This window comes from Gadus morhua, chromosome 6, assembly GCF_902167405.1.
Source record: "Gadus morhua chromosome 6, gadMor3.0, whole genome shotgun sequence".
Taxonomy (NCBI): domain Eukaryota; kingdom Metazoa; phylum Chordata; class Actinopteri; order Gadiformes; family Gadidae; genus Gadus; species Gadus morhua.
This window is the reverse complement of record NC_044053.1, coordinates 668,240-810,985: the sequence shown is the minus strand read 5'-3', so window position 1 is coordinate 810,985 and position 142,746 is coordinate 668,240. Positions and strand designations below refer to the sequence as shown.

General features: G+C 51.6%; 4 protein-coding genes across 7 annotated transcripts; 1 reads left to right on the top strand and 3 right to left on the bottom strand.

Annotated features, from left to right (window-relative positions):
* Nucleotides 1-50,174: 50,174 nt before the first annotated feature.
* si:ch211-1i11.3 (mitogen-activated protein kinase kinase kinase 5) lies at nt 50,175-80,957 on the bottom strand. 3 transcript variants are annotated; one of them, XM_030358025.1, is made up of 28 exons: nt 80,336-80,957; nt 79,874-80,019; nt 79,469-79,650; nt 77,431-77,599; nt 76,601-76,707; nt 75,650-75,820; nt 74,519-74,631; nt 74,058-74,217; nt 72,163-72,313; nt 71,664-71,768; nt 71,407-71,456; nt 68,129-68,224; nt 67,872-67,956; nt 67,328-67,461; nt 66,864-66,991; nt 64,808-64,944; nt 64,453-64,558; nt 63,808-63,965; nt 62,428-62,623; nt 60,505-60,655; nt 59,744-59,909; nt 57,313-57,498; nt 56,579-56,684; nt 56,142-56,373; nt 54,849-54,985; nt 54,530-54,687; nt 51,315-51,391; nt 50,175-51,229 (listed from the first exon to the last, which is right to left on the bottom strand). In XM_030358025.1, exons 1-28 carry the CDS (start codon nt 80,646-80,648, stop codon nt 51,133-51,135), a joined length of 4,017 nt encoding a protein of 1,338 aa, XP_030213885.1. In that variant the 5' UTR covers nt 80,649-80,957; the 3' UTR covers nt 50,175-51,132. The 3 variants fall into 3 exon arrangements, with proteins under 3 accessions (XP_030213885.1, XP_030213886.1, XP_030213887.1); XM_030358026.1 differs by having other exon boundaries at nt 54,587-54,687; XM_030358027.1 differs by lacking the exon at nt 54,530-54,687.
* Nucleotides 80,958-81,101: 144 nt separating this feature from the next.
* On the bottom strand, nt 81,102-85,314 carry snip1 (Smad nuclear interacting protein). Its single transcript, XM_030358030.1, has 4 exons — nt 85,035-85,314; nt 84,306-84,477; nt 83,518-84,170; nt 81,102-81,972 (listed from the first exon to the last, which is right to left on the bottom strand). Exons 1-4 carry the CDS (start codon nt 85,241-85,243, stop codon nt 81,711-81,713), a joined length of 1,296 nt encoding a protein of 431 aa, XP_030213890.1. The 5' UTR covers nt 85,244-85,314; the 3' UTR covers nt 81,102-81,710.
* A 391-nt stretch (nt 85,315-85,705) lies between these two features.
* On the top strand, nt 85,706-90,518 carry dnali1 (dynein, axonemal, light intermediate chain 1). Its single transcript, XM_030358031.1, has 6 exons — nt 85,706-85,847; nt 86,112-86,242; nt 86,880-87,049; nt 87,350-87,528; nt 90,099-90,263; nt 90,412-90,518. Exons 1-6 carry the CDS (start codon nt 85,755-85,757, stop codon nt 90,445-90,447), a joined length of 774 nt encoding a protein of 257 aa, XP_030213891.1. The 5' UTR covers nt 85,706-85,754; the 3' UTR covers nt 90,448-90,518.
* Nucleotides 90,302-107,013, bottom strand: gnl2 (G protein nucleolar 2). 2 transcript variants are annotated; one of them, XM_030358028.1, is made up of 16 exons: nt 106,808-107,013; nt 106,306-106,390; nt 105,123-105,217; nt 103,475-103,614; nt 98,694-98,878; nt 97,749-97,815; nt 97,282-97,440; nt 96,820-96,933; nt 96,576-96,704; nt 94,790-94,894; nt 94,520-94,678; nt 92,881-92,988; nt 91,770-92,275; nt 91,346-91,422; nt 91,165-91,241; nt 90,302-91,045 (listed from the first exon to the last, which is right to left on the bottom strand). In XM_030358028.1, the coding sequence occupies exons 1-16, from the start codon at nt 106,869-106,871 to the stop codon at nt 90,911-90,913; spliced, it is 2,205 nt and encodes a 734-aa protein (XP_030213888.1). In that variant the 5' UTR covers nt 106,872-107,013; the 3' UTR covers nt 90,302-90,910. The 2 variants fall into 2 exon arrangements, with proteins under 2 accessions (XP_030213888.1, XP_030213889.1); XM_030358029.1 differs by lacking the exon at nt 106,808-107,013 and adding an exon at nt 106,663-106,668.
* Between the last annotated feature and the right edge of the window lie 35,733 nt (nt 107,014-142,746).

Sequence of the window (142,746 nt, the reverse complement as noted above, 5' to 3'; positions counted from 1 at the left end):
CCCCCTCAGTTCCCCATGTGACGGAACCAGGAGCCAGCTAGCTGAACATCATAAAGTAAAGCTTCTTCCCTCTTCATGGTCCACCTGAAGCCCTCTCCATGCACTCCTCTCTGGTGGAGATCACCCTCTGGTCAGAGCGGTCCCCTCTTTAGGAGGCAACCGTCATCTTAGATCCGGCTGTCCTGAGGGCATCTCAGAGGGCATCGGAGATGGGATTAATCATACCTGGTAATCAGAAGGTGGTCACTTAGGGTTAGGGTTAGGGAGTCTAGGCTTTTTCCACACTTATTTGGTTCCTATAGCATGCAGGCCAGATTTTGATATTATATTATAGTAACTCTCTCCCATGGGGAGGCCTGCCAGAGACGGTCCGGAGGGTTAGCTGTCTGCTCATCGACAGGTGAGGATCTGGTCGTCATGACAACGAGAGGACAGGTTATGATCTGGTCATCAGACATTGACAGGAGAGGATCTGGTTGTCATGACAGCTACAGGTTATGATCTGGGCGCAATGACAACTACCGGTTATGAGTCAGTTACAATAACAATGTAAACAAAAAAAACTATAACTAAACATCACAACAAACAAACAAACCCACATCTCTGATAAGGAGTTGTGTGTGGATGTGAGGAGCACCGTGAAGCGTCGGTGTCAGGCTGAGACAGGAGCTGTCTGAACGCTGAGATCCATCTGTTCTTCTGTCTGCAAGGAATCCCCAACCAGGAGTCACCAGCTGTTCAGGACACACACGCACACGCACGCACGCACGCACGCACGCACGCACGCACGCACGCACGCACGCACGCACGCACGCACGCACGCACGCACGCACGCACGCACGCACGCACGCACGCACGCACGCACGCACGCACACACACACACACACACACACACACACACACACACACACTCACACACAGATACACACACACACACACACACACACACACACACACACACACTCACACAGATACACACACACAGATACACACACACACACACACACACACACACACACACACACACACACACAGATACCCACACACACAGACACACACACACACACACACACACACACACACGGACACAGAGACACACACACACACACACAGACACACACACACACACGCACACACACACACTCACAAACGCACACACCCAGCACACTCCTACTGCAGCAACTGCTGTATCGGTAACTCAGAGTACAGTGAGGATAAGCCCATTCTCTCCACATATTCTACTCCAATCCTCATCTACCTCCCTCCCTCCCTCCCTACTCACCTACCCACCTACCTATAGTACCTACCGTCCCCCCTCCTCATCAGCCCACCCCCTCTCCTCCCTCCCTCCCCCCTCCCCTACGTCCTCACCAGTGATTGGGGACTGGTGTGTTGCCAGGTTTTTTTTGGAGGGTCTCAGAGCGAATGCCAAACCTTAATCTTTTGAAAGAAGCCCATGAATTAACTAATATTCAAATGTTATTTCATGTCTGGATGGTTCATTATTTCATTGAGTTCAACCCCCACAGTTGCAGCTTTCCCTCCCTCAGTATGTGGACAGTACATGCCGGTGAGAGTACGGCAGTGCTGGTAACTGCCTCTTCATTTCTTGGGTTGTGACCTCCTGACTATCGCCCCGTGGGGGTCCTGGGTCGCGGCCCGCTGTGCCCCCTGTCCTGCTGACGGCTCCAACAGGCAGCAGCACAGAATCCTCTGTACATCTGTGAGCGGCTCGGAGGGAGCTAAGGGCGACGGTGATTGGATCCGGTCGCTACGAGCGGCGTCCGGGCGTCTGCTGAAGCTGCAGCGAGCTGATAACCTCTCCCTCCCCCTGTCACCTGCCTGTCCAACACGCCGCCGTCTGTTTGGCTGCAGAGGATTTGGATGAAAGCAGCAGCTGTCTCTTTATTTTCCCGCTGTATTCTAATCGATATCCACCGTTAATTAATGGGAGCCGGGCTCCTGTGTGTTTCCTTACAGATAAACGCTCACCCAGACACGGCTTCTTCATTTTTCGGGCATTGTTTGTCCGTATGATTGCCTTTTTAATATCTAGTGCTGTAGCGAATTAAAAGCTAAAGTTTCCTCCCGAGAGTTGGCGGTTTCTAATACGTATTGTGTTGGTTCAGGAGCGGGTGAATCAGCCTGTGGCAGAAGGAGCGGTGGCTCTCGGAACACCCTGACAGCCTCTTAAGCCACCGCCGGTTTACACACTAGTGACCATCAGGCTGCGCTGAGCTTCGTTTATTAAAGTTACTCAGAATAATACGAGCTGCAAGGGTCGGATAATTGAGTTGAGTGGAATAGTAAAATATTTTATTGTTCTCTAATAAAAGTGATTTTAATAAAGGATAAATAAAATATTGGACTATAGTTATCGGTATTCTACCCTCGTATTCTACTCTAGTATTCCTTGTTAACGTTCATTCTTGCTCCCTCATACCATACTAGGGTAGTCTCTATTCAACCCTCTCTCGCTCTCCCTCTCCTTGCTCTCTCCATCCGACTCTTCCCCTAAAGCCCAACTCATCTTGTCAATGTCTCTCTTCTCTCCCTCTCTCCTGCTCACCTCTAGCCTCTCTCTCTGTAATCTCCCCTCTGCCCTCCTATCGTTCTCATCTTGTTCTCACTCCTCCTTTCGCTTTCCTCACCGTTTTTTCTCTCTCTCTCTCTTTTTCGCACTATGGCAGGTGTTGCTCGTCCACATCGATTTAGTGCCTTAAGCACAAGAATGGCGCCGCTTCAATGCACCGAGCATTCAGCTAGCATGCAGTAGCTAGTGCTAAGAGAGCATTCAGCTAGCATGCAGTACCTAGTGCTTAGGAAGTATTCAGCTAGCAAGCAGTAGATAGTGCTAATATAGCATTCAGCTAGCATGCTGTAGCTAATGCTAAGATAGCATTCAACTAGCATGCAGTAGTTAGTGCTCAGGAAGCATTCAGCTATCAAGCAGTAGCTAGTGCTAATGAAGCATTCAGCTAGCATGCAGTGCTCAGGAGGAATTCACTTAGCATGCAGTGCTAAGGAAACATTCAGCTAGCATGCAGTGCTAAGGAAACATTGAGCTAGCACGCAGTGCTCAGGAAGCATTCAGCTAGCACACAGGGCTCAGGAAGCATTCAGCTAGCACACAGGGCTCAGGAAGCATTCAGCTAGCACACAGGGCTCAGGAAGCATTCAGCTAGCACGCAGGGCTCAGGAAGCATTCAGCTAGCACGCAGGGCTCAGGAAGCATTCAGCTAGCATGCTTTAAGCAATCTCTAGGAGCAGTGCTCTGCATGGGGGCCGACTCCAGGGCCACGGCCCGGGTCGAGGGCCCCGGCGTGGCGGTGCAACCCCAGGGTTAAACAGGGGCCACCACGAGTACTGACACCAGGTGACTACATCTAAACACTAACGCTCAAACTAATCACATCACAACTCTTGCTCTTGTTGAGCCTAACAGGGTTCAAACCCTTTCACTGTCATTAGGTGTAGGAGGAGAGCACTTCAGGCTTACTTTCATTGACATTCAATTATTTCCCTTTAATTCAACCTCATGTCAGTAAAAGTATGAGCAGGGCAAACGCAGCACAAAGCTACCTCTCAGACCCATCTCTGACTGAAGTACTTTAAATGTGAACGCAGAACCAATCGGCCGCTTTGTGCAGACACAATCAAAGCGTGTTGTCGTTGTCCATCGACCAGCCGGTGAATCCCTCCGTCGGCGTACGCAAGAACGCCTGTTTCCTCTCGCGCGGAGCCTCAGCGCTGGGCTCACCCTGCTCTGTTTATCAAGGATCAGCTGATGATGTGTGCGGGGGCCGGGGCGGCCGGGCCGCTGAGTCTATAGATCCAGGCTGTATCCTCCTCCGCTCAGTGGATTAGGGAGCAGCTTGGCGGACCGCTGTGTCAACACGCGGCCCCCCACGGGCCACCCCGACGCGTCGATCGATGGGCTGCCCGCTCACGGCTGCCGGGGGGGTTAGGCAAACCCCGCCGGGTGAAATGTGACATTTTGAGAGCCGCGACGGTGTGCCCCGTATTAGCATAGCGGCTAAGCAGGTGTTTAAAGGGTACTCCCCCCCCCCTCCTAGGGGCTGGCAGCAGGTGAGGTACTCAACGTTAAACACGTTTAAAGCGCCGCTCTCTGACGGATTGTCGTTAATTAATTTCAATTTAATTGTATTTGTTTAGCCCTTAACCCCAGTGGCAGACTCTGGTTGGAACGGGTGTAACAGGCTAACGGGTGTAACAGGCTAAAGGGTGTAACAGGCTAAAGGGTGTAACAGGCTAAAGGGTGTAACAGGCTGAAGGGTGTAACAGGCTAACGGGTGTAACAGGCTAATGGGTGTAACAGGCTAAAGGGTGTAACAGGCTAACGGGTGTAACAGGCTAACGGGTTTAACAGGCTAAAGGGTGTAACAGGCTAAAGGGTGTAACAGGCTAAAGGGTGTAACAGGCTAAAGGATGTAACAGGCTAAAGGGTGTAACAGGCCACATGTTAAGAAAGGTGGCAAGAAAATAACACCTTATGTATAACCAGGAGTACGGTACCAGTACACGCTTGGATTGACATATATGTATGCATAGTATAAGACACCTAGGGCTGACAGTCAGTACCCGGTACCTCTACCCAGAAAAACACTGAAGACACAACTATTGAACCCCCTTGGGGGGCTAGTACTATGCTGTGCCCAGACTGGGCTCTGGTTCCTCCTGATATTCTACGTTCAATTTTGACTTTAACTTGTAGTCAGTGCTGCCAATTGTGCCAAAATGTTACTCACTAAAACTTCCTACAGCAAGTTGGTCCTTCTCTCCAACCTCTTTTCACGCTTAGGAATGAAACATCAAAGAAATGTTGGTAGACAACAACCATCTTCTTATTTCAAAGATTCTTCTCAAGGAAAGCACCTGGTTAAAAGTTAGAGAGGTTGACAGGTTTCATGAACTCATCACAACATCCATGTTCCTCTCCATCTGAATCATAACACAAAGCAAGACGTTACTGTGACTAACACTGGTGGGTAGTCTCACTGTACCACTGCAGAACGGGGGATGGCGACAGATTAAATCTGGTCAATACTTACAAAGCCCTTTATCTCAGAAACACACTCTAGCCTTCAGAAGGGATTGAGTAGAGCATTCTATTTAAGAAGCTAAAGTATTGTGGGATTATTATTGGCAGAGGAATACAAATACTGGAATGTTTTTTTGAAGGGGTGACACATTTTTGCATTAAAATAATTACAAAACCTTTCTTAAGTGCCCACATTTATGAGGCTACAATTATGTGGTTGCAGGAAAAAAATCAGTTGAGCGACTTGTGCCACCGTTCTGTGAAAGGCTGATGCTGCTGCAGTTACCTGGAATACTCTTAGAGATTTATTTACCCGTTGAAGACTGAAACGATGCTACACAACGCTGGAACCACAACCCCCGGCCGTTCAAGCTCTCTTTACCATGCAATAAAAACAAAGCATCGATCGGGTAAATGTGGGAAATTGTAGCAGTGCGGCTCTTTGACTTATTTCTACGTGTTTTAGGCCACAGGAGAAGACTGCGTAGTAAAAGGTCTCTAAAAACCCTCCATCCTCTGATGCTAGACGATCCCTATAGGAGCAGCAGGAGGACATCACTTTAGATTGTTTCTTTGGGCGTGTCAACAATAACACAAACATCACTGTACAGGGGTCTCGGCACCACGTTGGGAACCCATGATGCCATACTGGCAAGTTAATGGACATCGTGCGAAGCTCAGCATTATTACAATTATACATTCTTACATATCACCAAACTGTAGAGACCATTTGTTTCTTTTCCTGTGGAATAGCTTGGAGGTAGAATGCAATGCGGCAGAAACAACGTCTCCTCAGTCTCCTTCCCCATCTCCTCCCTGCTGCTGAGAGACTGTCACCACTCTAGCTTGTCTTCAAGCTGCTTGTCTTCAAGCAGCTTGTCTTCAAGCTGCTGGTCTTCAAGCTGCTTATCACAGCATCTTCTCTGAAACTCTTCCTCCTGGCAGACTTCCTCCTCGGTGGTGCTGGTGGGATCTTACTGGTTTACCATGTCTATTAATGCGGAGCTGCCTCATCAACTTTCCCCGGGTCATTTAACTCTCTCTGCTCTCTGAGTCATCCCAAGAGAGTTCTGCATTCAGACGCGACAGGACTCCTCCTGCAGTCGCTTCCATGGTTTTAGTACCCGAAAGCAAGTACACCACAGAAAGGAGAAACCTTCGACAACTTCTCCACACCGCTTAAACATGGACCTCCTGACGAAGGACAGAACCTCTTGATGAGGGACAGAACCTCCTGATGAGGGACAGAACCTCCTGATGAGGGACAGAACCTCCTGACGAGGGACAGAACCTCCTGACGAAGAACAGAACCTCCTGACGAGGGACAGAACCTCCTGATGACGAGGGACAGAACCTCCTGATGAGGGACAGAACCTCCTGACGAGGGACTGAACCTCCTGATGACGAGGGACAGAACCTCCTGATGAGGGACAGAACCTCCTGATGAGGGACAGAACCTCCTGACGAGGGACAGAACCTCCTGACGAAGAACAGAACCTCCTGACGAGGGACAGAACCTCCTGATGACGAGGGACAGAACCTCCTGACGAGGGACTGAACCTCCTGATGACGAGGGACAGAACCTCCTGATGACGAGGGACAGAACCTCCTGATGAGGGACAGAACCTCCTGATGACGAGGGACAGAACCTCCTGATGAGGGACAGAACCTCCTGATGAGGGACAGAACCTCCTGATGACGAGGGACAGAACCTCCTGATGAGGGACAGAACCTCCTGAGGAGGGACAGAACCTCCTGATGAGGGACAGAACCTCCTGATGAGGGACAGAACCTCCTGAGGAGGGACAGAACCTCCTGATGAGGGACAGAACCTCCTGATGAGGGACAGAACCTCCTGATGAGGGACAGAACCTCCTGATGACGAGGGACAGAACCTCCTGATGAGGGACAGAACCTCCTGAGGAGGGACAGAACCTCCTGAGCTCTGGTTGGTCCAACCCCCAACCCCAGCGCCGCTCAGCACTCCGGATCAGGGCAGGGCCCAGGAGAGAGGCTGAACCGTCATTAAAGTGTTTCTCCTGGGCTCCAGCTGTGGACCGTCCCCCCTCCCGGTCCGTCCCTGTGGTACCCCCCCCCTCCCCCGGTCGGCCCCTGTGGTACCCCCCCCTCCCCCCTCCCGGTCCGTCCCTGTGGTACCCCCCCCTCCCGGTCGGCCCCTGTGGTACCCCCCCCTCCCCCTCCCGGTCCGTCCCTGTGTTACCCCCCCCCTCCCCCGGTCGGTCCCTGTGTTACCCCCCCCCTCCCCCGGTCCGTCCCTGTGTTCCCCCCCCTCCCCCGGTCCGTCCCTGTGTTACCCCCCCCCCCCCCTCGGTCCGTCCCTGTGTTACCCCCCCCCTCCCCCGGTCGGTCCCTGTGTTACCCCCCCCCCTCCCGGTCCGTCCCTGTGGTACCCCCCCCTCCCCCGGTCGGTCCCTGTGGTACCCCCCCCTCCCCCCTCCCGGTCCGTCCCTGTGTTACCCCCCCCTCCCCCGGTCCGTCCCTGTGTTACCCCCCCCCCCCCCTCCCGGTCCGTCCTTGTGTTACCCCCCCCCTCCCCCGGTCCGTCCCTGTGTTACCCCCCCCCCCCCCGGTCGGTCCCTGTGGTACCTCCCCCTCCCCCCTCCCGGTCTGTCCCTGTGGTACCCCCCCCTCCCCCCCCCCCGGTCGGTCCCTGTGGTACCCCCCCCTCCCCCGGTCGGTCCCTGTGGTACCCCCCCCTCCCCCCTCCCGGTCGGTCCCTGTGTTACCCCCCCCCCTCCCCCGGTCGGTCCCTGTGGTACCTCCCCCTCCCCCCTCCCGGTCGGTCCCTGTGGTACCCCCCTCTCCCCCGGTCGGTCCCTGTGGTACCCCCCCCTCCCCCGGTCGGTCCCTGTGTTACCCCCCCTCCCCCCTCCCGGTCCGTCCCTGTGGTACCCCCCCCTCCCCCGGTCGGTCCCTGTGGTACCCCCCCCTCCCCCCTCCCGGTCTGTCCCTGTGTTACCCCCCCAGCCTCTCAGCGTGGCTCGATACACCGGATGCATCTGAGCACCGTTCTTCCCTCCAGGCCTACACTCCCCCCCCCCCCCCCCCCCACAAAGAGCCGAGCGCTGTCTCTCTCGCCGCTGTCTCATTGTCTCCAGCCCCCGGGCGCCGACACCCCGCCATGCCGAACACCCACGCGCGTCGCTCCAGCAGCGCACCCTTGGGTGACAGCGGCATCCCGGGAGGACTCTGCGTGGAGTGGGCGTCGCTGAGGACAGCACGGCGGGAAGCAAGCCGGCACGCGGGCCAATCAGAACGCTCCCAGGCAGAGCGCGGCAGCCAACAGAGCGCTGGCTCAACGCCTCTCCTCCTCTGCTGCTCTCTGTTGTCTTCTCCTCCCCTCTCCTGTCTCCTCCTCTCCTCCCCGTCCCTCTCCTCTCCTCTCCTCCTCTCGCCTTTCTTCTCCTCTCCTCTCCTCCCCTCCCCTCTCCTCTCCTCTCCTCCCCTCTCCTGTCTCCTCCCCGTCCCTCTCCTCTCCTCCTCTCTCCTCTCCTCTCCTCTCCTCTCCTCTCCTCCCCTCTCCTCTCCTCTCCTCTCCTCCCCTCTCCTGTCTCCTCCTCTCCTCCCCGTCCCTCTCCTCTCCTCTCCTCCTCTCGCCTTTCTTCTCCTCTCCTCTCCTCCCCTCCCCTCTCCTCTCCTCTCCTCTCCTCCCCTCTCCTGTCTCCTCCCCGTCCCTCTCCTCTCCTCCTCTCTCTCCTCTCCTCTCCTCTCCTCTCCTCTCCTCTCCTGTCTCCTCCTCTCCTCCCCGTCCCTCTCCTCTCCTCTCCTCCTCTCGCATCTCCTCTCTTCTCCTCTCCTCCCCTCTCCTGTTTCCTCCTCCCCTCTCTCCTCTCCCTTCTCTCCTCTCCTCTCCTTCCGTTTCCGGTGTGAGTGTGAGCGGCGGTGGTGGGGGTGCGAGTGGCGCGCAGTTTTGAATTGTTTGCTGTCCCTTTTTCACGGTTTTCCCTGGTTTCTCCGTCTGTTCTATGTGCATGATCAGGTAAGATTTATCAATATCTTTACTGTGTTGGCGAGTGATCAGTGGTTGTGTCGGGAGGTTTTCGGGAGGAATGGCGTCCCCCGAGACGCCACCTCCGTCTATTCGGCAGGGAGTTAGGATAGTCCCGCCGGATAGTAGCGTTACTGTGGAGGAAGTTCTGTTGGCTGTCGGTGAGCAGGTAGGTCATGTTAAATTATCTTTTGCATCGAGAATGAATAAAGCAGTGGTTGTGTTCCTGAAAGAAGAGCCCCTCGTGTATCAGCTGGTAGAGAGTGGCGTGTTTATTAGGGACCTATTCGTGCAGGTCTCCCCGCTGTCGGTTCCCTCCACGCGGATCACCGTGTCAGGTGTTCCGCCGTTTATACCGAACGAATTGTTAGAGAACGAGCTCCGTAGGTTTGGCAAGTTTGCCGGTGGATTTAAAACGGTGAGTTTGGGATGTAAGGATCCCAAACTGAAGCACGTGCAGTCTCTGAGACGGCAGGTGTTCATGTTCCTGGACTCGCCGACACAAACACTCGATGTATCGTTCAGAGTGAAGCACGGTGATGGGTTTTATATGGTGTACGCCAGCTCAGGACAGTTCAAATGTTTTGAGTGTGGAGATGTGGGACATAAACGCTTTGCGTGTCCACATAGACAGCAAGGGGCGGCTCGCTCCGCTGATGCGGCGGACGGCTCCGTTCGGTCCGCGGCTGGCGGGTCGGGTAGTGGGTCTGCGGTTGTCGGGTCCTGTGTTGAGCCTGCGGCTGGCGAGTCCGCGGCTGGTGAGTCCGCGGCCGGCGAGTCCGCGGCCGGCGGGTCTGCGGCTGGCGAGTCCGGTGCTGGTACCGCGGCCGTGTCCGCGGCTGGTGAGTCCGGTGCTGGGTCCACGGCTGGTGGCTCCAGTGCTGGCGCCGCGGTCGCGGATGCGGGTGCGGATCCCGGTGCTGTGAACGTGGTAGCCGGTGCCACTGGTTCGGTGCCTCATTTTGAGGAGGTTGACTTAGATAGTGAGGAACAGAGCGATCCTAAGAAACAGCAGGCTCCTGTGGCTGCGGAGAACCTGAGCAGTTCTCAGTCTGCAGGCACTGAAGCAGCTTCCACAAGTTGTACAGGCAGAGATCCCACTGTGATCACCACTGAAGGAAAGGATATTTCAAGTAGTCAGGCATCCTGTGAAGGGGAGGACATGGAGTATGACTCTGAGTCGGATACAGTATCTAGCATAGGTGAAGCTTCCAAGAACACAGATCTCTATTCTTTGGAGGAAATAAATCATTTTCTGGATGTGACATTTAAAAAGTCTGTTAGACTGAATGACTACTTCAGTGACACTGAAAAGTTCATCAGATCGGTTGATGTACTTAAAAGATTGGTCGGGTTTGACCTCTTGGATGAAAAGAAACTCTTTCCCCTCAAAAAGCATATTACAATTCTGAGGAAAGCGAAAAAAGGTAAAACTGCTAAGAAGACTAAAAAAGTAACATTATCATGTACCACACGGTGTTTTTCCTCTTTTACTGTTTCTTGTTTTGTTCATTGTATCTGTTTCTCTTCTCTGACCTCTATGCAGAGCCTTAAAATAGGGTCCTTGAACATCAATGGTGGAGGGAGACACAGACAAAAAAGGGCATTAATCTCTGAAGTCGCCACTCAAAAAAGGGTTGATGTGCTGTTTTTGCAGGAGACGCATACTACTCCAGCAGACGAGATAGATTGGGGTTTATGGTGGGAGGGTTCATGTACCCTTAGTCATGGCACCAACCTCAGTGCAGGGGTAGCTGTTCTGTTCAGAAAAGATGCCAATGCAAAGGTTCTATCCTCTACTGAGGTGGTGAAGGGCAGGCTTTTGATAGTCAATGCAGAAATAGAGGGCTCTGTGTTCTGCTTTGCTAACATTTATGCCCCAAATCGAGGAACGGAAAGAGTGGGTTTTTTCGCCCTGCTGGAAAGTGAGGTGGCGAATTACCAGCATGATCATTTAATCTTTGGCGGGGATTTTAATTGTACCCTGGACTTTACTATAGACAGGACAAGTGAGGAACCCCACCCACAGTCATCCCAGAGCCTTAGCGGTGTCATTGCACACCTGGATCTGTTGGACACATGGAGGGTAAAACATCCCCAATCCAGACAATACACATGGGTGAGGGTCCGCAATAACAGGGTAAGTGCAGCTAGGCTAGATAGGATCTACATTTCCAAAAGTCTTAGCTCTAGATTAATCAAAAGTCACATAAGTCCAGTTGGCTTTACTGACCATCACTATGTCAGCGTAGAGTTGGTCATTTCGCCAGGTGAAAGGGTGCGGTCCTACTGGTCTTTTAACAGTAAACTTCTGCAGGACCGTACTTTCTGCAAAAGTTTTGAGAATTTTTGGCAGCAGTGGAAATCTAGGAAATCAGATTTTGTTTCTTTGAAGCTGTGGTGGGAAGTTGGCAAGGCCCAGATTCGTGTTTTTTGCCAGCAATATACCTCTCTGTGAGGGACCGGCGTGGTCGCCCCACGTATCTGGGATACGGGCAACTGGGTATCGCGAGTGTGGGCAAAAATGAGGGCAATGGACTGACGACTAAGAAAAGTGAAGTTTTAATCTCTCCAAACATTGACAAAAATAGAGCAACGTTCAAAAATGAAAAGGAAATGACTGCATCAGTCAGCAAACCAAACCAAGGTAACATAAAATAGCATACCATAACATACGTTTCTCGTACCGGCCTCACTCCAAGCCAGCACCACCTTCCGCCCCAAACACCAAATGAAAAGGCCCTTAAATAGGGAAATGGTAATTGGACCAATCACGGCCATATGGGCCAGACCATTAGCTGGGGGAACATTTACCTAAAGCTAACATTACTATACTGCCCCCTACCGGGACGGAAGACTAACTTCCACCAGCCCAATCTAATATACACACACACACACACACACACTATAATAATAATAATAATAATAATAATAATAATAAAAGCTCTAATGCGAGACAGTGAGAAGGGGGAGGATTTCACCTTCTCACATTTCCCACCACCTCTGGAGTTTCGCCAACAGGATGGCGAGACAAAAAGTCTGCCTTAGTATTCTGCCTTCCCGCTCGGTACTGCACCCTGAAACGCAATGGTTGCAGTGCCAAGAACCAGCGGGTGATGCGAGCATTCGAGTCCTTCATGCTACCCAGCCACTGTGAGGCGCGGTGATCCACAACGAAGGGGTCACGCCCCCTGTCTCCCCCTTAGCAGCCTCTGTTACACAATCACAGAAAGGCCGCTTTACCAAGGGGATCAGTGGCATGACCCATGTTCATCGCCACATAGGCGCTGCGTGCTTTGCCGGCGAGGTAGGGTACTATAAAGACGGCCCAATCCTCTCTTGGCCAGCCAAAGCCATTGCTAACCTCACGAATGTTATGAGGTACTGCTCAATGTCGTCATCCTCCTCCAGCCTGGGAACGGCCGCCCTGGGCCAGGTCACGGGCGCTGCTGGTGCAGGTGCTGGTGCAGGTGCCAATGCCGGAGCTGGTGCTGGATCTGGTGCAGACGAAGGCCTCCGATCAGCCTCAACGTCCTCCCTGAGCTGGTTCAGCTGCATCTGGACACTCCTCCAGCGCTGCTCCTGCTTGGACGCCTCCCGCTCGAAGAGCCTACGCACTGCGGCAAGGTCCGACTCCTCAGGCGGGTCTCCGCCGGATGCCTGGTCCTCAGCATGGCCCTCTTCCTCCTCCATCTCCAGCAGAACCCCTCTGGACAGCCTCTGCTCCATTCGTCGCCAGATTCGGCCTCGTCCTCGTCTTCCCCCTCGTCTCTCCAGTTTCTCAGAAGCGTCGAAAAAAAAAGATCCCACCACTTCCACCAAATGTGAGGGACCGGCGTGGTCGCCCCACGTATCTGGGATACGGGCAACTGGGTATCGCGAGTGTGGGCAAAAATGAGGGCAATGGACTGACGACTAAGAAAAGTGAAGTTTTAATCTCTCCAAACATTGACAAAAATAGAGCAACGTTCAAAAATGAAAAGGAAATGACTGCATCAGTCAGCAAACCAAACCAAGGTAACATAAAATAGCATACCATAACATACGTTTCTCGTACCGGCCTCACTCCAAGCCAGCACCACCTTCCGCCCCAAACACCAAATGAAAAGGCCCTTAAATAGGGAAATGGTAATTGGACCAATCACGGCCATATGGGCCAGACCATTAGCTGGGGGAACATTTACCTAAAGCTAACATTACTATACTGCCCCCTACCGGGACGGAAGACTAACTTCCACCAGCCCAATCTAATATACACACACACACACACACACACTATAATAATAATAATAATAATAATAAAAGCTCTAATGCGAGACAGTGAGAAGGGGGAGGATTTCACCTTCTCACACTCTCACTCGACTTCTAGGATAAAGGCAGCAATTCAGGAGCTTGAAGTCAGTATTAGGAACATTGAAAAGGGGTCACATAGGGTTTTGGATCCCACCACGGGTCATCGGCTGCAGGAGAAGAGATTGGAGTTGAGCTCCCTCCTGCAGGAGAGAGTGAAGGGAGCTCTTGTCAGGTCTCGCTTCCTCCAGCTAAAGGATATGGATGCCCCAAGCTCTTTCTTCTTCAATCTGGAGAGATCGGTGGCACAGAGGAAGCAGATGACCTGCCTTAAGCTTCCTGATGGCAGAGTGACTACCACCCCGGGTGAGATGAGGACCCATGCGATGGATTTCTACGCGGACCTCTTTGGGGCAGAGCAGTGCAGCATGGAGTGCCGTGAGGAGCTCCTGGAGGGACTTCCTCAACTCATCCCAGGAGAGAAAGCTGCTCTGGACTCTGAGCTGACTCTGGACGAGTTGACAGCCACTGTCAATCAGATGGCATCAGGGCGGGCACCAGGGATTGATGGTCTCTCCACTGACTTTTACAAGCGGTTCTGGAATATCCTTGGACATGATTTACATGGGGTTTTATTGGAGTGTTTCAGAACAGGATCGCTTCCTGTCTCGTGTCAGCGAGCTGTGCTTTCCCTGCTTCCCAAGAAAGGAGACCTGGCCTTACTTAAGAACTGGAGGCCGGTTGCTCTCCTTTGCACGGACTATAAGGTGCTTTCCAGAGCCCTATCCAACAGACTTAAGGACATCCTGGGAATACTTGTACATACAGACCAAAGTTATTGTGTACCTGATAGGAAAATTATGGACAACATTTTCCTTATTCGAGATATTATTGATGTGTGTAGATCCCATAATGTAGATTTTGGTATTGTTTCTTTGGACCAGGAGAAGGCCTTTGATAGGGTGGATCACTCGTATTTGTTTTCTGCACTTAAGGCTTTTGGTATAGGTGATGGTTTTCTGGCCTGGATTGGTTTATTGTATAGTGGTGCTCAATGTATGGTAAGGATGGGGGCAGGGCTGAGTCGGCCAATCCCTGTTCAGCGAGGGATAAGACAGGGTTGTCCTATCTCCGGTCAATTATATAGCCTAGCTATTGAGCCCTTGCTGTGCATGTTGAGAGGTCGGCTCAGTGGTCTCTCACTGCCGGGGTCCAATAATCTTGATCGTCCACTTACTGTTTCTGCGTATGCAGACGATGTTAATATTTTTGTCTCCAGCCAGGGGGATGTTCAGTGTTTGCAGGATACTCTGTCCCTGTTTGAAAAGGCCTCATCTGCTCGGGTGAACTGGGCAAAGAGTGAGGCCTTGTTGGTGGGACAGTGGAGGTCTCAGGCAGTGCCCAGTCTGCCTGGAGGTCTTGAGTGGGGGAAGGAAGGCCTGAAAGTGTTGGGATTATTTTTGGGCACTGAGGGGTTTCAGAACAAGAACTGGGAGGGCGTTAAGGAGAAAGTGGACGCCCGGTTGTCTAGATGGAAATGGGTGCTACCCCAGCTGTCGTATAGGCGAAGAGTTCTGGTGGCCAATAACCTGGTCGCCTCGACTCTTTGGCATAGGCTGATTGCTCTGACGCCACCGAGAGGCCTGATGGAGGACGTTCAGCGAGTCATCCTGGACTTTTTCTGGTCTGGCCGGCACTGGGTCCGGGCAGCAGCACTCTACCTGCCTGTGGCTGAAGGGGGGCAGGGACTGATTAACATCCAGTCAAAAATTGCATCTTTTAGACTTCAGACTGCACAAAGGCTGCTGTATAATTGCGGGCCAAGCTGGTTTGACGTAGCTCGATTGCTGCTGAAGAGAGCTGGGCGATTGGGCTACGATAAACAGCTTTTCCTTCTACAGCTTGAGGATGTGGATTTAACTGGACTGACACCTTTCTACAGCTCGGTATTGCAGGCATGGCAGATTTTTAAGGTTGCACGTGCCACAAAGGAGACTCCGGGCATGTGGTTGTTTGAGGAACCTTTGTTTTATAATGACCTCATAAGGACTCAAACACTGCAATCTGCCAGCCTGCGAGCCTGTCTTAGAGAGGCAAGCTGGGCCATCTGATGAAGATGACGGCAACATCTGTGGACGCCTTGAAGGAGAGAAGTAACATCACCTCCATCAGGTTGATCAGCAGAGTTGTGGCGGAAGTCTGTGCTGCCCTGCAACAACCTCTGAGAGAATTTGCAAAAAAACGCACTTTGTGTGACCAGTGGAGCGAAGAGGGAGAGTACAGTTTCCCCGCTCTGTATATCAACCCAGTTGTGGGGGAGTGGCAGGAGGGAGGAGGTCAGCTGATGTCTCTCACAACCCCACACCTGGAGACTTTTCAGGCTGCAGGGAAGAAGGATTTGTACCAAATCTGCTCTAAGGTTTTGAACCTGCGCTCTTTGGCAGGCTTGCAGGAGTCGAGGTGGACAGATTTTTTTGGTCCAGACGTTTCACCGAAAGGCAGCTGGTGGTCTTTGTACAATCTGCCCGTTGAAAAACGGACAGCAGACCTCCAGTGGAGGATTGTACATGGAGCAATAGCTACCAACAGGTACAGAGCACACCTGGATCCAGAGCAGGGGGTGGAGTGTATTTTCTGCTCCCAGATTGAGACCCTGGTGCATTTATTCGTTCAGTGTCCTCGGCTGACAGTATTGTTTGAGCTTTTAAAAAAGTGGTTTCAGGGTCTAGGGGAGAATTTTTCTTTTGATTTGGTTATTTTTGGCCCAAAGTACTGTGCTCAGAAGAAGAATGTACACACATTGGTGAACTTTTTATCAGGTTCTGCCAAATTGGCCATCTGGCTAACACGCAGGAACCGGGTTCAGAGTATCGGTAGTGTGGAGCCGGTGCTGGTTCTGAAGGGCCTGTTGAAGGCCGGACTGAGGGTGGAACATGCCTATTATCAAATGATGGACGATATGCAGGGCTTCAGTCACATATGGGCTGTTGGAGGGGTTTTATGCTCTGTGGGGTTGAAGGAGAGCTGATTGTAAGCTTCTGACTACAGAAACACGTTTTTTTTGTTTGTTGTATTTTAGGGATGTTTCTGTTTTGTTTTTGTTTTGTTTTGTTTTTTTTGCATTGCTGAAGTGATGATGTGACAGTGATCTGTTTTCTCCTTGCAGTTGTGCAATAAAGGGATTTTAAAAACCAAAACCTCTCCTCTCCTCCTCTTCTCTTCTCTCCTCTCCTCTCCTCTCCTCTCCTCTCCTCCTCTCCTCTCCTCCCCCTCCTCCCTCCTGAAGGCAGTGCTGATGAATCAGATTTCCTAGCCTCGCTACAGCTGTTATTCTACTATTAGTTATTGATCAGGCCGCCGCCCCTGGCTCTGGTTGCTATGGCGTTGTGTTGGCTGTGTGCGGCCGCGCCATCGTGACGGACGAGGCTCCGCGCCGCCAGAGGAGTGAGCACGGCTCCAACTAGTTTTACACAGCGTATCCCTGGGTACCCCCCCAGCCCCCTGGGAGCCCGTTGAAGCATGGGCCCCCTCCCTCCTCCACCAACAGCTCAACATTCCTCTAAATGCAAAGTATTTATCATTAGATATTCCACCAACAAAGACGCTCGCATCGCGGGGAGAACCACGGAGGAACGCCGAGGGAAACAGAGGAATAAATGATGTGCAGACAAATCTTTTATTCCAACACGGAGGAAGGAGAACAAGTGTGCCAGCTCCCTGCGTAACTCTTTCCTCTTCCCGTTTGTTCTTTCCTTTGTTTTCTACGCAGATGTGGAGAGAGAAGTAACTCCGGCAGACCCCTCCTCCCCAGCTCCCCATGAACTTTTTATCCTCTCTCTTTCTCCGTCTCCCCACTCCCGCTCTCTCCGCCGTAGCCCTCCCTTGTTGCCCCACCCACTCTCTCCGCATCCTCTCTTCCCCAACCTTCCCCATACCTCTCCCTCTCCCCATCGGCCCCACACTTCCTCTGTTCCTCTATTTCTGCCGTCTCAGATGTTTTCTCGGTCTGTTATTCCCCTTCTCCATCTCTCCCTCAGCTCTGTTCCTCTATGTCTCTGCTCCTCTGCCCTCATTGCCTCTCTCTGTCTCCCTCTCTGCTTCCCTCTCTCTGCCTCTTTACCTCTCTCTCCCTCCCTCCCCCTCCCTCTCCCTCTCTCTCTCTCTCTCTCTCTCCACTGCTGTCTTGTCTCTCTCCCTCTGCCTCCCTCTCCATCCGGTTGCCTCTCTCCAGCACTCTGTCTAGTAGTCTCTCTCTCTCGTGGCCTCCCGCTCTCTAATGCTCTGTCTTGTTGTGCCTCTATCTCTCTGCCTGTAGAAGAGGGAGATCATTACCTGTCTATTTCCGACCCCATTCCCGCCCCCTGAGTCAGGCTGTAAGCTGAGGTGCGAGTGACAAAGTCCCGCCTGGATCAGACAACCTCCCCTCAGTGTTTAACCGCTGGCCCGCTGAGTCTCTCCCGCAGCCACCTCTTAATTGACTGATGGCTTAACGAGACGGGGAGGCAGTGATGAACAGAGCTCTGCTGTACCCCCTCCGTCTGACCCCGCTAACCCCTGACCCTGAGGAGGAGTCATCTGATTCGAGTGCACAGCCAGCGTATTGAAGGCCATTTCCAGACCTCCTCTCGCCCCTGCCTAGGAGCAAGCATGGAAGTGGGGGAAGGTGGAGCAGGAGGGTTCTTGGTCAAAGTTCGGAAGACATTAAAAGACACATTGGGTCCTTGGCTGGATTCACTGTCCCTCCCTATTCTCCTCCTCCACCACCACCACAACCTCCTCTCCTCCTCCTTCTGAGTCAGGCGGGTGGATGTGGGTTCACGTCCCTCCTCCTCCTCCTCTCCTCCTCCTCCTCCTCCCCCTCCTCCTCCTCCTCCTCCTCCTCCTCTCCTCCTCCTCCTCCCCCTCCTCCTCCTCCTCCTCCTCCTCCTCTCCACCTCCTCCTCCTCCTCCTCCTCCTCCTCCTCCACCTCTTCCTCCATCTCCTCCTCCTCCACCTCTTCCTCCATCTCCTCCCCCTCCTCCTCCTCCTCCTCCATCTCCTCCTCCTCCTCCTCCTCCTCCACCTCTTTCTCCATCTCCTCCCCCTCCTCCTCCTCCTCCTCCTCCTCCTCCTCCATCTCCTCCCCCTCCTCCTCCACCTCCTCCTCCTCCTCTCCTCCTCCTCCTCCTCCTCCTCCTCCTCCTCCTCCTCCTCCTCCTCCTCCTCCTCCACCTCTTCCTCCCTCTCCTCCCCCTCCTCCATCTCCTCCTCCTCCTCCTCCTCCTCCTCCTCCTCCTCCTCCATCTCCTCCCCCTCCTCCTCCTCCTTCTCCTCCATCTCCTCCGCCTCCTCCTCCACCTTCTCCTCCTCCCTCTGAGCAGGTTGTCAGGTTGAGACTAGATTATATTTTGGGAAGAGCTCAATTATTCTACTTCAACGTGACGCTCCTCAGCTGTCCCATGCTGGAGCGCTTGTTGTGTCCTCTGCAGTACGGGGTTAGAGGAGCGCTTGTTGTGTCCTCTGCAGTACGGGGTTAGTGGAGCGCTTGTTGTGTCCTCTGCAGTACGGGGATAGTGGAGCGCTTGTTGTGTCCTCTGCAGTACGGGGTTAGTGGAGCGCTTGTTGTGCACTCTGCAGTACGGGGTTATGGGAGCGCTTGTTGTGCCTCTGCAATACGGGGTTATGGGAGCGCTTGTTGTGTCCTCTGCAGTACGGGGTTAGTGGAGCGCTTGTTGTGCACTCTGCAGTACGGGGTTAGTGGAGCGCTTGTTGTGTCCTCTGCAGGTACGGGGTTAGTGGAGCGCTTGTTGTGTCCTCTGCAGTACGGGGTTAGTGGAGCGCTTGTTGTGTCCTCTGCAGTTGGGCGGTGTTAAAGCTCACAGGGGGCCTCCCGCCTGGCCCGCTGGGCCTCAGCCGTCTCCACCTTTCAAAAACAACTGCAAGGTCTGACCTCTGACCTGACGTCAACACACTGGCTGGAGCACAGAGGAGCCAGCATGTACTGGGTTAGCTGTATTTACATAACCCGGTTAGGTGTATGTATACCCGGGTTAGGTGTATTTACATACGTGTTAGGTGTAGGCTATGTAAACATCGGGTTAGGTGTATTTACATACCCGGGTTATCTCGGTCTCGGTGCAGTGTGCGGGCTCTGTGTTATGTTCCCATTAGGAAACAGGGCTTTGAACGTATGAGTGGACTTCAATTAAGACAAAGCCAAACTCTGGTTGTGTAATTGTGCAGTTTGAATAACCGCAGCGCCATCAGGAGATGGCAGTAGAAACACTCGCAGCATTCTGGAAAGAGATGGCTGTAACTGGAGTACATTACCTTACTACCAGACTGGGATTACCAGCAGGTAGAACCTTTTGATATGTTCTGCCCTCTTTTAAACATTGCGATTAATATGAAATGTATGCCAACTAGATATAGTTATGATGTGTGTTGCATTTCTGCTCTGCTAAGATCAATTTAGAACTTTCAAGTCTCATTCGGGTGAAATCTGACTGATTTGCAACTTTTCCTGAGTCATAAATATTGTGTTTTTCATCTGATTCCCTCAGACCACAGCTTCCCTCAACGCTCAGCGCTATAGCTGCTGATCACCACTTTCACTGAATCTCTGTGGTTTATGAACTTTGTCACACCTGTGGTGTTCCTGATCTAAAATGAAGTAGGAAATGGGTACGATTATATCACGTTCATCCAGCAGATGGAAAATATCCCCGTACACACACCCACTCACCCACTAACCTACACACCACTCACACATCCCTTAACCCACACACAAACTCACCCACACACTTACCCCCTCACCCATTCACTCATTCACCCACACCCCTTCACCCACTCACCCACACACAAACTCACCCACACACACTGACCCCCTCACCCATTCACCCACCCAACCACTCACACATACTCACCCCTACACCAACTCACCCACACACTCACTCACCCACTCACACACACACACTCACCCATTCACCCACTCACAACCACGGTGGAGGGAGATTTGCCACAGAATGTAAATTATTAAGAGTGTTGATGATAGCAAAATGTTATATGGCACACAATTCAGTAATGTACATCCATTTATTGTTATTAATGTGTCTCAAAGTTGCTGAATTAGCTATCCTAATAATAATTTTTTGAATAGACGTAAGAGAAGATTGGTAAATGGGATGTTAATGGGCAGATCTGTGAGATTGTTTATCAGTAATGGATCACAGATAACTTAATGGTCATGAATTCATTGAGACTGATTGCATGCAAAATCAGACAGTATGTCTACATGGACGGCTGTTTCATACACTCACAAACACAAAAGATCACGGCCACACAGTTTAGAAACCTTGTTACTGCAGTAACCGGGTTACAAACTGTCTTCTATCCAGCATATTGACGTGCTTGTTGTCTTGTATCTCAACATCAGCCCTGAGAGGAGAACCTTCCCTCCAGCCGCTGTCTACGCCTACAGAGAAGGAGCAGGAGCAGGAGCTGATCTCTGGAGCGGCGCTCTGGCTGAGCTCCTGGCTGAGCTCCTGGCTGACACGCCTGTGAATCTGTGATGAGGTGAAATCCTACGGCTGAAAGGCGCGCGCTGCGTCAATCGGAGAAACACTGCAGTAACTCCAGGAATCTCCCAGGACATCCTGATCTTCACCTGGCCCTGCCGCTCCTCTCATACTGACGGCCCACAGGTGCGAACAGAGCGCAGTCAATGATACATACATCACTTCCTGCCGTTCAGGGTGCTAGGCAACACCCAGGACCGACGGAGCAGAATTAAACTGCAATCAGCTTGGAGGAGCAGGGAGAAAATAACCACACACAGAAAATAGAATGAACAGGATCACAATGCTATGTGTGTGCTTGTGTGTTTGTTTAAGTGTGCAATATTATTACGGCTATATTGCATAATTGTAAGACTAGGAATTATTGTAAAATATGTTGGCCATCTATAAAATATGTATCTTATATTAAGCCACCTCACCTAGAGACCATCTCTAACACCCGGGCCAGAGTGTTGCTGAGGAGATGGGTTCGTTATTATGTTGGACCTGGTTTCAGGTGTTTTGTTGACAAGGTTCAGCTGGTTTACTGGTCTCTCTGTGCTCCTCTTTGAGGTGGCCTGCTCTCTAAGGGATAGAGAGAAGTGTGTTCTTGTGTGTGTGTGTGTTTGGGGGGGGGGGGGGGGGTCCTTATTTAACATGGTGTTCTACAGAGCTCTGCAGGGCTCTGACACTAGCTGTCATTCACTGGAAGCTTGTCAAGACACACACATCCCAGCGCACAAAATTTAACGCTCAGGCAACCTAAGTGCGTGTGTGCATATGGGAATTTGTGAACAAACTGGTGCTGTGTGTGTGTGTGTGTGTGTGTGTGTGTGTGTGTGTGTGTGTGTGTGTGTGTGTGTGTGTGTGTATGTGTATGCGTGTGCATGTGTGTGTGTTGTGTGTGTGTGTGTGTGTGTGTGTGTGTGTGTGTGTGTGTGTGTGTGTGTGTACATGTGTGTGTGTGTCTGTGTTTTAGGTGTGTGTGTACACACCTTAAAACTCAAATATGTGTGTATATGCTTTTATGTGTGTGTGTGTGTGTGTGTGCGTGTGTGCGACCGTGTGGTTGTTTTTGTGTGTGTTTGTATCTGTGTGTGATGTGTGTGTGTTTGTGCATGCCTGCGTGCGTGCGTATGTGTGTGTGACTTTGTGTGATTGTGTGTGCATGTGAGCGTGTGTGTGTGTGTGTGTGTGTGTGTGTGTGTGTGTGTGTGTGTGTGTGTGTGTGTGTGTGTGTGTGTGTGTGTGTGTGTGTGTGTGTGTGTGACAGGATTCTCCGTGTGAAGGTCAGCAGGCAGCAGGAGGTGTCACTACGACAGACCTCGGCAGCCAAGCACAAAATCACCCATCAGGTCCCAGACCAACCCCCATCTGCTGTTACACTGGGAGGAGGAGGTGGTGGGGGTTGTGATGGGGGTGGGGGTCGGGGTGGTCTATGAGGAGGTGGAGGTGGTGGTGGTGGTGGTGGTGGTGGTGGTGGTGGTGGTGGAGTTGGTTGTGGTGGTGGTGATGGTCTTTGAGGTGGTGGTGGTGGTGGTCTTTGAGGTGGTGGTGGTGGAGGTGGTGGTGGTGGTGGAGGTGGTGGTGGAGGTGGTGGTGGAGGTGGTGATGGTCTTTGAGGTGGTGGTGGTGGTGGTCTTTGAGGTGGTGGTGGTGGAGGTGGTGGTGGAGGTGGTGGTGGTGGTGGAGGTGGTGGTGGAGGTGGTGGTGGTGGTGGAGGTGGTGGTCTTTGAGGTGGTGGTGGAGGTGGTGGTGGTGGAGGTGGTGTTTGTCCTGAGCTGAAGGCCCCCCCAGGTGGAGTTTCCTTCATGATCTCGTTGTTCTCCCACCTTCCACCAGTACTGCTACGCTCTGGGACCACCGAATGGGAAACTCCCAGTAGACACAGCTAAATATCTCAAAACATAAAGATGTCTCCCAGTAGAACCATCTAAATAACTCCCAGTAGAAAAGTCAGTCGAGACATCTAAATATATAAATTAATTTAAATAGATGCAGAAGACATTTTATAGGCGCTTCAGAGCAGTCTTTCCCAAAAGAAAATTCTGGGGACCCATTTTTTTAAATGACAAACCATCGCGACCAAATTCACAATAGCCCTTATCTATAAAATCTATAAAAAAGAACAAACTGGTGCATAAATGAACATTCCTGAACGTTTTTACGGCCAATTCCGCATTCCCTTATATATGAATTTAAACCAGCCATTTTGAAGAGATAAATCACAACTTTATTTTATACACTTGTTATTGAAAGCATAATGAACGTATTAAATACTTTATAAATGAGACCAAATAAATGCATTCAACCGGAGTTAACCACAATGTACGTTAGCCTTTCAACTAGATTCAGTGTTACAAGTAAAATTATTCCAACAATTCAAACATTCAGTACTATAAAAAACAAGCTTCTTGTCGAAAGTTTCTTTAAATGCTATTGTGTAAAAAAGAATATTTGTATATATATTTTTTTTTTTACATTTATTTGGCGACCCATTTCAAATCTCCCACGTCCCACGTGTGTGTCACGTCCTAGTCTTTGAGAAGGACTGCCTTATAATAGGTTAGAATACTTTAGAGTACTTTGGAGTAGTTCAGAGTACTCTAGGTGGTCAGAAGTTATTGGTGAGGAAGACACACAAGGAGCTCGCAGAGTAAGGTGATTCACTTTGTGTCACGGGAGTAAAAGAGAGAAACAGGATGATGAGGTATAGGTTGGTGGGATGGAAGGTAAATCACAGCTGGGTCCTGATATAACATTATCCTCCCTCTGATCTCCTCAACCTCAAGTCGCTCTGGCAAAACTTAAAATCAAATGAGGAAATCTCCAATGGCTGTCTTGGTATTATGAGTGTTAGGCAGGCTGAACTCTGGGAACTGACTCCCACGGCCCACGGAGTAGAACATCAATGAATATTGTATGAGGCTGTGTGTATATCTGAATATATGTGTGTATCTGTGTTTATCTCTGTGTGCGTAGCTCGGAGTTTAGCTGTATGAAACAATGTGTGTATCATGTGCATGTATCTATGTGTGTGTTTGACAGAAACTTTAAGCCTCTTTGAAACATATTTTTCTTTCAAATCCAAATGTTTTAAAGAATAACATTTCCTCGGATGGATGAATGGATGAATCTGCAGAATAATCCCTGCGTGGAATACAACGAGGGGCTGGTTTCCTCCCCACCTTTCACTGCATCTCTCTCCTACATCTCCTCTCTCCCCTTCTCGCTCTCCTTCCTCTCTTTCCTTCTCACTATCCATCCTCCTCCTCCTCTCCCTCCTCTCCCTCCTCTCTCCTCTCCCTCCTCTCCCTCCTCTCCTTCCCCCTCCTCTCTCTCCTCTCCCTCCTCCCCCCTCTCCCTCCTCCCCCCTCTCCCTCGTCTCCCTTCTCTCCTTCTCCCCCCTCTCTCCTTCTGCCTCCTCTCCTCTCTTTCCCCCTCCTCTCTCTCCTCTCCCTCCTCCCCCCTCTCCCTCCTCTCTCCTCTCCCTCCTCTCCTCTCTTTCCCCCTCCTCTCTCTCCTCTCCTCCCCCCTCCTCTCCCCCCTCTCCCCCCTCTCCTCCCCCCTCCTCTCCCTCCTCTCCTTCCCCCTCCTCTCCCTCCTCTCCCTCCTCTCTCCTCTCCTACCCCCTCCTCTCCCTCCTCTCTCTCCTCTCCTCCCCCTCCTCCCCCTCCTCTCTCCCCTCTCCCTCCTCTCCCTCCTCTCCTTCTCCCCCCTCTCCCTCCTCCGTCCTGAGCACCAGATCAGGAGTCTTGATCTGGTCTCTGTGACACGGCGATCCCAAGTGGAGACACACCTCCAGACAAGACCTCCAGACCTCCAGACCAGACCTCCAGGCCTCCAGACCTCCAGACCAGACCTCCAGACCTCCAGACAAGACCTCCAGACCAGACCTCCAGACAAGACCTCCAGACCAGACCTCCAGACCTCCGGACCAGACCTCCAGGCCAGACCTCCAGACCAGACTTCCAGACCTCCAGACCTCCAGACCAGACCTCCAGACCTCCAGACAAGACCTCCAGACCTCCAGACCAGACCTCCAGACCTCCAGACCAGACCTCCAGACCAGACCTCCAGACCAGACCTCCAGACCTCCAGACCAGACCTCCAGACTTCCAGACCTCCAGACCTCCAGACCAGACCTCCAGACCTCCCGACCTCCAGACCAGACCTCCAGACCAGACCTCCAGACCAGACCTCCAGACCTCCTGACAGACCTCCAGGTGGACCCTGAGGCTGTCCCCACCAGGCCCCCCGCTCTGAACCTCTTATCCAACCTCTGGTGGTTGCCATGGTAACCACCAAACTCCGGAGAACGGAAAAAGGAAAGGCGGAGACGTAGTCTAACAGCCCCCCCCCTCCAACACCTAGGGTAAACGGGTTCTGCAAATGATTTTAATTGAAGAATTATAGCCTGATGATGTCCCATTAGGCTGTGGCAGACCTGGACACTAATTGCTGGTCTGTAATGTGTGTCTGCTGGGCCTGGGATCCAGGGGGGAGCGAGGCGCAGCGAGCTAACACTGTCTGCGCCGTGTTTGTTCTTTGGGGCGTGTCGCTTCGAGGCTCTTTGTCTCTTTTAATTATTCCAAGGCCAGTCAATTAACTCCTCTTCTTCATTTGGTTTCAGTAACTAATCGGGGACTCAGGGATTACAGATCGCATAACGAGGTTTAATCACATCCTGATGCATTACCTCCGCTGAGGGAGCAACTCATCACATTACCTTCCTCTGCTACGGCCTTATACTGAGCCCGCTAGCCTAGCATCACTCCTCTAGATAACCCTCCTGGTGAGGCTACCATTAGCCTAGCTGAGCACGCTAGCCTAGCATCGCTCCTCTAGATAACCCTCCTGGTCGGGCTACCATTAGCCTAGCTGAGCACGCTAGCCTAGCATCGCTCCTCTAGATAACCCTCCTAGTGAGGCTACCATTAGCCTAGCTGAGCATGTTAGCCTAGCATCGCTCCTATCGTTATCCCTCCTGGTGAGGCTCCCATTAGCCTAGCTGAGCACGCTAGCCAAGCATCGCTCCTCTAGATAACCCTCCTGGTGAGGCTACCATTAGCCTAGCTGAGCACGCTAGCCTAGCATCGCTCCTCTAGAAAACCCTCCTGGTGAGGCTACCATTAGCCTAGCTGAGCATGTTAGCCTAGCATCGCTCCTATCGTTATCCCTCCTGGTGGGTCTCCCATTAGCCTAGCTGAGCATGCTAGCCTGGAGGTTGGTGGTGCTTATCCGTGCTACCTTGCAGTACTTCATGCTGTTAACCTAGCTTCCCTTTCCAACCTTAGTTCAGTGATTTCCTGGGCTGCCTAGCTCTGCTAACCCCTGTTAGCCCATATTTTAATCAGGAACATGAGAAGCATGAGTCCAATAACTTTTAATTACTGAACACATGATTGATTGACTGGCCTCAGCCCACCTGTGGGGTTAGAGGTCAACACCACGCAGCTGATAAGTAATCAATAGAGTTATGAGGGGAGACTCCCGTCGGATAAGCCGTTGGCGTTCTAGGAGATTCACTGATTTTCTTGGATTTGATTTGCTATCACATTCCTGACCCAGTGTCTATTTTAGGGAATCTTTATTATTCATTTGTGTATTTAATTAGTCCCGCTCCACTCCGTCAGCGCAAGCTGCAGCTCCCGTTCTGCGCGCTGGGTAAATACTGCTGCCGCGCTTCATAATGGAGGCATGTTGAACTCTGGAAGTGCCGGGTGAGGCTCCAGAGCTGAGCGCTAGCGGCGGCGGCGCAGCGCAGGCATCAATTTAAAGTCCAAATTAAACCGACAATAGGCCTCAGCGAGCCGCCCACCCACACAGCGCGACCCCCGCCCTGCAGGCGACCCCCGACCCCGCGCAGCCCGAACATGAGGGGGCGCCATGAGAGGGTGTGTGTGTGTGTGTGTGTGTGTGTGTGTGTGTGTGTGTGTGTGTGTGTGTGTGTGTGTGTGTGTGTGTAAGATAGTGATAGAAAGAGTAAATGTGGGCGAAAAGTATGGTTGTGTTTGTGTGTGAAAGAGAGGTGGAGAGTTTTTGTGGGTGTTAAGTATATGTTTGTGTGTGTGTGTTGAATAAACCAGATGTGTGTTTGTGTGTGAAAAACATGTGTGTGTGGTGCATGTGTGTTTGCGTGTTTGTGTGCGTGTGTGCGTGTGTGCGTGTGTGCGTGTGTGTGTGTGTGTGTGCCTGCGCTACGCAACGCATTGACAGCAGAAGAGGAACGGCGTTTGAAGAGCAGGTCAGAGAGAGGCTGACTGACAGAACCATCAGACCCTGTGCCCTCGTTTGTGGGACGTTATGTTTGTGTGTGTTGTGTGTGCGTGCGTTGTGTGTGTGCGTGCGTGTTGTGTGTGTGCGTGTGTATGCGACTGTGTGCATGCATGTCTTTTTTACTATTTTTACCGTAATAAAAATAAAAGTGTAATTGCATGTGTCATTTAATGCTAACAAAGACAAAACGAGATGTAGCTGTGTTACCTGGCTACGCTTACACCTGGTAGTAGCTGCTCTATGTACCTGCTAGTACCTCAGTACCTGGTAATAAACGGTAGTACCCGCTAGTACCTGTTCTGTGTCCTAGGTGGTACCTGGTAGTACCTCGTACTACCTGGTAATAAACGCTAGTACCTGTTCTGTGTCCTAGGTGGTACCTGGTTGTACCTCGTACTACCTGGTAATAAACGCTAGTACCAGCTAGTACCTGTTCTGTGTCCTAGGTGGTACCTGGTAGTACCTCGTACTACCTGGTAATAAACGCTAGTACCAGCTAGTACCTGTTCTGTGTCCTAGGTGCGCGGTGCATTCGGTGAGGCCCGCTGAATACTTCACCGCCTCGGGAATCGATCTAAATATTTAAAATCTGCTGATAGATTTATTGATCCAGCAGCTTTTGACCCCTACCGGCGGAGTGATGTGGATTTATTAAAGGCAGGTGGAAGTCGGCTACGTTAATGTGAGCGATGACATCCTGCGGAGGCTGGCAGAGTGCTGCCGTGCGGCTCCAGGCACATAGGAACCAGACGTTGCTGCTGCAGCTGAGTCACCTGACGAGATCGTTAAAGATAATGAGGGGGTTTTATATTTACATTTCAAACGTCTACAAACTTAGGAACCCGTGAGGAACGGTTGTTTTGAAAGGGCTGGCATTTAACATTTGATTTACTTTAAGTATTATAAAAGTTGTAGGCTGATGATTAGTGCAAACATTGATGCTGATTCAGATATCATAGTCTGATGATACTGCTTCATATACTCAGACGGTGACTTCAAAGAGAGGTCAACTCTTCCCTATCCGTCATCGGGAGTTTCCGGTCTTAATTGATCTCAGGACAGAGAGAAAGGGGTTCTCTCCCAGGGGAACTACAACTCCCATAAGTCCTAGTGGCGAGCCTGAATATCAGCAGCTCACAAGGTCAACACAGAGACTCCATAAATCAACCCAGGGGTCGTTACCATGGAGATACAAGACCAAATACCTGAGAGCATCCCTTATGATGCTGGGAGCCACACTACGTAAGCAGTTCCTCTTCATGCCTGTATCTCACTCTGTCCACCTCTCTGCCTCCCAGTCACTCTCTCCTCGTCTCCCTCCCTCTTCTCTCCCTCCCCCCCTTCCCTGTATTGATCCTCTCTTCCTCCATGTTTCTCTCACTGGACTGCCTCATGATTTCTGAGGTCTTGCAAAATCATTTTCTACAAGATTGCAAGAAAACTACCCAAGGTTGCTCATTCCCAACAGATCTGCATCGTTTGCGCTGGTTGCTAAAGTTTCGGTTATAGAAATATGCTACTTATATGCTACGATACTACTATAGCCCGGAAAAACAGAATATTTTAAGTTAGAAAATCAATCAGTCTTCATGTTTGATATTCCATATTATCTCATGTAGTAGGGGTTCACCTCAGACAGATGAGACTCCTCCAGAAGGCCTGACGTTCCACCTCCAGGAATTCAAAGCTTTACGGCTGATTTCTCTCAGCACAAATGACTCTCGCTCATCCCCGAGTTGGAGGCTGCAGCCACAGAGTCCATGGGCCGGCTCTTTGTCAGGCGTGTTGCTGCTCCTTTCACAGGGAAGCGGCTGATTAAATACTCAATGTCTTTTTCAGTTCTTGGAGCTTTTCTTATTACTGATGGAGCTCCCTGCCCCCTGCGGCGCCTTCTGTGTGGGTATCGATCCCCGGGCGCTGGGCCTCCGGTACCTCCCAACAAGCCCTCAGATCCTCCTCCATCAGCCATGGATCTGGAGAACAAAACACTCACAACTTCAGCTGTAGAGAGTCGCTCTCGGTCTCTAACGTAATATCAGAGAGGCAGGACCTTCAGTCTGAACAGCAACACAAGACTGCGTCTGTCGGACGCCAGCCCATAATGCAGCAGCAGTCAGCACAGTTCACACAGGATCAATGTAATGAATGTACTGTGGAACCATGATCTGTGGATCACCAATGTACTGTGGAACCATGATCAGTGAATCACCAATGTACTGTGGAACCATGATCTGTGGATCATCAATGTACTGTGGAACCATGATCTGTGGATCACCAATGTACTGTGGAACCATGATAAGTGAATCACCAATGTACTGTGGAACCATGATCTGTGAATCACCAATGTACTGTGGAACCATGATCTGTGGATGGTCAATGTACTGTGGAACCATGATCAGTGAATTAACAATGTACTGTGGAACCATGATCTGTGAATCACCAATGTACTGTGGAACCATGATCAGTGAATCATCAATGTACTGTGGAACCATGATCTGTGAATCACCAATGTACTGTGGAACCATGATCAGTGAATCACCAATGTACTGTGGAACCATGATCTGTGAATCATCCATCCTCCGACACAGCCTCACCTCTCTGGGGGAGACAGCCTCACCTCTCTGGGGGGAGACACAGCCTCACCCTCTCCTCTCTGGAGAGGGAGAGAGGGGGAGAGAGAGGGGAGACCATGATCTGTGGATCATCAATGTACTGTGGAACCATGATCTGTGGATCACCAATGTACTGTGGAACCATGATAAGTGAATCACCAATGTACTGTGGAACCATGATCTGTGAATCACCAATGTACTGTGGAACCATGATCTGTGGATCATCAATGTACTGTGGAACCATGATCAGTGAATCACCAATGTACTGTGGAACCATGATCAGTGAATCACCAATGTACTGTGGAACCATGATCTGTGGATCATCAATGTACTGTGGAACCATGATCAGTGAATCACCAATGTACTGTGGAACCATGATCTGTGAATCACCAATGTACTGTGGAACCATGATCTGTGAATCACCAATGTACTGTGGAACCATGATCAGTGAATCACCAATGTACTGTGGAACCATGATCTGTGGATCATCAATGTACTGTGGAACCATGATCAGTGAATCACCAATGTACTGTGGAACCATGATCTGTGAATCACCAATGTACTGTGGAACCATGATCAGTGAATCACCAATGTACTGTGGAACCATGATCAGTTAATCATCAATGTACTGTGGAACCATGATCAGTGAATCACCAATGTACTGTGAAACCATGATCTCATCCCTCACCCCTCCACCCATCACCCCTCCACCCATCACCCCTCCACCACTCATCCCTCCACCACTCATCCCTCATCCCTCCACCCATCACCCCTCCACCCATCACCCCTCCACCCATCACCCCTCCACCACTCATCCCTCACCCCTCCACCCATCACCCCTCCACCCATCACCCCTCCACCCATCAATCCTCCACCCCTCCCCCCTCCACCCATCACCCCTCCACCCATCACCCCTCCACCCATCACCCCTCCACCCATCATCCCTCCACCCATCACCCCTCCACCCATCACCCCTCCACTCCCAAACTAAACCAACAGGGATGAGGAAGACAACAACACGCAGTCTATTTCTATCTGCCATCTCTGCGGTCTCCTGCCTCAGTGGGAGAGGAAGGGGAGGACAGGGGGGGAGGCAGGGGAGGGGGGAGGAAGGGGAGGACAGGGGGGGAAGAGGGGGAGGGGGGAGGAAGGGGAGGACAGGGGGGGAGGCAGGGGAGGGGGAGGAAGGGGAGAGAGGCGTAAGCGGTGTTCCTGAAGCGCCGTTCCCTCACAGAGCCGCGGTGCTCCCGAGTCGACTGGAACAATAGTCTGTAATTTGAGTCACTTCTGCAGCCGTAGTATTTTGCAGTAGTGTGTTGATTGTAGCAGCGGTACAAAGACGTTTCCTGAAGCAGGGATGGGTTCTGTGGTGGGTTTTGTGCTCCCCTGTACTAGTCTCGTTAGTGGTTATTGTAGTGGTAGATGAACGTCAACGTAGACCAGCAGCAGGAAGCCTCCCTCCTGGTTCTCCAGCTCCACGGGGAACTCGTCTTAGGGAACGCTGCTCCGCACGCCGAGCACAAAGCAGCAGTTAGCCAACAAGATGGCCGCCGCGCCGCAATCGCCGTGACGACTGAGACGTTGTAGCCGCTGTCAGCCGATGGTTTCTCACGCCTCTCTGGTTTCTATTTCCCGCCTCTTAGCACCGTTCTGTTTCAGTTTCAAGTGATTTCACATCTCGATTAGCTTGAGTTCACACCGATTACTGAGAACCCGGACACATTCCAGGATTACAGCCGGGAGATCTCTCACAGGACATCTTATGTACAGACACATACATACTAACTCAAGGTGAAGGCATTGAAAGGTTTAGCAACCATTGATACATCTTTAAGAATATAAGGGACATGAATATAAGACCACTCTAAAACTAAATCTAAAACACAATAAAACAGTCAGATCCACCCAGAAAACTGTATGTTGTGTGTGTGTGTGTGTGTGTGTGTGTGTGTGTGTGTGTGTGTGTGTGTGTGTGTGTGTGTGTGTGTGTGTGTGTGTGTGTGTGTGTGTGTGTGCAAAGGTCCCGGCTCATGCATATATAATGAGGTTTTTCCTGCTCATGAATATATAATGAGGTTTTCCCAGAGACACTGATACGACCGTTGCTCATGAATATTCATGTTTCACAACGTGTTATAGTGGTGTTATAGTAGTGTAATAAATATTTACTATCCATTAAACAATATGAAAACCGAGAGCTAACATGCATTAGCCTGCTAATGTCACCGAACCTTCTTCTGTCTTCAGGGGCTTTATCCCCACCGCTTCTGGACGGAGGGCTGGACGGGTAGACAGAGGATGGTGGCTGTTGAACCCCGTACCTTCTGCCTGGAGGTAAGACCACACGGCCTCTGTAATGAGACCCAGCAGGGGCCAACCTCGTAGTTCAACCTGAAGGTCCTGAAGGCTTTACATCATGAAAGCTTGTTTGAGCGTCTCCTTTAATAAAATGAATACATTCATTCTCCAGTGCATGTTTGGTCAAAGAAAGGTAAGGTACTCAGAGAGTAAGAGAAAAACAAATCAAATCTCGGTCCCTCTCAACCAACTCATCGAACAATTGCCTCATTTTTATTTCATATTGCTTTGATTGTGCATATAGCTATATTAGCTTTTCCTGTACGTAGTCTGGGACGGCCTCGTGTCCGCTCTGGGATACATCACCTCCATCTTTAATGCTTTAGACCTTATTTGAACGCATGAACATTTTGAATGTACAAAAATCGAAATATATATCCATCCTGCGTCAATTCAGTGGCATTTAGCGGAGCAGACTTGGCAGAAATTGAATACAATATTCATACGTATGTATTTTCTGATGAAAATAAGAATCATATTAGTACCCAAGGGCACCTTACACACTACAGGACCGTACGGGCCCGTACGGGCCAGTTCAGGACAGTACGGGCCACGGTGGTCAGTGCAAAGGGAGGGCTGAGGGGTGACCCCCACCCCTACCTGCTCCTCCATACTCACACGGGACCGTAAACATGGAGGTGATGTTCTGGTGAACGACGTAGATGAACCTTATGAAGAACATCATCCAGTCCTTATGACTCTCTCTTCAGCTCTTGTGTGGCCGAAACTACAGATGTCTGAAGAGCTAACCAGTTGGGAGGTGGAGGAGATATCAAGTGCCACATTTAGACGCCTTGTGTTTCACCAACGACATTGTTTTAACAGATTGAAAGAAAGGGTAAATCACTCGCCCTGGTAATCATTTTAGTTTTTTTGATGTGGATAGAATGAACTTTTCTCAAAGGGTGAAATAAAACATATCCACCTAAGCACACAGTGCATTTAACTATGCACACACACACCCTGCCAGTGAAAACATGGATTGAAGATTTCCTTTATTTCACCCGAGCTAATTTCCCTGATCGTGTTAGCGCTGTTCGAGGCTACATAGAGTCCATTTCCTTCAGCAAACAAAGGAGAGAGTGGCGTGAGTACTGCAAGCTACTGCATGCTACAAGCTACTGCATGCTACAAGCTACTGCATGCTACAAGCTACTGCATGCTAAAAGCTACAGCAAGCTACAAGCAACTGCATGCTACAAGCTACAGCATGCTACAAGTAACGGCATGCTACAAGCTACTGCATGCTACAAGCTACAGCATGCTACAAGCTACTGCATGCTACAAGCTACTGCATGCTACAAGCTACAGCATGCTACAAGCTACAGCATGCTACAAGCCACAAGCTACTGCATGCTACAAGTAACAGCATGCTACAAGCTACTGCATGCTGGGAGGGGGGTTTGAGGGTGGAGTTGGAGGGGGGTTTGGCTCGGTGGAGGGGGGGTGGAGAGGGGGGTGGAGGGGGGGTTGGAGGGGGGGTTGACTCGGCGTCAGCCCGCTCCGGGTCTCCCGGGCGGGGCAGTGATGGATGGGGCCGTCCCGCCGCGCGGCGCAGGCCGCTGGCAGACAGCAGGGAGACGCTCGGCTGGCCCAGACACAACGTGGACGCACACGCAGGACACACCACGCCCAGCGCACACACACGGCCAGACGCACACACACACACACACAGCAGTACACACACACATACACACACACACACACACACACACACACACACACACACACACACACACACACATACACACAGCAGTACACACACAGCAGTACACACATACACACACACACACACACACCCACACACACACACAGCAGTACACACACACACACACACACACACACACACACACACACACACACACACACACACACACACACACACACACACCAGTACATACACACACACACACACATACACACACACACACACACACACACACACACACACACACACACACACACACAGCAGTACACACACACACACACACACACACACACACACACACACACACACACACACACACACACACACACACACACACACACACACACAGCAGTACACACACACACACACACACACACACACACACACACACACACACACACACACACACACACACACACACAGCAGTACATATAAACACACACACACACACACACACACACACACACAGATTTACATACACACCCACACACACACACACACATACACACACACACACACACACACACACACACACACACACACACACACACACACACACACACACACACACACACACACACACACACACACACACACAGCAGTACATACATACACACACACACACACACACACCCACACAGCTGCATTCACACACCGGAACGCCTGGCTTCAGTTAATCACAGTACAGATGAGATGATACACACCGGACCGCTCACACACGCACAAGCTTCTCCTCTTCATGAGAGAAAACCATACTTCAGATATATTTAGTGATATTCTAGGTCAAAGATTATAAGAAACACACTCATTGAGCTCCAACGCCTGTGGTGGTTGGTCGAGGATTAGCGCTAGAACTGGACTGGTCCAGTCCAAACCCCCCAGAGGACGCTGGCAGTGCCTTGCTCACCGGCCCTCTGCCGTCGTCATTAGCCGGGGACCATTTGGCACACTAGGCTGTCATGGCAACCGGATGCAGACTTCTTCTTGGTGGTCATCGTTAGAGGAGGCTTAGAACAGGCCTGAGGGCCCAGTCTGACCAACAGACCCCCTGGTTAAGACCCCAGTCCGACCCCAGTCTGACCCCAGTCTGACCCCAGTCTGACCTCAGTCCGACCCACTTAATTAGAGCCTTCAGTTAAACACCAGCAGATCCAACCTGTAACTGGGAACTGACCCACATCAGGTCTCGTTACGGTCCTGTAGGGGACAGGCAGACTGCTGGTTATTAAGTGAACTTCTAATCATCCCCTCTTGTGGGACAATGCGTACAGGTTGTCATGAGGGACAGATAGCGGGCTGAGAATGACGTCTGAGGCAGCAGATCTATGACAGAGAGCTGGGGTCACAGACTACCAAAGGCAGTACCTCACAGCTGCAGACAGAGATGCTAAACTCAGCCGTAAATAACGTTGTTTGTTTTTTATGTTATGGTTGTTTTACTGCCTGGTCCGATACTGTAGACAATGTATGTCAAAAACGACTTTCCTTTGAGGCAATAACGTTTATCTTATCTTCTAAATCCGACCGGCAACACCCAAGCAGTAAATATCAATATTCATATCATGAAGACCGTTCGTGACTTGATTTAAATCCAGGGACAGTAATCGGGTTTCCAACAACCTGGAGATTCTCCCTCAGCTCATAATGGCATTTTGTCTTTCTTTCCTAACGTAATAAATCAGACTCAGGGAAAACGGCGTTCATCTGAATGGAGATGTAACGATTCCAACCAGGACACCATCCTGAACGGAACACAGGCCATAAATAGACCCGTAAGTGACCCATAAATATTATGGGTTTCCCTGAGGTAGCAGTCCTACCGTAGCACTTAGACATCTTGCACTGTAAAACCTGCATTAGCATGGCGTTCAAGGGCTAGCCGCTAACACTGCTACGTTAGCTTGTGGCTAACATTCTGCCAGGTGTTCAGCATATCTAACGCATGAGCTCTGGGACCCAATCAGAGACCGGTCAGCCGTTAGGGCCCAATGATCGGATGTAAAACAAGAAGAGAAGTACCCCTAGTCTACCACCACGGGAGAGACAGCGAACGAGCAGGTGAAGTATTGATGTCTCCTGCTTCCTCCACGAGGCCCAGGCCGGTCGTAGAGACATAAAGTGAGATGAACAGAACCTCCCGGGCTGCGAGGGAGGAGGCTGTTACATGAACCGCTCAGCGCTGAGCGATCATTGGCTCGCCGGGGAGACGCTCAGCCGCTCACAGCTCATCAGTCCATCGCCTCCCAGACTAGGAGGGGGGCGCGACAGGCCCGCCCCCACTGCCCAATGACTCCATTGTGTGTTACAGTGTGTTACAGTGTGTTAGTGTGTTACAGTGAGTTACAGTGTGTTACAGTGCATTACAGTGTGTTACAGTGGGTTACAGTGTGTTACAGTGTGTTACAGTGAGGTTACAGTGTGTTACAGTGTGTTACAGTGCGTTACAGTGTGTTACAGTGTGTTACAGTGTGTTACAGTGTGTTACAGTGTGTTAGTGTGTTACAGTGAGTTACAGTGTGTTACAGTGCGTTACAGTGTGTTACAGTGGATTACAGTGTGTTACAGTGGGTTACAGAGGGGTTACAGTGTGTTACAGTGTGTTACAGTGTGTTAGTGTGTTACAGTGTGTTACAGTGCGTTACAGTGGGTTACAGTGTGGCAGTACGTCAGTGTCTCTCCCCCTGTGTGTAGGCTGAATCCTTGTGGAACGGCCGGTTTAGCGCGCTAACGCGGAGGTTAAGCAGCCAGGATTGGGCGGCCGCATGCCGTCTGGGGCGAGGGAGCGCAGCCAATTGATTGGCTGCTGGAACAGAGGCGGAACGCTGGAATTACTCCCAATCTCCAGCAGGAAAAGAACAACAATTCATTTTCTCTCAATGCTCAGAATACTCCTTCTACCCTCAAAAGAACAGGAGGTTTAATATAAAAGATTGCAGATTGCCAACTAAACTAATTTGAAAAATAAAAAGCATTATAAAATCCTAATTTGTAAAGTGGGTTACACAGGACAGGCAGACGGACCACGAGAACAAATCATTAACTGTGATTGTATGAAATTATATCATCCTGATTGGGAACAGAGTATAAAACCATTCTAATCAATACAGCAACTCAAGTAACCTCAGATACTCTGAACGCACACACCTAGAGAGAGAGAGAGAGAGAGAGAGAGAGAGAGGGAGAGAGAGAGAGAGAGAGAGAGGGAGAGAGAGAGGGAGAGAGAGAGAGAGGGAGAGAGAGCGAGAGAGAGAGGGAGAGAGAGAGGGAGAGAGAGAGAGAGAGGGAGAGAGAGAGAGAGAGGGAGAGAGAGCGCTCATTTGTTTCTGGCGGGTATACTGCTATTCATCTCTGTGAGTGTCTCAACTCCTCTCGGACACCAGCAGGGAGGGGGAGAGAGGGAGGGAGGGAGGGAGGGTGAGAGACTCTGGGAGAGGGATGTAGGCTGTGGAGAGACTTAGGGAGAGAGAGGAAAGAGGGAGGGGAGAGAGGGAGTTAGAGGAGGAGATGTTGTTGAGAGAGGTTGGGGAGAGATAGCGGGGGAGAGGTTGGGGAGAGAGGGGGGAGATATAGGGGGGAGGTTGCAGTCAGTAGGACCACTGGGGATGATTGATGAGGAGAATGTTGGAGAGTTTCTCGAATGCGAGACAAGCTGTAGTCCGCAGTGTCCACAACACACACTCCAGCAACACTGAGAACACAACAGAAACACAATCAGCCCAGAACAGCACACAGGAGCAAGACACAAAGCCAATGCCTAATCTAACAACACGGACGCACAACACTAGCACACAAAGCGACACACAGCAGCACAACCCCGGGTCCCTGAGACGTCCTCTGAGACCTGGCCTCTGACCTCTGACCTTCACCTCCGACAACAGACCTCAGCCCCCAGGTCAGAGGGGAACAGAGGCCTACTGGGAACAGTGCCCTACTGGGAACAGAGGCCTACTGGGAACAGAGGCCTACTGGGAACAGAGCACTACTGGGAACAGAGGCCTACTGGGAACATGGCCCTACTGGGATGGGAACAGAGCCCTACTGGGAACAGAGGCCTACTGGGAACAGAGCCCTACTGGGAACATGGCCCTACTGGGATGGGAACAGAGCCCTACTGGGAACATGGCCCTACTGGGAACATGGCCCTACTGGGATGGGAACAGAACCCTACTGGGAACATGGCCCTACTGGGATGGGAACAGAGCCCTATTGGGAACAGAGGCCTACTGGGAACATGGCCCTACTGGGAACATGGCCCTACTGGGAACATGGCCCTACTGGGATGGGAACAGAGCCCTACTGGGAACAGAGGCCTACCGGGAACAGAGGCCTACCGGGAACAGAGCCCTACCGGGAACAGAGGCCTACCGGGAACAGAGCCCTACTGGGAACAGAGGCCTACTGGGAACAGAGGCCTACTGGGAACAGAGCCCTACTGGGAACAGAGCCCTACTGGGAACAGAGCCCTACTGGGACGGGAGGCTTTGGGACTCGGTCGCCTTTGCCTGGAGCCGTCAGAGGGCCGAGGCCGCCCCACCGGGCAGCGAGCCTTGAGTCAGAGGGAGGAGATAAGCCCCTCCCATTGGCAGCGAGCCTTGAGACAGAGGGAGGAGATAAGCCCCTCCCATTGGCAGCGAGCCTTGAAGTCCGGACAGAGTTCTAAACACTGCAGAACAGAACATCTCTCCGCTTAAGAAAGAACCAAATCAGCCAATGCGACGAGAGGCGCCGCATCGAACGCATCACTAATGCACAGATACCTCGTCTGTGGCTCCGAAGACATCACGGGGCTCAGGCTGAGCCAATCAGAAATCACAATGGAAATAATCTTTAAGACGCGGCCTTCCTCCAGTTCCCTCTGATCTAAGGGTAGAGCCCTATACCATCTTTATCTGATCTAAGGGTAGAGCCCTATACCATCTTTATCTGATCTAAGGGTAGAGCCCTATACCATCTTTATCTGATCTAAGGGTAGCACCCTATACCATCTTTATCTGATCTAAGGGTAGCACCCTATACCATCTTTATCTGATCTAAGGGTAGCACCCTATACCATCTTTATCTGATCTAAGGGTAGCACCCTATACCATCTTTATCTGATCTAAGGGTAGCGCCCTATACCATCTTTATCTGATCTAAGGGTAGCACCCTATACCATCTTTATCTGATCTAAGGGTAGCGCCCTATACCATCTTTATCTTTCCATGTTGTTTCCCATATTGGTTTCCTTCTGTCATTCTATTATCACCTCCTCCCTCCCTCTGTCACCTCCTCCCTCTGTCACCTCCTCCCTCCCTCTGTCTCCTCCTCCCTCCCTCTCTCACCTCCTCCCTCCCTCTCTCACCTCCTCCCTCCCCTCTCCTTCCTTCCCTCCCCTCTCTCCTCCATCACCTGGCCTCTACCTGCCGTAGATCGGCTAAATCAATCGCTTCACTTCAAATTGTTTTTTTTACTCCGCTGTCATTTCCCCATGTCCGCCCGATCTCTTGCCAGCATCATTTCACTCCCAAACTCACCTTCATTTTGCAATTTCCTGTTCCATTCTCAGTCCCCTTTGCTGAGCTCGTTTCACGGAGCCGCTGGTCGCGTTTATGGCAAACACACAGCGCCCCCTGCTGGGGGCAAGCGGCACGACACCCTGGTGGTGGAATACCTCCACTGCCGCGATTTCAAGCATGAAATCAGGCTGGCGCTGGGTCGGCTGACAGACCCGAGCCCCAGGGCCACATTTGCTCTCTGCTCCGCTCTGCTCCCACAGGAGGGACAACAGAGCCCACAATGCTCTGCACCTCCTCCTGCTCTGCTCCTCCTGTCCTGGGGGGGGGGGGGGGGGCAGTGGCGTGTCGGACTCATTTAGTAGGGGACGGGGGGGGGGGGTTGCACAAATCCATGGGGGGGATTCTACCAGTGAAATGTAAAACAGATATATTCTATGCACTATTTAGCAGTGGTAGCATTTGTGTGTGTGTGTGTGTGTGTGTGTGTGTGTGTGTGTGTGTGTGTGTGTGTGTGTGTGTGTGTGTGTGTGTGTGTGTGTGTGTGTGTGTGGTGTGTGTGCGTGTGTGTGTTTTTACTAATTTTACAAGTTAAAGACCTAGAATATTTACATCTGCAAGCCCATAATAATCTAACAGCTAGAGGTGGCTGAAATAATACAGACAACAGGCTAGACAACGGACAGCGAATCTAACCTTTAAATCATGTCTGGGCATCGTTTGATCGATTATGCCCTGTCAGGAGGATGGAAGTAAAATATCTCCAATTTAACAGAATCCCAATAATCGGAGGAGAAAAACTAGAGAGAAGAGGGAGAGTCTGACCGCTGCCAATTAGAATCAGACCGCTGTGAGAGGTGGGAACGTGATGCTGGATCCTCAGATAGAAGACCCTTCACTCCTGAACAGAACCTCTCTCTCTCTCTCTCTCTCTCTCTCTCTCTCTCTCTCTCTCTCTCTCTCTCTCTCTCTCTCTCTCTCTCTCTCTCTCTCTCTCTCTCTCTCTCTCTCTCTCTCTCTATATATATAGAGAGCGAGAGAGTAAACATGTAGTTGTGCAGATCCTGGAGATCAGACGCTTCCTCTCAGAATGAGTCTGTGTGTTGGGTTGATACGTGGCATCGTTTAGTTCTACTTGACATACATAAAGGTTGAGAGGCAGAGGGGGAGAGTGGGAGAGGGAGGGAAGCACAGAGGAGATAGAGAAGTTACTTTATTAATCCCTAGGGGGAGACTTCTCCCTCTGTGTTGAACCCGTCCTCAGCGTGGAGGAGCAGCTGCTGCTCCACAGAGCCACTCCCGCTCAACCACTTGGAGTTTTACCCTGCGTGTCTGTGGTGAGGGCACCCCCCATGGCTCGAGGAACTTGGACCCCCACACAGTTCTGGAGGGACGGCCCTGAACACAACCTCCACCGGAGGAGGTGGATACAGAGACAGAGCCAGACGTGGTCGACCAGCACACACACGGACTAATTTGGTTTCCAGATGTTGCAGCAGCGACCCCTGGGTATGAATGAAGGCTCTCCCTCCGCTAGGAGAGGTTCTGGGGGGGGGGGGGTCTGTCTCCATCAGCGAGGCGCTGGGAGGGTAATGAGGTGCAGAGCCTCAGGGCTGGGAGGGTCTCCGCTCCCGTGGTGCGGCGAGGCGCTCTACAGCGCTGCGGTCTCGCCGCTGGGGAGTGAACGCCGCTCCTTCCGCTCTCCCCGAGACCTGGACGAGCCAACATTCGTCGGCATCGATCGGTCGGAGCGGTCGGAGCGTATTCCTCTGTTCTCCCGGAGCGTCGGGCCGCCTGGGAACGCTCCGCTCAGGGCTCCGACGCCGCCGGCCGCGCTCCAGCTCCCTATTCATCTCTTCTCCGTTACAAGAACAACTCTCGGAAAAGTTCAGTTTCCCAGAATCCAGTAAAGTATTTTTCACGAGGGGGGGCCGTCACACGCCATTACCCCGGACACGACGCGTCCCCAAAGAGATGAGGATGAGATGAGCAGCGCCCCGTTTATCAGAAGAGAATCACAAGTAAGCTGTGAAACAGACACAGAAAGGAGCCACACTGGGAACCGCACATTAATAACATGTTGCTACGCAGGAGGGAAGAGTCTGATATAGGAAACACATCAGACCATGATCACGCATCCACGCATTATCCCACATGCCTCCATGGCTTCGGAAAAAATACATCCCATAATTGCCAAACCAAATTATACAGAGTGTGTGGATGTATGAATTATTATTATATGTCAGCTGTACTCATTTCACGGGTGATCGGCGATGGGGGTGGGGGGGGTTGGGGGGGTACCTGCCCTGGTTATTCTAATCCAACAATAATAGCAGAGCTGCCCTCCTTTAATTGGTCATTGTTAGACTGACGGATCCGTCCTCGCCTTGCTCCCGCTCCATGTTCCTGTAATTGAAACAGATCTCATTTCAGCAGGCAGCCGTGTGCCGTCTAGGGGTCCGCGAGCACCCTGCTCAGGGCCCCTGGGTTAGTGTCAGGGCCCCTGGGTTAGTGTCAGGGCCCCTGGGTTAGTGTCAGGGCCCCGGGGTTAGTGTCAGGGCCCCTGGCTTAGTCTGGGGGCCCCTGGGTTAGTGTCAGGGCCCCTGGGTTAGTGTCAGGGCCCCTGGGTTAGTGTCAGGGCCCCTGGGTTAGTCTGGGGGCCCCTGGGTTAGTGTCAGGGCCCCTGGGTTAGTCTGGGGGCCCGCGAGCACCCTGCTCAGGGCCCCTGGGTTAGTGTCAGGGCCCCTGGGTTAGTCTGGGGGCCCCTGGGTTAGTGTCAGGGCCCCTGGGTTAGTGTCAGGGCCCCTGGGTTAGTCTGGGGGCCCCTGGATTAGTGTCAGGGCCCCTGGGTTAGTGTCAGGGCCCCTGGGTTAGTCTGGGGGCCCGCGAGCAACCTGCTCAGGGCCCCTGGGTTAGAGTCAGGGCCCCTGGGTTAGTGTCGGGGCCCCTGGGTTAGTGTCAGGGCCCCTGGGTTAGTGTCAGGGCCCCTGGGTTAGTGTCAGGGCCCCTGGGTTAGTGTCAGGGCCCCTGGGTTAGTGACATGGGCCCTTGGGTTAGTGTCAGGGGCCCTGGGTTGGTGTCAGGGCCCCTGGGTTTGTGTCAGGGCCCCTGGGTTAGTGTCAGGGCCCCTGGGTTATTGTCAGGGCCCCTGGGTTAGTGTCAGGGCCCCTGGGTTAGTGTCAGGGGGTCCTGGGTAATTGTCTGGGGGCCCCGCTGAACACTCTGTTCAGAGGCCCCTAGGTAAGTGTCTAGGGGCCCTTGGTTAGTGTCTGGGGCCCCAGGGTAAGTGTCTGCTCAGAGGCTGGACCTCGGGGGCCAGGGGCCCCTGTGTTCAGGGGGGTTACCGGGATACAGGGGGGCGTGTCCAGATTGCCGTCGTCGGGGTCCGGCCAGAAGACCCCCTTTGTGGGCGGGGCGGAATGCACCAGAGGAATAACCTCTGATAAGGCATTGGGTAGTGACTCCGTGAATCAGGGACTGGTTCTCTGATCGTCCTATCAGCAACCAGATTAGGCTGAGGGGTGGACTTGTGGATGTCTGGGGATTGAGCTCAGTGCCTGATTGGCCACAGGAAGTCTCTAAATGAGCTTTATGGATAAAGTAATAAAGGCTGATGGGCCATCTTAAATGGTTGTTTGCTTTGAATGTTTTCATACATTTTCTAAATATATTTCTGTGGACAAATCGCTGAGCGAACAGCAGGTGAAGACAGACGGTGGTGGCTGCGCCTCACAACACAAACATCTAACCACACTTTGTTCAACATCCTGTTTTAGACGCACCTCATGTGGCTGGTCCTGTTTGAAGACGTGGGATTGGACTGCTGTAACTAAGCACCGGGATTCAAAGGAGAACAGGCTTAGTCAAGTGGAGCGTTTGTTTAACTCTCACAACCAAAGTAATATGTTCATGTCAGGACAAAAGCAACATGTTATCCATTACAGGTTTATTACCAAATGAAGAGCTAGTAATAACACACACACACACACACACACACACACACACACACACACACACACACACACACACGCACAGTTAGAGAGATGTAGGGAGTTAATAGGCAGGGAAAACAGAGTGATGAAGAGAAGAGGCTGTGGAGCTGATAGATGAGAGAGAGGTAGAGGTGTAATATATATATATATATATATATATATATATATATATATATATATATATATAGAGAGAGAGAGAGAGAGAGAGAGAGAGAGAGAGAGAGAGAGAGAGAGAGAGAGAGAGAGAGAGAGAGAGAGAGAGAGAGAGAGAGAGGGAGAGGGAGAGAGAGAGAGAGAGAGAGAGAGAGAGAGAGAGAGAGAGAATCCATGCATCCATCCACTCGACCTCCCTCCGGTTATCACTTCATCCATCCCTCCATCCTTCCACCAAGAACTTACGACTATTTTTATACATAAGACGTTTCTATTACATTGGGGAATATTTCCCTTGGCTGTCTGTCTGTCTGATATTAAAATAATTCCAAGGGCCCGAAACTATTCCTGAACTGAAGGACAGAGACGAGAGGGACAGATCGAGACGTAAAGGAACAGAGAGGGTTTGAAATATATAGTTTGAAGGATAGACAGAAAGAGATTCAGGAGGGTCAAATAGTTTGGGGAATGGGGGGAAGCAGGGAATAGGAGAGGAGCTTTAACCGGCAGCTGAATTACTGCGAGTATGAAGGGATGAGGACTTATGTGGAGCCGGTTAGCTTCTGGGGCAACAGCTAGCAGCGGCGCGCTCAACAGGAAGCTAACCGCTAGCCTTCAGAGATGTGTGTGTGTTTGTGTATGTGTGTGTGTTTTTGTGATTGTCTTTGTGTGTATGTTTATGTGTGTTTGTGTGAGCGTCTGTGTGTGTGCTTGTGTGGGCATCTGTGTGTGTGCTTGTTTGTGTGTGTGTCTGTCTGTGTGTGTTTGTATGTGTGTCTGTGTGCGTGTTTGTGTGAGCATCTGTGTGCGTGTTTGTGTGTGTGTGTGTATTTTGTGAGTGACTGCATGTGTGTTTGTTTGTGTTTGTGTGAGTGACTGCGTGTGTGTGTTTGTGTGAGTGTCTATGTGTGTGTTTGTGTTTGTGTGTGTGTCCCTCCCCCGTTTCCCCAGCGCTCTGTGTTCTTCTGCCTGTCTCACTGTAGCCTGTCTCACTGTAGCCTGTCTCACTGCCGAGGAGCCTTTGAGCAACAGGCGATGTGTCAGGAGGCCCCGCCCCGCTCTGGGACCGCCCCCGCGTGCTGATTGGTTGGCCAAAACGTCATGACAGGTGTGTTTGATAGTGGGACCCTGTTGGCTGGGGGGGGGGGGTGCTTAATGAGGCTGCGTTTATAGAGACGCTGCCATTAAACGAAGACACAGTTCTGCATCTGATATATTCAGAGCGTTTAGAGAACGCAGCAAGTTCATCCGGCGTGGAGGGGATACGGAACAGCCCTGAGGCCGTCGCCATTAAACACACATCCTCTCTCAGGATGAACACAGCAAACTACCGCCCGTTAGGGGGGCTGGGGAGGAGAACAGTGTCGGGTAAACAGCCCCCCCCGGGGAGGGAGGGGGGCAGCCGGCCCCCCGGGGGAGGGGTGGGGGGCTACACCCCGGAGATCTTTGGGGGACGCTCATCGGCCAACCTGATTTCACTGATCATCTAAATCACTAAAAGTTGCAGTCAGTAAAATGAGAGTTGTAAAGAGAGAAGCTTAATGGATCCCACAAACCAATCAGGGAAGAGAGGCCCTGATTGGTCAGAAGGGAGCAGGGGGAGGGGCTGATAGAGAGACAGGCCGAGCAGAAGCTCAGAGCCTTTCCCTGACGACTGATGGTCTCAGATGTTACCTCCACCCTCCTTCCACTAGGGGGCAGGTCTACAGCCCCTCGACGAGGCCACACCTCCACCCTCCATCCACCAGGGGGCAGGTCTACAGCACCGCGATGAGGCCACACCTCCACCCTCCATCCACCAGGGGGCAGGACCACAGCCCCTCGACGAGGCCACACCTCCACCCTCCATCCACCAGGGGGCAGGTCTACAGCACCGCGATGAGGCCACACCTCCACCCTCCATCCACCAGGGGGCAGGTCTACAGCACCGCGATGAGGCCACACCTCCACCCTCCATCCACCAGGGGGCAGGTCTACAGCACCGCGATGAGGCCACACCTCCACCCTCCATCCACCAGGGGGCAGGTCTACAGCCCCTCGACGAGGCCACACCTCCACCCTCCATCCACCAGGGGGCAGGACCACAGCCCCTCGACGAGGCCACACCTCCACCCTCCATCCACCAGGGGGCAGGTCTACAGCCCCTCGACGAGGCCACACCTCCACCCTCCATCCACCAGGGGGCAGGTCTACAGCCCCTCGACGAGGCCACATCTCCACCCTCCATCCACTAGGGAGCAGGTCTACAGCCCCTCGACGAGGCCACACCTCCACCCTCCATCCACCAGGGGGCAGGTCTACAGCACCGCGACGAGGCCACACCTCCACCCTCCATCCACCAGGGGGCAGGTCTACAGCCCCGCGATGAGGCCACGCCTCCACCCTCCATCCACCAGGGGGCAGGACCACAGCCCCTCGACGAGGCCACACCTCCACCCTCCATCTACCAGGGGGCAGGTCTACAGCCCCTAGATGAGGTCACACCTCCACCCTCCATCCACCAGGGGGCAGGTCTACAGCCCCTCGACGAGGCCACACCTCCACCCTCCATCCACCAGGGGGCAGGTCTACAGCCCCGCGATGAGGCCACATCTCCACCCTCCATCCACCAGGGGGCAGGTCTACAGCCCCGCGATGAGGCCACACCTCCACCCTCCATCCACTAGGGGGCAGGTCTACAGCCCCGCGATGAGGCCACACCTCCACCCTCCATCCACCAGGGGGCAGGTCAACAGCCCCGTGATGAGGCCCACGCCCGTTCTGCTGCGGCTCCGTCACCACCGTCTCCTGGCATGACAACACATCAGAGGAAGGGACTGGCGGAGGAGCTGAAGGTGGATGTGCGACCTGTTGGTCTCGGAACGGCAGTCACAGTGCGGCAGGACAAAGCGAGAGCGTCTGCTGTGATGCGTCCACGCTGGGACCCGGCCGCTGGGAGGCCGTGGATCACAGTGACATCACGGTGACATCACGGTGACATCACAGCCCGGACGACGGATGGCTCACTTAAGAACCGTCCGGCTCGATCACAACTCAATCATAGGAACGTTGCCGTGACGCTGACCCAAGCAATCATTGAATGGAGAAAAACACATGTTTTGAATTTGTCCAAAACGACGTACAGTAAGTTCATTTAACAATGAAGATATAAACACCAGAGTAGGACAATCATTTGAGTTCATAAAAATGTATCATAAAGTCAGCTTAGCAACTTCTTTTAAGTGTTACAATAAAACAACTATTTACATTTTATTTGATGTCATTCCCAAAGAAGCATTCTGACAGAAGTTTACAGCCTGCGTTGGATGATGGAGGGTTATACGTGAAGAAGGGTTTTACATGACGAAGGGTTCTACATGATGAAGGGTTCTACATGACGAAGGGTTCTACATGACGGAGGGTTCTACATGACGGAGGGTTCTACATGACGGAGGGTTCTACATGACGGAGGGTTCTACATGACGGAGGGTTCTACATGACGAAGGGTTCAACATGACGAAGGGTTCTACATGATAGAGGGTTATGAGATAACATCTCTCATTAAGGGCGAGCATGTCCTTGAATCTTAATATTTATTCCTTTGTTTACCGGGTCACAGCACTGTGCTGCCCTCTGCTGGACGCTCGGAGGTAATACACAATATTACATCCATCAGAGTAAAGCTTAATAACGGCATGTTTCAAGGTCTATTCCAGGACTTTATCACCAAAATACCCAATTCAGAAGAAATATGCCACATCAATTATTTTATTGTAATTGTAGCGACGATAAGGATGATGTTGGATGAACATAGTAACAAGGTGTAGATGATTGTATGATAAGATTTACTTTATTAATCCAAAACCAGGGAAATTCAATTGTTAAGGCTTGACTACCAAAGTAGATTAAATAAAAATACTAAAATAAGACAAACAAGTGTATGATGGGAATGTTAGTGCTATATGGTGACCAAGGCAGCTGAAAGCACTATAACATGATTAAAAAGTCTAATTAATTTGCCAATTATAACTTCCTACCAATAAAAAAAAACATGCAGATTAAACTTTTTGGGAAGGCAATGCGACCAAACCATTCTGAAAGGAAGTGGAAGCCCAGCTCGTCTCTGAGTCCGGCTCGTCTCTGAGTCCGGCTCGTCTCTGAGCCCGGCTCGTCTCTGAGTCCGGCTCGTCTCTGAGCCCGGCTCGGCTCTGAGCCCCGGCTCGGCTCTGAGCCCCGGCTCGGCTCTGAGCCCCGACTCGTCTCTGAGCCCCGGAACGTCTCTGAGCCCGGCTCGTCTCTGAGCCCCGGCTCGTCTCTGAGCCCGGCTCGTCTCTGAGCCCCGGAACGTCTCTGAGCCCGGCTCGTCTCTGAGCCCCGGCTCGTCTCTGAGCCCGGCTCGTCTCTGAGCCCCGGAACGTCTCTGAGCCCGGCTCGTCTCTGAGCCCCGACTCGTCTCTGAGCCCCGGAACGTCTCTGAGTCCGGCTCGTCTCTGAGCCCGGCTCGTCTCTGAGCCCCGGAACGTCTCTGAGCCCGGCTTGTCTCTGAGCCCCGGCTCGTCTCTGAGCCCCGGAACGTCTCTGAGCCCGGCTCGTCTCTGAGCCCCGGCTCGTCTCTGAGCCCCGGAACGTCTCTGAGTCCGGCTCGTCTCTGAGCCCCGGCTCGGCTCTGAGCCCCGGCTCGTCTCTGAGCCCCGGCTCGTCTCTGAGCCCGGCTCGTCTCTGAGCCCCAGCTCGGCTCTGATTCCCAGCGCTCAATCCTCCTTAGGGCTCGGAAGACACACATCGGAGAAAGAGAAGCCAGCGATGAGGGGACACTACGCTCAGGAGCAGTCCAGTAGTTCAGCCGTGCCTTAGTTAACGGACGTGTAGGGTAAACACTGAGTGCAGCTGCTGTCCAGAGCCGTCTAAACCCAGGCCTGTTTCATCAGACATGGTATCAGCTTGACCAGAGCAGCAGAGCAGGCTGTCACAGCGGATCAGTGTGAGCAGAAGGTTGATCCAGAGCAGCAGAGCAGGCTGTCACAGCGGATCAGTGTGAGCAGAAGGTTGATCCAGAGCAGCAGAGCAGGCTGTCACAGCGGATCAGTGTGAGCAGAAGGTTGATCCAGAGCAGCAGAGCAGGCTGTCACAGCGGATCAGTGTGAGCAGAAGGTTGATCCAGAGCAGCAGAGCAGGCTGTCACAGCGGATCAGTGTGAGCAGAAGGTTGATCAAGAGCAGCAGAGCAGGCTGTCACAGCGGATCAGTGTGAGCAGAAGGTTGATCCAGAGCAGCAGAGCAGGCTGTCACAGCGGATCAGTGTGAGCAGAAGGTTGATCCAGAGCAGCAGAGCAGGCTGTCACAGCGGATCAGTGTGAGCAGAAGGTTGATCCAGAGCAGCAGAGCAGGCTGTCACAGCGGATCAGTGTGAGCAGAAGGTTGATCCAGAGCAGCAGAGCAGGCTGTCACAGCGGATCAGTGTGAGCAGAAGGTTGATCCAGAGCAGCAGAGCAGGCTGTCACAGCGGATCAGTGTGAGCAGAAGGTTGATCCAGAGCAGCAGAGCAGGCTGTCACAGCGGATCAGTGTGAGCAGAAGGTTGATCCTCAGTGATGCCTCGGTTCTTACTGAGCAAATATAAACAGAGCTGACCGGACAAAGCCCCCCAGAGACGCCGGACACGGCCGGCTCACTGCCGTAGCATCGGACTGGAGACCGCCTACCACACATCAACACCACAAAACCACCACACATAACAAAACCACCACACACAACCACACACCAGCCAGCTCCAGCTCTGACGACGAGCTACTCTTTGATAACCCCCCCAGTCCTGTTGAGGAGCAGCACTCAGGACAACCCTAGGCTCGGTTCAGCCCCTACACACCCCCCCATGCCAGGTCAGCTGGAACCATCTACACTCAGGGGCAGGCGTTAGACGCTTGTATCCACAGCAACCTACAATAAGTACATTCGTCAGAAGAAAGAGAAAAACAATATATCGCTTTCAGTAAAGTAAGGATGTTCATAGAACCAAGTGCCAAGCAGCAGCAATCATTAGGTTAGCCCATTCCCCGTATACAACAAAAAGAGATAGGATAAGATGCCTTTAAAAATAGTACTGAGAATTGTATAGCAAGGATGTAAAACTTGTGCGTAAGGTACCACGCTCACATGTAGCCCCCTGAGTCATGTTGAATACCTGGACACACACACCGACTACTCCGTCAGGTCAAACCCTTTGAACTCACTCATGAGGTATTCTATATGCAAAGTTTAACCCGGGCCAAAGTCACATACAAGTAGTATGTTAAACATAAATATGCTATTTATTATCGTACTCACAAAACCTATTCAAGGTTGATGCCAGGAAACCACTGAATAGCCCCCCATGAAGAACCAAATGTCCCGATGCATCTCATGTCATGACACATGAGCCAGTCCCCCGGTGGGGTAGCGTGCAGCGAGCTACAAATCCACGACAGCTGCAGTGGCTGAGCCTGGCCGCTGGGGGGCAGTATGTCGCTTAGGGTGTGTGTGTGTGTGTGTGTGTGTGTGTGTGTGTGTGTGTGTGTGTGTGTGTGTGTGTGTGTGTGTGTGTGTGTGTGTGTGTGTGTGTGTGTGTGTGTGTGTGTGTGTGTGTGTGTGTGTGTGTGTGTGTGTGTGTGTGTGTGTGTGTGTGTGTGTGTGTGTGTGTGTGTGTGTGAAACACAGAACATCCCAGTGATTCTCATAGTTTCAGTATCAATCTTTATTTGACAACATGCTTTGATTCCTAAAGACATTGAGAAGTAGAAAACCTCGGACCACCAGTAGACCGAAGACCGTCATAAAACTCAGTATCTAAACGTGCCCCCATGGTAACCAGCAGACAGCTGTCAGTCAGGGGCAGCAGAGCGATCACTCTCTCCTCTAAGTCTGGTGGATCCCTTCTCCTCTAAGTCTCTGAGTCTGGTGGATCCCTTCTGCTCTAAGTCTGGTGAATCCCTTCTGCTCTAAGTCTCTAAGTCTGGTGGATCCCTTCTCCTCTAAGTCTGGTGGATCCCTTCTGCTCTAAGTCTGGTGGATCCCTTCTGCTCTAAGTCTCTAAGTCTGGTGGATCCCTTCTGCTCTAAGTCTGGTGGATCCCTTCTGCTCTAAGTCTCTAAGTCTGGTGGATCCCTTCTCTCTGGACATCCATGGTTTGGTGTGACAAATAAATGTAACCTTTGGCAAAACAGAAGATGTTGTCTTTAAAACCTGCAATAACAATCACATGTTAAGAAATAATAATTAATTACTAAGCTCCTGCCCTACAGAACTGCAATCAAATATATCTTTCAGGCAGACAGAATAAAAACAGTTTGAAAGTCAATTTTGAAACCCATACCCTGAGGAATAGAAACCAAAAGGTCAACTATTGACAGAAAAACAACCATAACCTCATAGAAAACTACCTCTCAGTTTGAAATATATGACATTTGAAGTATAAAGCTTCTCCTGCTCTCCATGTTGTCAATAAGCTGAGCCCAGAGCTACCAGACTAAAGGACCACAATGCACTGCTCTCTCACCCAGGGCACCCCGAGGGGAGGGACCGTCCTGACCCCCCAACACCAGTCAGAAGCAGCCGTCGTAATCGCCCTGTTCACCACAGCTGCTGCTGTCGCTGTGGGCGTGGCTATAATGGCTCCTCCCACTGGCTCCTCAACACACTGCCCTCCTGCTTTCCTCCTTGATGGTGCTCAGACCGGCGTTCCTGGCCGTCGTGACCGCCGCCCAGACGCGGCACAGCATCCCGCCCCTAGCGATGCGACACAAGATGGGGTGGTTACCATAGCGACCAGCAGAGAGGCGGTCCTCTGATCAGAGTGTCTGTGTGTTGCCACCTTATGCCGCAGTACACCAGGTCGTCTCTGCAGGAGTCCTCCAGCAGACAGTCCAGGGAGAAGTGATGGTGGAGCAGCTGGGAGAGACAAACACACCTGGGTCAGACGATACACTAAACCACCACTAAACCACCACTAAACCACAATGAGAACCCACTAAACCACCACTAGATCACCACTAAACCACAGTGAGAACCCACTAGACCACCACTAAACCACCACTAGACCACCACTAAACCACAGTGAGAACCCACTAGACCACCACTAAACCACCACTAGGCCACCACTAAACCACCACTAGACCACCACTAAACCACCACTAGACCACAATGAGAACCCACTAGACCACCACTAAACCATAGTGAGACCCCACCAGACCACCACTAAACCACCACTAGACCACAGTGAGACCCCACCAGACCACCACTAAACCACCACTAGACCACCACTAAACCACAGTGAGAACCGACTCGACCACCACTAAACCACAGTGAGAACCCACTAGACCACCACTAGACCACCACTAAACCACCACTAAACCACAGTGAGAACCCACTAGACCACCACTAAACCACCACTAGACCACCACTAGACCACCACTAAACCACCACGAGAACCCACTAGACCACCACTAAACCACAGTGAGAACCCACTAAACCACCACTAGATCACCACTAAACCACAGTGAGAACCCACTAGACCACCACTAAACCACCACTAGACCACCACTAGACCACCACTAAACCACAGTGAGAACCCACTAGACCACCACTAAACCACCACTAAACCACAGTGAGAACCCACTAGACCACCACTAAACCACCACTAAACCACAGTGAGAACCCACTAGACCACCACTAAACCACCACTAGACCACCACTAGACCACAGTGAGAACCCACTAGACCACCACTAAACCACCACTAAACCACCACTAAACCACAATGAGAACCCACTAAACCACCACTAAACCACCACTAGACCACCACTAGACCACCACTAAACCACCACTAAACCACAGTGAGAACCCACTAGACCACCACTAAACCACCACTAGACCACCACTAAACCACAATGAGAACTCACTAAACCACCACTAAACCACCACTAGACCACCACTAAACCACCACTAAACCACAGTGAGAACCCACTAGACCACCACTAAACCACCACTAGACCACCACTAGACCACCACTAAACCACCACTAAACCAACACGAGAACCCACTAGACCACCACTAAACCACAGTGAGAACCCACTAAACCACCACTAGATCACCACTAAACCACAGTGAGAACCCACTAGACCACCACTAAACCACCACTAGACCACCACTAGACCACAGTGAGAACCCACTAGACCACCACTAAACCACAGTGAGAACCCACTAGACCACCACTAAACCACCACTAAACCACAGTGAGAACCCACTAGACCACCACTAAACCACCACTAGACCACCACTAGACCACCACTAAACCACAGTGAGAACCCACTAGACCACCACTAAACCACCACTAGACCACCACTAAACCACCACTAAACCACAATGAGAACCCACTAAACCACCACTAAACCACCACTAGACCACCACTAGACCACCACTAAACCACCACTAAACCACAGTGAGAACCCACTAGACCACCACTAAACCACCACTAGACCACCACTAAACCACAATGAGAACTCACTAAACCACCACTAGACCACCACTAGACCACCACTAAACCACCACTAAACCACAGTGAGAACCCACTAGACCACCACTAAACCACCACTAGACCACCACTAGACCACCACTAAACCACCACTAAACCACCACGAGAACCCACTAGACCACCACTAAACCACAGTGAGAACCCACTAAACCACCACTAGATCACCACTAAACCACAGTGAGAACCCACTAGACCACCACTAAACCACCACTAGACCACCACTAGACCACCACTAAACCACAGTGAGAACCCACTAGACCACCACTAAACCACCACTAAACCACAGTGAGAACCCACTAGACCACCACTAGACCACCACTAGACCACCACTAAACCACAGTGAGAACCCACTAGACCACTACTAAGCCACCACTAGACCACCACTAAACCACCACTAAACCACAGTGAGAACCCACTAGACCACCACTAAACCAGAGTGAGAAGCCACAAAACCACCTCTAAACCACAGTGAGACCCCACCAGACCACCACTAGACCACCACTAAACCACCACTAAACCACAGTGAGAACCCACTAAACCACCACTAAATCACCACTAAACCAGAGTGAGAAGCCACAAAACCACCTCTAAACCACAGTGAGAACCCACCAGACCACCGCTAAACCACCACTAGACCACTACTAAACCACAGTGAGAACCCACTAGACCACCACTAAACCACCACTAGACCACCACTAAACCACCACTAAACCACAGTGAGAACCCACTAAACCACCACTAGACCACCACTAAACCACAGTGAGAACCCACTAGACCACCACTAAACCAGAGTGAGAAGACACAAAACCATCTCTAAACAGTGAGAACCCACCAGACCACCACTAAACCACCACTAAACCACAGTGAGAACCCACTAGACCACCACTAAACCATCACCAAACCACCACTAAACCACAGTGAGAACCCACTAGACCACCACTAAACCACCACTAAACCACAGTGAGAACCCACTAGACCACCACTAAACCACCACTAGACCACCACTAAACCACAGTGAGAACCCACTAGACCACCACTAAACCACGACTAAACCACAGTGAGAACCCACTAGACCACCACTAAACCATCACTAAACCACCACTAAACCACAGTGAGAACCCACTAGAACACCACTAAACCACAGTGAGAACCCACCAGACCACCACTAGACCATCACTAGACTACCACTAAACCACAGTGAGAACCCACTAGACCACCACTAGACCACAGTGAGAACCCACTAGACCACCACTAAACCACCACTAGACCACCACTAAACCACAGTGAGAACCCACTAGACCACCACTAAACCACCACTAAACCACAGTGAGAACCCACCAGACCACCACTAAACCACAGTGAGAACCCACTAGACCACCACTAAACCACCACTAAACCACAGTGAGAACCCACCAGACCACCACTAAACCACCACTAAACCCCCACTAAACCACAGCTTGAGGACAAACCCCAATCTGCTGCTGATCTTTTAGCCCACCGTCTGAAGACGCAGTGGACAGAAGTGTCTCCACACGGGCATGGAGCTGAGGGTCACCTTGTGGACCGTGTCCTGGTCTACAGGGACCGCTCTGAGCCAGCGGACCAGGGCCTGGTCCTCAGGAGCAGGACGGTCCACCTGAGGAGCCAGCGGGCCGTCTGCAGTGAGGGGACACCAGGGAGGCTCAGTGAGGGTACAGGGACAAGTGACCTGGCTCTGTGGCTGACACGCAGCGGTACGCAGCGGCCTCGCTCCATGAGCCCCTCTAGATGTTAGTGAACCCCGCTCTTCTGATCCTCCAGAGCGGGGAGGGGGTCACCTGTAGAGAAGGAGGAGGCGTCGCTGGTGGAGGTGGAGCAGGTCTTCAGGACCTGTATCTCCTGGTGCTTCCTCTGGACCGAGGTTCTGAGGAGGTCCTGGTACTCCGTCTCCTTCTCCGTCAGCTGGTTCAGGAGCCTGGGGAGGAGAGAGGAGGTGAGGAGAGAGGAGCTGAGGAGAGAGGAGGTGAGGAGAGAGGAGAGAGGAGAGAGGAGAGGAGGAGAGAGGAGGGGAGGAGAGAGGAGAGAGGAGGTGAGGAGAGAGGAGAGAGGAGCCGAGGATTGAGGAGGTGAGGAGAGAGGAGAGAGGAGGGGAGGAGAGAGGAGAGAGGAGGTGAGGAGAGAGGAGGTGAGGAGAGAGGAGAGAGGAGGTGAGGAGAGAGAAGGTGAGGAGAGAGGAGGTGAGGAGAGAGGAGAGAGGAGAGAGGAGGTGAGGAGAGAGGAGGTGAGGAGAGAGAAGGGGAGGAGAGAGGAGACAGGAGTTGAGGAGAGAGGAGGGGAGGAGAGAGGAGGTGAGGAGAGAGGAGGTGAGAAGAGAGGAGGTGAGGAGAGAGGAGGGGAGGAGAGAGGAGAGAGGAGTTGAGGAGAGAGGAGGGGAGGAGGGAGGAGGTGAGGAGAGAGGAGGAGAGGAGAGAGGTGAGAGGAGAAAGGAGAGAGGAGAGAGGAGAGAGGAGGTGAGGAGAGAGGAGGGGAGGAGAGAGGAGCCGAGGAGAGAGAAGGTCAGGAGAGAGGAGGTAAGGAGAGAGGAGGGGAGGATAGAGGAGAGGAGGTGAGGAGAGAGGAGGGGAGGAGGGAGGAGGTGAGGAGAGAGGAGGGGAGGAGAGAGGAGGTGAGGAGAGAGGAGGGGAGGAGGGAGGAGGTGAGGAGAGAGGAGGTGAGGAGAGAGGAGGGAAGGAGAGAGGAGGGAAGGAGAGAGGAGAGGAGGCGAGAGGTGGTGAGGAGAGAGGAGGTGAGGAGAGAGGAGGTGAGGAGAGAGGAGAGAGGACGTGAGGAGAGAGGAGAAAGGAGAAAGGAGAGAGGAGAGAGGAGGTGAGGAGAGAGGAGGGGAGGAGGGAGGAGAGAGGAGGTGAGGAGAGAGGAGCCGAGGAGAGAGGAGGTGAGGAGAGAGGAGGTGAGGAGAGAGGAGGTGAGGAGAGAGGAGGGGAGGAGAGAGGAGCCGAGGAGAGAGAAGGTGAAGAGAGAGGAGGTGAGGAGAGAGGAGGGGAGGAGGGAGGAGGTGAGGAGAGAGGAGCCAAGGAGAGAGGAGGGGAGGAGAGAGGAGGGAAGGAGCAGTGAACCGGCTGGTTCTCGTTCACCTCTGTGTCTCCTGCCGAAGCTCGGCCAGCTGGAGGCTCAGCGGACAGGAGGGGAGGTGGTCGTCATGGTGACCACTGCTGTCGTCATGGTGACCGTCCGGGTCCCCCGTCTCCGGGGGTTGGCAGGCGGCGTCCTGCTCCGCCTCCGGGCCGGAGGCGGGAATGCCGAGATTCTCTGGGGGAGAGCCCGCCTCCTCACCCTCAAAGGACGACTGCAGCTGGAGCTTCAGCTCTAGGGAGGGAGGGGGAGAGGGAGGGAGGGGGGAGGGAGGGAGGGAGCAAGGGCGAGAGGGTGAACCAAGTGTCAGGGTGAATGTGAACTTGGTAACAAGCTGAATTGAGTGACAGGGAGAATTGAGTGACAGGGTGATTGAGTGACAGGGTGATTGAGTGACAGGATGATTGAGTGACAGGGTGATGAGTGACAGGGTGAGTACCTGGCAGCAGCACGGTGATGGCCTCCTGAACGGCCTGTCTCAGCAGGTTGTCCAGAGCAAACATCCAGTGAGGTTTGACCTGCTGCTGGCGGAGAACCTTCTTCACCTGGGCAGAGAAACAGGTAGAAACAGGTAGAAACAGGTGGTACAAGGTGGAAGCAGGTCGAAACAGGTGGAAACAGGTAGAAACAGAGACAGGTGAAAACAGGTGGAAACAGGTAGAAACAGGGGTAAACAGGTAGAAACAGGTAGAAACAGGTGGAAACAGGTGGAAACAGGTAGTAACAGGTGGAAACAGGGAGAAACAGGGAGAAGTAGAAACAGGTACAAATGGGTCTACTAGAAAGAGATCTACTTCCCTCCTTGACCTGGACAGGAAGAGATCAACTCTTTTGAGAGGTAAAGCCCCCCCCCCCCCCCCCCCCCCACCAACATAACGTTTAAAATCCCACTTTGGGAATAACGTGTATTTAGCTCACCTTTACCCTAATTTACATAGCCTAGGGTTTTAAATACTTATAAAGCTACCTATTAAAATAGCTTTTATCGGCATGGTGGCGCTCGGAGCTAACCCTGACCCTAATCTGAATTGCTTCGGTAAACTTCGTAAAGTTATAATCCTAAAAAATAAACGATGACAACCGGCTTCCTAACTAGTTTAAACCGGACTGCTGTTATGGTCTGATTCCACTGTACTCAATCTAATCCTCATTAAATCCTTTAGTTAAACTCACGGCGTCCTGGAAGCTGAACAGCGCGGCCTGCAGGCTGCTGGCCGGTACTGCGGCGGCCAGCAGCGCAGCTCGCAGCTCCAGCAGACTGCAGGTCAGGACCCTCCGGTCGGGGGAGCGGATGTGGTCCCGCAGGCAGCCAATCAGGTGCAGGATGTGATCCGCCGTCAGCACAGACACCCCACCAAGCTACAACAGCATTAGTGGAGCCACGCCGTCGGGGTTAGTAAGGTCCTATACATGTTACAGTATGTTCCATACATGTTACAGTATGTTCCATACATGTTACAGTATGTTCTATACATGTTAGAGTATGTTCCATACATGTTAGAGTATGTTCCATACATGTTACAGTATGTTCCATACATGTTAGAGTACGGTATGTTCTATGCATGTTACAGTATGTTCCATACATGTTAGAGTATGTTCTATGCATGTTACTGTACATTCTATACATGTTACAGTATGTTCCATACATGTTACAGTATGTTCCATAAATGTTAGAGTATGTTCTATGCATGTTACTGTTCATTCTATACATGTTACTGTTCGTTCTATACATGTTACAGTATGTTCCATACATGTTAGAGTATGTTCTATACATGTTACAGTATGTTCCATACATGGTAGAGTATGTTCTATACATGTTACAGTATGTTCCATACATGCTACAGTATGTTCCATAAATGTGACAGTATGTTCCATACATGTTACAGTATGTTCCATACCTGTTACAGTATGTTCTATACATGTTACAGTATGTTCCATACATGTTAGAGTATGTTCTATACATGTTACAGTATGTTCCATACATGGTAGAGTATGTTCTATACATGTTACAGTATGTTCCATACATGTTACAGTATGTTCCATACATGTTACAGTATGTTCCATACACGTTACAATATGTTCCATACATGTTACAGTATGTTCCATAAATGTTACAGTATGTTCCATCCATGTTACAGTATGTTCCATTCATGTTAGAGTATGTTCCATACATGTTACAGTTTGTTCTATACATGGAACAGTATGTACCATACATGTTACAGTATGTTCTATATATGGTGGAGTATGTTCCATACATGGTAGAGTATGTTCTATACATGTTACAGTATGTTCCATACATGGTAGAGTATGTTCTACACATGTTACAGTATGTTCCATACATGTTACAGTATGTTCTATACATGTTACAATATGTTCCATACATGGTAGAGTATGTTCTATACATGTTACAGTATGTTCTATACATGTTACAGTATGTTATATGCATGTTACAGTATGTTCCATACATGTTACAGTATGTTCCATACATGTTACAGTTTGTTCTATATATGGTAGAGTATGTTCCATACATGTTACAGTATGTTCCATTCATGTTAGAGTATATTCCATACATGTTACAGTATGTTCTATACATGTAACAGTATGTTCCATACATGTAACAGTATGTTCTATACATGGTGGAGTATGTTCCATACATGGTAGAGTATGTCCCATACATGTTACAGTATGTTCTATTTATGGTGGAGTATGTTCCATATATGGTAGAGTATGTTCTATACATGTTACAGTATGTTATATACATATTACAGTATGTTCTATGCATGTTAAAGTATGTTCCATACATGGTAGAGTATGTTCCATACATGTCACAGTATGTTCCATACATGTTACAGTATGTTCCATACATGTTACAGTTTGTTCAAGATATGGTAGAGTATGTTATATACATGTTACAGTATGTTCTATACATGTTACAGTATGTTCCATACATGTGACAGTATGTTCTATACATGTTACAGTATGTTCCATACATGGTAGAGTATGTTCTACACATGTTACAGTATGTTCCATACATGTTACAGTATGTTCTATACATGATACAGTATGTTCCATACATGGTAGAGTATGTTCTATACATGTTACAGTATGTTCTATACATGTTACAGTATGTTCCATACATGTTACAGTATGTTCTATACATGTTACAGTATGTTCCATACATGTTAGTGTATGTTCCATACATGTTACAGTATGTTCTATATATGGTAGAGTATGTTCCATACATGTTACAGTATGTTCTATATATGGTGGAGTATGTTCCAAACATGGTTAAGTATGTTCTATACATGTTACAGTATGTTCTGTATAAGGTAGGGTATGTTCCAAACATGGTAGAGTATGTTATATACATGTTACAGTATGTTCTATGTATGGTAGAGTATGTTCCATACATGTTACAGTATTTTCTATACATGTTACAGTATGTTCTATATATGGTAGAATATGTTATCAACATGTTATGTTGAGGTTGAGGTTGTGTTGATGTTGTGTTAATAGAGTTGTGTTGATTTGTGTTGAGGTTGTGTTGAGTTGTGTTACCGCGGGCAGGCCGTTGTGTTAATAGAGTTGTGTTGAGTTGTGTTACCGTGGGCAGGGCGTCCTGGACGTGTGCGACCACGGGCCCGATGTGGTCGCTCAGCACGCGGTGCAGCGTGGCACGACGCTCGCTGTCCTTACGCAGCAGGAAGAGACCGGGGCTCTCGCCCGCCGCCGCCGGAGAGCCGGGCGCCAGGGGGGCGGAGCCAGGGGCGCTGGGGACACACCCACACAACCCCGCATTACACTACTCAACTACACAACTACAGGGGGCGGAGCCAGGGCGCTGGGGACTCACCCACACAACCCTGCATTACACTACACAACTACACAACTACAGGGGGGGGAGCCAGGGGCACCTGGGACACAACGCACACTGTACACTGCCACCAGGGGGAGGCACAACACACACTTTACCCTGCCACCAGGGGGAGGCACAACGCACACTTTACCCTGCCACCAGGGGGAGGCACAACACACACTTTACCCTGCCACCAGGGGGAGGCACAACGCACATTTTACCCTGCCACCAGGGGGAGGCACAACGCACACTTTACCCTGCCACCAGGGGGAGGCACAACACACACTTTACCCTGCCACCAGGGGGAGGCACAACGCACACTTTACCCTGCCACCTGGGGGAGGCACAACACACACTTTACCCTGCCACCAGGGGGAGGCACAACGCAAACACACCTGACAGCACTACACGTATACACAAGTACTCAAATTAGAAGATTACAAAAAAACATAACTGTTGACATTCGACTAGATCATAAGGTCATGAAAACAGGAAGCAGCGTGCATTACAGCAGGAAGCTGCCGGAGGGGGGCGTGTCCTCGCCGCCGGGGGCGGGGCTGTGGCGCCGGAGGTCCAGCGAGAGGCTGAGGTCCAGAGAGTCCACCGAGTCGGTGTCCTCCACGTACACCGTGACCGGGACGGAGAGGCTGCGATGAAGGTCTGAGGACACACACACACAGACACACACACACACAGACACACACACACACAGACACACACACACACACACACAGACACACAGAGACACACACACACACAAACACACAGACAGACACACACACACGCACACTCAGAGACACACACACATGCACACACACAAACAGACATACACACACGCACACACAGAGACACACACACACACACACACAGACACACACACACGCACAGTCACACACAGAGACACACGCACACACAGAGACACACGCACACACACACAGTCACACGTGCACAGATAAAAACACACGCACATACACGCACCCGCACACACACAGACACACACACACACACACATGCACTAGATGAAATATGGGCAACATGTTTTCATACTCAAATGTTTAAATTCTGTTTTCTAATTTGTAAAGCGAGGCGGGAAACGTGACGCCTGAAACAGACTCGTTACGACGGGGAGATCAAGCACACAAACACCTCTGATCAATCAATCAATTAACATGGCCCAATCCACATGTCAAAGGAGCATTTCACCGGTGGAGGCATGAATATGTATTGAAATTGGGTCCTATATGTAGTCTAATAATAAAAAGAAAATCTAATTTGGTGCCGTCTTGACCGAGAAAAGGCAGAAAGTGACTTTTTGGCGCTTGTGGATTGAAGACAACAACTCCCTCCATGCACCACGATGCACAGCTTCGCTGGCCACTCCCGCTGATCTAGATCTCCGCCTATCGGACACCTCGCTGTTCCATCTACCAAGCTGATACCGCAAGACTGCTTGAAAATCATTTTACACAACATTTCTAGTGACGAGTATTAGTTGGTGAACTTAGTGAATTAGTCCTTGTTTGTATTTCTTTTGAAATGGTGACATTTTGCATGGTGCCATCTTCTTTGTCAGATCCAGTACCCTCTGCCATTGTACTTCAGTTTTATGAACAGCCTCTGTTAGCTTAGCTTCAGACGCTGTGGATGTTAGTTTCTGCTGGTGAATAGGTCTGTATTCACCAGCAGAGTGGGTCCCACCCCCTATAGGGGGGTGGGACTAGCGCTTGTAGTCTTACGAGAATCCTCCCCTCTTACACTTCCTATTTACTTCTACGCAAAAATCGTCATATTGCGTCATCTTAAACAGGAAGTGTTGGAGATCGATACGGATCTCTCCAGTCGCTCCAGAACATAAGGAAATGATGCACGACCATTCAAAAATATGAGTGGGTTTCTAACGATATAAAACTTAATGGAAATGGGTGGAGTTTCCCTTTAATGGAGGAGGGGGAGGAGGAGAGGAGGGGGAGGAGGAGAGGAGGGGAGGAGGGGAGGAGAGGAGGAGAAGGAGCAGGAGGAGGGGAGGGGAGGAGGAGGGGAGGGAGAAGGAGGAGAGGAGGGGAGGAGAGGAGGAGAAGGAGCAGGAGGAGGAGGAGGAGAGGAGGGGAGGGAGGAGAGGAGAGGAGGGGAGGAGGGGAGGAGAGGAGGAGAAGGAGCAGGAGGAGGGGAGGGGAGCAGGAGGGGAGGAGAGGAGAGGAGGGGAGGGAGAAGGAGGAGAGGTGGGGAGGAGGAGAGGAGGAGAGGAGGGGAGGGAGGAGGAGGAAAGGAGGGGAGGAGAAGGAGTAGGAGGAGGGAAGGAGAGGAGGGGAGGAGGGGAGGAGAGGAGGAGAAGGAGTAGGAGGAGGGGAGGAGAGCAGGAGGGGAGGGAGAAGGAGTAGGAGGAGGGAAGGAGAGGAGGGGAGGGGAGGAGAGTAGAGGAGGAGCCTCCTCACCTGAGGGGGCCTCCCTGGGCTCCTGCTCGTGGGGCGGGCCGGCGCGCCTCCTGGAGGAGACGAGGAAGAGGTCCCGGAGGAGGAGCTTGGCGGTGGCGCGGTGGTGGGGGTCGGGCTCGAAGCAGCCCATGATGAAGGTCTTCGCCTGGGAGGACATGCTCTCTGGGACCCGCGGGTGGATCTTAAACATCCCCACCTAGAGGGGGCGAGACAGGCAGTCAGTGAGGCAGGCAGAGTCAGTGAGACAGGCAGAGTCAGTGAGACAGGCAGAGTCAGGGAGACAGGCAGTCAAGGACAGGCAGAGTCAGTGAGACAGGCAGAGTCAGTGAGACAGGCAGAGTCAGGGAGACAGGCAGAGTCAGTGAGACAGGCAGTCAGTGAGACAGGCAGAGTCAGTGAGACAGGCAGAGTCAGGGAGACAGGCAGAGTCAGTGAGACAGGCAGTCAGGGAGACAGGCAGAGTCAGTGAGACAGGCAGAGTCAGGGAGACAGGCAGAGTCAGGGAGACAGGCAGAGTCAGGGACAGGCAGAGTCGGTGAGACAGGCAGAATCAGGGAGACAGGCAGAGTCAGTGAGACAGGCAGAGTCAGGGAGACAGGCAGAGTCAGGGACAGGCAGAGTTGGTGAGACAGGCAGAGTCAGTGAGACAGGCAGTCAGTGAGACAGGCAGAGTCAGGGAGACAGGCAGAGTCAGGGAGACAGGCACTCAGTGAGACAGGCAGAGTCAGGGAGACAGGCAGTCAGTGAGACAGGTAGTCAGTGAGACAGGCAGTCAGTGAGACAGGCAGTCAGGGAGACAGGCAGAGTCAGGGAGACAGGCAGAGTCAGTGAGACAGGCAGAGTCAGTGAGACAGGCAGTCAGTGAGACAGGCAGTCAGGGAGACAGGCAGAGTCAGTAAGACAGGCAGAGTCAGTGAGACAGGCAGAGTCAGGGAAACAGGCAGCCAGTGAGACAGGCAGAGTCAGTGTGACAGGAAGAGTCAGTGAGACAGGAAGAGTCAGTGAGACAGGCAGAGTCAGTGTGACAGGAAGAGTCAGTGAGACAGGAAGTCAGTGAGACAGGCAGAGTCAGTGAAACAGGCAGCCAGTGAGACAGGCAGAGTCAGTGAGACAGGAAGAGTCAGTGAGAAAGGCAGAGTCAGTGAGACAGACGGAGTCAGGCAGACAGACAGACAGACAGACAGACAGACAGACAGACAGACAGTCAGGGACGCAGGCAGACAGACAGACAGACAGACAGACAGACAGACAGACAGACAGGAAGACAGACAGTCAGGGACACAGGCAGACAGACAGACAGACAGACAGACAGACAGACAGACAGACAGACAGGCAGCAGACAGGCGGACAGGCAGACAGGCAGGCAGACAGGGAGCAGACCTTGAACATGGCGGCCTGGGGGCTGCCCAACTCGTGGAAGGGGGGCTTCCCGGTGGCCATCTCGATGATGGTGCAGCCCAGGGACCAGATGTCCGCCGGCTTGCCGTAGCCCCGCGGGCCCTGGTCGATGATCTCAGGAGCCATGTACTGCAGGGTCCCTGAGGTAGAGCACCGTCAGCCTCCATCCTCCGGACCTCCACCCTCTGGACCTCCACCCTCCACCCTCTGGACCCCCACCCTCCACCCTCTGGACCCCCACCGTCCACCCTCTGGACCTCCACCCTCCACCCTCTGGACCACCACCCTCCACCCTCTGGACCCCCACCCTCCACCCTCTGGACCTCCACCCTCCACCCTCTGGACCTCCACTCTCTGGACCCTCACCCTCAACCCTCTGTACCACCACCCTCCACCCTCTGGACCACCACTCTCCACCCTCTGGACCACCACCCACCACCCTCCACCCTCTGGACAACCACCAACCACCCTCCACCCTCTGGACCACCACCCTACACCCAAAACGTGGAAGGGAGGAGGTGAAGGTGTAAGGGAGCAGGTCGATGAAGGGAGGAGGAGGAAGAGGTGAACTGAAGGAGGAGTGGGAGAAGGAGGAGGAGGAGGAGGAGGAGGAGGAGGAGGGCTCACCGGTGAAGGTCTCGGTGCAGGGGTTGATGCCCGCCAGGCGCTTGGACGTCCCGAAGTCGGAGATCTTCAGGATCCCGCTGTAGGTGTTGATCAGCACATTGTCTCCCTGAACACACACACACACACGCACACACACACAAGGCGGGTGAGTGGTTCGAAGCGAATGAGCTGCTCTTGGTTCCTCCTAGTTGGGGACCTGTTGTACAGGACAGGCAGCAGAGAGGAGGAGAGGAGAGGAGAGGAGAGGAGGAGGAGGAGGAGGAGGAGGAGGAGGAGGAGGAGAGGAGAGGAGAGGAGAGGAGGACAGGAGAGGAGAAGAGAGGAAAGGAGGAGAGGAGAGGAGACCAACCCCTACCTTGATGTCTCGGTGGACGATCTGGTTGTCATGGAGATAAAGGAGGCCCTGCAGGATCTGTTTGGTGTAGAAGACGACGGTGGCCTCGTTGTCCTTCAGAGGACCCCACTTAGAGCGCAGGAGGGAGGAGAGGCTGCCTGAAGGAGCAGAGAGACAGGAGTCAGGAGGAGGAGGAGAGAGGAGCAGAGAGACAGGATTCAGGAGGAGGAGGAGGAGAGAGGAGCAGGAGGAGGAGGAGAGAGGAGGAGAGAGGAGAGAGGAGGAGGAGAGAGGAGGAGGAGGAGAGAGGAGGAGAGAGGAGAGAGGAGAGAGGAGGAGAGGAGGAGAGAGGAGGAGGAGAGAGGAGAGAGGAGGAGGAGAGAGGAGGAGGAGAGAGGAGCAGAGAGACAGGATTCAGGAGGAGGAGAGGAGTCAGGAGGAGAGAGGAGCAGAGAGGAGGAGAGAGGAGTCAGGAGGAGAGAGGAGTCAGGAGGAGAGAGGAGGAGGAGAGAGGAGCAGAGAGGAGGAGGAGAGAGGAGTCAGGAGGAGAGAGGAGAGAGGAGTCAGGAGGAGCAGAGAGGAGGAGAGAGGAGTCAGGAGAAGGAGGAGGAATATTTGAATAAAGGAAGTACCTTGACAGCGACCAATCATAAAGCAGCTTTAAGATCACATGTTTGGTAACAGAGGACTAACATAATATATTCCTCAAGAATGTTTTAACAGTTCCACTCTTTAACCACTAGGGGGCAGCAGACTCAACGCTGTGGTCATGTGAAGCTTCACTTGTAGACTGAAGGAGCAGCTGATGTGCAAGCTGCTCCTTCATCTGCTCTGGCCCCACCCGCCCGCCCGGCTCCGCCCGCCCGGCCCCACCCCCATCTGGTTCACCGGGCGCCAATGATGTGTCACTGCTCTGGTTGCTCTGCCAGTCTGTAGGGCTGTGTGTAGGGCTGTGAGGAGCTCAGAGCCTCCAGACCTCAGCTCCCTAGCAGCCAGTCTGGAGCTCAGAGCCTCCAGACCTCAGCTCCCTAGCAGCCAGTCTGGAGCTCAGAGCCTCCAGACCTCAGCTCCCTAGCAGCCAGTCTGGAGCTCAGAGCCTCCAGACCTCAGCTCCCTAGCAGCCAGTCTGGAGCTCAGAGCCTCCAGACCTCAGCTCCCTAGCAGCCAGTCTGGAGCTCAGAGCCTCCAGACCTCAGCTCCCTAGCAGCCAGTCTGGAGCTCAGAGCCTCCAGACCTCAGCTCCCTAGCAGCCAGTCTGGAGCTCAGCCTCTGCTCTGAAGGTCAAACCATTCAGAGGGCTTTGCATTCACTGAACATGCAAAGCTTCCCAGAATAAACACATGTAGCAGGATCCGGACCGACAGACTACAGACAGACAGCCTACAGACAGAATACAGACAGACAGCCTACAGACAGAATACAGACAGACAGACAGACAGACAGACAGACAGACTACAGACAGACAGCCTAGAGACAGACAGACAGCCTACAGACAGAATACAGACAGACAGACTACAGCGCCAGTTATAAAAACTTCTGCCAGGATCCTGGCAAGTATAAATGTACCCACACTCAACCTGCACAGATAAGGCAGGGTGTGTGTGGGTACAACACACATGTGCACACATGTCCCTCTTGTTCCAGGAAGCAAGCGCTTCCTGCATTGCACAACACACACGCGCGCACACACACACACACACACACACACACACACACACACACACACACACACACACACACACACACACACACACACACACACACACACACACACACACACACACACACACACACACACACACACACACACACACACGGTTTCCTCTATAGTCTTATAGCCCCTAGTGGTCAGCAGAGGGATGACAGTCCAGTTTAAGGTAAGAGCTCAGTCTAGTGTAAAGGTGCTTTACAGAGGGATATAGGAGTCAGGTTTAGGTTAAGATTAAGTTTTAGGTTAATAAGTATCGATAAAGATATAGTGCCGTGTTGAAGTTTATATTGATGATTGTCGATAGGACCTAGGTCAACGTCTGACTGTAACACTATCTCCAGAGGACCTAGCAGGGTGACCTCTGACCTCCAGGAACCTCCTCCATGAAGATCTTGATGAAGCCGGCCTCGCTGACGGAGCCCAGGTACTGCACGATGTTCCGGTGCTTCAGACGGCGGTGGAGAGAGATCTCCTCATGGAGGGGCTGGGAGTACCTGGGACCGGGGGGGAGTGGGTTAGGGTCTACTGGGTCTACAGGGACTACAGGGTCTACTGGGTCTACTGGGTCTACTGGGTCTACAGGGTCTACTGGGTCTACTGGGTCTACAGGGTCTACAGGGTCTACAGGGTCTACTGGGTCTACTGGGTCTACTGGGTCTACAGGGTCTACTAGGTCTACTGGGTCTACAGGGTCTACTGGGTCTACTGGGCCTACTGGGCCTACTGGGTCTACAGGGTCTACTGGGTCTACAGGTTCGGGGGTCCCAGGGGGTCCATAGGGTCTGCCTGGTCCAGGACTAGAGGTTAAGAGGAGGCGGGGGGGGTCTTACGAGCTGTCCTTCTCGGGGATCTCCTTGATGGCGATCCGGACCTGGTTACTGAGGTCCCGGCCTGCGTAGACCACCCCGTAGGTCCCCTTCCCCAGGACCACCTTCTCCCCCTCCGCAGTGGTCTCATACATGTACTGAGGGGAGAGGAGGGGGGGGGGGGGGGGGGGGAGAGGGGAGGGGAGGAGAGAGGGGAGGGGAGGGGATGAGAGAGGAGAGGAGAGGAGAGGGGAGGAGGAGGAGAGAGGGGAGGGGAGAGAGGGGAGGAGAGGAGAGGAGGAGAGAGGGGAGAGGAGGAGAGAGGGGAGGGGAGGAGAGAGGGGAGGGGAGGAGAGGAGAGAGGGGGGAGAGGAGAGGAGGACAGGAGGAGAGAGGGGAGGAGGAGAGAGGAGGGGAGGGGATGAGAGAGGAGAGGAGAGGGGAGGAGAGAGGGGGATGGTTCAGATCTCCCTGGGGATGAGGAGCCCAGTGAGGAACCAGGATCAGGGTTCTCCAGAGCGACAGCAGTCCTAGAGCGGGTGGTGCCTAACGAGGAGGAGGTTCTCACCTCCAGGACCTCTCCCGTGAGGCGGTCGTGGTCCGGCGCCGGAGACAGGGCGGACTGCAGCAGAGAGTTGACCAGCTCACAGAACCTGAGGCCCAGGCAGACATGAAGGTAAGGGCTGAGGTAACGTGGACACAGGCCAACTCCCTCTCACACAGCCAGCCATGAGATGATGCAAGCACACACTACATCCCGCTGTACTGGGAAGTGCTTTGAGAAGCTTCCAGGGGGGGGGCACCCTGTGAAGGGGGGGGGCTCACCCTTTGCAGTGCAGCGGCGTGGGGAAGCAGAGCTGGAAGTCGTCAGAGTTGTGGTGGACGAACAGGAAGCAGCTGCGCTCATCGTTCTTAGAGACGCTGAGGAGAGGGGGGGATGAGGGGGTGAGTGATGTGAGGGGATGAGTGATGTGAGGTGGTGAGTGATGTGAGGTGGTGAGTGATGTGAGGTGGTGAGTGATGAGGTGGTGAGTGATGTGAGGTGGTGAGTGATGTGAGGTGGTGAGTGATGTGAGGTGGTGAGTGATGAGGTGGTGAGTGATGAGGTGGTGAGTGATGAGGTGGTGAGTGATATGAGGGGGTGAGTGATGTGAGGTGGTGAGTGATATGAGGTGGTGAGTGATGAGGTGGTGAGTGATGTGAGGTGGTGAGTGATGAGGTGGTGAGTGATGTGAGGTGGTGAGTGATGTGAGGTGGTGAGTGATGAGGTGGTGAGTGATGAGGTGGTGAGTGATGAGGTGGTGAGTGATGAGGTGGTGAGTGATGTGAGGTGGTGAGTGATGAGGTGGTGAGTGATGAGGTGGTGAGTGATGAGGTGGTGAGTGATGAGGTGGTGAGTGATGTGAGGTGGTGAGTGATGAGGTGGTGAGTGATGAGGTGGTGAGTGATGTGAGGTGGTGAGTGATGAGGTGGTGAGTGATGTGAGGTGGTGAGTGATATGAGGGGGTGAGTGATGTGAGGTGGTGAGTGATGAGGTGGTGAGTGATGAGGTGGTGAGTGATGAGGTGGTGAGTGATGAGGTGGTGAGTGATATGAGGTGGTGAGTGATGAGGTGGTGAGTGATGTGAGGTGGTGAGTGATATGAGGTGGTGAGTGATGAGGTGGTGAGTGATGTGAGGTGGTGAGTGATGAGGTGGTGAGTGATGAGGTGGTGAGTGATATGAGGTGGTGAGTGATGAGGTGGTGAGTGATGTGAGGTGGTGAGTGATGAGGTGGTGAGTGATATGAGGTGGTGAGTGATGAGGTGGTGAGTGATGTGAGGTGGTGAGTGATGAGGTGGTGAGTGATGTGAGGTGGTGAGTGATATGAGGGGGTGAGTGATATGAGGTGGTGAGTGATATGAGGGGGCGAGTGATGTGAAGGGCTCTGAGTAACAGGTGTGTGATCTGCTCCTCAGTGCTGATCATTCACTCCTTCCCTGGGACTAGATGAAAACTGAGCAGGACGTTATTATGAACGAACCTCCTCTACCGATCCCGGGGCCCGTCCCCGTCCCATCCTTATGACGGCCAACAAAACCATTGTGTCCACTGGTCTCAGTGGGATGACCCACTGAGACCAGACTGGAAACAGAGAGTGAACCTCACAGGTCATCCTGTGCTGCCTGGGGTCACCGGCCTACCACCTCGGGCCCCCTCACGACGTCACTCTGACTGGGGCCAGCAGCCCCCCGGCCCCCGGGCCAGGGCCCCCTCACAACATCACTCTGCCCGGGGTCAACGGCCACTCACGACGTCACTCTGCCTGGGGCCAGCGGCCCCTGGCCCCTCACGACGTCACTCTGCCCGGGGTCACCGGCCCCCCGGCCCCCTCACGACGTCACTCTGCCCGGGGTCACCGGCCCCCCGGCCCAGGCCCCCTCACGACGTCACTCTGCCTGGGGCCAGCGGCCCCTGGCCCCTCACGACGTCACTCTGCCCGGGGTCACCGGCCCCCCGGCCCCTCACGACGTCACTCTGCCCGGGGTCACCGGCCCCCGGGCCCCGGCCCCCTCACGACGTCACTCTGCCCGGGGTCACCGGCCCCCCGGCCCGGGCCCCCTCACGACGTCACTCTGCCTGGGGCCAGCGCCCCCCCGGCCCCTGATGACGTCACTCTGCCCGGGGTCACCGGCCCCCCCGGCCTGGGGCCCCCTCACGACGTCACTCTGCCTGGGGCCAGCGCCCCCCCCGGCCCCTCACGACGTCACTCTGCCCGGGGTCACCGGCCCCCGGCCCCTCACGACGTCACTCTGCCCGGGGTCACCGGCCCCCGGCCCCTCACGACGTCACTCTGCCCGGGGCCAGCGCCCCCCCGGCCCCTCACGACGTCACTCTGCCCGGGGCCAGCGCCCCCCCGGCCCCTCACGACGTCACTCTGCCCGGGGCCAGCGCCCCACCGGCCCCTGACGACGTCACTCTGCCCGGGGCCAGCGCCCCCCCGGCCCCTCACGACGTCACTCTGCCCGGGGTCACCGGCCCCCCGGCCTGGGGCCCCCCGGCCTCGGACCCCCGACCCGTTTGCAGGATTCCTTGAGTTCATATTGTTCCGCTCACCAATCCTCCCCTTGGTGAAGCCTCTCCATTGTTCTAACAGGCTGCAGGTGTTCTCCTGAACACCTGAGAGCATCAGAACAGGTTCTCCAGACCGCTGTGTCTACGCTGCCTTCAGTGTAACGGCCGCTGTTTACCTTTCCCTCTGCTGGTTTACCCAGCGGTCAAAGGTCAGCTTGTGGGTAAACAAGGCAGACATGTGTCCCCGGAGAACCCAGCAAACCGGACCTAGGGAACCAGACCCAGGGAACCGGAACCAGGACCGGACCCAGGAAAATGGACCCAGGGAACCGGACCAAGGGAACCGGAACCAGGACCGGACCCAGGGAACCGGACCAAGGGAACCGGACCAAGGGAACCGGAACCAGGACCGGACCCAGGGAACCGGACCAAGGGAACCGGACCAAGGGAACCGGACCAAGGGAACCGGAACCAGGGAACCGGACCCCGGACCTGACCAAGGGAACCGGAACCAGGACCAGACCCAGGGAACTGTACCAAGGGAACTGTACCAAGGGAACCGGAACCAGGGAACCGGACCCGGGGAACCGGACCAAGGGAACCGGAACCAGGACCGGACCCAGGGAACCGGACCAAGGGAACCGGACCAAGGGAACCGGAACCAGGACCGGACCAAGGGAACTGTACCAAGGGAACTGTACCAAGGGAACCGGAACCAGGGAATCGGACCCAGGGAACCGGACCCAGGGAACCGGACCCAGGGAACCGGACCAAGGACCGGACCAAGGGAACCGGACCAAGGGAACCGGACCAAGGACCGGACCAAGGGAACCGGACCAAGGACCGGACCAAGGGAACCGGAACCAGGGAACCGGACCCAGGACCTGACCAAGGGAACCGGACCAAGGGAACCGGACCCAGGACCAGACCCAGAGAACCGGACCAAGGGAACCGGACCAAGGGAACCGGACTCAGGGAACCGGACCAAGGGAACCGGACCCAGGACCTGGAGGAGCCTGCAATGATAACAGAGCTGATGTCAGACGTTACCTGACGACTCTGATGGAGGAGGCAGGGAAGGACCAGCGGTGGAGACCTTTCTGTGGAGACACAAGGGATAGACAAATCAACACACACACACACACACACACACACCATCACAAACAGAGACAGAGAGACAAACACACACACAAAGACACAGACAGACAGACAGACAGACAGACAGACAGACAGACAGACAGACAGACAGACAGACAGACAGACAGACAGACAGACAGACAGACAGACAGACAGACAGACAGACAGACCTCCAGCGGGGTGACATGCTGGAGCTGGAGGGTTCTGCTCTGGTCCTCCTCGCTCACGCTGACCACCGCCGGCTGCAGCACCTTGGTGGGCTCCAGGATGAGGACCTGAAAGAGGACACTCCTTTAGGAACACAGAGGTGAGGCCACACCCCTACGGCCCCTGGCTGTTAGGCGTCCAAACACACCCCTTAAAAAGAGATTTAGCTTGTAGACTTCAACAATGCCTTAACTTAGTTTATAGTTGTAACTAGGACACATTAAGTTGATGTAAAAACTCTTAGTCTGACTGATGAGAAATGAGCTGTTGGCACAAATAACTCCTCGCCTTCAAACCAGCTGTCAACGACTCATTTGGAGTAACTCGGTAAAACGAACAGTACAAGCTCTCCTCTGACTTCCAGCACAACGAGCTCCATGAGGCCCCCGACGGGACCAGGACCAGGGACCAGGCCCAGGACCAGGACCAGGACCAGGACCAGGACCAGGACCAGGTTCTTACCGGGCAGCGGTCCGTGGAGACAGTGGGTTTGCAGGCTTGGAGGTGGAGCTCCATCCAGAAGTTGACCGTGTCCTGCTTAGGGGAGCGGAGTTGTGGCGGCTTGGCGAACTGTCTGTAGATGATGTAGGTCTCCATGATGGAGCCCACGTACCTGAACACCGAGAAACCACCAAACCATCAAAACCACCACAACGCCAATCAGCCTCGGACCTGTCTCAAATTCCATTCGCTCCCCAACCCCGGCCCAAATCAGCTACCAGTGATCTGGGTGTAACCTACCAGGTAATCTGGGTGTAACATACCAGTGATCTGAGTGTAACCTACCAGGTAATCTGGGTGTAACCTACCAGGTAATCTGGGTGTAACCTACCAGTGATCTGGGTGCAACCTACCAGGTAATCTGAGTGTAACCTACCAGGTAATCTGGGTGTAACCTACCAGTGATCTGGGTGTAACCAACCAGGTAATCTGGGTGTAACCTACCAGTGATCTGGGTGCAACCTACCAGGTAATCTGGGTGTAACCTACCAGGTAATCTGGGTGTAACATACCAGTGATCTGAGTGGAACCTACCAGGTAATCTGGGTGTAACCTACCAGTGATCTGGGTGTAACCTACCAGGTAATCTGAGTGTAACCTACCAGGTAATCTGGGTGTCACCTACCAGGTAATCTGGGTGTAACCTACGAGGTAATCTGGGTGTAACCTACCAGGTAATCTGGGTGTAACCTACCAGGTAATCTGAGTGTAACCTACCAGTGATCTGGGTGTAACCTACCAGGTAATCTGAGTGTAACCTACCAGGTAATCTGGGTGTAACCTACCAGGTAATCTGAGTGTAACCTACCAGGTAATCTGAGTGTAACCTACCAGGTAGTCTAAGGCCCCGTCCACACGAAGCCGAAACGGGCGAAACCGTTCCGGTTTCGTTCTATCCAGTTCGGAGTATCTCTGTAAAGACGGAGTCAAGCGAAACCGGGTAGATCTGTAGAAACGCTGTAGTACACATGCCAGGCCCATAAGGGGCGCTGCTTCTGCTACAGAAATCCAGAAGAAAATTAAATAAGAAGAGGCGAGCATGCACATAAAGGCTGCCCCCCGAACCACTAACAACACAAACAAATAGTCAGTCAACAGTCTCAATAAATAATGGCTTAGCAACCCAACAAGGGACATGATCTGCTGCAGAACGATTACAAGCCTGTAGTCCGCCATCATCTTTGTTGATGTGAGTTCTGAGACTCCGCGGGCTTAACAGTCATTGGCTAGAGGGTCGAGGGGTGGGGCGATGACGTCATGGTTTACGGTTTCAGTCGGTTTCAGGCGTCCACACGAATCCAAAACGAAACCGGGTAGATTTGAAACCACCTCCGAGGGTGGTTTCAGAAGTATACGGTTTCGGTCAGCGGATTCGCCGGCTTCGTGTGGACGGAAGGCCGAACCGTACAAGACCTTTGCGGTTTCGCCATGAAATCGGCTTTGTGTGGACGGGGCCTAAGTGTAACCTACCAGGTCATCTGAGTGTAATTTACCAGGTAATCTGAGTGTAGTGATCAAGTCATTCTAGTGTAGTGAGAAGGTAATCCCAGTGTAGTGAGCAGGTAATCCCAGTGTAGTGAGCAGGTAATCCCAGTGTGGTGAGCAGGTAATCCCACTGTGGTGAGCAGGTAATCCCAGTGTAGTGAGCAGGTAATCCCAGTGTAGTGAGCAGGTAATCCCAGTGTAGTGAGAAGGTAATCCCAGTGTAGTGAGCAGGTAATCCCAGTGTAGTGAGCAGGTAATCCCAGTGTAGTGAGCAGATAATCCCAGTGTAGTGAGCAGGTAATCCCAGTGTAGTGAGCAGGTAATCCCAGTGTGTACCATATAAGAAGACCATATGATGTTAGGTTATTCACCAGATGGGAGCGTCGAGGCGGTAGAGTTTTTCCGAGGCCTCGATCACCTTCTTGTGGTCGTTGGCCAGGATACTGGCGCCCAGATACAGACCCACGTCCCAATAGTCCTGCATTTTCTCCAGGCTGCCCTTCCTCCCCAACAGGCTGCTCAGGGTCACACCTGGGGGAGGGAGGGAGGAGGGGAGGGAGGGAGGGAGGAGGGGAGAAGGGGAGGGAGGGAGGGAGGGAGGGAGGGAGGGAGGGAGGGAGAGAGGGAGGGAGGGAGGGAGGGAGGGAGGGAGGGAGGAGGGGAGGGGGGAGGGGAGGGAGGGAGGGAGGGGGAAGGTTCATTCACAAACAAGGTAATTTAGTTTTTTTACAATATGATGACGGATATTAGTTTACATAAAAACCTATTTTGCAAAGAATCCTGAAAGACCACATGTATGTTAGGTTGACAGCAGACAGAAGCAACAGAGCACCTATCTTGCGGAGTTCGATGGACGTGTCGAACTCGTGGCCGGCTGCCATCAGGAGAACCACGTTATGGATCCCAGAGTGGAGGCTAGGCTCCACCTCAAAGGCCTTCCCGTACCTACAGACAGACAGACAGACAGACAGACAGACAGACAGACAGACAGACAGACAGACAGACAGACAGACAGACAGACAGACAGAGATAAAGACAGACAGACAGACAGACAGACAGACAGACAGACAGACAGACAGACAGACAGACAGACAGACAGACAGAGATAAAGACAGACAGAGATGAAGACAGACAGACAGACAGACAGACAGACAGACAGACAGACCGACAGACAGACAGACAGACAGACAGATTCAGTTGCGTTCCTCCAAGTTCACTTGTTTATGTTGAAATTATTTGTACTAGGCAGCACACACACACACACACACATACACACACACACACATTTGCGTGGGAACCTCCTTGTTGTGGGAGATTGGGGGCCGGGGGGGGGGGCTGGACTCAGGGGGAAGTTATTTTTGGGCCTTCATAGCTCGTCCAAGGCTGTTACATGTAAACGATGAATAATCAGAATGCCAAAATCATAGATGGTTCAGTTGCCACCTGTTGTCGAACATCACACACATGATGAAGCTGCATGCGGCGCATGATGTGAAGAAAACCACCCGTCATTCTAGCTGGTCAATGGAAGGCCTTTCGACACAACATTAGCCCAGCGCTAGCCCCGTGCTAGCCGAGGGCTAGCCCAGCTGGTCGTACCAGTAGCAGGCTAGCACAGGGCTAGTGGCGGGTCGTACCAGTAGCAGGCTAGCCCAGTGGGTCGTACCAGTAGCAGGCTAGCCCAGGGCTAGTGGCGGGTCGTACCAGTAGCAGGCTAGCACAGGGCTAGTGGCGGGTCGTACCAGTAGCAGGCTAGCCCAGCTGGTCGTACCAGTAGCAGGCTAGCCCAGTGGGTCGTACCAGTAGCAGGCTAGCCCAGCTGGTCGTACCAGTAGCAGGCTAGCACAGGGCTAGTGGCGGGTCGTACCAGTAGCAGGCTAGCCCAGGGCTAGTGGCGGGTCGTACCAGTAGCAGGCTAGCCCAGTGGGTCGTACCAGTAGCAGGCTAGCCCAGTGGGTCGTACCAGTAGCAGGCCTGATCTCGGCTGCTGTGGTCGCTGAAGCCGGAGCTGATGAAGGCGTCCTTGTAGATGCGGCCACACATGCAGTAGGCGTCAGACGCCGCGCGGTCCTCCGAGCCCACCATGGGCAGGATCACGCTCAGGGCCCGGGCGCGGTCCCCTGGCCCGTTCCTCCTGTGGACACAACGGGCTCAGGTCAGGGGGTCCCGGGTTCAATCCCCAGCAGTAGGCCTCCCAGAGGCCCACTGTGACCCTCCCTCACTGTGGGGGACACGGGGGTAAAGATAAACTACAGGGAACCCAAATCTACCAGCAGAGAGGAGAGGAGACAGGAGAGGAGAGCGAGGAGAGAGGAGAGGAGAAAGGAGAGGAGAGAGAGATGAGAGGAGAGAGGAGAGGGGAGAGATGCAAGGAGAGAGGAGAGAGGAGAAGAGAGAGGAGAGAGCGGAGAGAGAGAGAGGAGAGGAGAGAGAGGAGAGAGAGGAGAGAGAGGAGAGAGAGAGAGAGGAGAGAAGGAGAGAGAGAGGAGAGAGAGAGGAGAGAGGAGAGAGGAGAGGAGAGAAGGAGAGAGAGAGGAGAGAGAGAGGAGAGAGGAGACAGGAGAGGAGAGAGAGGAGAGAGGAGAGGAGAAAGGAGAGGAGAGAGGAGAGAGAGATGAGAGGAGAGAGGAGAGAGGAGACAGGAGAGGAGAGAGAGGAGAGAGGAGAGGAGAAGGGAGAGAGAGAGGAGAGGAGGAGAGAGAGAGGAGAGAGAGAGGAGAGAGGAGACAGGAGAGGAGAGAGAGGAGAGAGGAGAGGAGAAATGAGAGGAGAGAGGAGAGAGAGATGAGAGGAGAGAGGAGAACGGAGAGAGAGGAGAGAGGAGAGAGGGGAGAGAGCAGAGGAGAGAGCAGAGGAGAGAGCCCCTGTACCGACCTGTAGTTAGGGTTAGTGTGCTCTGGTTGGGGTTAGGTACCTGTTGAGGGCGAAGACGTAGTGGAACTTGATGTTGTCGTTGGCTGCCACCTTGCTCATGGGCAGGGTCGAGAGAGTCTCAACCAGCTTGATGATCGCATCGTAGTCCTGGACAGCAGAAGACAGTGTGTTACCAGTATATGGTGGTGTGTTACCAGTACATGGTGGTGTATTACCAGTACATGGTGGTGTGTTACCAGTACATGGTGGTGTATTACCAGTACATGGAGGTGTTACCAGTACATGGAGGTGTTACCAGTACATGGTGGTGTATTACCAGTACATGGTGGTGTGTTACCAGTACATGGTGGTGTGTTACCAGTACATGGTGGTGTGTTACCAGTACATGGTGGTGTATTACCAGTACATGGAGGTGTTACCAGTACATGGAGGTGTTACCAGTACATGGTGGTGTATTACCAGTACATGGAGGTGTTACCAGTACATGGTGGTGTATTACCAGTACATGGTGGTGTATTACCAGCACATGGAGGTGGATGCTGTCTCAGCCCTGACACTCTGATTGGACATTCACCAGGATGCTGTCTCAGCCCTGACACTCTGATTGGACGGTCACCAGGATGCTGTCTCAGCCCTGACACTCTGATTGGACGGTCACCAGGATGCTGTCTAAGACAGGACACTCTGATTGGACGGTCACCAGGATGCTGTCTCAGCCTTGACACTCTGATTGGACGGTCACCAGGATGCTGTCTAAGACAGGACACTCTGATTGGACGGTCACCAGGATGCTGTCTCAGCCCTGACACCCTGATTGGCGGGTCCGCAGGCTGTGACAGACAGAGCCTCTGATTGGCCCAGGAGGCTGACCTGGACGTCGCGGTAGGACAGCAGCAGGTTGATGATGATGTCGGGCGTCAGCAGGTCCACGGTGTCCAGACGGTTCTGGATCCGGGACAGCTCCTGGCTCAGCTGGGCCCCGGTGAACCGCTCCCGGGCCGTCCGGATCTCCAGACGCACCGACTCCCGGAAGTACTCACTAGACCAGGACCAGAACAGGACCAGAACAGGGTTAGTCCTCAGTCCTGTAGACCACGTACAGAACCAGGACCAGAACAGAGTCAGTCCTCAGTCCTGTAGACCCCCTCTAGACCAGGACCAGAACAGGGTTAGTCCTCAGTCCTGTAGACCACGTACAGAACCAGGACCAGAACAGAGTCAGTCCTCAGTCCTGTAGACCCCCTCTAGACCAGGACCAGAACAGGGTCAGTCCTCAGTCCTGTAGACCACGTACAGAACCAGGACCAGAACAGGGTCAGTGCTCAGTCCTGTAGACCACGTACAGAACCAGGTCCCAAGGAGGGAGAGGTCCAGCTCCCTACTGGGACGCTATGAACCCACAACCTCAGGTCCAGCCCGCTAGAGACTAGACCACCATGCTGAGCTGGTTCTACTGTTCTGGACCCTCTGACCTGGTCTGTGTGTTATGGGCAGGGGGGGGGGGGGGGTCGGACCTGGTCTCTGTGTTATGGGCAGGGGGGTCTGTGTGTTATGGGGGGGGGGTCTGTGTGTTATGGGGGGGGGGGGGGTCTGTGTTTTATTCATTTCATCTAACCTTTATTTATACTCCAAAGAGAGAAAATTTAAAATACAATTTGAACATTTACACAGAGATGTAGAATTGGCTGGAATTAAAATGAAATAAGTGATGTAGCTTAATTAAAACAGTTACAGGTAGAGTTTGGCAGATTTAAGATAATATGTCTAAATTGGTTAGAGGATATGGAGGTATTCATTTTAATTTGTGGCAGTTGTTCTAGGAGTTGGGGACACTGAAGCTAAAAGCTGTCCTTCCAAGCTCAGACCTGGCTTGAGGAACATGAGGAATGAGCAAGACAGTGGCGCGCGTCTGACAAACCACTTCTGAAATGCAGCATTACAGTCAAAGAATGAGGAAGCTTCCCGGACAGGGCTTTATAAATAAAAATGTGCCATATGCGTCACGTCTTCGTTTAAGAGAGGACCACCCGGCCTTTCCATATAAGACACAACGGGTTGTGTCAGAGGCATCTCCTGTGATGAACCTTACAGCAGAGTGAAAAACCCAGTCCAGGAGTTTAAGACATGAACGTGCTGCATGCCGAATAACTACATCACCGTAATCAGAGACATGAAAACGGTCTCAATAATCCTTTTCCTACTAAATAAAGGGAAGGTGGTTTTGTTTTAGCAAGTTTTTTGTCGCAATCGACATGCACGATTTTTTATGTGAAAATTAAAAGTGAGTTTATCATCTATCCAGATGCCAAGATATTTCTATTCCATGTCTCTTTCGATTAAAAATCCATTATTTGTAAAAATATTGAAATCATCGGAATTTGTAGTTCTTTCTCTGGAGAAGCACGTATATTTTGTTTGACTGTATTAAGAACAAGCCTGGGGTCCACCAGACAGTCCCGCAGGGAGTTCAAAGAGCTCTGTAGGTTCTGAATAGATGGGTGCACCGAATCCGAAATGCAATACAGTACTGCGTCATCAGCCCACAGATGGGCGTGACAGTTCGGTAGCGATGAAACAATGTTACTGATATAAATTGTGAATAGCACTGCACCAGCTGGACCAATATTGAGCCCTGTGGGACACCATTTGTAACTGTTAAACCTCAGATTGGTAGCTTCCTAATTGAACTGATAGTTGCCTATCAGACAGATAATTGCTGAACCTGCCACAAGCAGAATGATCAAAACCATAAGCAGCCTGTATAAGACCAACTGGAGGTCAAAGGCCTCCAAAGATCAATAGAAGAGCTGCACAGTGCTTCTCCTTGTCTAACGCTGTAACCATGTTGTTTACAACCACAGCGACAGCAGAGACAGTACAGTGGCCCGTGTTATGGGGGGGGGCTGACCTGGTCTGGACGTTGAGCCCCTCCAGCAGGGACACCAGCCGCTCCACCAGGGGGGTCAGCAGCGGCTCCATGGTGAGGCTGATGAGCTCCTCCAGACCCTTCATCAGGCCCACGTCACAGGCCAGCACCCGGCCCCCCGGAGACACCACGTAGGGGATGAAGGTGTAGGACCCACACTGCTCCTACACACAGGGACACACACACACACACCAGTTCACTCTTACTGAACTGATCTCTTGTGAAGTCTGATCTTAATTAACCCTGATCTAAGTGAACCCTGATCTTAGTGAATCTGATCTCTTAGTTCTGTTCTCTTAAGTCAACGCTGATCCCTTAGTGATCTCTTGTTGTGTTCGGCGTGTTGCTGTGGCTCGCCGCCAGCTCTGACGTGGAGCGGTTGTTTACCTTGATAGCGTGGACGTCGCTTTTGCTTTTGGATTTATAACAGTACAGGATGACGTTGTTGGTCATGCTGAAGCTCTCCCGCACGCCGAGGTGGTAGAACAGGGACGGCTGGCAGAAGGTGTCGCTCATCTCAACCACCGCCACGTCTGTGGAACAACAAGCGGACAGTGAGAAGTTCTGCCTGGGTCTGGGCACGTCCCGGGACAATGAGAAGGTCCCGGGAGAAGGTTCTGGGCCCGTCCCGGGACAGCAAGAAGGTCCCGGGACAGTGAGATGGTTCTGGACTCGTCCCGGGACAGTAAGAAGGTCCTATGTTCGATCCGGGACAGCAAGAAGGTCCAAGGCTCGATCTGGGACAGTGAGAAGGTACTGGACTCGTTCCAGGACAGTAAGAAGGTCCTATAGGCTCGTCCCGGGACAGTGGGAAGGTCTGTTGCCTTCCGAGCGCAGGTCTCAACTTGCCTGCGTTGTAGAAACTATCCAGGATGTCGGTGGTGCCCAGAGAGATCCTCTCGAAGGAGATGGTCTTGAACACGGCGTGGACGTCAGCGCAGGCTTCCTTCAGACACTTGAGGGACAGGTTCTCCTCGGTCTGCGGCAGCGATGCGTCCTGGATCAGGATATAGGCCACTGACAGAGCCCGGCTGGGACCCCGTGGGGACGGGGGCGCCTTGCTGAACCCCGGGGCGTCCTGACACAGACCTCCGGCCGAAACCCACACAGGGTCCTTCCTCTTCACCTCGTGGAGGCTCATCCGCCTGCCGGACGTGTACATGTTCCCGATCAGCTCAAACGAGCCGTCCAGACGACATTAAACTCTTAGTTTAGACCGCCGTGAGCAGAGCCGTCCCAGGTGAGCCGAGGTGACAGGACTTAGCTCCTCCAGACACGCCCTGTTCTCTGGTTACTTTCAGGGAGTTCACTGAACACTGTAGGAAAGCTGCTCTAGCACCCCCCCTGCTGCCGAGGAGAGGAACTACACCTCAACCTAACCAACAGGGCCACCAGTGGAGCATGAGAGGCATGTTCCCCTGATCCGCTTTAGCACAGAATGAGAAGAAGTTCATCAACGTTCAGTTCAACCAGTTTGCACCCAGTATAGAGCTTGGTGAGGCAGCCCCGGGCTGGGAACACTGGTTGACTGTAATGGAGAAACAGAAGGTTCTCTGTTCATGAGATGTTTAAGCTTCCTGGCCTCAGGATTTCTAAACACATAACACCTCAAACCCTTTGTTCAGTCTTTATTCACAATACAAAACACCAATACTGAATTATGAATGTCGAATGCATCAAAGAGTAGAAACTCAACTTGAAAACCCCCCCTGTACAACCGCATAAAAACTGAAATCACCGGCTTATTGTTCAGACAGAACCAAGGCTGTGAGAAAACACTGAGACTAAACATACAGACAGCCTTACATCAGGTGAACAGACTACAGAGCACAGAACCAGGGTTCAGTGGAGCACAGAACCAGGGTTCAGTGGAGCACAGAACCAGTGGGACCAGTGGCTCCGTGGCTCAGCAGAGCACAGAACCAGTGAGACCAGTGGCTCCGTGGTTCAGCAGAGCCATGAACCAGTGGGATCAGTGGCTCCGTGGTTCAGCAGAGCCATAGACCAGTGGGACCAGTGGCTCCGTGGTTCAGCAGAGAGCCGATGAGGAGAGGAGTGGGGGCGAGTCCTGAGAAGTAGACGCTGTTCTGAGAGACGATTGGCCGGTCAGAGCCATGGGGTCACGCCTTCCTCGCCAACGCCTTTTTTGGAACCTTCTTGCTGTCCCGGGACGGGCCCAGAACCAGAACCAATGGCTGAGTCCGCGGTGGTGCTGTGGGCGGGGCTACTCGTCCAGCCCGTCGTCCTCGTCCTCCTCCCCGGCAGTCTGGGCGTCCACCTCGGCCGTGTCCGAGAACTCGTGCAGCAGGACGTACTCGCGGCTGCTGAAGCCGAACTTGAGCACGTCCTTCTCCTTGAGCTCGTAGTAGCGCTGGCCCTCGATGCGCTGGTTGTTCAGGTAGGTGCCGTTCCCCGAGCCCAGGTCCAGCAGGTAGGGCTTCACCCGGCGGCCTGGGGTCCCGTCCAGACGCGTGTACTCCACCAGCCTGGGGGGGACAACATATACAGAAAACGGCTTTATTTTAATGAACATAGAGCTGGGCTAGAGCTGCAGGTTCACTAAGAGTCTGACTGTTAGAGCTCTAGAGCCCCCCCCCCAGGGGTCTGACTGTTAGAGCTCTAGGCCCCCCCCCCCCCAGGGGTCTGAGTGTTAGAGCTCTAGAGCCCCCCCCCCAGGGGTCTGACTGTTAGAGCTCTAGAGCCCCCCCCCCCCAGGGGTCTGACTGTTAGAGCTCTAGGCCCCCCCCCCCCCCAGGGGTGTGAGTGTTAGAGCTCTAGAGCCCCCCCCCCAGGGGTCTGACTGTTAGAGCTCTAGGCCCCCCCCCCCAGGGGTCTGACTGTTAGAGCTCTAGCCCCCCCCCCCCCCCCTAGGGGTCCGACTGTTAGAGCTCTAAGCCCCCCCCCCCAGTGGTCTGACTGTTAGAACTCTAGGCCCCCCCCCCCAGGGGTCTGACTGTTAGAGCTCTAGGCCCCCCCCCCAGGGGTCAGACTGTTAGAGCTCTAGGCCCCCCCCCCCCCAGGGGTCAGACTGTTAGAGCTCTAGGCCCCCCCCCCAGGGGTCAGACTGTTAGAGCTCTAGGCCCCCCCCCCCCCCCCCCCAGGGGTCTGACTGTTAGAGCTCTAGGCCCCCCCCCCCAGGGGTCTGACTGTTAGAGCTCTAGGCCCCCCCCCCAGGGGTCTGACTGTTAGAGCTCTAGGCCCCCCCCCCCCCCAGGGGTCCGACTGTTAGAGCTCTAGGCCCCCGCCCCCCCAGGGGTCCGACTGTTAGAGCTCTAGGCCCCCCCCCCCCCCAGGGGTCCGACTGTTAGAGCTCAGATTTGTTTTGCGGTCACCAGAAAAGGAAAAAGGAAAATTATTCAAGCTCCATCTTCATGAATGATATTAACTCCTCTTTCCCCTGCCTCGACCCACCCCCCCGTCCCTCCCCCGTCCCTCCCCCGGTCCCGTCCCTCCCCTCCCCCGTCCCTCCCCCGGTCCCGTCCCTCCCCCGTCCCTCCCCCGGTCCCGTCCCTCCCCCGTCCCTCCCCCGGTCCCGTCCCTCCCCCGGTCCCGTCCCTCCCCTCCCCCGTCCCTCCCCCGGTCCCGTCCCTCCCCGTCCCTCCCCCGGTCCCGTCCCTCCCCGTCCCTCCCCCGGTCCCGTCCCTCCCCCGTCCCTCCCCCGGTCCCGTCCCTCCCCCGTCCCTCCCCCGGTCCCGTCCCTCCCCCGGTCCTCCCCGTCCCTCCCCCGTCCCTCCCCCGTCCCTCCCCCGGTCCCGTCCCTCCCCCGGTCCCGTCCCTCCCCGTCCCTCCCCGTCCCTCCCCGGTCCCGTCCCTCACCCGCCCTCCCCGTCCCTCCCCCAGTCCCATCCCTCCCCCGTCCCTCCCCCTGTCCCATCCCATCCCTCCCCCGTCCCTCCCCTGTCCCTCCCCCTGTCCCATCCCTCCCCCGTCCCTCCCCCTGTCCCATCCCTCCCCCGTCCCTCCCCCGGGCCCGTCCCTCCTCCTCCCCTGTCCCTCCCCCGTCCCTCCCCCTCCCGGGTGGGTCAGGTCACCTGTACTGGAAGATGGCATGCTGCTTGGAGCAGGAGGGGTGGTCGATGGAGATGTCGGCGATCTTCCTGTCGCGGCCCAGCAGGTAGGCGCTCTGCCGGTGGACGTACATCACGGGCAGCGGCTCGTCGTTCTTGAAGGGGTACAGGCGCCAGCGCCGCTTGGGGATACGCGCCTCGGGGGGCTCGTTGTACTTGATGACCACGCCCCTGAAGGTGTTGGTGTCCTCCGTCAGCGCCCCCGACAGCCCGAAGTCGGGCTTCTCCTTGTCGGGAGGGGGGTCGTCGCCGCCCTCGCCCCCCTCCTGGGGCACCCCGAAGGCCCCCGCCCCCTCCTGCTCCTCCCTGCGCGCCCGGGCCTCCCTCCGCCGCTCGTCGTGCTGCTGCCGCTCCTCCTGCTGCTCCTGGGGGGCCGGCCCGCCCCGCGGCGCGTCCCACCGGCCCCCGCGCTCCCGTGGCGGTCGGTCCGTCTCCCACCGGCTCCTCCGCTCCGGGGGGGGGTCACTCCGTACGCGCTGGTCCTCAGCCCCGACGGCCCCCGCTCGGTGAGGCTCGGCGGCCCCCGCTCGGTGAGGCTCGGCGGCCCCCGCTCGGTGAGGCTCCGCGGCCCCCCCCCGGGGAGGCTCTGCGGCCCCCCCCCGGTGAGGCTCCCGCTCCTGTCAGGAGAACCAGTGTCAGCACGGTGACCAGCTGGGGGTCTGCAGAGACCCTCTTCAATACATAGTCAACAGTACAGTCGCAGTACAGGAGGGGTACAGGAGGGGTACAGCTATGACTGGGGGTCTCCTCACCCGTTTGATCCTGGCGTCTCCCCCCCGGTGGGGACTCCCACCCCTCTGGTTCCGAGGGGACCGGCTGCCCCTCCTGGGGGGAGACCTCTCCTTCTTCGGGGGAGACCTCTCCCTCTTGGGGGGAGACCTCTCCCTCTTGGTCGGGGATCGATCCCGCGGTCTGACAGGCGATCTGGACGAGGTAAACAAAGGATCGGATTCCCCGAATCAATTAAATAATTAGAATATGGAAAACGAATGGTTCGACTCAGTGACCGACGGCTGGCTGTACACAATGTAATGTACGTTACATTGTGTACAGCCAGTTCACACGTGCCTAGGCGAAATGGTTGATTTTGAAGCTAATTATTTCAGTGCTGCTTTTACAAGCATAGTGTAATGTACAGTTACATTAAAGTTTGACCTCTGGGGACCAGTAGAGCTTCATCACCGTGTGACGTGTTAAAGAGACTGCATGTATCCGCTCTTCTAACCAACCTCTCAAAGCACTTTACAACACTGCCTCACATTCACCCATTCAACCACACGTTGACACAACGACGGCGGAATCAGCCCTCAAGGCGACAGCAAGCTCTTTATGAGCAGTCAGAGTGAGGCGTCTTGCTCAGGGACTCCTCGACACTCAGATAGGAGGAGCCGGGGATCGAACCATCAACCTCCCGGTTACCAGCCGCCCCGCTCTACCTCCTGAACCACATGCTGTGTGGACAGTGATCCTGAACAACCAACCTGCTGCTCCTCCTGCGGGGGGGACTCGGGCTGGCGGACCGGGGTCGGGGTCTGGGGCTGGGGGACCGGGAACGGTGTCGGGTTCTTGGGCTGGGGGACCGGGACCGGGGGGGTCTCGGTCTCCGCGCGGGACTCGCTCTCTCCTGTTTGATTCTCACCCTCGCCTCCCGCGGCGGGGATTCCCGCCTCCGTCTCCTCTCTTTCTCCATCTTAAAGCAACGCGACTAACCTGGTTTATATTGAACTAAACGTTTATCATAGCGTCCAGAAATGTGATTTTATACACAATGAAGGTAAAACTCTAAACACCAAAACTTCTATTGTGTAAACGCTGTTTCGTTTCCACTTCCGGTGGTGCGCAGGAAACAGTCTCCGACGTCCCAGTCCCTTCCCCGACTGATGGTTCCGCCACCACTCGGGGCCTTCTTTATTTGTTCTTTATTCATTTGAATGAGCTGAGAAGTGAAGTCCGCGTACAGTATTAATTATACCACTATAGCATGAGTACGGACGACGTTTCAGCCTCCAGCTGACCCCAGTTAAGGCGGGTAGCAGAGCGCATGCGCTACCGGACGGCTGGTAACCATGGCAACATTAACGGTCAACGTGATGAGCGTACGGCTGCTGGTAACCATGACGACATCAACAGTCAGAGTCACAGGTGAAGCGTCGAGTATTTACTGTTTCTCCCGCCGTAGAAAGTGAGTTAAAGTCATCAGAATGATCCCCCCGGCGGAGTCCCTGCTGAGGTACGACACCCCGGTCCTGCAGAGCAGAGCCGTGGACAGAACCGCGGACCGGAAGACCCCCAAGGTAGGACGGAGAGGAACCTGAACCAGAAAACCGCTCTGAAGCGGCTCAATAAACCGCTCTGACCGGCTCAACAAATCCCGATTCTGGGCTCATACATGTTTGAATAGGAGTAATTAAATGCAATTTTTTTGTTGTAATTAATTAATTTGTTTGTGTGACTATCTTTGTATTTGTGTGCCTGTCTGTATTTGTGTGTGTGTGTGTGTGTGTGTGTGTGTGTGTGTGTGTGTGTGTGTGTGTGTGTGTGTGTGTGTGTGTGTGTAGGCACGGTCTCTGAAGCCCAGCCCCCAGCAGCCCCCCCTGTCCGGCCCGGTCCCCCCGCCCCCCCGATCCCCCGGGGCCGACGCCCCTAGACAGCAGACGGAGGAGGTCCTCAACGCCCTGCTGCCCCCCAGGTATACCCCACCCACTGGGTGACACCAGCCACTGGGTGTACCCCACCCACTGGGTGACCCCAGCCACTGGGTATATACCCCACCCACTGGGTATACACCCCACCCACTGGGTGACACCAGCCACTGGGTGACCCCACCCACTGGGTGACCCCACCCACTGGGTGACACCAGCCACTGGGTGTACCCCACCCACTGGGTGACACCAAACTGGGTGACACCCCACCCACTGGGTATATACCCCACCCACTGGGTATACACCCCACCCACTGGGTATACACCCCACCCACTGGGTATACACCCCACCCACTGGGTATACACCCCACCCACTGGGTGACCCCACCCACTGGGTGACACCAAACTGGGTGACACCCCACCCACTGGGTATATACCCCACCCACTGGGTATACACCCCACCCACTGGGTGTACCCCACCCACTGGGTATACACCCCACCCACTGGGTGACCCCACCTACTGGGTGACCCCACTAGTCATTGGGCTCCTATCTGGCCCCATGGTCACTAACAGAGTGAAGCTCCTTCTATAGTTGTATCCGCTTGTCTGATGTCAGCGTCCAGTGGCTCTCGGCGGCGCTGTAGGTCTGTGAGCTCCGCCTGCTGAGGTGCTGTGTGTCCGCAGGGAGTGGGCGGAGGCGGGCCAGCTGTGGGTGCAGCAGGTGTCGAGCACCCCCTGCACGCGCTCCGACGTGGTGCAGCTCACGGACCAGCTGGACGCGCTGCTGGGGCGGCGGCAGGCCCGCGAGACCGGCATCTGCCCCGTCCGCCGAGAGCTGTACGGACAGTGCTTTGGTGAGGACCGCCTGCTGGGGCCTGGAGGAGACCCCCGGACCCTGACTGGGGGTGGACAGAGCCCCCAGACCCTGACTGGGGGCTCTGTCCACATGAGCTACACCAGTTATCTCCTAGTGCTTCTAGATCACCAGGGCTCCATCACCCATCACAACCAGCCGCCCGTTGGTCCACTGGGTAGACTGGAGTCATACTGGGCCCTCTGTAGTAGAATCAAACAGCTGCCTCCTTACCCTGACCTCTGACCCTAAGACGAGCAGTTCCGTCAGGTGACCAGCAACTGTGACCTCTGACCCTCAGACGAGCTGATCCGTCAGGTGACCATCAACTGTGCGGAGCGCGGCGTCTTGCTTCTACGCATCCGCAACGAGATCCGCATGACAGTGGCGGCCTACCAGACGCTGTACGAGAGCAGCATGGCGTTCGGGGTCCGCAAGGCCCTGCAGGCCGAGCAGGGCAAGAGCGACATGGAGACACGGGTGAGAGAGAGAGAGAGAGAGAGAGAGAGAGAGAGAGGCAGAGAGAGAGAGAGAGAGAGGCAGAGAGAGAGAGAGAGAGAGAGAGAGAGGGAGGCAGAGAGAGAGAGGCAGAGAGAGAGAGAGAGAGAGGCAGAGAGAGAGAGAGAGGCAGAGAGAGAGGGAGTGAGAGAGAGGCAGAGAGAGAGAGAGTGAGTCAACTAGCACACACTGCAGAGAGCTAAGGGTCAACTAGCACACACTGCAGAGAGCTAAGGGTCAACTAGCACACACTGCAGAGAGCTAAGGGCCAGCTAGCGTCCAGTAGAGAGCTAGGGGTCAGCTAGCGTCCAGTAGAGAGCTAGGGATCAGCTAGCGTCCAGTAGAGAGCTAGGGGTCAGCTAGCGTCCAGTAGAGAGCTAGGGGTCAGCTAGTGTCCAGTAGAGAGCTAGGGGTCAGCTAGCGTCCAGTAGAGAGCTAGGGGTCAGCTAGCGTCCAGTAGAGAAGTAGGGGATAGCTAGCGTCCAGTAGAGAGCTAGGGGTCAGCTAGCGTCCAGTAAAGAGCTAGGGGTCAGCTAGCGTCCAGTAGAGAGCTAGGGGTCAGCTAGCGTCCAGTAGAGAGCTAGGGGTCAGCTAGCGTCCAGTAGAGAACTAGGGGTCAGCTAGCGTCCAGTAGAGAGCTAGGGGTCAGCTAGCGTCCAGTAGAGAGCTAGGGGTCAGCTAGCGTACAGTAGAGAGCTAGGGGTCAGCTAGCATCCAGTACTGGTTGTAAGGACTGCCTTGGCCTATGGTGTTGATGGTTCCTGGTGTTATAGCTCATTGTTCTGTTGTGTTGATGGTTCCTGGTGTTATAGCTCATTGTTCTGTTGTGTGGATGGTTCCTGGTCTTGTAGCTCATTGGTCTGTTGATGGTTCCTGGTCTCTTTTGTTGATGGTTCCTTTTTTTTTTTGTTCATTGGCCTATTGTTCATGGTTCCTGGTCTGTTGTGTTGATGTTCTTGTTGTGTTGATGGTTTTATTGGTCTGTTGTGTTGATGGTTCCCGACATGTGTTGATTCCTGTTGTGTAGATTATTCCTGGTCTGTAGCTCAGTGGTGTTGATGGCTCCTGGTCTGTTGATGGTTCCTGGTCTGTAGCCAAGTGGCCTGTTGATGGTTCCTGGTCTGTAGCTCAGTGGTCTGTTGATAGTTCCTGGTCGGTTGATGTTTCCTGGTCTGTAGCTCAGTGGTCTGTTGATGGTTCCTGGTCTGTAGCTCAGTGGTGTTGATGGTTCCTGGTCTGTAGCTCAGTGCTCTGTTGATGGTCCCTCCCTGGTCTGTAGCTCACTGGTGTTGATGGTTCCTGGTTTGTAGCTCAGTGGCCTGTTGATGGTTCCGGGTCTGTTGATGGTTCCTGGTCTGTAGCTCAGTGATCTGTTGATGGTTCCTGGTCTGTAGCTCAGTGGCCTGTTGATGGTTCCTGGTCTGTAGCTCAGTGGTGTTGATGGTTCCTGGTCTGTAGCTCAGTGATCTGTTGATGGTTCCTGGTCTGTTGATGGTTCCTGGTCTGTAGCTCAGTGGCCTGTTGATGGTTCCTGGTCTGTAGCTCAGTGGTGTTGATGGTTCCTGGTCTGTAGCTCAGTGGCCTGTTGATGGTCCCTGGTCTGTAGCTCAGTGGTGTTGATGGTTCCTGGTCTGTAGCTCAGTGGTCTGTTGATTGTTCCTGGTCTGTTGATGGCTCCTGGTCTGTTGATGGTTCCTGGTCTGTAGCTCAGTGGCCTGTTGATTGTTCCTGGTCGGTTGATGGTTCCTGGTCTGTAGCTCAGTGGCCTGTTAATGGTTCCTGGTCTGTAGCTCAGTGGCCTGTTGATTGTTCCTGGTCTGTTGATGGTTCCTGGTCTGTAGCTCAGTGGCCTGTTGATTGTTCCTGGTCTGTTGATGGTTCCTGCCCTGTAGCTCAGTGGCCTGTTGATGGTTCCTGGTCTGTAGCTCAGTTCTCTGTTGATGGTTCCTGGTCTACTCAGTAGCTCAGTGGTGTTGATGGTTCCTGGTCTGTAGCTCAGTGGCCTGTTGATTGTTCCTGGTCTGTTGATGGTTCCTGGTCTGTAGCTCAGTGACCTGTTGATGGTTCCTGGTCTGTAGCTCAGTGGCCTGTTGATTGTTCCTGGTCTGTTGATGGTTCCTGGTCTGTAGCTCAGTGGCCTGTTGATTGTTCCTGGTCTGTTGATGGTTCCTGCCCTGTAGCTCAGTGGCCTGTTAATGGTTCCTGGTCTGTAGCTCAGTGCTCTGTTGATGGTTCCTGCCCTGTAGCTCAGTGGCCTCCTGTTGATGGTTCCTGGTCTGTAGCTCAGTGCTCTGTTGATGGTTCCTGGTCTGTAGCGCAGTGGTCTGTTGATGGTTCCTGGTCTGTAGCTCAGTGGTCTGTTGATGGTTCCTGCCCTGTAGCTCAGTGGCCTCCTGTTGATGGTTCCTGGTCTGTAGCTCAGTGGCCTCCTGTTGATGGTTCCTGGTCTGTAGCTCAGTGCTCTGTTGATGGTTCCTGGTCTGTAGCGCAGTGGTCTGTTGATGGTTCCTGGTCTGTAGCTCAGTGGTCTGTTGATGGTTCCTGGTCTGTAGCTCAGGGAGCTGGAGCTGGAGAAGCAGGACTTGGAGCATCAGCTGAGCGAGCAGAAGGCCAGATGTGAGGCGGTGGAGAAGAGAGAGCTGGAGATCCGCCAGACCGAGGAGAGGAAGCACGGTGAGGAGATCCAGTTCCTCAAGAGGACCAACCAGCAGCTCAAGGTGACGCATGACCCCCTCCTTTCAACATTTACAACCACTTTATTTAAAATAGCTTTTTATTTGAAAGAGTAATGTAGTTTACATTGAAATGACAGGTTTTTTTATTAATTTTTTCCACGTTAGCATTTAAAGAATGTTCTCATTGCAGGCCCAGCTGGAAGTAACCATCACTCCAAAGAAATGAGATCCTCCGACACAAGACACCTGACCTCATTTAAGGCCTGGACGCAGATTTATAAAAAACATTCAACACATTGTGGGTCTCTGGGTGTAAATATCTTTTTATCATCTTTTTACAACACAAGTTATCGTTTTCTCTGAGACTTGAAAGGTTGTTGAGATGCCAGCGGGCGCGTGGGTCAGACATGTGTCTAGAGGTGGATAATGAGTCCTTATCTGCCCCCTGAGGCTCCAACAGAAGGCTCTGGAGTGCACACTCCACTGAGCTGAAATGTGTCCTCCATCAGTCCACTTGATGGAGGACACATTTCAGCTCCACACATTAAGTGTGCACTCAGGGAACCCATTAAACAAAAGGCTCAGAGAGCCACGCCCCCATCCCTCCACCAATGAGAGCTCCTCTTAGAACCTCCCTGTCAGTCCGCCAGCAGGCTGTGTGAAGGCCTGTTAGTGTCCACAGCGTTCCTCTAGCGCTTTGCCTTCTTGCCCTTCTTCCCCTCCAACACGGGCATCTTCTTGTCCCGGTTCTTGTTCTTGACGTTGTGCGTCTCGTAGTAACGCGCGCCCACCTTCAGCTTGCTCGCCCGCTCGGCTGCGCGTCTCTGGGGGAGAGAGAGAGAGAGAGGCGTCAGTGCAGGTTCCCTCCACGACCCCGCTGTCGCTACATTTACACTCTGTTGTATATTGGATTCACAGGCCGTGATGAAGAGGAAGAGGTCACCTGTTTGGAGGTCATCTTGGCCGCGGCCGGGGTTTCCTCCTCCCCCGCCCTCCTCTTCTTTGACCTCTCGATCACAGCTGGGAACAGAGCACTGAGCGTTAACCAGGCTGATGCTGGGACATTCCTCAACGATAAGGGCACTAGCAGGTGGTAGGGGTGGGGGGGATGTGTGTAGACCTACCTTTAATATGGGCTTGCTTCTCATCTTGTTTGGGTTTGTCGTCTGCTAACACTTTGCTTGACAGCCCCTTTGGAATCCTGTGCAGAGAGAGAGAGAACATTAGCGGCGCATCAAGGCCGCTGGAAGCTGGCGGCTGACTGGCCTCCCGCCACACGGGGCCGCACGCAGCCTGTGATGTAGCGGTGCGCACCCTGCCAGGGCTGAGGCCCTTATTGAAGACAGGCCGTTGATTAGGCAGCACCGGCACCACATGGAGCCTCTCACAATAACACATCTCAGGGGCTCCTAGGGGCCAGAGAGGAGGGATAGGCCCTGGCTCCTAGGGGCCAGAGAGGAGGGATAGGCCCTGGCTCCTAGAGGGATGGCCCTGGCTCCTAGGGGCCACAGAGAGGAAGGAGGGATAGGCCCTGGCTGTGGGACGTACCGGATGGCAGAGAAGCGTTTGGACTTGGCGCGGTCCAGGAACTGCTTGTATTTTGCGATCTTCTCGTCCAGCTGACGGATCGTGTTGCTGGGGCCTTTGGTCACCCCTGCTGCCGCGGTGCTGGGCCGCCCCACCTGTCCCCCTGCTGCAGCCTGCTCCTCCTGCTGCTCCTCCTCCTTCTCCTCCTCTCCAGCATCCTCCTCATCCTCCTCCTCCACGTCGGAGAAGTCGGAGGGGTCGAGGTCGGCCATCTCCACGGGGTCCAGGTCCTCGTCGTTGAACTCCGGCGCCACCGAGATCTTCCCAAAGTTCTGACGCACGCCGGCCAGAATCTTCTGGACCTGCTCCTTCTGCTTCTCCTTACATCTCTCCTGGGCCTCCTGCTCTGCGGGCATGGCCGCCACCTCCTCCTCCCCCTCCTGCTGCTCCTCCTCCTGCTGCTGCTGCTGCTGCTCCTCCTGCACCTGCACCTCAGCCCCAGGTGCAGCGGCCTCCTTCTCCTTGCCCTGCAGGAGTCACATCACATCCATGGTCAGGTCTCCTCCCTTCATTCTCTTTTAGCAGCTAGCGTCCATACTAATACAATAGTTGGTCGTTTTCCTGAATATTGATTGATTTCTAGGAGGCAGCACACAGCCGACACACCCAAAGGAAAGGATGACCGAATAACACAATGACCTTCTCAAAGTTCACATCACACAACATGGATGAAACACTAGCCTCCAGAACAACCCAAAGATAGACCTGAAGAGGCCACGATGACGTCATCACGCAGTCACGATGACGCCGTCACACCATCACGATGACGTCATAACACCGTCACAATGAAACCATCACAACGTCACTATGACGCTGTCACACATCACGATGGCGCCATCACCCAGTCACAATAACGCTGTCACACGTCACGATGACGTCACTATGATGCCATGTCGCCATCACGACGCCGTCACAACGTCACGATGACGCCGTCACACCGTCACGATGACGCCGTCACAATGTCGCAATGATGGAATCACACCCTCACGATGACGTCATCGCACCGTCACGATGACGTCATCACACCGTCACGATGACGTCATCCCCGCCATATGGTTCCACCGGTTCTCACCTCCGGGTCGTTATCGGGTCCTGGCGGTTTCACGAAGAACGGGATGCGTCCCCTCTGCCAATCGTTGAGCACCATCTTAGAGACCGTGACAATGTCTGGTTCTCCGCCCTGCAACACAACAGCCCTATGATCACATATCATGCTGCCACTGCCTATTTAAATGCCACTGGTAGTCAAAGGAGAAATCCGGTGTCAGTGGATGGTTTATTACAAGGACATTTTATACACACAATACCATCAGTAGCTCAACCATCGATGCCATCTTGTTTTTAAGACTCGATAGGTAGATTGGCGAACACGGAGCTTGCGTGTTGTTGACGGATGTCACAAGCTCTGTGTTCGTCAATCTACCTATCGAGTCTTAAAGACAAGATGGCGTCGACAGGTGAACTACGGATGGTATTGTGTGTATAAAATGTCATTTTTAATATCAATCTGTCACTTACAAAGTTATCAATGCCTTGTTTTATATGTCAAGACCCTTATTATACTACCAAATAAGTGTAGGGCTACTTCTAGCCTTGTAAGTGGTTTAAAATAGCGATTTAGTTTTTACCATGAGACATACCCTATCTTTCCAAGTTAATAGCGTTTAGGTAGAATCGGCTGAAATCAGCCAACTTAAGAATGCGTCTATATGCACTTTTTTGCTGCCAAACGAACATTCCAACTCGTTTTCATACCAATCATATCCCAGATCCATTTTACCCCGGATTTCTCCTTTAATGAGCCACTGGTTATTAAAAGCTGATTCTTAAAAAGCTAATGATTATTAACAACACTGTTTATCTATGATCGACTGGTTTATCTATGAGCTTGGGTCACTAACGAGCCACGGATTCTTAACGAGCTGATGGGAGACCATCTCCCGGTCAGGGACAGAGGGTCTCCTGGTCAGGGACAGAGGGTCTCCTGGGTCAGGGACAGAGGGTCTCCTGGGTCAGGGACAGAGCGTCTCCCGGTCAGGGACAGAGCGTCTCCCGGTCAGGGACAGAGCGTCTCCCGGTCAGGGACAGAGCGTCTCCCGGTCAGGGACAGAGGGTCTCCTGGTCAGGGACAGAGCGTCTCCTGGGTCAGGGACAGAGCGTCTCCCGGTCAGGGACAGAGCGTCTCCCGGTCAGGGACAGAGGGTCTCCCGGTCAGGGACAGAGCGTCTCCCGGTCAGGGACAGAGGGTCTCCTGGTCAGGGACAGAGCGTCTCCTGGGTCAGGGACAGAGCGTCTCCCGGTCAGGGACAGAGCGTCTCCCGGTCAGGGACAGAGGGTCTCCCGGTCAGGGACAGAGCGTCTCCTGGGTCAGGGACAGAGCGTCTCCTGGGTCAGGGACAGAGCGTCTCCTGGGTCAGGGACAGAGCGTCTCCCGGTCAGGGACAGAGGGTCTCCCGGTCAGGGACAGAGCGTCTCCCGGTCAGGGACAGAGCGTCTCCCGGTCAGGGACAGAGCGTCTCCCGGTCAGGGACAGAGGGTCTCCTGGTCAGGGACAGAGCGTCTCCTGGGTCAGGGACAGAGCGTCTCCCGGTCAGGGACAGAGCGTCTCCCGGTCAGGGACAGAGGGTCTCCTGGTCAGGGACAGAGCGTCTCCTGGGTGGGGGCCTTCAGATAGGGAGGTGACCTGCGGTAAAGCTCGGCCCCCTGCTGACCTTGTGCAGCTTCCCGGTGCGGAAGGCCAGTTTCTCCAGGAAGTCCTCTGGGGAGCTCCAGGTGGGGATGCGGTAGGTCTTCTGGATGTACTCGGGCTTGGCCCGCTCCAGGACGGCCGGGATGTGCTCCTCTGGGTGCTTGATCTTCTCCACTTGGACCTGAGGAGAACATGATGCAGGCGTTCAGCGCAGGCGGTCCAATGGTTACCGACCTAGACTACAGAGCAGCTCAAAGAATAATAACAAGACGATCATTTTGGCTGAACTCACCACTCCCTTCAGGACGATGTCTGACTCGCTGTCCTCAGACGGGTACACCACGCCCGGGCAGTCGATGAGGAAGATACGGCGCATCAGAGTGATGTACTGCCACACCTAGAGAGACAAGACCGTAGAGAGACAAGACCCAGAGCATCAGGGTACTGCCAAACCTAGAGAGACAAGACCGTAGAGAGACAAGACCCGGAGCATCAGAGTACTGCCACACCTAGAGAGACAAGACCGTAGAGAGACAAGACCCGGAGCATCAGAGTACTGCCACACCTAGAGAGACAAGACCGTAGAGAGACAAGACCCGGAGCATCAGAGTACTGCCACACCTAGAGAGACAAGACCGTAGAGAGACAAGACCCAGAGCATCAGGGTACTGCCAAACCTAGAGAGACAAGACCGTAGAGAGACAAGACCGTAAAGAGACAAGACCCGGAGCATCAGAGTACTGCCACACCTAGAGAGACAAGACCGTAGAGAGACAAGACCGTAGAGAGACAAGACCCGGAGCATCAGAGTACTGCCAAACCTAGAGAGACAAGACCGTAGAGAGACAAGACCGTAGAGAGACAAGACCGTAGAGAGACATGGGTGAGGGGGGGGGTCTGTCTGTATATAGCTGGAGATGGGGGGGGGGGTCTGTCTATATAGCTGGAGATGGGGGGGGGGTCTGTCTGTATATAGCTGGAGATGGGGGGGGGTCTGTCTATATAGCTGGAGATGGGGGGGGGGTCTGTCTATATAGCTGGAGATGGGGGGGGGGTCTGTCTATATAGCTGGAGATGGGGGGGGGTCTGTCTATATAGCTGGAGATGGGGGGGGGGGTCTGTCTGTATAGCTGGAGATGGGGGGGGTCTGTCTATATAGCTGGAGATGGGGGGGGGGGGGGGTCTGTCTATATAGCTGGAGATGGGGGGGGGGTCTGTCTATATAGCTGGAGATGGGGGGGGGGTCTGTCTGTATATAGCTGGAGATGGGGGGGGGGTCTGTCTGTATATGGCTGGAGATGGGGGGGGTCTGTCTGTATAGCTGGAGATGGGGGGGGGTCTGTCTATATAGCTGGAGATGGGGGGGGTCTGTCTGTATATAGCTGGAGATGGGGGGGGGTCTGTCTGTATAGCTGGAGATGGGGGGGGGTCTGTCTGTATAGCTGGAGATGGGGGGGGTCTGTCTGTATATAGCTGGGGATGGGGGGGGGGTCTGTCTGTATATAGCTGGAGATGGGGGGGGTCTGTCTGTATATAGCTGGAGATGGGGGGGGGGGTCTGTCTGTATATAGCTGGGGATGGGGGGGGTCTGTCTATATAGCTGGGGATGGGGGGGGGGTCTGTCTGTATATAGCTGGAGATGGGGGGGGGGGTCTGTCTGTATATAGCTGGAGATGGGGGGGGTCTGTCTGTATATAGCTGGAGATGGGGGGGGGGGGGGGTCTGTCTATATAGCTGGGGATGGGGGGGGTCTGTCTGTATATAGCTGGGGATGGGGGGGGGTCTGTCTATATAGCTGGAGATGGGGGGGGGTCTGTCTGTATATAGCTGGAGATGGGGGGGGGGGTCTGTCTGTATAGCTGGGGATGGGGGGGGTCTGTCTGTATATAGCTGGAGATGGGGGGGGGGTCTGTCTATATAGCTGGAGATGGGGAGGGGGTCTGTCTATATAGCTGGAGATGGGGGGGGGTCTGTCTGTATATAGCTGGAGATGGGGGGGGGGTCTGTCTATATAGCTGGGGATGGGGGGGGTCTGTCTGTATATAGCTGGGGGTGGGGGGGGGAGGGCGGTACAGTACCTTGGTCTCCCCGGCGATGGGCGCCACGTTGCAGACCTTCTTGGACCTCAGGGTGTTGATGACGGAGCTCTTCCCCACGTTGGGGTAGCCGATGAACCCAACGCTGATCTGCTTCTTATCAGTGTGGAGCTGGGGGGGGAGGAGGAGATGCTCTACGTCAGTCTGCTGAAGTGGCTCCACTACTAATGTCTGGGCCCCCTACAGAGATCTACGTCAGCGGGTGGAGGTGGAGGGTGAGGCTCACCTTGCCGAACTGCCGGAGCAGCTGAATGAGGCAGCCTTTGCCAAAGGAGTTGGTGAGGCTGGCGTGGAAGGCCAGGGTGGGGTTAATGGCAGAGAGAATGGCCACCCAGCGTTTCTATAGCAACAACAAGGGTGGGGTTCATCGTCATGGATACACAACAACAAGGGCGGGGTTCATCGTCATGGATACACAACAACAAGGGCGGGGTTCATGGTTATGGATACACAACAACAAGGGCGGGGTTCATGGTCATAGATACACAACAACAAGGGCGGGGTTCATGGTCATGGATACACTGTGGCCTCCCCTACTGACGGTGTGTTGTACCCAGTACTCCTGTGCAGTCCTGGGGGGCTAAACACCGGTCCTCATGGAATACTGTAGGGACCTTTTCACATACTCATCTAATAATCAGCTCTGCTCTGATTGGCTGGTCAGGAAAGGTCTTCAGAGGTGACCTACCGTGACCCAGGTTGGGATGAGGTCACACTTGTTGAGGACGAAGATGAGGTGTTTCCATGGCTTCTCCTTCTTCATGTACGTCTCGATACTCTGGGAGCGCGTGCCCATTGGGTCCCGGGCGTCCAGGACCTGGATCACCACGTCGGACGAGTCAATCACCTAGGGAACAGGACCCGTCAATCAATCACAGGACCCGTCAATCAATCACAGGAACCGTCAATCAATCACAGGACCCGCCAATCAATCACAGGAACCGCCAATCAATCACAGGAACCGCCAATCAATCACAGGAACCGCCAATCAATCACAGGACCCGCCAATCAATCACAGGACCCGCCAATCAATCACAGGACCCGCCAATCAATCACAGGACCCGCCAATCACTGGACCCGCCAATCACCTCCCTCCATCAGGTGTGTTAATACGTGTGTTAATACGTGTGTGAAACAGTAGCAGTGATACCGTACCTTGTACAGCTCTCCCCAGATCCTCTTGGACTGGCCCTTCTTGAAGATCTCTTCGCGCACCTCCTCCCTGGAGAGACAGGGTTCACTTCATCATCCCCATCCTCCTCTTCCTCATGACCGTCCCCCCCTGCTCGTGATTTAACTCGAGCAGGGTATGTAACCTTGTTTACAGAGCACTAGACTAGAGGGACCTGGTTTACAGAGCACTAGTAGACTAGACTAGAGGGACCAGGTTTACAGAGCACTAGACTAGAGGGACCTGGTTTACAGATCACTAGACTAGAGGGTCCTGGTTTACAGAGCACTAGACTAGAGGGACCTGGTTTACAGAGCACTAGACTAGAGGGACCTGGTTTACAGAGTACTAGACTAGAGGGACCTTGTTTACAGAGCACTAGACTAGAGGGACCTGGTTTACAGAGCACTAGACTAGAGGGACCTGGTTTACAGAGCACTAGACTAGACTAGAGGGACCTGGTTTACAGAGCACTAGACTAGAGGGACCTGGTTTAAAGAGCACTAGACTAGAGGGACCTGGTTTACAGAGTACTAGACTAGAGGGACCTGGTTTACAGAGCACTAGACTAGAGGGTCCTGGTTTACAGAGCACTAGACTAGAGGGACCTGGTTTACAGAGCACTAGACTAGACTAGAGGGACCTGGTTTACAGAGCACTAGACTAGACTAGAGGGACCTGGTTTACAGAGCACTAGACTAGACTAGAGGGACCTGGTTTACAGTGCACTAGACTAGAGGGACCTGGTTTACAGTGCACTAGACTAGACTAGAGGGACCTGGTTTACAGAGCACTAGACTAGAGGGACCTGGTTTACAGAGCACTAGACTAGAGGGACCTGGTTTACAGAGCACTAGACTAGACTAGAGGGACCTGGTTTACAGTGCACTAGACTAGAGGGACCTGGTTTACAGAGCACTAGACCTTACCGGACCCCTGAATCCTCGGTGACCAGGTCGCGGTCCTTGTCGGCGCTGTAGGAGAGGACGGAGGCCTCCGCCCGCACCACCAGGTCCTTGACGTCCTCCACCAGCAGGCTGGGCCTCTTCCTCTGGGCCCGCGGGCCGAAGGTTGTCTGGAAGCCCTCGGTGTCAAGGATGTGCACCTTGGAGTTCTGGAGGAGAGGAGGAGGAGGACATTAGAGGGGGGAGGAGGAGGAGGTGGGGGAGGAGGAGGACGTTAGAGGGGGGAGGAGGAGGAGACGTAGGAGGGGGAGGACGTTTGAGGGGGGGGGGAGGAGGAGGAGGGAGGAGGAGGACGACGTTAGAGGGGGGAGGAGGAGGAGGAGGAGGACGTTAGAGGGGGGAGGAGGAGGACGTTAGAGGGGGGAGGAGGGGGACGTTAGAGGGAGGAGGAGGAGGACGTTAGAGGGGGGAGGGAGTTAGAGGGGGGAGGAGGGGGAGGACGTTAGCGGGGGGAGGAGGAGGAGGACGTTAGAGAGGGAGGAGGAGGAGGACGTTAGAGGGGGGAGGAGGAGGAGGACGTTAGAGGGGGAGGAGGAGGACGTTAGAGGGAGGAGGAGGAGGAGGACGTTAGAGGGGGGAGGAGGAGGACGTTAGAGGTGGAGGAGGAGGAGGAGGAGGAGGACGTTAGAGGGGGAGGAGGGGGAGGACGTTAGAGGGGGAGGAGGAGGACGTTAGAGGGGGGAGGAGGACGTTAGAGGGGGAGGACGTTAGAGGGGGAGGAGGGGGAGGACGTTAGAGGGGGGAGGAGGAGGACGTTAGAGGTGGAGGAGGAGGAGGAGGAGGACGTTAGAGGGGGGAGGAGGGGGACGTTAGAGGGGGAGGAGGGGGAGGACGTTAGAGGGGGAGGAGGAGGGGGACGTTAGAGGGGGGAGGAGGGGGAGGACGTTAGAGGGGGAGGAGGGGGAGGACGTTAGAGGGGGAGGAGGGGGAGGACGTTAGAGGGGGGAGGAGGAGGAGGAGGACGTTAGAGGGAGGAGGGGGAGGACGTTAGAGGGGGAGGAGGGGGAGGACGTTAGAGGGGGGAGGAGGGGGAGGACGTTAGAGGGGGGAGGAGGACGTTAGAGGGAGGAGGAGGAGGAGGACGTTAAAGGGGGAGGAGGAGGACGTTAAAGGGGGAGGAGGAGGACGTTAGAGGGGGAGGAGGAGGACGTTAGAGGGGGGAGGAGGAGGGGGACGTTAGAGGGAGGAGGAGGGGGACGTTAGAGGGAGGAGGAGGGGGACGTTAGAGGGAGGAGGAGGAGGACGTTAGAGGGGGAGGAGGAGGACGTTAGAGGGGGAGGAGGAGGACGTTAGAGGGAGGAGGAGGAGGACGTTAGAGGGAGGAGGAGGAGGACGTTAGAGGGGGGAGGAGGAGGGGGACGTTAGAGGGAGGAGGAGGAGGACGTTAGAGGGAGGAGGAGGAGGACGTTAGAGGGAGGAGGAGGACGTTAGAGGGGGGAGGAGGAGGACGTTAGAGGGGGGAGGAGGAGGACGTTAGAGGGAGGAGGAGGACGTTAGAGGGGGAGGAGGAGGAGGAGGACGTTAGAGGGAGGAGGAGGACGTTAGAGGGAGGAGGAGGAGGACGTTAGAGGGAGGAGGAGGAGGACGTTAGAGGGAGGAGGAGGACGTTAGAGGGGGGAGGAGGGGGACGTTAGAGGGGGAGGAGGAGGACGTTAGAGGGAGGAGGAGGGGGACGTTAGAGGGGGGAGGAGGGGGACGTTAGAGGGGGGAGGAGGGGGACGTTAGAGGGGGGAGGAGGGGGACGTTAGAGGGGGAGGAGGAGGACGTTAGAGGGGGGAGGAGGGGGACGTTAGAGGGGGGAGGAGGAGGACGTTAGAGGGGGAGGAGGGGGACGTTAGAGGGAGGAGGAGGACGTTAGAGGGAGGAGGAGGAGGAGGTTAGAGGGAGGAGGAGGACGTTAGAGGGAGGAGGAGGACGTTAGAGGGAGGAGGAGGACGTTAGAGGGGGGAGGAGGACGTTAGAGGGGGGAGGAGGAGGAGGAGGAGGACGTTAGAGGGAGGAGGAGGAGGACGTTAGAGGGGGAGGAGGAGGAGGACGTTAGAGGGGGAGGAGGGGGACGTTAGAGGGAGGAGGAGGACGTTAGAGGGAGGAGGAGGACGTTAGAGGGGGAGGAGGGGGACGTTAGAGGGAGGAGGAGGACGTTAGAGGGAGGAGGAGGAGGACGTTAGAGGGGGGAGGAGGAGGAGGAGGAGGACGTTAGAGGGGGAGGAGGAGGACGTTAGAGGGAGGAGGAGGACGTTAGAGGGAGGAGGAGGACGTTAGAGGGAGGAGGAGGACGTTAGAGGGAGGAGGAGGACGTTAGAGGGAGGAGGAGGACGTTAGAGGGGGGAGGAGGACGTTAGAGGGGGGAGGAGGAGGAGGAGGAGGACGTTAGAGGGAGGAGGAGGAGGACGTTAGAGGGGGGAGGAGGAGGACGTTAGAGGGGGGAGGAGGAGGAGGAGGACGTTAGAGGGGGAGGAGGAGGACGTTAGAGGGGGAGGAGGAGGACGTTAGAGGGGGAGGAGGAGGACGTTAGAGGGGGGAGGAGGAGGAGGACGTTAGAGGGGGGAGGAGGACGTTAGAGGGGGGAGGAGGAGGACGTTAGAGGGGGGAGGAGGAGGACGTTAGAGGGGGGAGGAGGAGGACGTTAGAGGGGGAGGAGGACGTTAGAGGGGGAGGAGGACGTTAGAGGGAGGAGGAGGAGGAGGAGGAGGACGTTAGAGGGGGAGGAGGAGGACGTTAGAGGGGGGAGGAGGAGGACGTTAGAGGGGGAGGAGGAGGAGGACGTTAGAGGGGGAGGAGGACGTTAGAGGGAGGAGGAGGAGGAGGAGGAGGACGTTAGAGGGAGGAGGAGGAGGAGGAGGAGGAGGAGGAGGACGTTAGAGGGGGAGGAGGAGGACGTTAGAGGGGGAGGAGGAGGACGTTAGAGGGGGAGGAGGAGGAGGTTAGAGGGAGGAGGAGGAGGACGTTAGAGGGGGAGGAGGAGGGGGACGTTAGAGGGGGAGGAGGAGGGGGACGTTAGAGGGGGAGGAGGAGGGGGACGTTAGAGGGGGAGGAGGAGGGGGACGTTAGAGGGGGGAGGAGGAGGAGGACGTTAGAGGGGGGAGGAGGGGGACGTTAGAGGGGGAGGAGGAGGACGTTAGAGGGGGGAGGAGGGGGAGGACGTTAGAGGGAGGAGGAGGAGGAGGAGGAGGAGGACGTTAGAGGGGGGAGGAGGAGGAGGTTAGAGGGGGAGGAGGAGGACGTTAGAGGGAGGAGGAGGAGGAGGAGGAGGAGGAGGACGTTAGAGGGGGGAGGAGGAGGAGGTTAGAGGGAGGAGGAGGAGGAGGAGGAGGACGTTAGAGGGGGGAGGAGGAGGAGGTTAGAGGGAGGAGGAGGAGGAGGTTAGGACACCAGCTGGGGAGAGGGAGAGGAAATCCTTGGCATGGTAAACAGACGTTATTCAGGCTGATTCACTGGAGCAGGCAGTTTAAACCTCGACCATATCTACAGGGGTTCTTTTCTGTTATGGTAACAAATCAAGATCCTAACAACCGTATCTTCCAAGAAACCGGTTCTTGTTTGCAGAATATTAAAACATGCAGACAAAAAAATGCTAATTGTCTCCTCCTCAATAACCATGGGAACCGCAGCAGAGCTCTCCTGATACCAGCACAACCGTGATGGAATAGAACGCGATATGCAAAATAAATAAATAATTGTTACCGTAACTGACTGGAAATCAGTACAATTTCTATTTATCTTTCTTTTACAATTCAATAGTTCAATGAAGATGTTATAATGTAAATTCATTTTTAGGGAATATTACAGAACATAATACATTTTTTTTTTATCGCAATCGCCGGTCATTATCGGGAAAATAAGCGATCACAGAAATAGTCCTCCAAAGACGTTGACAACATCCTGTCTGCCAGAGAGGGATAAATTTAGTAATTTAAAATTATTTAATTTATCTTCAGTGTGCAATGGCCAATCTGATTTGTCTTGACACGATTGTGATTCAGCCTATGCATAGCATGCACGCAAACTCACAGCCAGACACAAGAACTCCTAATTCAAGAGCATATTTTTCTTTGATGTCATAGAAAAGAAAGATTAGAAAGAAAAGAAAACTGCAACCTATTTTTTTTACATACTTCCATATCGTGTTGTACTGCAGGCTGCATTGATTATTGCATCGTTCATAGAACGTCATATTTGGGAAAAATGACGTTCTATGACTTATCTAATACAATTAGATAAGTTAATTAATCTGTTGATGTCTTTAATGATCATCACAAAATAAGGAAGTGATTAGCCAACTCTGATAAGCAAACTGAGATGCAGAGATATATTTTAGAAAAACACCCATGGAAATGTACATAAAAAACATTGTTGCCTTGAGATGCATTGCTAATCGTTTTAGAATCGAGTCGTTGACCTCATAATCGAATCGTGAGGTGCCAAGAGATTGCCACCCCTAGCAGCAGCACAAGCTATTGGCAACGTAAGGCCAGCTGAGCGGCCCCTGACCCGATCAACACCGCCGGGCTCCTGGAGACAGGCAGCGGGAACACGATCCATCTCAAAGTATCAAGGAATGAACTCGGTTACATCAGTGGGATGGGCGCCCAACACCAGGCCTGCCCTCCCATTAGGGCGGCAGGAATTCATTTTCAGACATTTAACGGCGGGTTTCAATAATCCGCCGTTGGGGGTGGAGGTGTATCCTGGGGGTGGAGGTGTATCCTGGGGGTGGAGGTGTATGGGGTGGAGGTGGTACTCACGTGGGCCTTGATGCGGTCGTGGAGAAGGGACATGGGCAGCTTGCTCCTCCTCATGATCACTCTGTACGGGTCCTTCTGCACGCGCCCCATCTCCTCCTGGAACTTCTGCAGGGACGACTGCTTGATGACCCGCGTGTTGGCTGGAGGCACGGAGGGTGAGAGGGTAAGATGGAGGCAGTACGCCCACCTCTGCTCATAAGCTACCGGGCGCTCCCTCTTCTCTAAAACCCCTCTCTCTCTCCCTCTCCATTAGAGACATAATAAGTAGGTTAGCGTGTTCTTTGAGACCATGATGAGTAACACCGGTACAGAACAGTCTCAGTGCGTACAGCACACACTAAACTACTGAGGGGGCAGAGAGCTGCTGTGACCAGTTCACCTTCAACTCATCACTGAATACCAACAGCTGTGTGTAGAACCAAACAACATCATCAACAGGCTGGAGAACAGCGGACACAACTCTATGAAACCCTCCATTCAACGACCACAACATGACAACAGGCTGAGGAGAGGACACAAGTCCTCATAAGTAAACATCTAAAAAGGTCCCCTAAAGGTCCCCCGGCCCCCTGGTGGGAGGGATGGAGGCCCTGTACTACGAACCTCCATTAGAGGGTTAGCGAGGTATGTTGCGCTCACAGCCTGGGTTAGCTGGGACACGAAAGTCGCTCTTTTAGCGTCGCTGCCTCACCATGGTGACTTATGCTGTCAACCCAACCTGGTCGGGAGCAGGTTTTCAGCTACGTCTATCGGGTAAGATCGCCGTGCGCAGCTTCCTAGTCCCTCCTTTGACAACGCCGGCACCATTACTGGGTGTTCCCGTGGACCTCGGAGCCTATCGTACAGGGGGTCTTCGGGATCGATCCCTTGGCATTGCCTGGGAATATTCTTTATAAGATACAGGTTCTCATCAGAGGGTATATGCTATTTGATCGTCCTTGTTGGACCTAATGTAGGCAATGCTTACTCTTGCGCATTGTGTCTCCATAAGAGAGTGGAGGTAGCGCGTCAGTCTTGAATTTCTGCATGCAGGGTTCGTCTCCCAAGTGATGCGCATTTATGTGAAGCTTAAATACTCCCAATTCTTACTTCCATTTCTTACGTAAGGTGTATTTAAAGTGAATTTCCTAAATTATAGAATAAGGCAGGTTGGCCATTGCTTATGCATTTTGAAAACTTAATCACTCCATTGGCATTAACGGCAAACAGTTCTGCATTTGGCGCAGTTATTTTATGGACAATATGCAGAAACTTGTCACTTACAAATGTACACTTTCGGGCGGCTCTCTTTTGCCATCATGCCTCCCTAGCCTTATTATGTGCAAATGTGTTAACCCTAGCTGTTATCTGAGTTATGAACTCCTCATAGGAGGTCCATATAGCTATCTGTTACTCTTGAGTGAAATAGACTGCTTGATCTATCCAGTTTGTAAATGTAAGTAAAATGATGCGATAAACACCCCTTTCACGTGAAACAAAGCGGAAAACCTCGACTAATCGAATCCTAAGTGAGCGTCGTAGTACCATTTAACTCGGATCGCGAGTGACGTCTCTGTCGTTACAGGTTTTCCCAAGAGAGCCTGGTTATGTTCAGCGAGGTTCGTAGTAGGGGGCACAGGTCTCTGAGGGATGGCGGTCAGCGACTCACCGAACCACTTGATGTTGGGCTCCACGCGGGCTACAGTCCCGGGGGTCACGGAGGACTGGAACGACAGGTTCCGGATCACCTTCCCTCTGTTGTCGCTGGAAGGGACACCCAACAAAGTGAGACACACCACAGTGACACAAAACACAGTGAGACACACCACAGTGACACAAAACACAGTGAGACACACCACAGTGACACAAAACACAATGAGACACACCACAGTGAGACACACCACAGTGACAGACAATGACACCCAACACACCACAGTGAAACACACCACAGTGACAGACAATGACACCCAACACAGTGACACCCAACACACCACAGTGACAGACAATGACACCCAACACACCACAGTGACAGACAATGACACCCAACACAGTGACACCCAACACACCACAGTGACAGACAATGACACCCAACACACCACAGTGACAGACAATGACACCCAACACAGTGAGACACACCACAGTGACAGACAATGACACCCAACACACCACAGTGACAGACAATGACACCCAACACAGTGAGACACACCACAGTGACAGACAATGACACCCAACACAGTGAGACACACCACAGTGACAGACAATGACACCCAACACAGTGAGACACACCACAGTGACAGACAGTGACACCCAACACAGTGACACCCAACACACCACAGTGACAGACAGTGACACCCAACACACCACAGTGACAGACAATGACACCCAACACACCACAGTGACAGACAATGACACCCAACACACCACAGTGACAGACAATGACACTCAACACAGTGACACCCAACACACCACAGTGACAGACAATGACACTCAACACAGTGACACCCAACACACCACAGTGACAGACAATGACACCCAACACAGTGACACCCAACACACCACAGTGACAGACAATGACACCCAACACAGTGACACCCAACACACCACAGTGACAGACAATGACACTCAACACAGTGACACACACCACAGTGAGACACAATGACACCCAACGCAGTGAAACACACAACATAGTGAAACACACAACGACACCCAACACAGTGAAACACACCACAGTGACACACAACACAACACAGTGACACACAACACAACACAGAGACACACAACACAGACACACTGAGTGGTCCCGACGTGTGCTGGGTGCAGGGCAGGCCGACCGGGGGGGGGGGGGGGCTCACCATCGCTGCTTCTGCCGGTACATGTTCAGCCTCTTGATGGTGGAGCGGTCTCGGAGGCTGGTGGCCCCCGCCTCCTTGGGCCGGTCTGGGAGGGACACAAACTGGTTTATATACTGGTATCCTCACATACTGGATTAAATGCTGGCATCGTCCCATAGTGGTATCGTCACATACTGGGTTACATAGATTCGACCCGAGTTAGATTCCCGATCACTGCCGCTCAAACGGTCGAGGCAGCGCTGCTTAGCAACAACATCCAACAACGCATCGTCTAAAGCGATACAGTGAAACACACAAAAGCGATACAGGTCCGCTAACCCGACCCCCGGGTGGAGGCGTGAGCTGTCTCCTCTCCACCCGGGTTGGAGCCGTCTCCCCGCGGGTGGAGCTGTGAGCTGTCTCTCCCGGATTGAGCTGGAGGTTAGCCGGACCTGCTAGCATTAGCCGAGTGTGTGTGTGTGTGTGTGTGTGTGTGTGTGACTGTGAGTGGGACAGCGCTCACCAGGGTTGGAGCTGGAGGTGGAGGTGTTGATGGAGCTGCGCCCCTTGAAGCGCGGCTTCACCATGGTGGAGCGGCGGGTGGATGCTGCGGTACCTGGGAAAACAGAAAGTTGCGGGTACGAGTCCTAAAGTCCGAGTTCTGTTGTTACACACTGCACACGTGTTCCTCGAGCGCTGCGTTAACCGGAAAGACGTCACTAAACGTGCGACGCCGAGACCAGCCAATCAGATACCGGTACACCAGCCAATCGGAGAGCGATACAGCCTGAAGTCATGTGACTAATGTTATGTTTTTCATAATAATACTCGAATAATCAAAACGGCCCAAATATGATCTGATATGACCGACTTATTTACACCATAAATAATTAAAGACTATACAAACGTTTATATTTCCAAGAAAAACCTGCGTTACGTCCTCCTTCTACTGGGATGTGTGTATGAAACTAAGAAATAAATATATATTAAATAATGACGTGCCCCAAAATAACAAGCAACTTAATTGATTTGATAATTATTGATACCCTTTTGGCTTCGTTTTGTTTTGTACAATGAAAGGTAGTCATGATGTTTAACATTTATAAGGCTTTAGGGATTAAAATGTAAAGGCATTATATGTATACAGGCTTCTTCTATGGAGTGGCGAAGTCACGCCCCTTCCGGTAGAGCTCATGGGACCTATGAGATCGAAAAATATGAATGGGTGTCAATGGAGAGAAAATAATTATTTTCTGGTCCCAGTCTTTATATGCCCTGGATTACACATATATTGTTTGTGGATTTAAATGATAATTATTCATGCAAAGAAAACTAAAAATGTTCGTGAAGAAGTTTGATAATTTTAGGTTTTATGTGAGGCCGATTTGTGAACTACAGCTCTTCGCTGCTCTCGACGCATATGATATACGCCACCACATCCGCACTTGGAACTCGGCACAGAGATGGCACATAGAGATTGCACATAACTAAAACTCTCCACAGGCCCCAACTTATAGTGGTTTTCACCTCTTTCTATGCTTTTATCCTCGCCTTGAAAAAAAGTGGTGAAGTGGAGCAGAGAGATCGCCATCTCTGTGCCGAGTTCCAAGTGCGGGTGTGGTGACGTATATCATATGCGTCGAGAGCAGCGAAGAGCTTTAGTTCACAAAGCGGCCTCACATAAAACCTAAAATTATCATACTTCTTCACGAATTTTTTTAGTTTTCTTTGCACGAAAAATTATCATTTAAATCCACAAACAACATATGTGTAATCCAGGGCATATAAAGACTGGGACCAGAAAATAATTATTTTCTCTCCATTGACTCCCATTCATATCTCATAGGTCTCATGAGCCCTACCGGAAAGGGCGTGACTTCGCCACTCTATAGGATATTAATATCCTACGTTTTCATATGTTATTATACTCACTGCAATCTCATCTAACATCTTACAACGACCATGTAACAGGTTTAATTGTAGCCTTGTCGTACTAGGCTAAAGAGGAGACGATCAATGTTATTATGGATTATGGGTTAAAAAATGTGCAGAGAACAGTCTGTTTTAGTTAGACAACTACACATTATCATAATAATATTAATATATTGATATATGTGTGTAAATATCATAGTCCAGAAGAATGTCAACATCACCCAATCACAGTCCAGAAGATTGTCACCATCATCCAATCACAGTCCAGAACAGTGTCGCCATCACCCAATCACAGTCCAGAAGTGTCGCCATCATCCAATAACAGTCCAGGATTGTTGCCATCATCCAATCAAAGTCCAGAAGTGTTGCCATTTTCCAATCACAGTCCAGGAGAGTGTCGCAATCATCCAATCACAGTTCAGGATTGTTGCCATTATCCAATCACAGTCCAGGAGATTGTGGCAAATATCCAATCACAGTCCAGAGACACGCCCTCTGTCGACTCAGAGCCAATTGATGAGGGGTGATGTTCAGCTGGTGTCCTCCATCTGGCAGGAGGCTGACGTCCATCAGGGCAGCACCAGGTGGGAGGGATGAGACTGAATCAGAGTGAGGAGATGGACGACTTCTGGCAGCTCAGTAATCATACTGAGGTCATGTCATAAATAACCAGCCTTCACTAGGTCACGAAGCACCTGCAGCCAATGAAGGGCCGTCTGGAACACAGAAGGTCGGAATAGGAAGATGAACTCAGATCTCATAGCGGGCAATGACCTGTCTGAGGAAAGCTTGAGAAACAAAGCATTTGTGTGGAAAATATCGATGCGTTATTTTCGCACATGCTCAGAAACAGGCCAAGGGCTGATCCTGCGCTGCAACATGCGGCGGGTGTGTGACAACGGACGTGTGAGCAGTGCTTGTGTGTTGTGCAAATGTGTGGTGTTAGTTGTATCATTGTGTATGTGTGTGTGCGTGCAGGTGTGTGTGTGTGTGGGCATGTGCTGTGTATGCATGTGTTATGTGTGTGTGTGTGTTTGTGTATGCCATGAATGTGTTGTGTGTGCATGTGTTTTGTGTGTGTGAGTGTGTTTTGTGTGTGTAAGTGTGTTGTTTGTGTGTCCATGAGTGCGTGTGCTGTGTGTGTGGGTGTGTGTCTACATATGTTGTGTTTGTGTCTGTGTGTCTGGTGTTGTCTGTGTGTATACTTGTGAGTGCATATGTTTCGTATGTTGTGTTTGTGTCTGTGTGTGCGTGTGTCTGTTGTGTGTGTGTGTTTGTATGTGTGTGTGTGTATAATATTTCAGTCTGGCTCATCAGAAGGGTGTCTGCTTAAAGTCAGAGCTGGAGCGCAGCCTAACTAAACAAAACGAGACAGATTACCGACTTGGACTGTGTCTCTCTCTCTCTCTCTCTCTCTCTCTCTCTCTCTCTCTCTCTCTCTCTCTCTCTCTCTCTCTCTCTCTCTCCCTGACACTGGAACAGGGTCCGTCCCTGTTTCTTCAGCCTGGAGAGAGAAGGTGGAACAAGGACCTTCTGATCAGAACGAGGACAGACAGACAGACAGCCGACCACACAGTGAAGGGTCTGCTCAGTGGACAGACAGACAGCCGACCACACAGTGAAGGGTCTGCTCAGTGGACAGACAGACAGACAGCCGACCACACAGTGAAGGGTCTGCTCAGTGGACAGACAGACAGACAGCCGACCACACAGTGAAGGGTCTGCTCAGTGGACAGACAGACAGACAGCCGACCACACAGTGAAGGGTATGCTCAGTGGACAGACAGACAGACAGCCGACCACACAGTGAAGGGTCTGCTCAGTGGACAGACAGACAGACAGCCGACCACACAGTGAAGGGTCTGCTCAGTGGACAGACAGACAGCCGACCACACAGTGAAGGGTCTGCTCAGCGGACAGACAGACAGACAGCCGACCACACAGTGAAGGGTCTGCTCAGTGGACAGACAGACAGACAGCCGACCACCCAGTGAAGGGTCTGCTCGGTGGACAGACAGACAGACAGCCGACCACACAGTGAAGGGTCTGCTCAGTGGACAGACAGACAGCCGACCACACAGTGAAGGGTCTGCTCAGTGGACAGACAGCGATTTAGCAGCACCTTAGTCAGCAGCTCGTTAGTTAGCAGCACCTTAGTCAGCAGCTCGTTAGTTAGCAGCTCATTAGTTAGCAGCTCGTTAATTAGCAGTTCGTTAGTTAGCAGCTCGTTAGATAGCAGCTCATTAATTAACAGCTTGTTAGATAGCAGTTCGTTAGTTAGCAACTCGTTAGTTAGCAACTAATTAATTAACAGCTTGATAGTTAGCAGCTCGTTAGTTAGCAGCTCGTTATTTAGCAGCTTGTTAGTTAGCAGCTCGTTAGACAGCACCTCGTTAGTTAGCAGCTCGTTAATAGCAGTTCGTAAGTTAGCAATTTGTTAGTTAGCAGCTCGTTAGTTAGCAGTTCGTTAGTTAGCAGCTCTTTAGTTAGCAGCTCGTTAGTTAACAGCTCGTTAGTCAGCAGCTTGTTAGTTAGCAGCTCATTAGTTAGCAGCTCGTTAGTTAGAAGCTCGTTAGTCAGCAGCTTGTTAGTTAGCAGCTCATTAGTTAGCAGCTCGTTAGTTAGAAGCTCGTTAGTCAGCAGCTCGTTAGTTAGCGGCTCATTAGTTAGCGGCTCATTAGTTAGCAGCTCGTTAGTTAGCAGCTCGTTAGTCAGCAGCTCGTTAGTTAGCAGCTCGTTAGTTAACAGCTCGTTAGTTAGCAGCTCATTAGTTAGCAGCTCGTTAGCAGGTCATTGTCCCGCCTGTGCCCAGAGTTCGGACTCTGGAGATGGAGGAGACGGATGCGCTCCATTAATCAGCCACAATGAAAGGAAAGGCGGAGGATCTCTGCTGATGTGTTGTGTCTTCTGCCGATCCTCCACCGTCCACGGAGAGGCCCCCAGCCAGAGCCCGTCTCCACCACAGCACTCTGCTCCACCGTCCACGGAGAGGCCCCCAGCCAGAGCCCGTCTCCACCACAGCACTCTGCTCCACCGTCCACGGAGAGGCCCCCAGCCAGAGCCCGTCTCCACCACAGCACTCTGCTCCACCGTCCACGGAGAGGCCCCCAGCCAGAGCCCGTCTCCACCACAGCACTCTGCTCCACCGTCCACGGAGAGGCCCCCAGCCAGAGCCCGTCTCCACCACAGCACTCTGCTCCACCGTCCACGGAGAGGCCCCCAGCCAGAGCCCGTCTCCACCACAGCACTCTGCTCCACCGTCCACGGAGAGGCCCCCAGCCAGAGCCCGTCTCCACCACAGCACTCTGCTCCACCGTCCACGGAGAGGCCCCCAGCCAGAGCCCGTCTCCACCACAGCACTCTGCTCCACCGTCCACGGAGAGGCCCCCAGCCAGAGCCCGTCTCCACCACAGCACTCTGCTCCACCGTCCACGGAGAGGCCCCCAGCCAGAGCCCGTCTCCACCACAGCACTCTGCTCCACCGTCCACGGAGAGGCCCCCAGCCAGAGCCCGTCTCCACCACAGCACTCTGCTCCACCGTCCACGGAGAGGCCCCCAGCCAGAGCCCGTCTCCACCACAGCACTCTGCTCCACCGTCCACGGAGAGGCCCCCAGCCAGAGCCCGTCTCCACCACAGCACTCTGCTCCACCGTCCACGGAGAGGCCCCCAGCCAGAGCCCGTCTCCACCACAGCACTCTGCTCCACCGTCCACGGAGAGGCCCCCAGCCAGAGCCCGTCTCCACCACAGCACTCTGCTCCACCGTCCACGGAGAGGCCCCCAGCCAGAGCCCGTCTCCACCACAGCACTCTGCTCCTATTGACAGCCGCCCTGCTGCGGCTCTAAGAACCAGTGGGTCTGAACGGTGTGCTCTAGGTATAAACCTCCGCTGTGGATAAGATTAGGCATTAGATGAGAAATTAGATTAGTGATTAGTAATAGTGACTTAAGGTGAGGAGTTGTGGGTTTGCAGGGAATACGTTCCTCAGGCCGGCGGGCTGGAGTTATCCACTGACAGCGAGCAGGCTGAGAAAGAGTCTGTGTGTCCTGAAGCTGTTGTCGTGAGTTCTACTGAGGACCACTTCACCCTCTCACAGAGTAGCCCCCTCCAGGGTCCTTGCTGAGGGCTCTCTCTGCGGGGGGGACAGCCACCTTCTGCTGTCCATCAGGATGATCTCTCTGACCCTCCCTCATCGTTCCCTCCTCACCCGCCCTCTGGCAGGACTCGACCCTGTATCGTTATGGTTAGGCCAGTTGACTCACTATTTAATGTTTGATCGATTGTTTTTCCTGGAATGGACTCTGGAGGGCTGGCTGATGGTTCTGACAGCGATGGAGGCACAGCTGGCGTCCATCGAGGAAACCTAGAGCCCGTCATGGATCTGACCAGAACGCCTTCAGCATGTCCGGGGTCTCATGTATGGCTTCATGCGTCCGAACGTATGCGCTTTGCAGGGTGTGTGCGTGTGTGTGTGCGTGCGTTTGTGTGTCGGTTTCCCGAGCCTGTGTGTGTTGAGGGCGGTTAGATCTGGATCCCACTGTTCTCCAGAACGAGCAGGGAGGGGGGGGAGGGGAAGAGCAGGGTGAGGAGCAGGGAGGGGAGCAAGGAGGGGGAGGAGGGTGAGGAGCAGTAGGGGGAGGAGGGTGAGGAGCAGGGAGGGGAGGAGGGTGAGGAGCAGGGAGGGGGAGGAGGGTGAGGAGCAGGGAGGGGGAGGAGCAGGAGGGGGAGGAGGGTGAGGAGCAGGGAGGGGGAGGAGGGTGAGGAGCAGGAAGGGTGAGGAGGGTGAGGAGCAGGGAGGGGGAGGAGGGTGAGGAGCAGGGAGGGGGGGAGCAGGGAGGGGGAGGAGGGTGGGGAGCAGGGAGGGGGAGGGAGGGGGAGCAGGGTGAGGCTGGAGGACGTGGACCCCGTCAGGGAGGAACAACACGGCTCTGTTGGGGGGGTCTCCTGCCACATCCTCCCTCTCCACGTTGTATCAGCTGCCCTCAGGCCGACCCCCAGGCAGGCCCCCCGGCCCCCGGGGTTGAGGTCAGGCTGTGGAGCTTCTGTTCTGCTCAGCGATAACAGGGGCCATCCATCCAGGGGGCCCCGGAGGAGGGCCCACCCAGACCCCTCCTGGGGGGGGGCTCCTGGGAAAGGTTCAACCAGCGGACTGTTCTCCGGCAGATGGCTCCTACCTCGGGGTCTCTGGATGATGTCAGCGTTCACCGCCAGGGCTCCAAGCGGACCAGACACCCTCCCCAGGGCATTGGGGGAGGAGCCGGCCGTCTCCGGGGGTTACCATGAGGAGATCATCTCGCAGACGCTGGGTCACCCCCACCCGCCAGACCTGACTGGAGGTCTGGAACATGAGGAGCACACACACAAACAGACAGACACAACACATATACAGACACACACACAGACACACACACACAGACACACACACACACACACAGACACACACACACACACACACACACAGACACACACACACACACACACACAGTACAGACACAACACATATACACACACACACACACACAGACAGACACAACACATATACACACACACACACACACACACACACACACACACACACACACACACACACACACACACACACACACACACACACACACACACACACACACACACACACACGTTTACCCTACCAACAGGGGACTATCGGTTTTCATCGACCAAGTGTGGACCTCCATTTCTGGTCATTTAAAAAACACAAAAACATAATGCAGAGTTTAGTTTTAAGTTATTTTGTCATAATATAACTTCAAATGTGTTTTTTTATTTATTTTAAAGAAGTTGCCAAGAGGGGACTTGAATACTTGTCTGTGCCTATTGTTTCACTCAATGAGTGTTTGCCAACTGCAACTGTCGCTTCTGTCAATGTGTTTACATGGGAAAATATAAAAGATGGTCCCCACTTGGATTGTACAACATGACAGAAGTCCCCTGTTAAATGGTATGGGGCGACCCTCACACTCCTGCATGGATCTATTCATGAAGTGTGGAAAAGAACAAATGTAATCCTCATCAATAATCTATAATCATCTTTTAAGATATATTTAGAAGGGTTAAAAAATGTGTGTTTAATTTGCAATTTGCAAGTTAAATATGGACAATAATGCGATTAATCACGATTAAATATTTTTATTGAATGACAGCCCTAGTTAGCCCTGTTATCTATAAGTCTTTTTTCCTCATGACAAAATGTCTCTTATGAACTATGGAAGAACTGTGTAAAGGCTCTATGGCCAATTATTTATTTTGTACTATAGAGAAAGCAGTTAACATTTTTTTTCTACCCTAATGAATACATAAATGCTGGAGTGTAAGTGTCGCTCCATACCATTTAACAGGGGACCAGTGTCATTTTGAACAGGCAAAGAGGGGACTTCTGTCATTCTGTACAATCCAAGAGGGGACCATCTTCTCTGTTTAACAGCACATGGTTAAAAACAAAATTCTACACAACAAACTTTCTTTGATGGTCTGTATACTATTGTGCAGGTTCTGACATATGCTGTAGGTACAACCCGGTATCACGAGATTGCGTGCTCCTGCGCACGAACGTTAATCTATTGAAGCGTGTTCCAGAGCACGATAGTCCGACTTTTTGCGTGTTACACAGAACGAAATGTAAACCAATGCATTCTGAATGGGAGTGTTCTAAGACAATTAACGTGCTCCACAAAACGGTACGAGAGAGAGAGAAAGAGAGAGAGGGAGGGACAGAGAGAGAGAGAGAGCGAGAGAGAGGCTTCAGAAAGGGTGTGCGCAGGTAGTACAGTGCACCCTAGTTATGTTCATGCCAAAACCACAAATGCCATATGTATATATATTAGAGCTGTCAGTTAAACGCGTTATTAACGGCGTTAACGCAAACCAATTTTAACGGCGTCAAAATTTTTATCGCGCGATTAACGCAAATCTTTTATAAAAAAAAAAAAAAACAACAACAACAAAGAAGCAGTAGCCTGACTGATATGTTCAAATGACATTTGTTCAAAGCAGTCGTTTAATTGCACTATAGGCTCTTTTTTTGTATCGTTCTGTTTTGATCAGTATATGCCAATGTTGTTATCAATAAAAATAATTTGCACAAGGCAAGCCGATGCACTTCACCATGTTGATAAGAGAATTAAAATGAGAAGAATTAATGGGACAAAGAAATCAAGGGATATTTAGCATATATATATTTTTGGTGATTAATCGCGATTAATCGTGAGTTAACTATGACATTAATGCGATTAATCACGATTAAATATTTTAATCGCTTGACAGCTCTAATATATATATATATATTGCCTAATTATATATATTGCCTATATATGCATAGGCTATATATATAATTAGGCTATAATTATATTATTTAGCGTGTAATGAGACAATCTATAGCCAAATTGTCGAAGATGCCCGAGAATCTCCGGGGATATCAGCATGGGAAATTGGCGAATCAGACCCATGAACCTATAAAGAAAGATGTCATCTCAAGTGGGAGAGAACGTTTGCGGTGCTGGTTTGTGTCACGTAAGTACAGGGCTCTCATGTCTCATGCATTCGGCGTGAGACACACGCAATTCAACCCATGCACACGCTCGAACCTGTGCCGTGTTCCAATACCCGTACTGTCCGTACTTACTAGCCAAAATTTGAGTATACAGTACGTTCCAATTCAGATCCGGCGAAAAGAAGTATACTTCAAGGACCCGGATGCCGTACTCAAAACGGGCTAATCCTGAAGTGTGGATCGAAGGACACTCCCGTACTCAACGGCAGCCATCTTAGCTACGTAGCGGAAGAGGCGGAGCCAGGCTGAGCCAAAGTCGGCGCATTTTCCACATAGCCTGCATTAATAGAGTCATTTTGTAGTTGTTATAGTTTTTATAGCTGCTAGGCGTAAAGAGTTCACCGTTCAAAGCGGGATGTTTATTGCGGGGGAGGAGCCACGGCGGCAGTCGTGATCGTAATTTCCGGTTAGTGCACCACGGAGTACTCGATTTGGAACAGCACTCACATCTGAAAAAATAACGTAGTAGATAGTGCGGATAGTATACTTCCTTTAAGTATGTAACGCCCATTGAAATACTCGAGGCTCCGGCTCCTTTCACTGATGGTTTAATCACACCGTAGAACTACAATACAATACAGACATGAAATTAGTTTAACACACAAACAATTACCCAAGAGCATACAAATCCTTCACGGCAAACAAAAGGTAACAAAAACACAACACTAACCACTTGCTTGTAGCCAATGGGGTTAGCTTAAATCTTTCTTGTTGCCTGCTTGAAACATAAAGGCTTAGAACGTTTATAGACCGTGACTTGTCTGCAGCTGCGACACTAGCTCCTCGAAGCTTCTCGACAAAACCAACGAACCAGAAATAACACGGATACATTTACAAGAAATAACACGAGTCCACCTTGAGGTCAAAGACTGAATTACATATAAAACCCCACAGAGCAGGAAAACACTGCCTGCAGTTACACTCCCACCATCAGACAACGTATGATTCCTAACAAACTTAACATAGTGAACAGCGTCTTTCCCAAAACAAAACATTGTATAATCAGACAATGTGGTTACATCACTTTCGCAAATTAATTTAACTTTTACTCAGCTTCAAGCAACAGTACCGTTTTATGTATGGACCTTTCCAAATAAAATGGTCTAGTTGTGTATGTGCCTTTACTGTCTTGTGTTGTGTCACTAAGCAGTAGTTTGAGCTTTCTGACTTTCCCATCAACTCCTGGGAAGACTTCGGTAACCTTTGCCATCTTCCACTGATTTCTGGATGTGGCATCATCTTGCAACAGGACTATGTCATTCACTTTAGCATTTCTCCTGTCCTTGTTCCATTTACTTCTCTGTTGCAGACTCAGCAAATACTCCTTTCTCCACCTGTTCCAGAACTCATTTGACAAGAACTGAACTCTCTTCCACCTCTTCTGCAGATAGAGATCTTCTCTTACGAACTCTCCAGGTGGCGGTTCAATGATTGACGATTTCATTGTCAGAATATGATTTGGCGTCAACGGTTCTGGTCCTGATGGATCATTGAGATGCTCTGTGGTCAACGGTCGACTATTCACTATAGCCATTACTTCATATAGGAAGGTTCTCAGTGAAGAACTGTCTAGTCTTCTTGCAGACAGGTCTAGGATGGCTGTAAGGACACTTCGGACCGTTCGTATCTGCCTCTCCCAGACACCACCCACGTGACTGGAAGCAGGTGGGTTCATGACAAAGCTGCATCCCAGTTCTTTGACATGTTCTTGCTCGATTTCTTTCAGAAGTTCCTTGAATTCATTTCGTGCACCCACGAAATTCGTGCCTTGGTCACTTTGAAGCTGACTTACGTTGCCTCTTAAAGCAATAAAGCACCGCAGCGCGTTGAGGAAGGCATCAGAGGTGAGGTCATCCAACATCTCAGTGTGGATAGCTCTTGAGCACATGCAGGTAAATAGGACCCCATATCTCTTGAGCTCTTTCCTGCCATCCTTCACATAAAATGGTCCGAAACAGTCCATACCACTGTATGTAAAAGGAGGGGTGGCTTCCATCCTCTCTAGTGGAAGGTCTGACATTTTTTGTTCTTGGGTACACTTTCTAAACTTCCTGCACTTCCTCCACTGCTACAACCAAGAATCCAAATTCCGTTGGAGCGTAGTTCATTGATGGTCATTCCACGACCTTGATGTAGCACCTTCTCGTGGAAGTGCTTAATTAATAGGCGAGACACATGATGCCCTTTTGGAAGGATAAGTGGGTGTTTCACGTGGGGATGAAGTGCTGCTTCTGTCAATCTCCCTCCTACCCTCAGGATATCGTGACTATCGATGAATGGACTTAACTTGTGCAGCTTAGTTGAGTTATTCTCAGGCAGCTCTTTGCTTTGCTTCAGAGATTTTATTTCTTCACTGAACGCTTCTCCTTGAACTGCATGGATTATGAATTGTTCAGCTTCCTGTCTTTCTTTGAGTGTAGTAACTTTATCAGATCCTGTCTTTGGACCCTTTATCTCCTTTGCACACCGCTTAAGTCTTGCTATGGCTCTTACCGCTGTCCTTAAGTCTGAAAACTTCTGTAAACGATCTGACAGTGACCTTTCCTCCTGTGCTTCATTTGTGTGAACCTGTGCTCCTTTGAGTTCTGGGTCCTCGTCATCAAGCTCTCCCACCTTAATTTCTTCTTCCTGAGGGAGTTCTCTTTGCCACAGGAAACTCGGTCCTGTAAACCAGTTGGACTCTACAAGCTACTTCACAGTGCGCCCACGAGAGGCATGGTCAGCTGGGTTCTCCTTTGAAGCAACATAATGCCACTGACTTGGCTCTGTGCTGGATTTAATCCGCTGAACGCGGTTGGCTACAAATACGTGGAACCGCCTTACGTCATTATTAATGTAGCCAAGAACAACCTTGGAATCAGTCCAAAAGTATTCACATAGGCCTTCCAGTTCTAGTTCACGCATTAGCATATCGCTTGTTCTTGTGGCGACTACAGCAGCTGAGAGTTCCAGTCTTGGGATTGTTGTTACCTTTGTTGGCGCAACTCTTGCTTTCCCCATAACAAGAGCACAATGTGGTTCTCCAGACATGTTAACAGCTCTGAGGTAAGAACATGTTCCGTACCCAGACGCACTAGCGTCGCTAAAATGGTGTAATTCGTACTGCTGAACTTCCTTGATAGTCGAGGGTACATAGCATCGTGGTATCTCAACTGAAGACAGATTGTGTAGATCTTGTAACCAAGCTTCCCAACGCAGCTTGAGGTCATCAGGAAGTGGTTCATCCCAGTCCATCTTCTCCCGACACATCCTTTGCAGGATCTGCTTCCCGATCAAAATGAAGGGTGCAACAAATCCAAGAGGATCAAAAATTGAGGCCACTGTTGACAATACTCCTCTTCTGGTAAAGGGATTTTCCTTTACCTCGACTCTGGACTGGAACTTATCTGAGCTAAGGCACCACTGGACCCCAAGAGCCCTTTCTATCTTGGGTTCTCCGAGGGCCAAGTCCAGGTCGGTAGCACCATCTGTGCATTCTTTCTTTGGGATCGTGGCAAGCACCTCCTTGCTATTGGTAAGGAATTTGTGTAAGCGGAGCATACCAGTGCAGCAGAGATCTCTTGCTTCTTTGACTAGCTGGATGGCTTCTGCTTCATTGTCGACACTTGCCAGTCCATCATCAACGTAAAAGTTGTGTTGGATAAATCTCAAGGTGGCTTCGCTAAATTTGCCTGCTCCTTGTGCAGCGAGGTGCTTAAGCCCGAAGTTTGCACATCCTGGCGATGAGGCAGCACCAAATATGTGAACCTTCATGCGATACACTGATGGGGGAGCTTCCAGATTACCCCCTTCCCACCACAGGAATCTGAGGTAGTCTTGGTCCCTTGGTGCAACATGAAACTGATGGAACATACGCTCCACATCACACATGATGGCTACTTGCCCCTTACGGAAACGACACAAGACCCCTACGAGGGCATTGGTAAGGTCTGGCCAAGTGAGTAGATGTTCGTTCAGTGATGTGTTCCGATATTTTGCTGAACAATCAAAGACGACGCAAATCTTTCCCGGCTTTTGGGGATGATAAACTCAATGGTGAGGGATATACCATACTGTCCGATTGCACATATCCATCTCTGGAACCTTTTCAGCATCATCTCTTGCGATCACGTCCTCCATGAAAGCCACATAATCATTGTGGTATTGTTTGTCCTTTGTCAAACGTTTCTCCAGGCATTTAAGCCGATTTTCTGCGTACGCTTTGTTGTTTGGCAGACTTGGCCTTTCTTCCTTGAAAGGCAATGGCATTTCGTAGTGTCCATTAGGCTTTTGCTTGATGCCCTCTTTAATCTTTGCCAAAAAGTTGATGTCTTCTTGTGACATTGAAACTTCTTCACTGGTCCTCTCAGTGAAATCTGACTCGAAGACTTTGATTATGTCTGCTGGAGTCATCATTTCTCTGACTTGGGTCCTGCAAACAAAATGGACTTCTGATTTGAGTTCAACGGAAGACTTGATTGCTGGTATGACTTGCTTTGTGATGATACGGTGACTCATGCCTATTTCATCATCATGTTCAAGGCCAGCATTGCTGCAGCCAACGATGCTCCAACCCAACGCAGACTTGAGCGCGTATGGCTGGTTCTCATTGCCACTAATGACGTCTCTGGGAAGAAGGGCTTGGGGGCAGTTATAGCCTATCAACAATCCTACTTCACAGTCAAGCTCTGGAGACATTTCATGCTCTAGATGTTCTAAGTGAGGCCATAACTTTGCAGTTGTACTTGTGGGTATATGAGATCTATTTGCTGGTATATAATCCCTGGTATAAGTTGTTGGGAGGTTGATTATATTTTCAGAGTTAATGCCTCTTACTCGTAGACCGCTCACCCTTTGGCTGGACACGACCTTTGTGATTGATGTTATTGTTGACACTGTCAGTCTCACAGGCTCCTTCTTGACATTCAATGCCTCGACTGTATCCTTCAATATGAAGGTGGTGTCACTCTGAGTGTCGAGCAAGGCATACACTAGAACTTCTTTGTCTGGTTCAGCTGATGTGGAGACATAAACTGGGACAACAGTAGATGTATGAGTGGTACCTCTCTCTTGAACGACTCTGTTGGAGGTAGCTTGCATTGACTCTTGGGTACGTGACGGTGTGGACCCCTTCATTTTATCTTCCTTGGTTTCGTTAGGTTGTCCGCGTTCGGTTTCTCTTCTTTCTCCTTGGTTATACACCCATCGATCCTGATGCAAGCATGTAGGGTGGTTTCGTCCACATGAGTCACATATGCTCCTAGATGTACAGTATTTTGGAGTCTTCAGGCAGCCGAAACAAAACTTCTCCAGTTGTACAAATTTAACCCTTTCTTCAACTGTCCTTTCCATCATTTTGAAACATGTATGGAGAGTATGACCTTGCCTCTTACAGAAAATGCACATGATGCTCGTCTTCTCACTTGAGCTAGTGGTGAAAGCCCTAGCACTGCGTTTCTGACTTTGTGGATATTCCCTTTCCTTTTGCTTAGCTTCTTGTGCTATTAGCTGCATTGCTGAAAAGGATGTGACTGGATTGCATGCAATTCGAGCCTCAAGGTTGAGAAACTGCACGAAGCAACTGAAATCAGGGAACAGTTTGTGTTCATCTTGGTACATAGTGACTTTTCTGTTCCAACTTGCACCTAACCAATCAGGTAATTTGGCAGCTATTTTTTGGTTTTCCACACAGTCGTTAAGAGCTTGTAAACCTTGTACATAAGGCATGGCTGATTCAACACTGCTCAGGATATCCGCAAACTCACGAAGATCTTTGCTGTCCTTGTGGCCGATTTTATGCCATGCGTGTATCTTGTCGCGGTATGCCTTACCAATAACAAACTGATTGCCGTATCTGTCCTCAAGTTTGTCCCAGGCGGTTTTGTAAGCCGTTTCTGTTGCTACTAGGAAATGTCCTTCAATAGCTCTTTTGGCTGGTCCACCAACGTACTTGCGCAAAAAGAAGAGTTTTTCTTGAGTTGGCAGGTTCTTCCGATCAATCAGAGTACAGAATGAAAGCTTCCAATCATTATACTTGAGAGGATCTCCTACGTAGACAGCCGGTTCTGGGATTGGGATACGATTGGCTGTAATCGCTTCAGCGAGTGTTCTCACAAGATCATTGGAGGCTTCATGAGAGGTGGTGAATGTGGGTGAGTGAGTAGTGGGAACCTTGGTAAATGGGACTTGTTGAATGGTAAGAGGTTGATTGGGGCTGGCTTTCTGAACCATTGGAGATTGAGGGAAACTGGCTGGTTGAGGTGTGTATTCGGATGTGAACATTGAGGGATGTGGGGGAGAGGTCTTAGTGATGTCAGCTAGGTGTGGATGGTAAGAAGGATCAGGTATGGTTTGCTGAGCAGGGCTAGCTTGGGGAGGCGGTGCTTGTTGAGCAGGATAGAAGGGGTTGCTTACAGGGTTGAGAGCGGATGGTTGGTAGAGGGAAACTGGAACCTTTAGTGAGGATGGATAGATGTCTTGACTCTGTTCAGTCAAAATGACTGACTGGTGCGCTACCTCGTCATAATGATCTTCTGAGAAAATATTCAGCCTGGCTTGTGCTGCATTGTGCTTTTTTATTTCCTCCAACCGTTCCACTTCTCGTCTTTTCTTTTCCAGCTCCGTTTTTCTAGCAGCGCTTTCTGAAATAAACTGAGTTCATTTTCCAGCATTCTCCGCTTCAATTTCCTTTTCTTCAGCTTCTCTTTTAGCCGTTAACATTTGTTCCTCCACCTCAAGTTTCCGAATCTCTTCTTCTCGTTGATGTTGTTCTTTCATTATTTTGAGAACTTCTTGTGTAGCTGCAACTTCGGCCGCTGCTTGTAGTTTATTGTACCGTGACAGACTGGAAGAGGTGTTCGACTTACAGCTGGGTTTAAGCGAGCTTGCACTGGATACTGTGTTGTCAAACACTGACTCAGCTTCAGGCCAGGGTACAACTTCTGAATCTTCATTACCACTGAGGTATTGTTGAGCCCTTTTATTTGCAGTCACAGTGAGTGCATTACATGTGTCATTTATTCTCCGGATTTCAGGTTCCGGAGTTGCAATATCTCTTATTTTGAGGTAAGTTTCGTCAATCTGATCTTGGATAGAGTTGATTGTGCTTGCAACATCCTCAATCAGATCCACAGCATCATTTTCCCTAATGGTTTGTCTTAAGCCATTAATGTGATATTTCCACTTTCCATATAGCTTCACAAAATGTGCGTTCAGTTCACACAACCTTTCATCCAGCTGAGCCTTTCCTTTTTCAGTTAGCGTTGGTGGACGTTCTCTTCTTCACATGTCTTGAGGCTGTTGTGTGATATATGCACCAACCTGGGATTGTGCGTCTTGTGCTGTCGCTTCAGCTTGCTCACCCGAGTCAGCTTGAACTGGGGTATTTTCACCATCTTCTTGTGGGTCTCCATGCTTGGCTTCTTTAGTTGCCTGTGTAGCACTTATGCTTGTTTGTGACATGTTAAATGTTTATGAATGTGTTGACATTTAAATAAAATGTACTTCTCAAATATAAGGCCTTTGGGATTGACTTAGCTTAAACTTGTTTAACTACACATCAAGGCATCACACTTTTGTAAAACCTGCTTAGAATTGCAATGTAAGACAAAAAATAATGGCTATGAAATCTTAGGTAGTCTTAATATGAAAAACCCACTTGTATGAAATCACATGGAATAATTCGATGTTTAACTTAAAACATCTTACACTTAACTCACTTCAAAACACTATTTACTAAGTCACTTTGATTCTTACAACCAACCGCAAATAAAATATCCACTGTTACTTTAAGGCAGCACACAAATGAAATGTCCACAATGCAGCTTAAATGGCAGATTACTTGTGCTACTTTCAAGATGCGATCTTCAGCATTCTTGCTTGTGTAGCCTTTAACGTCATCTCCTTGTGATTCAAGCGCGACAGTTCTTAGTGCGGTACCTCCTTCTAACAGTGTGCGGTGACGTCGTCTTCTGTCCGCGCGCAGCTCCGTGTTACGCCCCGTGCCCACTACCTCCTTCAGTCAACGGAGGTGGGAAGGCGTTGCTGACTGATGGGGGAGTAGTCTTTGCAGAGGCATCCGTCAGCCAATCAAATCGCTTCGCCGGGTTCTTCCCGCTACTTCCTGCTTGTTGCGATGCAAGATGACCCGCTTTCCCGCTTTCCAGCATCGTCAGAGCCCGAGTCGCGTCACAGTGCTTAAATTTGCAGACGCGATCTGATTGGATGACGGATCCGTCGCTGCCGAAAAAGTTGAACATTTTTCAACTTCTTGACGGAGCCGAAGGCTCCAACGGAACGGACGGATCCACAATGCATTGCGCGTCCGTCCCCATTCAAAGTCAATGGGGATCAGTCAACGGACGGAGGTAGTGGGCACGGGGCGTTAAGGCCATCTGCTCGCAGCTCCGTGTTACGTCCATCTTGGAGTCTTCACGATGCAGTGTAGTGTTCTACTGTAACGCCCATTGAAATACTCGAGGCTCCGGCTCCTTTTACTGATGGTTTAATCACACCGTAGAACTACAATACAATACAGACATGAAATTAGTTTAACACACAAACAATTACCCAAGAGCATAAAAATCCTTCACGGCAAACAAAAGGTAACAAAAACACAACACTAACCACTTTGCCTGCTTGTAGCCAATGGGGTTAGCTTAAATCTTTTTTGTTGCCTGCTTGAAACATAAAGGCTTAGAACGTTTATAGAACGTGACTTGTCTGCAGCTGCGACACTAGCTTCTCGAAGCTTCTCGACAAAACCAACGAACCAGAAATAACACGGATACATTTACAAGAAATAACACGAGTCCACCTTGAGGTCAAAGACCAAATTACATATAAAACCCCACAGAGCAGGAAAACACTGCCTGCAGTTACAAAGTATACTCATGGAAGTACGGGTATGGTCTCACGAAAATACGTGACACTGTCACGTTATTTAATCTATTCAAACGTGATCAGGACACGTAGGCCTATTTTCTAAATTTTGTATTTCAATTGGAAGTAGGCTATTTGTCGTGTCACTAAGCATGACTTCCAAACTAAGGTTCTGTCCCGGAGCGTTCTCCCTAATGTCCCTTATGGAGCTCCGTACAGATCATTCATTGTTGAAAATTGTCTGTGATAACTAACAAATGACAGCTTTTGGCCACCCGTTTCTACTTAAAATTGTCTGTGATAACTAACAATATGACAGCTTTTGGCCACCCGTTTCTACTTTCACCTTTGATACTGAGAAATTGTGACAATAAACGGATATATTAAATGCAGGTGCGCTGCTCTGTAGGCAAACCGCGAAGGAAAAAAGGGTAGCTGCTTCATCTGTTCTTTTTAGAATTGTATGTCTTGATGTTTATTTTATCTAGCCATCTATTCTCTTGTTTTTGGCTATGTGAATGAACGTCCGCTTCGATGCCTCGATCGCAAGTCCAGTGTCGCGAGCGGACGTTGCCATGACATCTAGAAATCATACCGTATTTAATGGGTTGTAGTGAGTGAACATAATTCACCTACAGCATTTTGTTATGTGTTGTTCTTTCAATTGTGTTAGGCATGTCGTTTACTGTCTTGGTGGTTCAGGGATCGCTGTCCCTTTAAGGATTACGAGCGTCTCATGACGTCAGAGCCCATGCGGGATTTGTTTACCTTCAGCACGTTTTGATTTCCTTTTTCTCTCTTACTAAATAAACGAGTCACACAACTGTGTGCTGCTCAACGTGCGAAATTGTGTCTCTCACTTATGGCAATTTCCACAGGGTTATCATTAATATTGATGTGTAGGGGTTGTTTATAACTCGTGAATAATATTGTTTAGACCACGGTCTGGGGGAATACTCTGATTCTGATTGGCTGCAGTGCGTGCATTAACTCCTGATATAGCCCTACAGACACCTGCTAAGTAGTTCCAGTCAGTGTTTAGATTCTCTGCCCGATATTTCCCACCACTATACTCGGGCCGGGCCTTTGATCGAGCGTTTTTATTTTTATTTTCCCATTGGTTTATTGGCCTAATCTGAGGAGAAATCTATGCCATAAACAGAAATATTATAGGCCTTTATTCTACTTCATTTAAGAATGCTCGATTCTGATTGGCTGGGAGGGGTGCATTAATCCGGCATATTGCCTGCTGACTTGTCAGTTCTACTTGCTGCTGACTGAGCACTGTAGATCAATACGCCGCTTGTATCGTTTTCTATCACATACATTTCAAACATGAAGTCCGTTGTAAAAATAAACCAAGGAGTGCATGTTTGATCGATCGTCATTAAAACTGACTTGATACGAATGTAACAACTACGTTGTTAAACTAGTGATCAGTTGCAACCTTGTGTGGTTGCTATAGAGACGCGTTACCTACAGTTGAGCTAACGTTATTCACCGTAGTTCTAAAGGGAACTACTTTTCGAGGGAGATGTAGTTAAACAGAGCATACATTTAATAAGCATGCAATACGAATAAGAAAAAGGCTAATTATTAAAGTATATGAATTGTTTTATTATGTTGGCCGGCGCGAAGTAGAATAAACGGAATAATCACCTCAAGGCAGGGCAATAAACAGTTTGATATGCCCGGCTCGCGGAAGGTTACCGCCCTCGACTTCGTCTCGGGCGGTAAGCCGTCCACGAGCCGGGCATATCAAACTGTTTATTGCCCGGCCTCTCGGTGATTATTCCTTACTTATTACACGGGTCTTCTCAATGCCGTGGAACGCTCCGTTCACTTGCATGGGTAGTAGTCCGGTGACTTGTCTACCCCAGCGTCTTCCGTTGCTAAGCGACGTCACCGTCTTTGCGGAAAAATTATTTCTCTGCTGATCAACACTACGAATGGCCAAAAGACTTGTATTCCCCCCCCCCCCCTTAAATAAATACTATGGCAGAATTATTATTATTATTCTCATTCAACTTGAGCATGTGTTTGTACAGTAGAGTAGCGGAGGGATGACGTATGTTGGCCAACCCGGAAGTGAGCGTCGCCCTGGATTCCCTCGACAAAAAGCCAACGGGTTTTGCCATTGGATTTTGGATTATTAAAAATTGAAACAATTTATTAAATAAATATTTGTGAGATGTCATTACTTCTCCTGAGTTTGCTTCCTATTTATGTCGAGTATACACCCCTACTGTCCACAAGCATCCCCCCCCCCCGCCATATAGATTTGGAGAATTGTTGCCACGTCCCAGTGGTGGAGGTATCATATAAATGAAAGAGGGCATACAATTATACTATAATGATCAATTAGGAGGCCGAAGCCCTAAAGGAAGTGATGCAATAGGTGACTGAGGGTCAACATTTGAGAACCCCTTTTATCAAAGGGGGTCTCAAAGGACTCATACGCTTCAACCTGTGGCTCCAGCCTTACAGGAAATGACTCAGCAAGTGCTCCATCTCGTTGCACCTGCGACCAGCGGCTCGCTTGCAAGATTTTGGCCTGAAGTTCTTCCCAGACCTACACCCTAGCCATCCAACATGCATATCTGAGAATCAGGCCTCTCTTTAATAATGACAAAAAGTTATGAGAGAAATACACATTCACTTTTGTTATCTCATAAGCGGCGTGGTGCCGGCTCCTTTTGACCTTTTGACCCCAGACTTCTGGGGGAATAGCTGAAACAATTCATTAGTCAATAAGAAGTATGTAAATATCTTCCCGGTGGCGTAAGAGGGCGAACAAGGTGTCCTTCAACATCTTCCAGGCGATTGCAACGGTGCCACACATGAGCAAATTCGAACATGTTTAATGGCAGTAATTAGCTGTCGAAATTGGAGGCCTTAATCAATAATGAGCAGCTATTGATTTGCTTCCCCGATAGAAATTTGTGATAAATGACATGTTATTTAGCATCTACATGTTGAGCTGAGTCCAATGACACCAAGCATGACACTCTAGCAAATGGTAACATGTATTTTACATGGTACACCTTGGTCTAGGACATGATCTCGGTGTAGCAAGAGGGCGAGCTTGATCTCATTGGACTCAGCTTAACGTGTAGATGCTAAATAACATGTAATTTGTCAGAAATCTCCATCGGGAAGCAAATCTATAGCTGGTCATTATTGATAAAGGCCTCCAAAATCGACAGCTAATTACTACCCCGAAACATATTAAAATATGATCATGTGTGGCACTGTTGCAATCGCCTCAAAACATAGATGTCAAAGCACACCTTGTTTGCCCCGTTACGCCACCGGGAAGATATTTTCATACTTCTAATGGATTGATTCATATTTTAAGGTTCTCGGAGTGAGACTTTAAGCGGCTGCAGCAGAAGTGTTGAGACGAAAGATGGTATCAAGACATTTATAGAATATTCCCATGATTCTTCGCACGACCTGCAGGTTGGAGAGACTGAAATAACCCCCAAAATGAGTAATGTAAAAGCAGCCAAGTCCCACAAATTGCTTGAACTATATATTTCATTCCATCGTTTCGTTGATATGCATTATTGAAAAGTTTCAAGCATATGGATTTAATGCTATATCCACAAACAGTTCAAAATGGTACCATGATATGCGGTCACAGGTACATAGTTATCACCTGACAAACATGTCACGGGTTGAAATCAAAGAAAATGTAGCTGAAGTTTCAAATGTCTTGTTTATTGTATTAACCAGTTCATTTCTTTCGTGAAAGTCACCAAAAGTCCAAAGAAGTTAAACGCAAGGTCACAGGCTAACAGTGGAGCTGTGTTGGGAACCAGCAGCCAAGAGCTTCCATGGAAACTTTCTACCCATGTTAAATAGATTTAGTTGGCAGTTCCTTTTCTGCCCATTCTTTTTTACTCTTGTGGAAGCACTTTGCAGTACTGGGAAACACCATTTCTAACGGCAATGGAGCTAGATTCTAAAAACATCAAAAGATGCCCAAAGCAAATACCTTTAACCCATAGTTTTATCAAATTAAAAAATTTGAGTTTCATTGACCACAAATTGAGCAGAAATATTTTGCATACAAATCTTTAAATAGTTTAACCACATTAAGAAAAATACATTCATTAGTTTTTTTTTATTAGTGAAGCCACAAGTTTTGCACATTATCCAAACAGAATACCTGGAATGTTGATATTTTCAGCCCTTTCGGGTTAAAACAAGAGAAAAGGACAACCTAACAAGAGTGAAAAGTTTGGGTTAGGTGACCTATAGTTCAAAGATGTCCCTGGTCAGGTAGACTAAATAAAAGTGTATTCCCAATTGCTCCAGGACATTCGTGTAATTTACTTGTGAGCTCTCCCTCAAGCCTAGAGAGACATCAGTGTTGAACCACCAACTGAAAGGGGGTATTTGCCATTAGTATGAGAGACAACATTTCATGGCTATTAATTTAGTTCATTATATTTAGCCGATTTGAATAGACTTTTCTAGCAGGTGAGGCTGTCAAACTAAATATGGAGCAACTACAAAAAGTAAATTTGCAGCATGACCAAATTATACAAAAAGTATAGGAACTGTTCTAGCAGATATGTTTTAGAAGTCTCTTTTGATAGGCAGGGAATAATTGTCTTTGTCACCCTGTAGTCATGCCATCAAATCTGTTGGGCAAAGTACCGCTACTGATTAATCCAGTAGACTCACCAGTCAAGTCCCCCTAGTTAGAAAATGGAAGAAACCCAGTTAGTCATGTTAGTTATTCTGTTACAAATGAAGACCAATACTTTCCACATATTGCGATCCAAGTTACTGGCTGCAGTCTTGGATTTTATAGTTCTATATGAATAGATTCAATTTACTAAACTATTAATCATGCTTCAGAAGAATTAACCTTTCTTGGATGGCAGATCTACCACAAGCCGCATTTTGCTTTATTTTAGGTTTTCAAGCATCTTAAAATACCCAAATCATCGCTCCAATGCAGAAGTCAGCTAATGGCCTACAAGGAAATGCTGAAGCTAGTGTTAGTGATGGCGATAGAAATGGACAAGCTTGCGTGTACAAATATGCAACTAGAAATGCAAGGTTCACAGCCCAGTTGCATAAGTGGTCGCAACCGTTGGATTGTAAGCAAGGGTAAAAAAAAAAAAAAAAAAACTTCCCGCAAACTAGTCAACATGGTCAATTGAAAGCCTGTACAAAACGACCCTGGAATAGTCAAATGCAGCTTTACAGCGGATGAATAACATCCAAACAATTCTACCAAACCTTAACCAACTAGTGAAAAATGGAACAAAACTTTAGCACACACCCAGTGACTAATCACCTTGTCCAGGGGTGTTCCAACGTGGTTTACCAGAGGGCCTTGTGGACTTAAAGTAAGCCACACATTTGACAGACAGCACCGAATGACGTTAAACTAAGCTAATCTACAGGTTACCAGTGCTAGTGCAATTACATGAGCATTTTGCACAATATTTGTACTCCAATGCTACGTAAAGCAGGCTTCTTCAGAAACCCGTAGCCTGCTACATTGAAGGGCAACTGTAACAAATCCTGACCAAGACCGAAAGATGGCTCTGGAAGCCACTACGGCTCACGCAGCAGATTACTGCGTGGACCGTGGTGGCTTCCAGATCAACCCTTCGGTGGACCATTCATACACATGTATTCCGAAGATGTTTTGAAGACACTGGAGTCCCATGGCACTAGATTCCTTTGAAGACTAAGTTGGTATGGGGGGGCCCAAAGGGGGCCCCCCCATATAGATCTTGTCAGTCATCTAACACCTGTTAAGAAAAACACACACACACACACACACACATCACAAGATACAAATCAGCAAAGCTAGGTTAACAAACAGCGGTGACATGCATGTCAAGGTGCAAAGAGCAGGGATACTGATGGCTTGTGTCTGAGGAGACAGCCCAAAAACGTCAACATTTAATAAAGGAAAATAACTTTTACTCACTGCGGTAGTCTGTTTCGAAGTGCCATGTTGGTAGCAATATTTGTCTGGGCTGTATAGTCAAATGCCCACAAAAACAAACACGCAACAACGCATACTTTCAGTTTGTATAAAGTGACAATAGTGATCTGCAATCTAGATCGAAAACTTTCAACCCTCACTAAACTCAACCTCGATTGACACAGGCCGATGCGAAATGTAAACCAAACCCACGCACCCCTTTAATAAAGGGGTGCGTGACAGGTGATCTCAATTAAGAGCTAATCAGAAAGAACACACTGATCGGCAGTGAGTGAGACTATCAAAACGAGGACGAGGATTTAACGGAATTGTTACCATTCAAATTCAAATTTCTTTATTATTGGATAAGGTATGATATCAAAAAAAAAAAAAAGTAAGTAATTTGACACTTCTGGGATGAGCCAATGATTCATCTGTTTGGAAGGTTTTGTTGGAGACAAACAAAGAATCTTCAGGCAACAGATGTGACAGCTGTGACTGCTCTCTCTCTCCTTCGTCTGCTGGGTCCTCTGTGTTTGCCTACCTGTTACAGGTAGCCAGTGGGCGGGGCTGAGAGGCTTGTCAGCTGATGAGGTGCACCTGTGCAGGTCTGCCATGCAGGCTTTAGCCAGTCTCTCTCTCTTTCCACAGAGGCAGGTGGGCTTGGGTTCTGCTTTAGGGTGGTTCCTTAAGGGTTTGGACCTTTGGATTGGTTCCATGTTTTGTTTTATGTTAACACTATTCAACATCCCCACAGCACACTTTCCACTGCCCATATACATAGGCTAGTCGAAAGAATTGTGTGTTTGGTCAGTAGTTCAGTTGGTTGGTCACATGTTGGTTTGCTGTTCAGGTTTGGTTTGTTGCATTTTGTTTGGGTATTTCCAACATGGTAAAGATGGTTTGTTGTTCCCAGTATTTGTTTTTTCTGTCTGGGTAAGTTTCCTCCGTTCTGGCTCGGTCGGTCCTTTTGGTACTGGTTTTCTGTCCAAACCATATAATCGCACATTTTCTAATCTTCCATACGTTACACTAATCCCTTTACAGATTCCATGATACTTACTTTATTCTAATAAATAACTTTATTCCTTATCATGTGTGGATCCCGATCTTTGCTCTGACCCGAGCCTCGTCTTAATGCAGCCAAGGAGATGGAAGAGCGTTATGAATAATTATTAGATGATTGTGTTGTACAATTGTTACGACCTGCCTAGGGGTACCGGACATAACAAATGGTGCTCCCCTCTTTTCCCCACTCCCAAGGACGACCAGGCACACAGGGCTGCAGTCTAGCATAGGTTTATTCAATTGATGGAGCCTCGGGGTGAGCATAGCCAAAACAACAAACAAAAACAATCTAACCCAAAACTAACTTCCCCAACCGACAAAACCAAAGAAAGCAAAGTTTACAGGATTCTCACTGACTCCCTACGTGATAAAACAACGGTAAACCAAACAAGCTACTCACCCCTATGTTTACCTAGACTGCTAAAGTTATGACATATCACAGTACAAGACAATACAACGCCACATGATACAGCCTGGTACAGTTGGGAGCAGGGTCGAGAGAAGGAGAATGATTGTCTCCAGCGGCGGCCATTTATAGTAGCTCCTCCAGCCCCTGCACCAATCGACAGCCAGCACCTGGAGAAACACCAATGGTGGTAGCACCACCCTCAGGCCGGGAGGAACAGCACCTGGAGAGGGAGAGAGCCTAAGGGTGGTAACACCACCCTCAGGCCGGGAGGAACCACAGCACAGACGAAATACATACAACACTGAAAAATACCACACACGACCCTGGGTCGTAACAACAATGAAAGACAGTAAAGATTCAATATGAATGGCAAAATAAGGATGGGATTTTATTTGAACAATAAAATATGTGTTGGGCAAATTATAGAGAGGCTGAGATTATAGATTTCATATTCAAAAGGCGAAGGGGTGAAAAAATTTAAGAAATATATTTAAGAAATATAGGCCTACTCAAAGCCCAAATCATTGATATCATACCCTATCCAATATTAAAGAAATTTGTGTTTGAATGGTAACAATTCCGTTAAATCCTCGTCCTCGTTTTGATAGTCTCACTCATGGCCGATCAGTGTGTTCTTTCTGATTAGCTCTTAATTGAGATCACCTGTCACGCACCCCTTTATTAAAGGGGTGCGTGGGTTTGGTTTACATTTCGCATCGGCCTGTGTCAATCGAGGTTGAGTTTAGTGAGGGTTGAAAGTTTTCGATCTAGATTGCAGATCACTATTGTCACTTTATACAAACTGAAAGTATGCGTTGTTGCGTGTTTGTTTTTGTGGGCATTTGACTGAACAGCCCAGACAAATATTGCTACCAACATGGCACTTCGAAACAGACCACCGCAGTGAGTAAAAGTTATTTTCCTTTATTAAATGTTTGTTTTTGGGCTGTCTCCTCAGACACAAGCCATCAGTATCCCTGCTCTTTGCACCTTAACATGCACGTCACCGCTGTTTGTTAACCTAGCTTTGCTGATTTGTATCTTGTGATGTGTGTTTTTCTTAACAGGTGTTAGATGACTGACGAGATCTATGGGGGGGCCCCCTTTGGGCCCCCCCATACCAACTTAGTCTTCAAAGGAATCTAGTGCCATGGGACTCCAGTGTCTTCAAAACATCCTCGGAATACATGTGTATGAATGGTCCACCGAAGGGTTGATCTGGAAGCCACCACGGTCCACGCAGTAATCACACACAGTTGCCCTTCAATGTAGCAGGCTACGGGTTTCTGAAGAGGCCTGCTTTACGTAGTATTGGAGTACAAATATTGTGCAAAATGCTCATGTAATTGCACTAGCACTGGTAACCTGTAGATTAGCTTAGTTTAACGTCATTCGGTGCTGTCTGTCAAATGTGTGGCTTACTTTAAGTCCACAAGGCCCTCTGGCAAACCACGTTGGAACACCCCTGGACAAGGTGATTAGTCACTGGGTGTGTGCTAAAGTTTTGTTCCATTTTTCACTAGTTGGTTAAGGTTTGGTAGAATTGTTCGGATGCTAGCGACGTGATGGCGTATGTACAAGAGCCTACCGTGGCCAGGCCACAGTTGCGACGGCCACGGCCAGATGGCCTAGTGTGAGTGCAACCTTGATTGCATTTGTATACTGTTTACCATTGGATGTTTATGCAATTTGGCTTAATTCATCCGCTGTAAAGCTGCATTTGACTATTCCAGGGTCGTTTTGTACAGGCTTTCAATTGACCATGTTGACTAGTTTGCGGGAAGTTTTTTTTTTTTTTTTTTTTTTTTTTTTACCCTTGCTTACAATCCAACGGTTGCGACCACTTATGCAACTGGGCTGTGAACCTTGCATTTCTAGTTGCATATTTGTACACGCAAGCTTGTCCATTTCTATCGCCATCACTAACACTAGCTTCAGCATTTCCTTGTAGGCCATTAGCTGACTTCTGCATTGGAGCGATGATTTGGGTATTTTAAGATGCTTGAAAACCTAAAATAAAGCAAAATGCGGCTTGTGGTAGATCTGCCATCCAAGAAAGGTTAATTCTTCTGAAGCATGATTAATAGTTTAGTAAATTGAATCTATTCATATAGAACTATAAAATCCAAGACTGCAGCCAGTAACTTGGATCGCAATATGTGGAAAGTATTGGTCTTCATTTGTAACAGAATAATTAACATGACTAACTGGGTTTCTTCCATTTTCTAACTAGGGGGACTTGACTGGTGAGTCTACTGGATTAATCAGTAGCGGTACTTTGCCCAACAGATTTGATGGCATGACTACAGGGTGACAAAGACAATTATTCCCTGCCTATCAAAAGAGACTTCTAAAACATATCTGCTAGAACAGTTCCTATACTTTTTGTATAATTTGGTCATGCTGCAAATTTACTTTTTGTAGTTGCTCCATATTTAGTTCTTTGACAGCCTCACCTGCTAGAAAAGTCTATTCAAATCGGCTAAATATAATGAACTAAATTAATAGCCATGAAATGTTGTCACTCATACTAATGGCAAATGCCCCCTTTCAGTTGATGGTTCAACACTGATGTCTCTCTAGGCTTGAGGGAGAGCTCACAAGTAAATTACACGAATGTCCTGGAGCAATTGGGAATACACTTTTATTTAGTCTACCTGACCAGGGACATCTTTGAACTATAGGTCACCTAACCCAAACTTTTCACTCTTGTTAGGTTGTCCTTTTCTCTTGTTTTAACCCGAAAGGGCTGAAAATATCAACATTTCAGGTATTCTGTTTGGATAATGTGCAAAACTTGTGGCTTCACTAATAAAAAAAACTAATGAATGTATTTTTCTTAATGTGGTTAAACTATTTAAAGATTTGTATGCAAAATATTTCTGCTCAATTTGTGGTCAATGAAACTCAAATTTTTTAATTTGATAAAACTATGGGTTAAAGGTATTTGCTTTGGGCATCTTTTGATATTTTTAGAATCTAGCTCCATTGCCGTTAGAAATGGTGTCTCCCAGTACTGCAAAGTGCTTCCACAAGTTTAAAAAAGAATGGGCAGAAAAGGAACTGCCAACTAAATCTATTTAACATGGGTAGAAAGTTTCCATTGAAGCTCTTGGCTGCTGGTTCTCAACACAGCTCCACTGTTAGCCTGTGACCTTGCGTTTACCTTTTGGTGACTTTCACAAAAGAGAAATGAACTGGTTAATACAATAAACAAGACATTTGAAACTTCAGCTACATTATCTATTTGTACTGCCTTTGATTTCAACCCGTGACATGTTTGTCAGGTGATAACTATGTACCTGTGACCGCATATCATGGTACCATTTTGAACTGTTTGTGGATATTGCATTAAATCCATATGCTTGAAACTTTTCAATAATGCACATCAACGAAACAATGGAATGAAATATATAGTTCAAGCAATTTGTGGGACTTGGCTGCTTTTACATTATTACTCATTTTGGGGGTTATTTCAGTCTCTCCAACCTGCAGGTCGTGCGAAGAATCATGTGAATGGGAATATTCTATAAATGTCTTGATATCATCTTTCGTCTCAACACTTCTGCTGCAGCCGCTTAAAGTCTCACTCCGAGAACCTTAAAATATGAATCAATCCATTAGAAGTATGAAAATATCTTCCCGGTGGCGTAACGAGGCAAACAAGGTGTGTTTTAACATCTACGTTTTGGGGCGATTGCAACAGTGCCACACATGATCATATTTGAATATGTTTCGGGGTAGTAATTAGCTGTCGATTTTGGTGGCCTTTTTCAATAATGACCAGCTATAGATTTGCTTCCCGATGGAGATTTCTGACAAATTACATGTTATTTAGCATCTACACGTTAAGCTGATTCCAATGAGATCAAGCTCGCCCTCTTGCTACACCGAGATCATGTCCTAGACCTAGACCATAGGTGTACCATGTAAAATACATGTTACCATTTGCTAGAGTGTCATGCTTGGTGTCTTTGGACTCAGCTCAACTAGTACATGTTGAGCTGGGGATCGAACAATTTCAAAGGTCTAGACCCTTGTATTGTATTTTAATTGTATTTTTTTTATCATTTTTATTGATACAAATGAATAGATAGGTTTTTGTTAGACTATTCTGTTCCTAAAAACACACTAACAAATCAAGTTTGACAAATTATTATTACATTAGTTGAGATTACTATCTTTCCCTTACATTATATATTATATATATATATATATATATATATATATATATATATATATATATATATATATATATATATGTATATATATAGTTATTTCCTCTTTTCATAAAAGCAGGAGCGTGAATGTCGCTCCATGCTATCTAAGAAGGGACTTGTGTCATTTTGTCATAGCCAACAGTGGACCCCGGTCATTAGAAAAAGTTATGTTATGCAAATCAACAGATAAAATGCATTCCTTTAACCGTAGACTAAGCACACAAGTTTGTAGTTGTAAAAAAATAAAAACCTTATTAAGTTTAGATATTTGTGTTCATGGCAACATTGTTGGGGCAACTTTAATTGCAAAATAACACTATGTATATACATATATATATATCATATTTTATTTAGATTGTTATTACCTCTTAAGAACTATCCATTTTGCTTTTTTTTTTTTTTACTCATCCATGATGGAGTGTGAACGTCACTCTATGCTATCTAAGAGAGAACTTCTGTCATTATGTATCAGCCAACAGTGGACCCCTGTCATTCCATACAGTGGACCATTTTCTGTGATGCAAATCAACAATTCAAATGCATTTCTTTAAAAATAGATTGGGGACTGGAGTACATTGTAAAATGGTAAATTAAGGCTAATTTGGGGATTGAACCATTTCAAAGGTCTAGACCCTTATATTGTATTTGTTTATCATTTTTATTGATGAATACATACACACACACAGAAACACGCATACATACAGACACACACACAGAAACACACACACACACACACACACATACAGACACACACAGACACACACACACATACAGACACACACAGACACACACACATACAGACACACACACACAAACACACACATACAGACACATACACACACACACAGAAACACGCACACATACAGACACACACACAGAGACATACACACACATAGTACAGACACACACACACAGAAACGCACACAGACATACACCAAAACACACACAAACACACACACACACACACAGTACAGACACACACTCATACACACAGAAACACACGCACAGACACATACAGACACACACCCACACATACAGACAGACACAGACACACATATAGACTCACACACACACATGCAGACAAAAACACACGCACACACACACAGACACACACACACATACAGACACACACATACAGACACTCACACACATATACACACACACATACAGACACACGCATACAGACGAACGACATACATGCACACACACTCAAGCCTTCTTTGCGTCCACTCTCGCTCAAATTCCCATGGTGAAGGCCCTGAGAATCAGGTTCAGTCAGGTTTAGACCGGCCCAGGGCGGTTCAGTCAGGTTCAGACCGGCCCAGGGCGGTTCAGTCAGGTTCAGACCGGCCCAGGGCGGTTCAGTCAGGTCAAGACCGGCCCAGGGCGGTTCAGTCAGGTTCAGACCGGCCCAGGGCGGTTCAGTCAGGTTCAGACCGGCCCAGGGCGGTTCAGTCAGGTTCAGACCGGGACACAGTGGACCGAGGTTCAAGGGTGGGCACCAACCTCAGATCCCTTGTTCTCTGAATCCATCTCCCTGGGGCATTCTGCCATGAACCGTCTGAGATCTATGGGAACATCTTATCTAATCTTTTGTTGAAGAGTGGATGAATGAGAGTGCAGCATCCTGCATTAGGTTCTAAAGATAATGGTTAGTGTTTACCTTTAAAGGTCGTCGATGCTTTCATCCAAAGCCACAGGGAATCCAGATAAAGGTTAGCGCTGAGGTCATAGGGGATCGAATCCAGGACCCTCCAGGTAATGGTGTCAAAACATTACTACCGCAAGACTTCACTATCGCGCCCCTCATAGCTGGCTAGGGTTCATTTCCCTTGTTGTCTCCGGTTGGAGGGTTCAATTCCCTTGTGGTCTCAGGCCGTAGGTTCAATTCCCTGGTTGTCTCAGGTCGTAGGGTAATTTCCCTTGTGGTCTCAGGGCGTAGGGATCAGACTCTGATGTCCTGCTAGGGTTGAGCTTGGAGATAAACTCGTAGCTGTGCTCTAACATGTGGGGGCTCCTCAAACATTACACCAAATGTAACATAAAGGGGGACGCATCGCAGGCCCTCACATCTCCCTTCTGTCTTCATGAAACTCAAAAATTAGGCTTCAACACGGCTGTCAGAAGATGAGAATGGGAGGAGGTGGTGTTCTGAATTCCTTCTCCAGCCCAGGGTTGTGGTTTGGCAGGCGGGCTGCCACGCTGTGTTCCCTGTGACAAACACAACCGGCCTCTCAGCCTGGGCTGACCCTCCACACAACAGACCGCTGTCCCCAGTGGCACCAAATATGTACTGAAAATTAACATGGAGTTCGTTTCTTTCTGAAAGAAAGAACTTTGCGTGCAGAGAGGAAGTGTTTCCTAGCCTTAATGCAGCAGGCCTACGGTATGTGGAGGATCTAATTGAGTTAGCCGTATCATGGCCGTATCCAAGGATTGATTTGATTGGAACTACTTGGTCTGTAGATGGAACATTGTTCCACCTGAACCACAGTTCAATGTGTCCTGATCCCAAACCAGAGCTGACCTGACAGTGAAAGCATATCTGATGGTAAACAGCAGCGAGGTCCCGGGAGAGGTCGTAACTCAGCCTTTATTCTGGTTTGTTTACGTGTTCCCTGAGCCAGCCGTGTTCCGCTGACGGGCGTCTGGGCAGACGCAGCGAGCCGCCGCCGGGACGGTTCACAGAGGGGCCGCGCGGAGGAGAACCGGCGGAGAGGTGACACGGATGTATCCTGGAAACAAGCGTTGAATCAAACACAGTTTCACGAGACCCCAGACCTACTGGTGCTGTTTGTGTCGGCTGGCGTCCAGTGGCCTGGAGTTCGGAGAAAGCGTGGGTGAGGTATGCGCCCCTCTGAGTGCCGCCGTAAGTCACTATCGGAAACAGACCGGGGGCATCGGTCTGCGTCCGGCGCGAGGCCGCTGGGAGCGTGGCGACGGCGGAGGTGAGCTGATAAGCTCCCTCGCAACGTGGCGTGCGAGCAACATCGGGTCTCCATGTGCAGACACGTTGCCTTTAAAGGAGAGCGTTTTGGGACAGGGCATCGCCGACTGTTTCCACTGCGCATCTCCAGACGCCTAACCTGCAACGACCTTATGTCAAAGTAGAGTAGGGTTTAAAGTCGCCTTGGACATCGCCGGGAGACATGTTTACCTAAGCGCTGCCACAGGGCCATTGAGCAAGACGCAATAGCGTTGCAGCGTTGAATGAGCCGCTCGTAAACAGGAGGACATTGTTCCATCATTGTGCGTGTCTTAGGAAGGTGTTTCCTGTCCCTCTTCCTGAGCGAGGTGCTCCTTCTCCCAGCTGATTAAACAACAAGATTTACAGCAGGTCCTCCTTCTCCTCAAGTTTCTGACCTCCTGCTCCTCTCCTCTCCAGCCAGATGTGTTGGATGTTGGTGGAGAGCTGCTTTGTGAGCAGGCTGGTGTCAGCCCAGCATTGTGCCTCAGACAACATGGATACGCTGAATCAATTCGTGGTTCCTGCTGCAGCCGGAAACAAATGTAAGGAAAACATGAAACCTGGTTCTCTGGTTGTCCTCCTGGCCAGATAGAGGGATGGGAGGGGTTTGTGTGTGTGTGTGTGGGGGGGGGGGGATGCTGACTGCAGAAGAACGACCTGGAGAAGGCCTCATACCAGACCATGCTCCATGAACCCAGAGAACACAGCAAATATGCAGGATGGAGAAAAAGTATTGAAGTACCGTAACTCTCAATTAGAATTACCTTCGCCACAAGTTCAGCTGACTCTTTTGAGGGCTGGTGGAGAACTTCTTCCAAAGCTGAGACATACACAGGACAGCGTCCATAACGGCTCTGTGTCTCCTTTGGTTATTCACCATTTGATGCCATTGATCAATCCACCTCGGATACGTGCTATTAAAGTAGGGGTGGCTTAGAGATGCCCCCAGGTAGACATTGAACCCATTGCCTTTAAGCTGAAAGACAGACCAAGATGCTCCCCAGAAGGAGAGGGCAGAGAGCGGACCTGAAGCGCAAATGCGGCATACATGTTGTCTTTGATCTTGTTGGCGGGTAACGTTAAATGATGTCCGTGCACAGCGAAAATCTCATCTCATGATTTACAAGTGGAGAGCCTCCATCCAGGATCCATGGAGCTGCAGCTGAGACAGCAGGCCAGCAGCAGTAGGGTCTGCGGGCTTTACACATCACTGAACACTGGCCTGGGAGTCATCCTTGCCTTGGTCCACGCCTGCAGCCAGAGACACATTGGCTGAGCTGGGATCTCTGGGACAGGCCCAGAGGCAGCCTCTGAGTACTTTAATGGACATGGGAAGGGTTAGAACCAGCAGAACCGGGTCCCACATGAACAGAGGTCTCCGGCTGGCCGGGGTCCATGAGAAAGACACATCAGGGTTTGACGCCATGCCCGCATTCATCACATCCCCCCCTCACATATCCTGCTCCTCACTCAATCACCCTGACCTATCCCTTCACCTGCCCCCACTCATCCTCCATGACCTCCTCCACCCCTCGCCTCCCTCCCCTCACCCCCCTCCTCTTCTCCTCCACCCCTCACCCCTCTCCTCTTCTCCTCCACCCCTCACCCCCCTCCTCTTCTCCTCCTCCCCTCCCCTCCCTCCTCCACCCCTCACCCCCCCTCCTCTTCTCCTCCACCCCTCACCTCCCCTCCTCTTCTCCTCTACCCCTCACCCCCCCTCCTCTTCTCCTCCACCCCTCGCCTCCCTCCCCTCACCTCCCTCCTCCACCCCTCACCTCCCCTCCTCTTCTCCTCCACCCCTCACCCCCCTCCTCTTCTCCTCCTCCCCTCCCCTCCCTCCTCCACCCCTCACCCCCCCTCCTCTTCTCCTCCACCCGTCACCTCCCCTCCTCTTCTCCTCCACCCCTCACCCCCCCTCCTCTTCTCCTCCACCCCTCACCCCCCTCCTCTTCTCCTCCACCCCTCGCCCCCCCTCCTCTTCTCCTCCCTCACCTCCCCTCCTCTTCTCATCCACCCCTCACCCCCCCTCCTCTTCTCCTCCACCCCTCACCCCCCCTCCTCCCCACCTCCTCCCCTCACCTCCCCTCCTCTTCTCCTCCACCCCTCACCTCCCCTCCTCTTCTCCTCCACCCCTCACCTCCCCTCCTCTTCTCATCCACCCCTCACCCCCCTCCTCTTCTCCTCCACCCCTCACCTCCCCTCCTCTTCTCATCCACCCCTCACCTCCCCTCCTCTTCTCCTCCACCCCTCACCCCCTCCTCTTCTCCTCCACCCCTAACCTCCCCTCCTCTTCTCCTCCACCCCTCACCTCCCCTCCTCTTCTCATCCACCCTTCCCTCCCTCCACCCATCTGGAATCTGGTGGAGTAGTACTGACTCAGCATCTGAACTTTGCTGGAGAAGGGGGGGGGACGAGGAGGGTATTGGAGGTTAGGGAATGCCTGATCCTGTCTCGGTTTTCCTCGACCGTCGCTCCGACCGGCTCACCCATTAGTCGTGGTATTAGTGAGTCCAGACCTTTCAACTGAAAGGCTTTACGAGAATTTATGTTTCTGGAACCTTCTCTGATCTGGTTTCAGTTGCACCACGTTCGTCCCAACAGAGGTACCTTCCCCTCATTGGCTGAGTGGGGAGGTTCTCCACAGCCAACCACAAGACTCGGAGGAGCCGGGGCCCAAGGACCTGTAAATTAGATAAGTTCTCTCTCTACTTGAGATGTGGACCAATGGAGCGCAGCGGCTAATGGTGTCCACTGGACGGCCCTCAGTAGAACAGCGAAACAGGCCCGCCTGCTGGGCCCGCCTGCTGGGCCCGCCAGGCGGGCCCCGCAGCATAAATCACACGCTCCATGTTAGCCAGCCAGCCTCCCTGTCCCAGGAGGAGAGGAGAAGCAGGAGGAGGAGAGGAGGAGGAGGAGGAGGAGAGGAGGAGAGGAGGAGGAGGAGGAGAGGAGGACGAGGAGAGGAGGAGGAGGGGAGGAGGAGGAGGAGGAGAGGAGGAGGAGGGGGAGAGGAGAGGAGGAGAGGAGGAGGAGGAGAGGAGGAGAGGAGGAGGGAGAGGAGGAGGAGAGGAGGAGGAGGAGAGGAGGAGGAGGAGGAGGAGGAGGAGGAGAGGAGGAAAGGAGGAGGAGGAGAGGAGGAGAGGAGGAGGAGGAGGAGGAGGAGAGGAGGAGCAGGAGGAGGAGAGGAGGAGGAGAAGGGGAGGAGGAGGAGGAAGAGGAGGAGGAGGAGAGGAGGAGGAGGAGAGGAGGAGGGGAGGAGGAGGAGAGCAGGAGGAGAGGAGGAGGAGGAGAGCAGGAGGAGAGGAGTGAAGAGGAGGAGGAGGAGTGGAGGAGGAGTGAGGAGGAGGAACGATGGAGGAGGATGAGTGATGGTCAAGGAGGAGGAGGAGGATTGATGGAGGAGGATGAGAGATGAGGAGGAGGAGTGGTGGAGGAGCAGGAGTGATGATGTGGAGGAGAGATGGAGGAGGAGGTGGGGTG

What these genes read in the sequence shown, in the direction of transcription:
- dnali1 (XM_030358031.1), top strand. Translation starts at nt 85,755, where the DNA reads ATGATCCCCCCGGCGGAGTCCCTGCTGAGGTACGACACCCCGGTCCTG. An exon ending in CGGACCGGAAGACCCCCAAG is followed by an intron (nt 85,848 to 86,111) that starts GTAGGACGGAGA and finishes GTGTGTGTGTAG; the next exon opens with GCACGGTCTCTGAAGCCCAG. An exon ending in GGACCAACCAGCAGCTCAAG is followed by an intron (nt 90,264 to 90,411) that starts GTGACGCATGAC and finishes TTCTCATTGCAG; the next exon opens with GCCCAGCTGGAAGTAACCAT.
- snip1 (XM_030358030.1), bottom strand. Translation starts at nt 85,243, where the DNA reads ATGGAGAAAGAGAGGAGACGGAGGCGGGAATCCCCGCCGCGGGAGGCG. An exon ending in CCCCGCAGGAGGAGCAGCAG is followed by an intron (nt 84,478 to 85,034) that starts GTTGGTTGTTCA and finishes TACCTCGTCCAG; the next exon opens with ATCGCCTGTCAGACCGCGGG. An exon ending in CATGCCATCTTCCAGTACAG is followed by an intron (nt 81,973 to 83,517) that starts GTGACCTGACCC and finishes TGTCCCCCCCAG; the next exon opens with GCTGGTGGAGTACACGCGTC.
- gnl2 (XM_030358028.1), bottom strand. Translation starts at nt 106,871, where the DNA reads ATGGTGAAGCCGCGCTTCAAGGGGCGCAGCTCCATCAACACCTCCACC. An exon ending in CACCTCCAGCTCCAACCCTG is followed by an intron (nt 106,391 to 106,807) that starts GTGAGCGCTGTC and finishes TGTCCCTCCCAG; the next exon opens with ACCGGCCCAAGGAGGCGGGG. An exon ending in GCCCAACATCAAGTGGTTCG is followed by an intron (nt 103,615 to 105,122) that starts GTGAGTCGCTGA and finishes CCGTGCCTCCAG; the next exon opens with CCAACACGCGGGTCATCAAG.
- si:ch211-1i11.3 (XM_030358025.1), bottom strand. Translation starts at nt 80,648, where the DNA reads ATGTACACGTCCGGCAGGCGGATGAGCCTCCACGAGGTGAAGAGGAAG. An exon ending in TGTCCTACCGCGACGTCCAG is followed by an intron (nt 76,708 to 77,430) that starts GTCAGCCTCCTG and finishes TCTGCTGTCCAG; the next exon opens with GACTACGATGCGATCATCAA. An exon ending in TACGTCTTCGCCCTCAACAG is followed by an intron (nt 75,821 to 76,600) that starts GTACCTAACCCC and finishes TTGTGTCCACAG; the next exon opens with GAGGAACGGGCCAGGGGACC.